Here is a 121,896-nt window from a genome sequence, read left to right on the forward strand (position 1 = left end):
CTCTAGGGTGCCAATGGGTGATCACTTTAAGCAGGTACTCGATGTAAAAGAATATTTGCTATTCTTGGTATTGTTTCGTTTATTATACGTTTTTGATTAGTACAAATAGTGCATTGGTAAAGTAAACTCCTATACCTTAATGTAAAAGTGTAGATGAAGTACATCGACGAAGTACCTTGGACAAGAAACCGTAAAATTATTCATTTGTATAAGCTAGCTGACCCTAATATTAGCATTAATAAATCTCTATCCCGTTTTCAAAGTAATTTTAATCATCCATGGTCACCAATTTGTTCACAATAGTTTTTTTTTTATTAATGTAATGCATGTAATGAATTTTTCTCTCTCTATTTTTTTTTTGTCATTTTAGTGATTATTTCGTATATGTACCTTTTTTTGACGGGTATTAAATGAATAATAATAATAATAATAATAATATTAGTATTAATAAATCTCTCTCCCGTTTTAAAAGAAACTTTTATCATCCTTTCGTTAGCATCATTGTTCGTATTAATGTAATGAAGAGTTTTTTTTTTTGTCATGTATTTGAATTTTCAATGTGTGTTTGTGTCCTTCTTTTTTTTCTTTTTTTTTATTTTTGTTTTCTTTAGTGATTACTACGTCTGTTGTACCTTTTTTTGACGGTCAATAAATGAATAATAATAATAATAATAAAAAAAGACAAATATCTGAACTATAAAACAAGCCTTAATGGATAAACCATAGGAAATGTATGCATGCACTGTCATAAAAGAGAGGAATTAAGCTTCTTTGGAGTACCGAAAATATTCAACTGTTGTAATGGTGAATATGCAAGATTAACACTTCCAGGGAAGCTAATTTCCATACTAAACTAATACATTTCCAAAACTAATAGTTGACAACGAGGGAAAACTTCTTGAGTATGCTTCTGGTAACACGTTACCCGTTGATAAATCGTATCATTATCTTTCTGGTATTCGCACTCAAAAGAAAACAAGAAGAAGACAGGCATACTGTTGTAGCAATATCATAAGCCATATTTATATGCATTTTGTAACTGTTGCCTATGTAAAATAACGTAGTAATACACAATTAAATCGTAGGCAAAATAAAAAGGGTGTTGGCAGTTAATATCATGAACGAATATAACAACAAAGTGGTTAAAATCAATCTTTAAAAGTGTGTACCAACATTAAAATTTAAAAGTTTGTCAAACGTTAAAAGTGTGTATTGATAGTGTACCAACGGTTGCAGTCATTGAACTTAACCGCATAATTAGTTTGTATGTGAAACTACGATAAAAATTATATATGGGCAAAAATTGGATAGTAAACATTGTACTGGTTACGAAGTATGAGAAGCCCTGTGAAGACAGGAAATGAGGAATTATTTTATGGAACGGATTCAAAACATCCAAAGATATTCAACGATATAAATGATATGAAATATTGTATGTGATATTCTTTCATTAAAAATATTCTTTTCCATCATGGTGTTATGATTCTTTTATTTTAGGGCATTTTATTTTATCAAATCTTAACGAGTATTATCAAAACATGATCAGATATTATAAGAGTCCTCTTTGGTACTATTAAAATCTTACAGGGTATATTCAAATCTTGCAAATTATTAACAAAATCTTCTGTGGTATTATCAAAGTCTTACCTGGTATCAATAAAAAATTTTCTGGTACTATCAAAACTTGCCTGGTATTATAAAAATCTAGCATTGTGACATAAAAACCTCTATAGAATTTTCAAAGTCCTTCCAAGTATTACCAAAATCTTGCGTGGTTTTGTCAAATCTTGTCTGACATTATCAAGCATTTTGGTTGCATTATAAAAATTTTTCCTGGCATTACCAAATATTGTCTAGTATTATCAAAATCTTGTCAGATATTATGCAATCCTCTCTGGTATCATAAGAATCCTAGCTGAAATTAACAAAATATTTTCTAGTACTATTATAGCTTTTCTGATATTACCAAAATCTAGCTTGGTACTATCAAAATCGTGTCTAGTATTATTAAAATCTTGCCAAGTATTACCAAAATCTTACGTGGTTTTGTCAAATCTTGTCTGATATTATCAAACATTTTGGTTGTATTATAAAAATTTTGCCTGGTATTACCAAATATTGTCTAGTATTATCAAACCCTTGTCAGATATTATGCGAATCCTCTCTGGTATCATAAGAATCTTAACTGAAATTAACAAAATATTTTCTAGTACTATTATAGCTTTTCTGATATTATCAAAATCTAGCTTGGTACTATAAAAAACGTGTCTGGTATTATTAAAATCTTGCCAAGTATTACCAAATTCTTGCGTTGTATTATCAAAATCAGGTCTAATATCATTAAACATCCTACCTTGCACTATCTAAATGTTGTGTGGTATTAACAAAATCTTACCTAGTATTAGAAAAACATTTTCTGTTACTATCAAAACTTGGCTGAAATTATCAAAATCTAGCATGGTGATATCAAAATTTCTTTTGATTTATCAAAATCTTTCCAAATATTACCAAAATCTTGCGTGGTATTATCAAATCTTGTCTGATATTATCAAACATTTTGGTTGCATTATCAAAATTTTTCTTGGTATTACCAAATATTGTCTAGTATTATCAAAATTCTGTCAGATATTATGTGAATCCTCTGTGGTATTATAAAAATCTTAGCTGAAATTAACAAAATATTTTCTAGTACTATCATAGCTTTTCTGATATTATCAAAATTTAGCTTGGTACTATCAAAATAGTGTTTGGTATTACTAAAATCTTGCCAAGTATTACTAAAATCTTGCGTTGTATTATCAAAATCTGGTCTGATATTATTAAACATATTGCCTTGCACCATCAAAATCTTGCGTGGTATTATCGAAATCTTACCTGTTATTAATAGAATATGTTCTGGTACTATCAAAACTTGTCTGATATTATCAAAATCTACCATGGTGATATCAAAATCTCTATGGATTTAGTATTAGTATAAAAAAAATGCGGTCTGGTATTATTAAACATCTTGCCTTGCACTATCAAAATTTTGCTTGGTATTACCAAATTTTGTATAGCATTATAAAATCTTCTCTCTGGCAATATCAAATCTTACATGGTATTATCAAAATCTTGCAGTTTATTAACAAATTATGTTCTGACACTATCAAAACTTGCTTGGTATTATCAAAATCTAGCATGGTGCCATCAATTATGTGTCTGATGTTAACAAATTATTGCCAGGTATTACCAAATCTTGCGTGGTATTATCAAAATTTTGTTTGATATTATCAAACATCCAGTGTTGCATTACCGAAGTCTTGCCTGGTGTTACCAAATCTTTTCTAGTATTATCAAAATCTCGTCATGTATTATGACATTTCCCTATGCTATTATCGAAATCTTAGAAGGTATTATTAGAAACTTGCAAGTTATTAGTAAAATCTTGCGTGGTATTATCAAAATCTTAAATGATATTAACAAAACTTTCTTGGTACTCTCAAAACTTATTTGATATTATCGAAATATAACATGGTGCTATCAAAATACTGTCTTGTATTATCAAAATTTTGCCAATTATTACCAAAACCTTACGTGGTATTATCAACATCTTGGCTGATATTATCGTACATCTTGCCTTGCATTATCAAAATCATGCTTGATATTGCGAAATATATAGTAGCATTATCAAAATCCTACATGTAATTAACAAAATATTTTCTGGTATTATCAAAATTAGTATGATACCGAAATCTAGGCTGGTGCCATAAAAATCTTGTGTGGTATTATCAAAATCTTGCCAATTATTGCCAAAATTTGGCGTAGTGTTATCAAAATCTTGTCTGATATTATCAAACATATTGCGTTGCATTATCAAAAGCTTGCTCGGGGCTACCAAATCTTGTCTATTACTATCAAAATCTTGTTAGATTATATGAGAATCCTCTCTAATATTATTAAAATCCTACTAGGCATTGTCGAAATCTTCCAAGATATTAAACAATCTTGCTTGGTATTGTCAAAATCTTAACTGATATTAGCAAAATATTTTCTGGTAATATCGAAACTTGTCCGATGCAATAAAAATTTAGCCTGATGCTATAAAAATCATGTTTTGTACTGTCTAAATCTTTTACAAGATTTTAATAATACTAGACAAGTTTTAGTGATACTAGGCAAGATTGTGATAATGTCACACAAGCTGTTTGATAATATCAGACAAGATTTTGATAATACAATGTAAGATTTTAGTCATACTTGGCAAGATCTTGAAAATACCAGGTACGATTTTGATAGCACCGTGTTAGGTTTGGATAAATTACACACGGTTTAATAGTACCAGAAAATATTTTATTAATATTATTTAAGATTTTGATAATACCATGCAAAATCTTGTTAATAACTTGCAAGATTTTGATAATACCATGTAAGATTTGATAATATAAGACAGGATAATATAAGAGGTAGGCTTTCATATATTGATTCTCATAGTCACTTGTCTTCTATCCGAGGCTGTTGCCCCAGTGAAGCAACAGGTTGAATTAAATCATTCTCCAATTTTTGCATTTTCATGTAGGCTTTAGCATAGCTGTTTGTGTTTCGCAATATTTCTTCCAAGAGATCCATTGAGTTACGAGAGATTCCATAATCTAAACGATATGTAGGGTGTTCTTTAACAGCATCATCGGGGTCTAAAAAATACATTTGGCCATATGAATGTGGTCCAAAATCATCTTCAGGGGTCTGTGATGGATGTGTCCCTAAACTGATTTTATGATAAATTTTTACAGCTACTTTGAAGTTCAAGATATTACGACTATTGATGATTAGATCATTGCTTACGTTGAATGAAGCTAAAGTAAAAGGCGAGATCAAGTTTTGTATTTGTTTGTGGAACTCTTTAGAGAGCAGTTGCTGCACTTTAACAGGCCAAACCAATTCATTTTAAAATTGTGGAGATGGCAACGCAATTCGACCAAGCAGGCAGCAACATCCAAATAAATCTCCTTTTTTGGCTACTTTTCCTACGGGAAAATAGAGGACTCTACAGTGAACCCTTGCGACGTTATAGGGGTCCCAAAGACTTGAAATTAACAATGGAGTAGCTTACGGCATCTTTATTGGTTTTTACTGTGTTTTGCACCACAGTTAGTTAGCAGCGAAGATTGCGATGGCGTTGTTCTTCTAACGTAATATTTCTTTCTTCTTCACTTTCATTTTGACTCATTCTGATTATCTTTGTCACTTGTCTTCTAACAGCACAATTCTTTGTTCTTCACTTTCATTTCTGACACGTTCTGATGCTGGCTTTGGCGTGTCTGCTAATCCTACAATTCTTTGTTCTTCACTTTCATTTTTGACAAGGTCTGAATCCTGCTGTTACTTGTAATTCTCGCTGCTGCTTATCTGCTAAGTGCAGTAGTTCTTTGTTTTCGCTGTCATATATTTTATAATTACATATCTTTTTTGTTTATTCTTATTTTAGATTTGTTCTGATCCTCATTGTCACATGTCTTGTAATCACATTTTTTGTTCTTCATTTTTGTTTTTGAGTCGTTATAATTCTCGCTTCCACTTATCTTTTAACTGCATAAATATTTGTTCTTCAATTTTGTTTGACTCGTTGTAATTTTTGCTTTCGCGAGTAATCTAACTACATATTTCTTTGTTCTTCGTTTGCATTCATCATTACTTCAGACATTTTCTCTATGCCCTTCGCCTTAGCTTCTCAGATTGGTCTTGTTACTTTGATGGTTTAGTTTGCTCACTTTCACCCATACATTTACATTTCTCATGTCGTTCTCTTGATCTTGTCTCATTTGATGGTCCAATTTGTTCATTTTGAGGTTACATTAATATACGTTTTGACCCTCTAGATGTTGTGAAACTGCTGAAAATGCATTTTCAAATTCACACCACCGGATATAAATACCAGAATTTACATATTTCTAAGCTTTGGTTCTGTAAATCATTTTCAATCGACATTGCTAAACTATTTAATTTATCTTTATTCATTGTTGAAGCACTGGAAATAGTGATGGTCTCCCATATATTTCTTTCCGGTAACTCTCACTGAAAAGGATGGTAGTAGAAACTTGAGAGAGCTCTTATTCAATCGGAAATCGGCAGTCCTAGTGCTGTTTTCAAGGGTCCAAAGAGGTTGGAGGGCATCAGTGATTGTTGTCCCCGGGCACTCAAGTAGCCAATGGTATCGAATCAAAATTTTGATTTTATAATTTTTCTTGTAGAAGTCGAAAGATTTAACAAATATATCAATGGAAATAACGTGATCTGTGCAGTACAAGGGGCAAGATTTCTCAATTGTGGAAAATCGTTCATTATTCACAATAAGAATTTAATAGAAAGAAGACAGGCTTGTTTGGTCTTGGCTGCCCGATCGGCTTAAAAATTAATAGAATTTTTCTCTTGAAGTAAAGTTTTGTGTCGGGGGGCATTAGGGGGCCTGAAAATCGAGATATTTATACTTTTGTCTGTAGTCGGTTTGAGTAGATATGATGTAATTAATTATACGTCTGCCATAGGAAGCACTGAACCCTATCAAGTTCATTTCCTTTTGAAGGCCAAAGAGCTCTATGAAGGCTAAGGATTTTTGAGAGCCTATGAACTTTATCAAGGTCAGGCGCTCCTGAATGTCACTGTCTATCCTTAAGTAGTACAATGGCTTAGTTGTGCAAACACGATTGATTTCCTTACCCTTGATAGATTTAAGATTTGAACTCTGAACAAACCCGGGCAATGCGATTTAACTTTTGTTGATGCTATTGTGAAACAGATTGCGTAATGATCTAAGATGTTCGCTAAGCGTCTTCCAATGATTTCAGAAAATTTGACTGGCATACTCTTTATACTATTGCGAAAGAAATTGCATAATGATCTGATGTACCTTGATATTTTCGATTTTGCTACTAATGTGAAGCCAAAACTAGTAAATAATAATTCCCTTAATGTTCTTTGTTTCAACATCAGAAGCATCCGGGATAAGTGGCTCAAGTTTAAAGATTTAATTTCAATTAATGGTGTCTGCCCTTTCGATGTAATAGGATTAACAGAGACATGGCTTTCCGATAATGATGACACTAGTGATTTTTTACTCCCTGGTTACCAAATAATCCATATGCCCAGGAGATTGACTAAGTGTTCTGGTGGTATCTCACTTTACATCCGTTCGAATGTAAATTTTACCAGGCTATCAGAGTGCAAATCTATTTTCTCTACACAACTAAATCTCAGATGTATTTATTCAATAATTGTAAACATAGTTATCGGCCAAAATTCCTATATACTCTCCTTATTTTATAAACCTCCTCCATTTCCGACCTCATGTTTTTGTAATCTGTTTGATGATTTTTCTAATTTTATTAACCTACCCCATAAAAAGGCAATAGTTCTTGGGGACTTTAATTGTAACCTACTCAATGTTGGTAATAATATTGAATCTGACACTTTTTTTGAATCGGTAACCGCGAGTGGTCTTCTACCCACAATTTTTTTCCCCAGTAGAGTCGATCCTGTGAGATCAACTTAAACATTAATTGACAACATTTTTTTATCCACGTCCCAGGGAAATGACCAGTCCTCAAATATAGTATTTTCGGATCTGTCAGACCATTTTACTATTTACTTGTCTCTACCTTCGCAACCACTACCTCTACGGTCTAGAATTAATATCCCAACACCTACTTGAAACTACAGTTCTGCAAATATAAACCATTTCATCGATTGCCTAAGAACCACTGACTGGTCCGATGTCTTAAATTGTCAAGAGGTAAATTCTGCCACAAATAGTTTTGCGCAAAGGCTAAGTAAGATTATCCATTCAACTTTTCATATTCGTAAACCTAACCGGAAAACTATCCCTATTTGCCCCTGGATGTCACATAGCCTCATTGTCTCCTCATATCGTAAAAACAAATTATATAAGTTAGCCTGTAAGACCCGTAGTGATATTGACCTATCTAATTATAAACATTATAAAAACTTATACACTAAACTCATCCGTGAAGCGAAGAAAAATTATTATTATACAAAAATTCTCAATTGCAAAGGAAATCTGAAAAAGATATGGTCCACCATTAATGATATACTTTCAAAAAATAGAAAATCAAAGTCTATACCTATTCGCCTTAAAGACACAAATGGTAGATTAATTGACCCTTTACATGCACCTGATGCATTTAATAATTATTTTTTGAATGTTCCTCATACTGACTCCCGCTCCTCCTCACAGGCTGTATTCCCTTGCTTCAATTTTATATCCATGTTTTTCTGCCCAACTGATAGCAATTAGGTACTTCAAATCATCGGTTCTCTCCCTAATAGTTTTACTCCTGACTGTCTTGGATTAAGTAATAAGCTCCTGAAGACCATATCTCCTTTTGTCTACGAGCCCATCAAGCATATTGCCAACCTATCTTTAACTCACGGAGTTTTCCCTGATTTACTAAAGTCAGCAATTGTTATTCCAGTTCTTAAAAAGGGCGATCCAACTGAGATAGGTAATTATCGTCCAATCTCAATCCTTCCTGTTATATCCAAAGTCCTCGAGAGAATCATCTTCAGACGTCTGTCTCCCTTTCTGTTTGACAGTCAGCATTCCGTATCCTTGATTTCTCCTCACCAATATGGCTTTAGGCTGAACTTCTCAACTTCTCATGCTCTAATTGACGCCACACAGTTCATACGCTCACAACTCGACCTTAAAAAAACTGTATTGGGCTTATTTTTGGATTTTTCTAAGGCCTTTGACATGGTCGATCATTGTATTTTAATAAGTAAATTAAATAGTTACGGTATTCGTGGTGTTCCCCTCTCTTGGTTTGATTCTTATCTATCTGGAAGGGTACAGAGTGTGAGCCTAGGTGGAGTATCCTCTCAGCCCTTACCTGTTCAGAGGGGTGTCCCGCAAGGCTCAGTTCTAGGCCCTATTTTATTTCTCCTGTATATCAATGATCTTGTTATAGACCTGGGCCCTTCAGTGTATCCTGTATTATTTGCTGATGACAGCAACTTCTTCATCACTGGCACCAATCTACCATTGGCAATAACCTCTGCCCAAGTCCTTCTGAACAGAGTCCAGGCGTGGTGCCTTACGAATAACATGACCATTAATAGCAAAAAAAGTCAAATAGTGTTATTCAGAACCCCCTACAACAAAGACGTTATTCAACCTGCTCTTGGTCTCAGGTACTCCTCCGACATCCTCCCACAAGTGGAGGTTGCCAAGTTTCTTGGTGTATTTATTGACTCATGCTTGTCATTCTCTAATCATATTTCTTACATAACAGCAATAATTTTGAGACAAGTAGCTATGATTAACCGTGTGAATTATTTTCTTCCTCCTGACATCCTAGTTACCCTCTATTATTCCTTTATTTTTCCTTACCTTTATTATTGCGGATCAGTTTGGGGAAATACAAAACGGTCCTTCATTAAAAAACTCAAATTTGCCCAAAACCGCGCCATTAAAGCAGTTTTTCGGCTTCCCCGTCTATATCCAACTCGTGATTTGTATTCAGATTTTGGCATAGCTCCACTTGATCAAATCATACAAAAACTAAATTTATCGCTTGCTTACTCTGCTTTCCACAATAATCTTCCACCTCAACTCCTAACCTATTATAATATTAATAATTCGGAAGCCCACTGTCTCCGTTCATCCAATAGAGCCTTTAAAATTCCTAAATGCGTTTCTAGTGCTGCCCAGCAATCTCCCATTTACAAATCTATTATTCAATGGAACAAAATTCCCTCCAGTGTTGAACTAGCCACAAGTTTCTGCAAGTTGTATAAAAATGTAACAAAACTTGATGGTATAATTTAATATTTCCATTTTTAACCAATTTGCTCTAATTAGCCATGTTTTATTCTTCTATTTTTTTTTTTCTCTTTCAGTGTTACTTTAACTTTTTTTCTCTTGGTCCTTAACAAGTTATCTTCTAGGATCTTTATTGTTATTAATGTTTGTGTTATGTTTTTATTCGAATAAATTGGAATTGAATTGAATTGAATTGATGTTCGCTAAGCATTTCCCAGTGATTTCAGAAATATTTCACTGGTGTAAGATATGAACTGGGGACTCCTAAGGATGAAAGAATGACGAGCTAGTCAACTGAACTAGCAGTCGATTCTAATAAATTGTTCCTAGAAATATATTGACTAAAAACCTCTCATATCACCTTATGAATTAACATTTAGATGAAATGAGTAGTATCCTATTAATACATCTTACCACACACATTGAATTTCCGAATGTTTAGTACTGGAGTATGCATAAAGTAGAAACTAATAAACTCGTATACATTTTAGGTAATGATACGACAGCCCTTGGTCGTCAATGACCCAACCTTCAAGGGCCCCAATATCCCTGCCCCCAGCTTTTTGCCCCCTCTTTATTTAAATTTCAGACTTCTAGCCAATACCTTTTGAAATGGATTTAGTATTGGAGTATGCATAAAATTGAAACTACTAAAGTCGTGTACATTTTAGACAATCTTTTTCTTAGCAGGAATGTCTGGACAATAAATTTTTAATTTCCGAAGAAAGTGAAATCGGGGGGGGGGGATGCAGACTCCTAAATTTTAGGAAATCTTTTTGGAGGAATATCTTGACAATAATTATTTAAATTCCGAAGAGAGGAAAATCTGAGAGGATCGAGAATCCTACATTTTAGGCAATCTGTTTTTGGAGGGATGTCTTGACAATAATTATTTAAATTTCAGACTCCTAGCCAATACCTTTTCAAAGGGATTACATAGAATTGGGGTATGCAATAAGTTGAAACTAATAGAGTCGTATACATTTTAGACAATCTTTTTTTGGAGGAATGTCGTGACAATAATTATCTAAATTTCCGAAGAGAGTGAAATCTGAGGGGATACAGACTCCTATATTTTAGGCCATCTTTTTTGGAGGGATTTCATGACAATAATTATTTAAATTTCAGACTCTTAGCCTATATCTTTTGATAAGGATTACATAGTATTGGAGTATACATAAAGTTGAAACTAATAAAGTCGTATATATTTTAGACAATCAGTTTTTTGGAGGAATATCTTGAAAATAATTATTTAAATTTCCGAAGAGAGTGAGATCTAAGGTGATGCAGACTCCTACATTTTAGGAAATCTTTTTTAATGGGGTGTCATGAAAAAAATTATTGAAATTTCAGACTCTTAGCAAATACCTTTTGAAAAGGATTACATAGTATTAGAGCATATATAACGTTGAAACTAATAAAGTCGTATACATTTTAGACAATCTTTTTTTGTGAGGGATGACTTGCCAATAATTATATGAATTTCAGACTCTTAGGCAATACTTTTTGAAAAGGATTACATTGTATTTGAGTATGCATAAAGTTCAAACTAATAAAGTCGTATATATTTTAGACAATCTTTTGTTTTGAACAATGTCTTAACAATAATTATTTAAATTTCCGAAAAGAGTGAAATCAAAGGGGTTGAAAATGATTACATAGTATTGGAGTATGCATAAAGTTGAAACTATTAAAGTCGTATACATTTTGGACAATCTTTTTTGAAGGAATGTCTTGACAATAATAATTTAAATTTCCAAGGAGAGTGAAATTTTAGGGGATGCCGACTCCTACATTTCAGACAATCTTTTTTTTGGGCGGGGGTTGTTTACAGTAGTTATTTAAATTTCAGACTCCTAGTCAATACCTTTCGAAAAGGATTACATAGTATTGAAGTATGCATAAAGTTGAAACTAATGAACTGCTATACATTTTCGACAATCTTTTTTTGAGGATTGTCTTGACATTAATTATTTAAATTTCTGAAGAGAGTGAAATATGAGGGGATGCAGACTCCTACATTTTAGGCAATCTTTTTTTGGAGGGAGGTCATGAAAATAATTATTTATATTTCAGATAAGTAGCCAATCCCTTTTGAAAAGCATTACATAGTATTGGCGTATGAATAAAGTTGAAACTATTAAAGTTGTATACATTTTAACCGATCTCATTTTTGGAGGAATTTCTGGACAATAATTATTTAAATATCCGAAGAGAGTGAAATCTGCGATGATGCAGACTCGTACATTTTGGGTTTTTTTTGAAGGGATGTCATGACAATAATTATTTAAATTTCAGACTCCTAGCCAATACCTCTTGAAAAGGATTACATAGTATTGGAGTATGCATAAAGTTGAAACTAATGAACTGCTATACATTTTCGACAATCTTTTTTTTGAGGATTGTCTTGACAATATTTATTCAAACTTTTGAAGAGAATGAAATCTGAGGGTATGCAGACTCCTACCTTTTAGAAGTCTTTTTTGAAGGGATGTCATGACAATAACTATTTAAATTTCAGACTCCTAGCGAATACCTTTGGAAAAGGATTACATAGTATTGAAATATGCGTAAAGTTGAAACTAATAAGCTCGTATACATTCTAGACAATCTTTTTTTGGAGAGATGTCTTGAGAATAATTATTTAAATTTCGGACTCCTAGCCAATACCTTTGAAAAGGATTACATAGTATTGGAGTATGCATAAAGTTGAAACTAATAAGGTCGTATACATTTTAGACAATCTTTTTTGGAGGGATATCTTGACAATAATTATTTAAATTTCAGACTCCTGGCCATTACCTTTTGAAAAAATTACATAGTATTTGGAGTATGGATAAAGCTGAAACTAAGATAGTCGTATATATTTTAGACAATCTTTTTTTGGAGGATTGCCTTGACCATAATTATTTAAATTTCCTAAGAGAGTGAAATATGAGGGGATGCAGACTCCTACATTTTAGGCAATATTTTTTTGGAGGGATGGTTTGACAGTAATTATTTAAATTTTAGACTCCTAGCCCATGCATTTTGAAAAGGATTACATAGTATTGGAATATGCATAAAGTTGAAACTAATAAATCCATATACATTTTAGACAACCTTTTTTTTGGAAGAATGTCTTAACAATAATGATTTAAATTTCTGAAGAGAGTGAAATCTGAGGGGATGCAGACTCCTACGTCTTAGGCAATCTTTTGAATTGACAAAGAAAAAAACACCTCGAAGTTAAACAAACGTCTCGAAGAAAAAAAATCGTCTCGAAGTAAATAAAAACTTCTCAAAGTTATAAAATGTCTCAAAGTGAAAACAAAAACGTCACGAAGAAAAATTACGTCTCGAAGTTAAAAAAAAGTCTAAAAGTTAAGACGAAAATGTCACGAAAAACCAAAAACATTTCGAAGTAAAATAAAACATCTCGAAGAAAAAACCTCTGGAAGTTAAAACAGAAATGTCTCGGATAAAAAAACTTCTATAAGTAGAAAAAAAACGTCTCAAAGTTAAAAAAACGCCTTGAAGTAAAAAATGTCTCAAAGCTAAATAAAAACGTCACGAGGAAACAAAAATGTCTCAAAGTTAAAACAAAAACATCATGAGGAAAAAAAGTCTCGAAGTTAAAAAAAAGTTTTCAAAGAAAAAAACCTCTCGAAGTAGAAAAACTTCTCAAAGTTAAAACAAAAACGCCAAGAAGAAACAAAAACGTCTCGAAGTAAAAAAAACATCACGAAGAAAACACCGTCTCAAAATTAAAACAAAAACGTCACGAAGAAAAGTAATGTCTCAAAGTTAAAAAAACAGCTGTGTAACTAAAACAAAGTTTAAAAACGTCACAAAGAATTGAGTAAATGAACTCTTGCAAGATCGATTTCTCTAGCGTTGAATATTAAGTTTGCGTAATAATTTAGCCCTAAGGCACTTGGATTTTGTTGAAATCAATGAACCACAAGCTTAACCCGTCTTTATTCTTTAGAATATTTCTACTTCGAAGAAATAGATCTACTAGTTTCAAACTAAGCTATGATGGATGAAAGTATTGAAATAAAAATAGATATTTATTATAAAGGCTGTTATCATGATTGCACTAATTCTTATGAGTCTATTGCTGCCAATCTAGAACACGTGGATAATGGAAATCGTAAGGAGAATCTGGAAGAGATGAGGACGAAAATATTGAATGAAATAAAACAACTAGAATGGAGAGAAACTCACTTTTAGAATGGTCAAGTAAGAAACTAGGGGAAGAAAGGATACCTTCACCACCCCAAGAAAATTCGAAAGCACAACAAAGATCTTGGGAAAGGAGGTACAGTTTACTAAAAAGGGATTACGAAGAGCAAAATAAAAGATAAAGAAAAGCAAAGCCCCCCAACTGGAATTCTTCATTTTTTTTAGAAATGGCCGAGAAGATTCATATAAAAGAAATAGGGCTAGGGCATACAAAAATTCATCATCGTTGTAATCATTGGTGAACATGATTTTTTTATGCGGCTGGCCCCGTGGAACTCTGTGGTTGGTTATTGACATTACTTAGTCTATCATATTTTTCGAACAGTATTATTTGCACATTGGAAGGATGAACAGGTTCAAGTTAGGTTTATTTATGTACACTTAGCATGGCGCGCCACGCTAAGTGAACCTAACTTGAATGCATTTATTTGAAAAAAGGTGCTATTGTAGGTTGGCTGTAGGTAACTGGTTGGAGGTAAAAAAAATTGCTTGTGCCGCCATCTATGTCTAAATCGGAATAGATGGCAGCACTTGGGGTAGTGAAGCCACCTTCCATTAAACGTCCTTAGTTTAAAATCCTCTCGTTTAAGATCAGTACGTTTTTCTTGTGACACTAAAGGTCGGGAGAAATATCGTGGTGGTTGCAGACGAAAATTAATATAGTTTTCACTATAGATTCTTAATCTCATGTATCGCTCACAAGTGTTATAGCTTCCAGTTAAAGCAGGAGGTTTCGTCGGAATGTTTCTCTCATAGACTCCTTGAAAGGACATGTTTCAAAGTGTCTCCTATGTTCCATTTATTTCAGCCTCTAGTACACCACTTGTGAACCTGGTAGTAGTGTCTGTGTCTGACTGAATTTTTATAAATTCCCACATAATATATCTCAACTTTTAAAAAGAATCCCGTTCATCTCGTTTTAACTTCGAGACATTTTTTCTTTGTGACGATTTTTATCTTCGATTGGTTTTTTCTTCGAGATGTTTTTTTACTTCGAGACGTTTTTTTCTTCGAAACAATTTTTAACTTCGAAACGCTATTTTTCATGAAGTTTTTTTTTTAAATTCAAGACTTTTGTTTCTTCATTACGTTTTTGTTTCAACTTTGAGACTTTTTTGCTTCTTCGTAACATTTTTGTTTTAGCGTTGAGACGTTTTATTTACTTCGAGAATTTTTTTTTATTTTAAGACGTTTTATAACTTCGAGACTTTTTTTCTTTGTAACATTTTTTTTTTAACTTTAAGACGTTTTTGTTTCTTCGTGACGTTTTTGTTTTAACTTAGAGACGTTTTTGTTTTATTCGCGGCGTTTTGTTTTAACTTTGAGACGTCTTTTAATTCGAGAAGTTTTTTCTCTTCGAGATATTTTTGTTTTAACGTTGAGAAGTTTTTTTTTAGATACTTTTTTTAATTAGAGAAGTTTTTGTTTCTTCTTGACATTTTTGTATTAACTTTGAGACGTTTTTTTTTATTTCGAGACTTTTTTCTTTGAAACGTTTTTTCTTAACTTCGAGACGTTTTTTTAAATTCGAGATTTTTTTTTATTCATGACGTTAAAAAATTGCTTAAAATGTTGGAGTCTGAATCCCCTCAGATTTCACTCTCTTCGGAAATTTTTATAATTATTGTCAAAGATTCCTCGAAAAAAAGATTGTTTAGAATGTATACGACTTTATTAGTTTCAACGTTATGCATACTCCAATACTATATAATCCTTTTAAAAAGATATTGGCTAGATTCTGAAACTTAAATAATTGTTGGCAAAACATCCCTCCAAAAAAATGTTGTCTAAAATGTATACGACTTAGTTAATTTTACCTTTAAGCATACTCCAATACTGTGTAATCCTTTTCAAAAGATATTCACTAGGAGTATAACATTTTAATAATAATTGTCATGACATCCCTCCAAAAAAGATTGCCTAAAATGTAGGAGTCTGCATGCCCTCAGATTTCACTCTCTTAATAAATTTAAATAATTATTGTCAAGACATTCCTCCAAAAAAAGATTGTCGAAAATGTATATGTATTTGTTAGTTTCAACTTTATGCATACTCCAATACTGTGTAATCCTTTTCAAAACTTATTGGCTAGGAGTCTGAAATTTAAATTATTATTGTCAAGACAGCCCTCCAAAAAAAGACTGTCTAAAATTTATACGACTTTATTAGTTTCAACTTTATGCATACTTTAGTACTATGCAATCCTTTCAGAAAGATATTGGCTAGGAGTCTGAAATTTAAATAATTATGGTCAAGAAATCCCTCCCAAAAAAGATTGTCTAGAATCTAAGCGACTTAATTAGTTTCAACTTTAAGTAATACTATGCTTTAAGCAGTACTACTCCAATACTATGTAATCCTTTTCAACCCCCTCAGATTTCACTCTCTTCGGAAATTTGAATAATTATTGTCAAGGCATTTCTCCAAAAAAAATATTGTCTAAAATGTAAACGACTTTATTACTTTCAACTTTATGCATATTCCGATACTATGTAATCCTTGTCCAAAGGGAATGGCTAGGAGTCTTAAATTCAAATAATTATTGTCATGGCATCTCTCCAAAAAAAGATTGCCTAAAATGTAGGAGTCTACATTCCCTCAGATTTCACACTCTTTGGGAATTTGAATAACTATTGTCAAAACATTCTCCCCCCAAAAAGATTGTCTGAAATGTATACGAATTTATTATTTTTAACTTTATGCACACTCCAAAACTATGTAATCCTTTTCAAAAGGTATTGGCTAGGAGTTTGAAATTTAAATAATTATTCTCATGACATCCCTCCAAAAAAATATTGCCTAAAATGTAGGAGTCTGCATCCCCTCAGATTTCACTCTTCGAAAATTTAAAATTATTCTCAAGACACTCCTCAAAAAAAGATTGTTTAAAATGTATACAACTTTGTTAGTTTCAACTTTGTGCATACTCCAATACTATGTAATCCTTTTCAAAAAGTGTTAGCTAGGAGTCTGAAATTTAAATAATTATTGTTATGACATCCCTCAAAAAGGATTGCCAAACATATAGGAGTCTGCATCCCCTCAGACTTTACTCTCTTCGGAAATTTAAATAATTATCGTCAAGACATTCCTCCTAACAAAAAGTTTGTCTAAAATGTGCATGACTATTAGTTTCAACTTTATGCATACTTCAATACTATGTAATCCATTTCAAAAGGTATTGGATCAGAGTCTGAAATTTGAATAAAGAGGGGGGCAAAAAGTTAGGGGGGCATTGGAGTGCTTGGAGGTTGGGTCATTGACGACTAAGGGCTGTCGTATCATTGCCTAAAATGTATATGACTGCATTCGTTTCTATTTTATGAATACTCCAATATTAAAAATTCATAAATTCAATGGATGTGGTCCGATGCTATAATAGGATACTGCTCATTTCATTTAAATGTTCATTCATAAGGTGACACGCGAGGGTTTTTGTCAGTATATTTCTAAGAACAATTTATTAGCGTCGAGTTGTTAGTTCAGTTGACTAGCACATCATTCTTTCATCCTTAGGATTCCCAGTTCAAATCTTAAACCAGTCCAATATTTCTGGAATCATTGGAAAATGCTTAGCTAACAGCTTAGATCATAACGCAATTTGTTTCGCAATAATATCAAGAGTATACCAGTCAAATATTTCTGAAATCATTGGAAAACGCTTAGCGAATATCTTAGATCATTACGCAACCTGTTTCACAATAGCATCAAGAAAAGTGAAATTGCATTGCCCGGGTCTCTTCAGAGTTCAGGAAACCTCAAATCTATCAAGGCCAAAGAAATGGATTGTGTTTGCACGACTAAGCCATTGCACAACTCAAGGACAGACAGTGACATTCAGGAGTGCCTGACCTTGATACAGTTTATTGGCTCTCAGAAGTCCTTGGCCTTCATAGAGCTCGTTGGCCTTCAAAAGGAAATGAACTTGATAAGGTTCAGTGCTTCCTATGGCAGTGGTATAATTAACTATATCATATCTACTGTTTTGAAAGTTAGATCTGCAAATTTCCTGTCTAAGTGCATCCTAACGTTAAACAAAAAATGTTCGACTGGGTAATAAGGACTTCCAAAAACTGGCATCAAAAGTTATATATTACATTAGGCTTGTAATCATTTTATATTTGCAAGTTCCTGGAACCCAAGTAAATAAAAAAAAATCAAGAAAATATTGTTTTCCCCGGAAATGAGGTCTAAAAATGGGTCAAAAACTTGCTTTTTTCCTATCAAACAGAAACCTACATCCACAAATTCTTAGGTTAAGGAGACCAAAATGCAAACAAAAGACCATTTTTTTTGGTCTTTTGAATTGCTTGGAAATTTTATCCACAACTCCTTTGGCCAAGGAGAATCTAATGTAAGCATAAAATATTCAAAAAACTTGGTTTACCCGGAAACACGACCCGAAAATGGGCTGAGGAACTTTTTCTCTGATCAGCTGTGGATCAGACTCGATCTTTTCAGACAAAGAGTATTTACAGAACTTGGAATGTTTTAATCAGTACAGACAAGAAGAACAAAAGAACCGTGATGTATAAAAATTAACCACAAATTTACTTTTTTCCGATCGTTCTGAAATTGTATCGATAAGCCCCCGGCTGAGGTTCACACCAATGTAGAAAACTGATTTGAAGTTAAATTTGGATGTTTTGATTTGTGATGCCCAAAATATCCACCGAAAGACCTTTTGCTCCTTGGTCTTCTTATGCTTATTTATGGGGATTGTAGACCTAGCTAAGTAGATTTGGATGAAAACAAAAAGTTTTGAAGGTAAATTTACTTGTAATGCTTGTCGCGCCCGAAAGGAGCCCAAAAATAATGGTCTCTGATTGTCTCGAAACTTGAAAGGTGTGTAGACTGGGCAAATGGAACCTCAGCAACGAGTAAGTATTCTAAACAAAATCTGATTGTTTCGATGCATGATGCAGCAGAATGCACCCAATTTTTTTCTTTGATCTACTTAAAGTTAACAGGGCATGTAGACGGGGCCAGGGGAATCTCACTGAAGACAAAAATTTTAAAGAAATCTCCAAACTTGTTTTTGGCGGTCGTTTTGAAACTTACAGGTTCTTAGACAGATCTATGATCCTTGATTGGCTTGAAACTTGAAAGATATATTGAAAGAGCAAAGAGGATCTCAACAACGACAAGATATTTTGAAGAAAATATGATTGCATTGATTCACGATGCAGCAAAATGTGCCAAAAAGTTTTTTTATCGATTTGACCCATACAGGGCATTTAGACTAGGCCAAGGAGACCTCGTTGAAGACAAACTTGTAAATAAAATCCAAACTTGTCTTTGTCGCTTGACTTGAGACTTGCAATGTCGTAAATGGATCCATGGAAACCTTAATAAAGATAAAAAAAAATTGGAAAAAAATTAGTTGTGTTGATTCATGACACACATAATTTTCGTTAAGTCTATCACCTTTGACGGCCGAATTTGCTGTTTATACTGAACTCTAAGCATACCAGAATGTATACTACTCCAAAAACACCTTCACGAACACAAGATGTCTTGAAAAAAATATACTTTTGTGATTCATAACGCCCGAAAAACGTTTTTCCTCCAATCGTTTTAAAGATTATTGCGCAATTATAATGGGCCAAGAGGACGTTGGTGAAGACAAAAAGTTTAGAAGAAATTTTGTTCCTATCGATTTTCAATGCAAGAAAACAAGAAAAAAATTCTTCGTGTTCGGTGAAAACATACTATTTCTACAAAGAATACATAACAAAACTAAGTTATTTTAAAAAATGAACAGAAAATAATCTGAGGAAACATTTTACAAAAAGAAATTTTAAAGGGAATTGATAATTGTTATCATAGGCAGCGCAATAGAGCTGCCTAAGTAAAGAACGATGTTGGCACAATGTAATACTTTTCTTTTCTTTAGACAAGGGCACTTTGTATCGAAGGAGTTGTCGTAGAAACTTCGAAAAGGGCTCATTCGATTGGAAATGGGAGTGGCCTGTGCCCTTTTTAATAGTCGAAAGTGATTGGAAGGCAACTGAATTGGAAATGATTGGAAGGCAACACCCCTTCCACGCCCACCATTTCCCCAAACACATCCAATCAAAATTTTGAGATATTGTTCAGCCATTTTGTTCAGCGTAGTTGATTCCCAGATCGAAAGTATGTTTTTGAAGAGGACACTCCCCCACAGCCCTCACAGCCAGGGTTTTACGTTATGCCCTGGGGGCATATAAGAATGATTTTGGCACAATGTATTATTTATTATTATTTTCCTTTAGACCAGGGCACTTGGTATCGAATAAATTGTCGTAGAAACTTCGAAAAGGGCTCATTCAATGGGAAATTGGAGTGGCTTGTGCCCTTATTAATAGTCGAAAGTGATTGGAAGGCCACTAATACCCCTTCAACACCCACCATTTCCTGATACACATCCAATCAAGATTTTGAGATAGCCATTTTGTTCAGCGTAGTTGATTTCCAGATAGAAATTATGTTTTTGAGGAGGACACTCCCCCACAGCCCTCATGGCAAGGGTTTTGAGTTATGCCCTGGGGGCATATAAGGTTTTTATAGAAAGCGTTGTCGTATATACTTCAAAAAAGGCTCATTCGATTGGAAATTCAAAGGGCTAGTGCCCTTTTTAATAGTCGAAAGTGATCTGAGGGAAACTAACCCCACTCTCTCGCCTACCTTTTCCCAAAACACATCCAATCAAAATTTTTAGATAGCCATTTTATTCAACGTAGTTGAAAGTTCTGGAAATTAGGTCTTTGAGGATGACAATCCCCCACAGTACTCAGTGCAGGGGTGTTACGTTTTGCCCTTGGGATATACAAGGTTTTTATAGAAATAGTTGTCGTAAAAACTTCAAAAAGGGTTCATTCGATTGGAAATTGAAATGGCTAGTGCCCTTTTTAATAGTCAAAAGTGATTGGAAGGCGACTAATACCTCTTCCCCGCCCACCATTTCCCCAAACACATCCAATCAAAATTTTGAGACAGCTATTTTGTTCAGCGTAGCTGATTTTCAGATATAAATTATATTTTTGAGGAGGACACTCCCCCACAGCCCTCAGGGCAAGGGCTGTAAGTTATGCCCTGGGGGCATATAAGGTTTTTATAGAAAGCGTTGTCGTAGAAACTTCAAAAAAAGCTCATTCGATTGGAAATTTGAAGGGCTAGTGCCCTTTTTAATAGTCGAAAGTGATTGGAGTGCAACTAACCCACCTCTAACGCCCACCATTTCCCAAAACACATTCAATAAAAAATTTGGGATGGCCATTTCGTTCAATGTTGTTGAAACTTTTGGAAATTAGGTCTTTGAGTTTGAAAACCCCCACAGCCCTTAGGGCAAGGGTTGTAAGCTATGCCCTGGGGGCATATAATTTTTATAGACAGCGTTGTCTTAGAAACTTCAAAATGGGCTCATTCGATTGGAAATTGAAATGGCTAGTGCCCTTTTTGATAGTCGAAAGTGATTGGAAGGCAACTAACACCCCTTCCACGCCCACCATATCCCCAAACACATCCAATCGAAATTTTGAGATTGCCATTTTGGTCTACGCAGTTCAAATTTTTGGGAATTATACCTTCGAGCAGCATGTTCTCACCACAGTCTTCAGGGCAAGCGTTATAAGTTTTGCCCCCGGGGCATAAAAGGTTTTTATTGAAATCTTTGTCGTAGAAACATGAAAAACGGCTCATTCGACTGGAAATTCAAAGGGCTAGTACCCTTTTTTAATAGTCAAAAATGATTGGAAGGCAACTAACACCCCTTCCACATCCACCATTTCCCGAAACACATCCAATCAAAATTTTGAGATAGCCATTTAATTCAACGTAGTTGAAAGTTCTGGAAATTAGGTCTTTGAGGATGACAACCCCCCCAGCTCTTAGGGCAAGGGTTGTAAGTTATGCCCAGGGGGCATATAAAGTTTTTTATAGAAAGCTTTGTCGTAGAAACTTCAAAATGGGCTCCTTTGTTTGGAAATGGGAATGGCTAGTGCCCTTTTTGATAGTCGAAAGTGACTGGGATGCAACTAACACCCCTTCAACGCCCACCTTTTCATCAAGCACATCCAATCAAAATTTGTAGATAGCCCGTTTGTTCTACGCTGTTTAAAGCTTTGGAAATTATACATTTAAGCAGGACAGTCCCCCCACAGTCTTCAGGGTAAGGGTTATAAATTATGCCCTGGGGACATATAAGGTTTTTATTGAAATCTTTGTCGTAGAAACTTGAAAAGGGCTCATTCAATTGGAAATTCAAAGGGCTAGTACCCTTTTTTAATAGTCAAAAGTGATTGGAAGGCAACTAACACCGCTTCTACACCCACCATTTCCCGAAACACGTCCAATCAAAATTTTGAGACAGCCATTTTGTTCAGTGTATTTTATTTCCAGATATAAATTATGTTTTTGAGGAGTATACTCCCCCACAGCCCTCAGGGCAAGCCCCTCAAAACCCCAAAGCCTTCCCATTTGCCCTTTATTTTTTATTTTAAAATAATTTGCCCTTTATTGAAAAAATACAAACGAATGTGAATTGTCAGTTTAATATACATATACTGATATTTAGCAATCAAAATGTTAATACTATTTTATTTATTAAAGTTATAAAAGTAAAAACATTTGTATTTTTTCAGTAAAGTGCAAATTATGTTCTGGCCTTGGGAAGGCTTAAGGGTTTTGAGTCCTACTCATGTTAATTTCTGCTCGTTTTGAGTTTGACTCTGTTATTTATTGTAATATCTGTTCGTTTTGGGTTTCATTTATTTATCGACACGCTTGGTAGATTATTTGATTTTATTTTTGCTCATTTTTGGTTTAATGGAGTTCTTTACTTTTCTTTGAAAAACTAATTTTATGGGAAAAGTTTTTTCTATTAATAATAAATTAAAGAATATTAACATTCTTTCAAGTGAACATGATTAGTATTATGATTTTTTTTTTTTTACATTAAGACAAACATTAACATAGCGAGAAATACATTGTCCTTTTTTTATTTGCAGTAAATTCTTTTTCTTTTTACCTTTGAATTTGTAATTCACTTTAATTTCTGATCGTTTTAGGCTTAATTTGTTCATTCATAGTAACGCCTTAAATTTAAATTTGACTTGATTATTCATTTACTTTTCATTCGTTTTAACTTTAGCTTATTATATTCCTCCTTGTTTTAGGTTTTACTGTCGTTTTTTTTGGAAAAATTTTATAATTTTCCTTTGTATTAATTAACATAGAAATCAGGTTCATTTGAAATATGTTTACCGTTTATTGAAACTTCATGTTCTAGAGTTTTGTTTTCAATTTAACTGATTGAAATCAAACCAATATGTTCGCAGAAATTTCAAATTTTCACATTTAGCACCTCAAGGTGAAGCTTAAATTGACTTTCAAGAATAAAATTATTCACGATGCAGTTTTTTCTTGTTTTGAGCTTTAATTAGTTCCAACCATAAGTAACTAAATACTATAAGCTAAACCATTCAATTTTGATTTTTGAAGTCAGCAGTTTGAGCTGTGTATGATCTGGTTTGTTTCTCACTGGCAATGGTCATTTTTTGGTCTTTTTGTTTCTTTCTTTCTGGAACTTTATCTTTATTTTTCATTACCAAAGATTTAGTAAGTTTGCCCGATAAGTTTTGTATGACCAAAAAAGTTTTAATTTAATACTGTAGCATTCAGATTGTTAACATTTAAATTATTTGTTTTCTATTTCTAGAAGTCAAAGAGATTGAAAAATGTGATGTAAGACTTGGTGACGGTTGCATCATTGATTTTTATGTTATTGAAGATCATAGATCAAGCTCTTATGTACTAGCTGAAATGAACTGTGTTGACCTGGAAGAGGACGACGATAATGGAATTTTGTTGTAATCTGATGTTTCTTTTGTGTTTTTTTTTTTAATTCGTCTTATCGTCTCTCGGGTAACTTTGTCATTTAACTTGAGGGTTCGTGGCTACTCTAGATGTGACTGGAAAGATTTTTGTGCGGTAGTACTTCTAGTTTCCTATAAACTAACTGTGGCTACTAATACCTTTATTCCAAGATCGAAGTTTTTAATAAGTGAAATAAAGTTAAAATCCTTGCAGTTAGTTTGTTATGTGAATTTGTGAATAAAATGTTTGTATTATTTGGTTTTATATTTTAAGATAAGATGAATCATAGAATGTTAAAATACCATAGTAAGCTCAGGGGGAGGCAAATTGTGGTTTTGATTTGAATTGCAAATAGACAAAAGTAATTAAGAACGTAAAAACAAAGTGCGGTAATATAGTAGAAAAGATAAACCAGGGAAAAAGTTATAATAGGGGTGTAAGAAAATTATTTAGTAAGTGGATAATGAAGGACACTTCTTTTTCTTTTTCTTCTTTTATATGATTAATTCACGCTATAGATTGAAGAAGATAAGAGATATTGCTAAAAAGCAAATAAAGAACTACAAGAAAAGATTCAACTTAGGCAAGAAACTCATTGAAAAGTATATAACTAGCAATTATGTGTATGTTGTGTACAACTAAACGTTAAAAAAAAACTTTGGCAGATGTTTTCTGATTTTATCAACAAATATAAACATTTTACTTATAAGAAATGTATAGTCATATGTAATTGTCTGGTAAAAGAGACATGTTACTGAGCAAAAACCAACAAAAAGAAAAATCTCAATGAAAAAAAAAAAAACAAACGAGACTGCGGCCAGTTGAGAGAAAAGAAAAGACAAATGCAAAACAATGCGGATATTTCGCCTGTATCCAAACAAGGCGTCTTCAGCACGAAAGAAACACAAGAAGAACAAGATAAAAAACCAAGCTAAAACTAAAAACCAATAAAACCACCACCAAAAAAAATTATACAATTGGCGCAAACTGATCCACGTAGGGAAAAGATGCTATTATAGAGTTATTTCAGTGAGGACACCAGAGTAACTGAGGAAAAATAAAAAAAACTGTAAATCACTTTAATTATTCTGTTGCAAAATCATCCTTTTGTTGGCTATTACTGAAGCAAATCATTTTGGTCTAGCAAGTAAAATAGTCCCCTGGTCATTATTCAAAATCTTAACTCCTTATTGACTGTTGATTCACTCTTTAGAAGGTTATCATAAATTGGGTCACTATTTAAATTACCTGTGTCCCTATTTATCGAAAAGTTAGCAAACATATGTTTTTAATTTCTATGGCTTCCCTCGCCCATTGAGTTTACCCCTTATAATTTGAAATAGCTAAGGCTTCATCAAATTTTACAAAGTGATCTAGTTGTAAATTTAATATTATTATCAAAACCATTTAAATGCTTACAAAATAGGTCTAAGGAGTCCAATCCATGTTTCCAAACGCACACCACATCATCCATGAACCTACCCCAGAAACAAGGGGAGATTCTAAAACTGTGTATAGCGGAGGTTTCAATAGCATCTATGAAAAGATTTGCCAATAAAGGAGAGAGAGAAGCCCCCATAGGTAACCCAAAAATTCGTCTATAAAACTCCCCTCTAAAACCAAAATAAAAAGAAAATTCATTTACTAGGATAATTAGTTTCATAATAACTTCAATATCCAAACTGGCTAAAGTCACATCTTGTATTAAATCAAAGTGTTTTTCTAATTTACTCTTTAAAATGTCCTCGCATCTTTTTAGATCACAATTTGAATACATGGAAAACAACATAGAAACTACAAAGAATTGAACTGTCCTCCAACGTGAAATTTCTCAATTTATTAGTAAGATCAGTCGAATTTTTTAAATATGATCTTTGTGTTCCCAAAAGTGGACGCAATGCTAATGACAACCATTTTCCTAATTTCGAAACGAGTGACGGAAAAGTTGACACAATGGGGCGGAGGGGGGCTCCAGTCTGATGAATCTTAGGTAGACCATAGATCTTGGGTGCCGAACAACCCCTAGGATAATATTCGTTATAAAACTGTGGGGTAATGTGAAAATTATTTTTCAATGACTCCAATTCCTTTCTTGTTGATTTTACATATTTATCTGTAGGATCAAAGTCAAGTTTTTGTATGTAATAGTGTCAGAAATAATGGATTTCATTTGATTATTATAGTCTTCAGTGTTCATAATTACAATTGTGTTTCCCTTATCGACTCTGGTGATAGTAAGGAATTTATCCTTTTTCAAATCTAAAAGTATTTTAATATCACTTTTTGTGAACTGTCTTTTCCAATTAAGCTCTTATTCAAGGTGTTTAGTTTTTTTACAATATCAGCTCGAAGCTCTTGAGGAGTATCAATTTTATCTATATAAACCATAGTTCCTGACTCCACCTTTGAAATTATTTTTGAATAGGAGATTGGTGTTGGAAAACAGAACTTAGAACCCTTCGACAAAACTGCCTCCTGTTGAATATTAAGAGGTTTAGAAGACAAATTCTTAATCGTTGGACCCAAACAATGACGAGGATAAAAAACATCTGAATATTGGAACTTCTCAAACAAAAGTTTATTCAACTTGTCATCCAGATGAACCTTTAACAAATGAAAATCATGGCGAAAAGATCTAATGGCCATTTCCTTAATTCGCATAAAAATGTCAGATGGAAAGTTATTCCTTAAAAGGTTTCAACAGAATTTAAGTCCTTAGACAGTTGAAAACGTCTCTGTTTTTGTTCAGAAATTACGTGATTTAAAGTCGTTAGGCTTAATTTGTTTTTTAATTTTGATTGATTTTCAATTCCAAAATGGGTATATATTTTAAATATTTCGGAATCACCGATTCCTTCTTGCAATTTTTTAAGAAAATTTGTTGATTTAACAAATTTGCATGTTTTTTAACCAAAGACAAAAAATAATTGACAGAAGTGACATTTTGTTGCCCGTACAATTGACGAATGAAAGATCTTAAGCCGAACTGGCCAGCCATGACAAAAACCAACAAAGAGAAAAATCTCAATGAAAAAAAAAACAACAAACGAGACTGCGGCCAGTGGAGAGAAAAGAAAAGACAAATGCAAAACAACGCGGATATTTCGCCTGTATCCAAACAAGGCGTCTTCAGCACGAAAGAAACACAAGAAGAACAAGATAAACTGAGTAACTGAGGAAAAATAAAAAAAAATTGTAAATTACTTTAATTATTCTGTTGTGAAATAATCCTTTTGTTAGCTATTACTGAAGCAAATCGTTTTGGTCTAGCAGGTAAAATAGTCCCCTGGTGATTATTTAAAATCTTAACTCCCTTATTGACTGTTGATTCACTCTTTAGAAGGTTATCATAAATTGGGTCAATATTCAAATTACCTGTGTCCCTATTTATCGAAAGGTTAGCAAACATATGTTTTTTAATTTCTATGGCTTCCCTTGCCCATTGAGTGTACCCTTTATCATTTGAAATAGCTAAGGCTTCATCAAATTTTACAAAGTGATCTGGTTGAAACCAAATATGTTCTGCTAAAGCTGAAACAAAAGTTTCATAAAGAAAGAAAAACGAGCAAAAATGGGGTTTTTATAGGCCAAATGAAGATACTGAAAAAACGAAGCGAATATTTCGAGAGGACAAACGCCTCTCTTCTTCAGTGCGAAACGAAACGATGTATCAATAAAAGCCAAAAATTAAAAGAATTAAAACCAACTACCTAAAAACCATAAAAGCGAGTTATTCGCCAATATCCGCGATTTGCACAAAATCCAAAAAATATGAACGGCCATCGACGGATACTAGCAAACAACTGAACAAGGAAAGGAATCAATTCATTCACTCGAAAAACAAAACGAACCAGCAATTAAATAAGTTGGAAAACTATGTCATTTGATTTCGGATTTTAATTAAGGCATTTCTTGCAGACACCCTTTGAGACCTAAGGGGTTGTTCACGTGTTTGATTAGATGATTGGGATAGTGGTTCAAGGTTTATTTCAGGGATCACTAAAGTATCGGCTTCTCTTTTGAGAAAACCGAAATATGACTCGTTTATTCTTAAATCACCGGAATCTCTGTTTAAAGCTAGACCTAAATGTTGGTATTTATAAATTTCAACAGCTTCTCTGTAGTGCTGGACAATACCTTTATCATTCGAAATAAGACTAGCTTGATTAAACAAAATAGTATGGTCTAGTTTTTCAAAAATGTGCTCTGCAAGGGCAGAGTCAAAATTTTCTGTTTTTTTCCGCTTTTTAAGTGTATTATTAATTGAACTAGAGTGCTTAGTTAATCTATCTGTTAGTCGCTGATTAGTTCTTCCAATATACCAAAGACCACACGAACAAGGAATTCTGTAGACACCGGAGTTTTCACCTATCGGGATAGGGTCTTTTCCTTGATAAATTTGGGACCTGATAGTTTTACTGGGTCTATAATAAGTGTAAATGTTATTTTTCCTTAGATTTTTTGAAATGTGTTCTGAAATCCCTTTAATGTATGGGAGGCGAAGATAAACTGAATTTTCCCTTTGATTTGTGTTTTCTGTGGAACTATCTGATAATCTTTTAATGCGTTTTTCAATTACAGAATTTATTAAACTAATTGGATAACCATACCCACATAAAATATCTCTAAGGTGGTTGAGTTCTAAATCCAAGAAACGTGTTGAACAAACTTTCAATGCTCTATCAACTAGAGAAGTGACAACTCCTCTTTTCACAGCAGGAGAATGATTGAATGAATAACTTAAGTAACGGTCATTATGTGTGGGTTTTCTATATACACTAAACTCGAAACATGAATCATTTCGGTGCACCAGAACATCTAAGAAAGGAAGACGCCTCTCTATCTCTGATTCCTGAGTAAATTTCAGTTTTGGATCCAAGGAGTTGAGCAAGTGAAGAAAAGAGCCCAGAGACTCGTCACCATGCTCCCATAAATAAAAAATGTCATCTTTAAAACGAACCCAAAACTCAGGCTTACAAGAACTTTGCAAAATAGCCCTTTCTTCAAGGTCTTCCATGAAAATATCAGCCTGTATTGGAGAAAGGGGGCACCCATGGAGAGCCCATATTTCTGTCTATAAAAAATGCCTCTATAATGGAAGTAAAAGAAGTTCTGTTACAAAGGGCTGTAAGCGAAAGAAGTGTTTGATTCGAAAGAGTAGAATTTTCTGATATAGATGGGTTAGAATTAAGTTTTTGCTCCAAAAACAGTTCGGCCTTATGAGGATCACAATTGGCATACATTGAATCTGCATCAAAACTGCCAATTCTTGTATTTGGTTTCACCGAAACTTGCTTTACCTTGGAAACAAAATCAGCGGAATTTTTAATATAGGATTTTTGAGCCTGAATTAGTGGGCGAAATATCACAGATAAGAATTTTCCTATTTTTGCTATAGGAGAATTAAAAGCAGAAACAATGGGTCGAAGTGGATTACTGGGCTTATGAACTTTAGGAAGACCATAAAAGCGAGGGGACGTGCAACCGCGTGGGTAAAACCTTTTGTACAACTGATCTGTAATTTCACCTTTTCCTTTTAGATAAGAAAGCTCTTTTCGCACTTCCTGTACAAATTTTTCTGTTGGATCGGTATCTAATTGTTCATATGTGTTAGAATCATTTAAAATTTCTCTGATTTTTTTGTCGTAATCATCTGAATCTAATACAACAACAGTATTGCCTTTATCGGCTTTCGTAGTAATCCTGGAAAGATCTTTTTGTAGTGCGTGTAAGACCAAGTGTTCATTTTTACTAAACTTTTTTAAATTTCGATTATTAATAGAAGGCGAATCCAACAAAGTTTCAACAAATTGTGCTCTAACCTCAGCAACCTCAGACAACGCAACTGTGCTCTAACCTCAGAGATTGCTGAGGTTAGAGCACAATTTGTTGAAACTTTGTTGGATTCGCCTTCTATTAATAATCGAAATTTAAAAAATTTTAGTAAAAATGAACACTTGGTCTTACACGCACTACAAAAAGATCTTTCCAGGATTCTTACGAAAGCCGATAAAGGCAATACTGTTGTTGTATTAGATTCAGATGATTACGACAAAAAAATCAGAGAAATTTTAAATGATTCTAATACATATGAACAATTAGCTACCGATCCCACAGAAAAATTTGTTCAGGAAGTCCGAAAAGAGCTTTCTTATCTAGAAGGAAAAGGTGAAATTACAGATCAGTTTTACAAAAGGTTTTACCCACGCGGTTGCACGTCCCCTCGCTTTTATGGTCTTCCTAAAGTTCATAAGCCCGGTAATCCACTTCGACCCATTGTTTCTTCTTTTAATTCTCCTACAGCAAAAATAGGAAAATTCTTATCAGTGATATTTCGCCCACTAATTCAGGCTCAAAAATCCTATATTAAAAATTCCCCTGATTTTGTTTCCAAGGTAAAGCAAGTTTCGGTTAAACCAAACACAAGAATTGGCAGTTTTGATGCAAATTCAAAATATGCCAATTGTGATTCTCAACACGTTGAACAGTTTTTGCAGCAAAAATTTAATTCTCAACCGTCTATATAATAAAAATCTGCTCTTTTAAATCAGACTTTTCTTTCGCTTACTTCGCATGGTAATAGAACTAATTTTTATTTCCTTTATAGAGGCATTTTTTATAGACAGAAACATGGGCTCTCCATGGGTGCCCCCTTTCTCCAATACAGGCTGATATTTTCATGGAAGACCTTGAAGAAAGGGCTATTTTGCAAAGTTCTTGTAAGCCTGAGTTTTGGGTTCGTTTTAAAGATGACATTTTTTATTTATGGGAGCATGGTGACGAGTCTCTGGGTTCTTTTCTTCACTTGCTCAACTCCTCTGTTCCAAAACTGAAATTTACTCAAGAATCAGAGATAGAGAGGCGTCTTCCTTTCTTAGATGTTCTGGTGCACCGAAATGATTCATGTTTCGAGTTTAGTGTATATATAAAGCCCACACATAATGACCGTTACTTAAGTTATTCATCCAATCATTCTCCTGCTGTGAAAAGAGGAGTTGTCACTTCTCTAGTTGATAGAGCATTGAAAGTTTGTTCAACACGTTTCTTGGATTTAGAACTCAACCACCTTAGAGATATTTTATTTGGGAATGGTTATCCAATTAGTTTAATAAATTCTGTAATTGAAAAACGCATTAAAAGATTATCAGATAGTTCCACAGAAAACACAAATCATAGGGAAAATTCAGTTTATCTTGGTCTCCCATACATTAAAGGGATTTCAGACCACATTTCAAAAAATCTAAGGAAAAATAACATTTACACTTATTATAGACCCAGTAAAACTATCAGGTCCCAAATTTATCAAGGAAAAGACCCTATCCCGATAGGTGAAAACTCCGGTGTCTACAGAATTCCTTGTTCGTGTGGTCTTTGCTATATTGGAAGAACTAATCAGCGACTAACAGATAGATTAACTCAGCACTCTAGTTCAATTAATAATACACTTAAAAAGCGGAAAAAAACAGAAAATTTTGACTCTGCCCTTGCAGAGCACATTTTTGAAAAACCAGACCATACTATTTTGTTTAATCAAGCTAGTTTTATTTCGAATGATAAAGGTATTGTCCAGCACTACAGAGAAGCTGTTGAAATTTATAAATTCCAACATTTAGGTCTAGCTTTAAACAGAGATTCCGGTTATTTAAGAATAAACGAGTCATATTTCGGTTTTCTCAAAAGAGAAGCCGATACTTTAGTGATCCCTGAAATAAACTTTGAACCACTTTCCCAATCATCTAATCAAACAAGTTAACAACCCCTTAGGTCTCAAAGGTTGTCTTCAATAAATGCCTTAATTAAAATCCGAAATCAAATGACATAGTTTTCCAACTTATTTAATTGCTGGTTCGTTTTTTTTTTCGAGTGAATGAATTGATTCCTTTCCTTGTTCAGTTGTTTGCTAGTATCCGTCGATGGCAGTTCATATTTTTGGATTTTGTGCAAATCGCGGATATTGGCGAATAACTCGCTTTTATGGTTGTTAGGTAGTTGGTTTTAATTCTTTTAATTTTTGGCTTTTATTGATACATCGTTTCGTTTCGCGCTGAAGAAGAGAGGCGTTTGTCCTCTCGAAATATTCGCTTCGTTTTTTCAGTATCTTCATTTGGCCTATAAAAACCCCATTTTTGCTCGTTTTTCTTTCTTTATGTGATGTCAGGCCAATGTGGCTTAAGAAATTATCTTAAACAAAAGTTTCTGGAGGCTTGCTTAATTGTAGGGTTTTTTCTATCGAATTTCGTTGCTCAATAAATCTTTCAACAAATTGTTGGTGAGTCCTACCAATATAGAACTTCCCACAAGAACACGGAATTTTATACACCCCACTTACTAAATTTCTCCGGGTTAAATCCTTTCCAGAACTAAAGAAACTACCCATTGGCCTCAACGATTGGAAACATGTATCAATACCAAATTTACGCAAAATCCGTGAAAAATTCTCACCCAAACCAGGTACGTATGGCAATGAAATGAAACTTTTTGATACATCAAAATCTAAAGACTGAGAAACCCCAGTAACCCTACTATCATGTTTAACACGTCTATTTTCAATTATTTTGTCAAAGTGTTAAATTGGGTAATCATTATAAAACAAAATATCCCTCAAGCATAATAATTCTGAATCCAGAAATTCCTGGGAACAAATTCTAAAGGCTCTATCCACCAGTGAAATCATAACCCCCCGTTTCACGAACATAGGCTGGCAAGAATGAAAACTCAAATACCTATCATTGTGCGCTGGTTTTCTGTAAATTGAGAAGAGTAAATGGAAATCCCTTTTAATTAATAAAATATCTAGAAAAGGTAATTTATTATTTTCCTCAACTCAACTGTAAATTTAATATTACTATCAATAATATTTAAATGCTTACAAAAGAGGTCTAAGAAGTCCAATCCATATTTCTAAACGCAAACGACGCCATCCATGAACCTACCCCAGAAACAAGGGGAAATTCTAAAACTGTGTATAGCGGAGGTTTCAATAGCACCTATGAAAAGATTTGCCAATAAAGGAGAGAGAGAAGCTCCCCATAGGTAACCCAAAACTTTGTCTATAAAACTCCCCTCTAAAACCAAAATAAAAAGAAAATTCATTTACTAGGATAATTACTTTCATAATGACTTCAATATCCAAACTGGCTAAAGTCACATCTTGTATTAAATCAAAGTGTTTTCTAATTTACTTTTTAAAATGTCCTCGCACCTTTTTAGATCACAATTTGAATACATGGAAACAACATCGAAAGTACAAAGAATTGAACTATCCTCCAACGTGAAATTTCTCAATTTTTTAGTAAGATCAGTCGAATTTTTTTAATATGATCTTTGTGTTCCCAAAAGTGGACGCAATGCTACTGACAACCATTTTCCTAATTTCGAAACAGGTGACGGAAAAGTTGACACAATGGGGCGGAGGGGGGCTCCAGTCTTATGAATCTTAGGTAGACCATAGATCTTGGGTGCCGAACAACCCCTAGGATAATATTTGTTATAAAACCGTGGGGTAATGTGAAAATTATTTTTCATTGACCCAAATTCCTTTCTTGTTGATTTTACATATTTATCTGTAGGATCAAAATCAAGTTTTTTGTATGTAATAGTGTCAGAACTAATGGATTTCATTTGATTATTATAGTCCTTAGTGTTTATAATCACAATCGTTTTACCCTTGTTGGCTCCGGCGATAGTAAGGAATTTATCCTTTTTCAAATCTGAAAGTATTTTAATGTCATTTTTTTGTGAAATGTCCTTACCAATTAAGCTCATATTAAAGGTGTTCAGTTTTCTTACGATCTCGGCTCTAAGTTCTTGAGGAGTATCAACTTTATCTATAGGAGCCATAATTCCTGACTCCACCTTTGAAATTATTTTTGAGTAGGAGATTGGTGTTGGAAAACAGAACTTATAACCCTTCGACAAAACTGCCTCCTGTTGAATATTAAGAGGTTTAGAAGACAAAATCTTAATTGCTGGATCCAGACAATGACGAGGATAAAAAACATCTGAATCTTGGAACTTCTCAAACAAAAGTTCCTTAATTCGCTCAAAAAGTTCCTCATTTCCTTAATTCGCATAAAAATGTCAGATGGAAGGTTATTCCTTAAAAGGATTTCAACAGAATTTCAGTCCTTAGACAGTTGAAAACGTCTCTGTTTTTGTTCAGAAATTACTGTTTTTGTTACTGAGCAGTGATGGAAGTTCTTTCTTGTAATTGTACTTGTGGCGGGAATCAGGCGTTTCCACCTTATCCGGTATCAAGGATCTTCGAGACCTGTTTGAACCACGTAGTTCAGTCTACTGCCAGCCGCTTTGCATATGGAAGTCATTGAGTTGTCCATCTTTGACCAAACTTTCCAAACCCCCCAATAGGTTCAAGGTCTAATTTAACCAAGTTCCACCAGCGTTATCCGCTGTCCTCTTTGGTGTCTCTTCCATGAGCTAAGTGGCTCAGCTAGAAGGATTCGGCGAGGCAAGTACTCTGTTAGCCTCTGTAAGACATGGCCAAACCATTTCAGTTGACGCTCCTTGATCGTCCTTGATATCTCGTATATCCATGTTTGATATACGATTATTCAGATTTAGCCTGAGGATGCTACGCAGAGAATAATGCTCAAACACCTTCAGTGCATTTTCATGTAGTCGCTTTACTGACCATGTTTCGCATCAATAAAGAAGGATTGTTCGAACCAACGCCGGGTAGACTCAAACTTTAGTTCTTACACTTATTTAACGTTGGTTCCACAACAGTTTTTAAGGGAAGCAAAGACCGTCTATGCTTTCTGCAATCGCTGTTGAATATCGGCGTCAGAAGATCTATCAGTACAAATCTGAAAGCCAATGTATGTGAAGCTGTTGAACTGATCCAACTGTACTTGATTTACAGTTAACAAAATAGGATCAGTGTGATGCATTGCCATAAATTTTGTTTATAGATTGAAGAAGATAAGAGATATTGCTAAAAAGCAAATAAAAAAGGACAGGAAAAGATTCAACTTAGGCAAGAAACTCATTGAAAAGTATATAACTAGCAATTATGTGTATGTTGTGTACAACTACAGGTTAAAAAAAACTTTGGCAGATGTTTTCTGATTTTATCAACAAATATAAACATTTTACCTACAAGAAATGTATAGTCTTATGTAATTGTCTCGTAAAAGAGACATGTTACTGAGCAGTGATGGAAGTTCTTTCTTGTAATTGTACTTGTGGCGGGAATCAGGCGTTTCCACCTTATCCGGTATCAAGGATCTTCGAGACCTGTTTGAACCACGTAGTTCAGTCTACTGCCAGCCGCTTTGCATATGGAAGTCATTGAGTTGTCCATCTTTGACCAAACTTTCCAAACCCCCCAATAGGTTCAAGGTCTAATTTAACCAAGTTCCACCAGCGTTATCCGCTGTCCGCTTTGGTGTCTTTTCCATGATTTAAGTGGCTCAGCTAGAAGGATTCGGTGAGGCAAGTACTCTGTTAGCCTCTGTAAGACATGGCCAAACCATTTCAGTTGACGCTCCTTGATCGTCCTTGATATCTCGTATATCCATGTTTGATATGCGATCATTCAGATGTAGCCTGAGGATGCTACGCAGAGAGTTATGCTCAAACACCTTCAGTGCATTTTCATGTAGTCGCTTTACTGACCAGGTTTCGCATCATTAAAGAAGGATAGTTCGAACCAAAGCCAAGTAGACTCGAACTTTAGTTCTTACACTTATTTAACGTTGGTTCCACAACGGTTTTTAAGGAAAGCAAAGACCGTCTGTGCTTTCTGCAATCGCTGTCGAATATCGGCGTCAGAAGATCTATCAGTACAAATCTGAGAGCCAATGTATGTGAAGCTGTTGAGCTGATCCAACTGTACTTGATTTACAGTTAACGAAATAGGATCAGTGTGATGCATTGCCATAAATTTTGTCTTTCCTGTACTGACTTTCCAGCCAATGTGATCTGCCCAAGTAACTAATCGAGCATAGTTTGAGCTTTATCTGGGTCTGAGATGATTGCGACATCATCAGCTTATTCAAGGTCTCCGAGATAAATTTTCTGTCCAATCTGAACTCCTGGATGAGAAGATAGTGCATTTTCAAGCACCCATTCAATACAGTAGTTAGACAGAGTCGGAGACAGGACGCAGCTTTGTTTTACTCCAAACTCAACCGGAAATTCTTCAGTCTCTTCTCCGTTAACTCGAACTCGGCTCACAGAACCCTTGTAGTATGCTTTAAGTAGCTCGACAAATTTCAGGGGCATTCCGTCATTTTCAAGAATTTTCTGAGGTGTTTGGCGAGTGATCGAATCGAAGGCGGGAACGAATTCCGGAAATATCAGAATCAGGGGCAAATTATACATTTCAAACTGCTGGAATATGAGGCGGAGTCCAAAAATATTGTCAGTACAGCCTCTACCAGGACGAAAACCGGCTTTATTTTCACGAGTTCTTTTCTCCCTTGCCCCTTTGAAGCGTTTAAAGAGAATAATCCCGAAAATTTTTACTGCAATGTCAATTAGACTTATCCTCGGCAATTTTTGCACTCAGTTTTATCAGCTTTCTTTTGAAAAGGGAGGATAGCTGATGTCTTTCAATCCTTTGGGAAAGTGTTGGTCCTCCATGCTTCCCCAAGGATACCATGGAGCTGCTCTGCTGTGATCTTGGGGCACTGTTTGTAATTTCCATGGGAAGACCATCTTGGCCTGGGGCTTTGTTTTTCTTCGGGGCCTTAATCACTTTGAGTATTTCCGCTCTTGTTGGGGCGGCCAGCTCGATACTGTAAGGTTCTTTTTTAACACCAGGGGAGAAAAAGCCAGGAATTTTTGACAAGGATTGGTTAAGTAGTGTTTGGAAGTGATCTTTCCATCTTATCAAACGTTCTTTTTGACAGCTAACGACTTTTCCTTCTCTGTCTCTGACAACTTCAGATACAGCAATTTTCTTACCAGTCGATTCCTTAAGAACCTGGTAGAGTTTGTGGGTGTCTTGAGCGCGTGCAGCATTTTCTAAGGACAAAACAGTCTCTTCCTACGTTTCGTGGTGGTCTAGACGAGCAGAGCGCTTGACTTGTCTTTGCAACTCTTTCGTAATATGCTTAGGGCCGCTCATCTTTTTCCTACGTTCTTCGACTATTGACAGGGCTCTGATGGTATCACTTTCATTCGGCCTAGGTGTCTCTTCAGTGGTGTCTCTCATCACTGTTTTTTAAGGTCTCCCATCTTTTCTCAGGGTCGCAGTTTTCCTTCTCATTCAAGTTTAGGGCATCAGAACAGCATATTAGCTCCATATTTAGAGTTTGTCAAACCTCTTCATCTTGCAGCTTACCAATGTCGAAACGGGCTTTCGGTTTATTCTTTCTCCGATATACAAGACGAAGTAGTATTTTTGCAAGCACTAGCTTGCGTTCAGACCCTGATTTTGAGCCTATATCTGCACCTTTATAAGAGTGGGAGTCTATTACTGAACTTCTCCAACGTTGGTGGACGAGAATGAAGTCAACTTGGGCCTTTGTACCACCGTCGTTGGAATGCCAAGTCAGTAGATGGCTTGGCTTTTGCTGAAATATGGTGTTGGTTACAACAAGATGATTCATCAAAGCATAGTTTACCAGCCTTTGCCGATTTTCACATCTATGCCCCAGTCCGAAATTTCCAAGGACTTGTGTGGGGGTATTAGAAAGATCAACTCTTGCGTTTAAGTCCCCTGAAATAATCAGGTAGTCTCGTGCAGCAACTGAAGAAGACAGTTGTTGCAATTCCAAATAGAATTCATCCTTAGCAGTAACATGGCATCACGTGTAGCAGTAAGTATTCGTGGCATCACGAGTAGGGCGTATACGGAGAAAATGGATACGTTTGCAAGGCTGCCCTTCAGCTTAATCCTAGCCAGTCGGGGAGAAACAGGACCCCACTCAAGAAGTGCGTTTCTGGTTCTTCGGTTCATGAAGAAACCAACGCCATGGAGTCCTGAGATATCGTTTACTCCAGAGTAGAAAAGTTGAACTGTTGTAACGTTTCGGGTGCTGTAATTACTGTAGAGCTAGAACCAGAGATTCTGGTCTCAGAAACGTATAATATGTCAATACTGTACTTCTCCATCGCATGGACAAGAAGAGCTTGCGTAGCTTCTTGTTTAACAGATCTGACGTTCCAACAACCAATAGTTATTTTTGATTTTGATCGTTTTATTACTGTAGTTGGTTTTCCCAGGGATATGGCTTGTAGAATTTTCGACTTCGTCACCATATTCGAAGTCCCGTCGCCTGCTGGGAGCACCGTAGTATAGTTTGCTTGCTTACTTCTCGATACCCGTGCTGAGGGGGCCGTGTCGCTTGCCGCAATCGCCGTAGCCGTAATCATAACTTTTCTAGGCCTAAGGTCCATTGATATTCCTTGGGAATAGAGTTAACCGCAAGGTCCCCAGTCTTGCAGGTACCCCGAAAGGGTCGAGGCAGCCCTTTGCAGTGGCCATTGTCCATAGATCTGGGGCTTACGCCCTGCCGCAGTTGTCCTCCTATAAAGGATCCTCCCATGTTGGTGTTCTACATCACCATGCAATTTAACCCATTGCTAGGAGAAGGTTTGTAGCTCACAGAACGTGTCAGCACGCTGGTGAGTCCTGCTGAGTGCACATTTGAGGGGCCTTCTTCCTCATCCGCCTGTATTTACGGCCCCCAGGCGAGGCTGCCCCAGTCTCTATTATGGACCCCCAGGGATAAGTCGTATATATATATATATATTAGCGCTTTGATTTCAGGGTTTACCCATGGCTTATCACTGTCACTGACTACAATAGTTTTGGACGGGAAGAGTTCGTGATATTTCTGCTGAAGAACAGAGTTCAGAGTGTCAACTTTGAGGTTGATGTCTGGTAATATGCAGTTCTCACTGAAGTCAAAGGTTCCAATCTAGCGTCCAAAGGAACAGATACTTTCTTTAGTCAAAGGCCGGGTCGTTACTTTTATTTTCTTCACTTTTGGGAAGTTAGCTTTGGTCTCCAAGAAAATCACAAAGCGGTCTGAGTTCCGTAATGGGCCTAAAGAGCACGGTGGTAGGTATTGGTTGGAAAGGTCCTTGAAAATTAGGTCGAGTATGCTCCCACTTTGGTGGGTCGGAACTGCCCCTACTGGTTTCAGGTCTAGCATATTCGACATCCACTGCTTATTTGTTTGATTAAAGTCTCCAGCAATAATAAATGCGGGAGCTGCATACTGTCGACGGATGTTGTCTAGATATTGAATTAAATCTTTCCTGTTTTTTACACTCTCGGGATAGTACACTACCGAGATGAAGAGGCACGAGAACTTTCTTGACAGGAATGGGGGTTTGCACTCGGCCCAAATCACTTCGTGACAGGAGTCAGTAGGTTCCCTTAACAGTTCGCACGGAATGTCTTGTCAAAAATACAAACCGACACCTTCAACACGGCGCCCTAGACCACGATCACGCCTTGTATTGAAAAAGCTCATATAACCTTTAATATAACCCATCTCATCAGTAACGTCCCAACATTCGGTCACTGCTGCTATGGGACAGCAATTTTGTTTCATGAGGACCTCAAGCTCGTCCATTTTGTTGTTCAGTGACCAGGCGTTGCAGAGTAAGAACCTTAGACTTTCACCTTCACTGAAAACCACTCTGGTTCAAGCATTGGAGGGGATGCATGAACAGGATGAGGCACCGGGTCATTATACCAGGGTCGTGGAATGGGTGGGATTTCAAACGGGGGTCTACAGTTAACTACTGTCAATGTCTATGGTCTATGAATTCGTTTATGGTTCGACCTTTCCTCCGAAATATGCACTGGAATGCTGAAACGCTTATTCCACTTTCCTCCTCGACAACCTTTTACGTTTAGTTCGGTGAACTAAGTCTTCAGAGTCCAGCAACGTCACAATATTGCCATCTGGTTGGCTTTTTAGGAGTCCAAACTGCCGTAGAGTAATGATTGTAGATGGCGCTACGAATCTAGATGTCGCTACTACATGACGAAGGGAATAAAGTTTGCTCATCGTCAATTTTTTTATTATAACTGGTATGAATACTGCACCAAGCAAAGTCAAAAGGGCCAAATCTTTGATTACTTACATAACCAGGTCAAGAAACTAGGAAAACTAGCACTAATAAGCTGAACTAGGCATGGTTGCGAGGCAGTTATTCAGCGCTAAGTCATCTTTCACCATCTCTCACAGCCCAAATGATGGCTCTCAACAGCCCTCTAAGAGCCCCCATCATAACGCAGATGAAATACAAAAACAAGTTGATGAATCTCATGAAATAACAACACCTAGGCCATTATTTTTAAATAATCGCCAATTAGTGATATAGTACAATGTGACTAATATAAGTGGGACCATGGCTTACTAGAACTTGAATCAGCTCACTGGAATGTTCAATGTTTTGCTCATGACAAAATCCAATGCCTCCTATCAGAGAAAGAATCCCATATTGTGTCTTTAGTTGAAACTTGGTTGGATAGTTTTGTATCAGTTGATGGATATATTATTTTGGGGCACATAGAAATAGGTAAAGAAAAATGGCCGAATTTATGAAGATGTTTGTGTTTTAATTTCTAAGTTATGAAGAAGAAGAAAATCTGTTCAAAGACTTAAAAGTGCGTCTAATAATTTAGTTTGGCTTGGAGTAAAAGTGGCACAATTTCCTGTTATTTTTGTTCGGTGTATTTTCTACTGGAAAATAGCTCATTCTCCGATTAGGACACATGGAGTTTTCTTTTTGAAGAGTCTTGTGAATTTAAGAAACGTTTTCGTGCCAATTTATTTTTATTCTTAGGTATCTTCAAGGCCTACACTGGTTCTTCTCAGGAGGCCTTTGTGAATGGGTGTGCCCTAGAAGACGGACATTCCAAATCAGGTTTTAATTTTTTAATTAAGATACCGCAAAGGACAAGCAAGGACCACTTTCGTAAAACCAGTAAATTGGTTAGGCATTTACTGGAGTTATGGGGTAAGGAGGATTTATTCATTTTTAATGGGAGGTTGGGGAAGGATGACGCTACGGAGGGTTTTAATTTGAAACAGTAAAAACTTGAACAGAGGAAAAGAGGAGCTTTTTCGACGAGGAATGCGCTACGCAGAGCAAGCAGTAGGAACTTGCAGCCGAAAAGTTGGAAATTTTCTTCCAGAAAGAGAATTATAAGCCTTTAGTGATTTTAAAGGAATGAGAAGAGAGTACAAAAGATTGATTAAATAAAAAGGTTAGCATTTGAGGAGCAGAAAGCAGATCAACTTAGGAAAGCTTTCTATTCATGTAAAAATTGGGAAGTGTTACAACTTCTCAAGGATAATTTAGGGATATAGAAGTCAAAACAGTTTAAATACCGCCTGCGGAAAGTTGGCCAGAGCATTTAGAAAAGAAAAAGAAAGGCTATGTAAGAGCAAGGATTCGACAATAGAAATTAAACGCATATTGGAGGTGTATGAGATCCTTGAAGCACCGCCTAGCCAAGATGATCTGGAGCTGTAATCTGGAACCTCTCCTCAGAGGAGGAGAATTGGAAGTAATTGAAGAGAACGAAGGGATTTTATGCACCTGGAAAAGATAGTATTCAAACTTGTCTCTGGACTTGGAGCAGAAATTGGACCCATTCATTAATATCTGTAATATTTTCTGGTATCTCAAAAGCCTCTTTGGTCTTCACAATGTTCAACCTCAATTGTAGTCCCCCTTCTTAGAAAAGGTGATGCATCCTAACTTGCGAGCTATAGAAATATTCACTTGAAGAACAGTTCAATCCCGCTTTCAAGGGCTATTCTGAGAGAAAGGATAGGATGGCTAAGACAAGTTCTGCGGATGAAAAATGACATATTACCAAAGATTGCCATTGTCGGCCAACCGTCTAGGGAAAAAAAAAGGTTATTCCTAGATGGGGCGGGAGAATGTCGTAAGGGAAGAGTTATGGGAAATAGGAACTTCTTTGCCTTTTTGGAGGGTGTAAAGAGGGAGGCTTCGAATTGTTTGGCATGGAGGATGAGCGTGCGCAGCTGCGTTGGCCTCAAGGTGCTTGTTGCTGCAGTAAGCTAGTGGAAATAGTAGTTTGTTCACCTAGTTTGTCTGAAAAGCCGTTATTTAAATAGGGACAGATGCTTTACGTTCGGGGACCCAGACATTGTTTTTCTCTTTCACTATTTGGTAAATTATGCCTATTCTTTGCCACTTCCACGATGCTCCTTTCCCCCTATGTATCTTTTCATAACTTAGTTAATTTATTGCCCTAAAGAGTAAAATCTTAGCCTTTTTTGAAAACTCTGGATTACATGCTTTCGATGAAGATCTTTGGGATAAGTTCAAGAATGCAAACATAATTATAAGCTTCGCATTTTGTGCACGCTTTTCTGATAATGTTCACTAAGGGAATGAGCCTTATATGTTGCATAAAAAAACTTAATGTTGCAAAAGGATGATACTTAGGAATAACTGCAACTTTTGTCCTCAACTTCTCAAAGATACAGACAAAGATTGACACCTCAAAATTATTTTCTATATGACGAGGTCACACCTACTTCGTGGAAAAGTTAAAGAGAGGTAAGAAGTAAAACCTATATTTAATGCCCCAATTTTACAAGACTCATGTTGACTTTGTTTGTTTCATTAGCTGAAATTAGACAAAGCCTTTTATAAGTTTATTGTGTATATTTAAGAAAGCTGAAATTTCCAGTGTTTTCTCACTCAGTTTTATAAGTTCATTGGAATTGTAAGTTCATTAGAACATATATTTAATGCCCCAATTTTACAAAACTCATGTCGGCTTTTTGTTTCATTAGCTGAAGTTAGACAAAGCTCTTTTTATTAGTTTACTGTGTAGGCCTATACTTAAGAAAGCTAAAATTCCCAGTGTGCTTCCTGGCTCAGTTTTATAAGTCCATTGGAATCCCCTATTTAGCTTTTTATTCCTCCGTATATTTAAGTTTACTGATTATAAATGTAAAAATTTTCTTGTTTTAATACTACAAAAAAAGAATCACATTGTTTTGGAATGCTCTTTAATAAAGATATTTTTTTTTAGATTCAAAAGTATGTATTAAAGAAAAGAATACTCGGCTTCGAAACAATTGCCTACGTAGAATCCTTGCGATAAATATGACCGAATGAGTAACGAATGCCTAGACAAGGGCAGTTACCAAACAACCACTGGTGACCGACTAGATCAGAACGAGAAGATGGAGGTACTTGGGGCATGTGACTTGCAAGGGCAGAGGGCACCTCCCACACGATGTATGGTGTTGGACCCCACCGGGCATTTGAAGGAGTTGAAGACAACGCAGCACATTTGGTCGATCCCTGAAAAAAGAGGCGTCGAGTCTCCGAACCACGCTGAATGAACTTTGTACTTAGCATAAGATTGGTCAAGTTGGAGGTCAACCGTCGCTTTCCTGTGCGCCCCCAGGCGTAGAAGGATCTAAGTCTAAATGGAAGATATCGTACGATAAAACAAATTGCACCGCTAGAAAGCTTGTAAGGAATAACGCTGATAGGATTCGTGTCTCAATTTTGACGAGAGGTTTTTTACGACATTCTTGCTTTCACAAGGCGTTTTAAATTCTAGAAATTTATGTATCAAATGTATATATAATTTATGTATCTAGATATTTATGAGGTTCCTTATTACAATAGCAATAGCAATACAATACAAAATTTTATTCATTTTTTCTGCTGGCGGGGAGCAGAGCTTTTATACCAACGAGAAAAAACGAAAACAAAAACAATACACCATATTACTGAAATAAATACAACTATTCTTGCCTGTGCTTCTTAATAAAGAAATAACATTGACATGCCACTCCAACCTATCACCAAAGACACGTTCATTCAAGACAATACTAACTTAATATCAATCATGTCCGAGTAATCACAAAATAATAAAAATAATAAATAGAAGACACCGTCCTACACCAAAATAAGTTTTTAATTTTTAAAGCACTTTAAAGAGCAACGGTCGGAGCCGGTTTAATGGCAGTAAGTGATAACGTTTCATCTATAGATGCAACAAACTTAGACCAAATCAAAGAAACCATATACAGCACTGTAATTCTCTACCTCTCACATTTTAGCAAAGGTATTAGAAGACGAGACAGAGATATGGGAGACCGGTTCAGGTTAGCCACAGCCCAAGTTCGTCATTTGCATTTAACTAGGGAGCCATCAATGGAAAAATTGCCATAATTTAGCGTTTAAGTTGCCATCTAGTAGCGAAAGTTTGGATGTATCCAACTTCGAGTTGAACCCTGTTTTCCAGGTTTTGTATGGTAAGTTGATTTTTAGGGCTTGGAAAGTAAATTTTTGTGTTAAAGAAAAATGAAAAAGTAGGTCTCTAACGTAAAGGTAAGAAAAAACTTTTTATGTCGATAGAAACGTCTGAGACTTAATAAACTATTAATGATAGACATTTACCGCCATCTACGATAACAACTGGAAAGTGCTGATTTTTCTCCGAAAAGGGAAAAAGCTCACGTTCGCCACAAAAAACCAGCCCTGATTCGCCACTCTAGGACTGGCGAATCTAGGCCTAGCGAACATGTAAAGCTAAATTTTTGCAACATACTTCATTGATATTTGCTTCCTATTTCGTCAGATACACTCGCTAAAGAAACGACAATCCCATATACTTTAGCCTGGAAAATTCTGTATGGTTGGATCAAACCTTGCTTGGCCCAGAAAAATAGCTTGCTTAGGAAACTAAAAATAAACTTAAATTAAAAATAAAACAGCTGGTCAGAGCTGCTGTAATCAAAGCTATTGTACAGAACAAGAAAACGGCTGCAAAAAAAACATGGAATACCACGGACAACCCTGAGGGGATACGTCACCAAGGCTGATAAACAGGATGTGGATATTGAGCTTCTAGCTCTCTCATTTTTCTCAACACTTTATTCTACAAGGCAGATCTTTACAGAAGAACAAGAAAATGTTCTTCCTAAATGCTTGCAAGTCGTGTGCCATACGCATTATGGTTAACACCACTTGAAGTTCGTCAGGTTGCCTGCAGTTATTCTCTTGCAAAAGGAATTACCATCCCAAATTCATGGACAAGCAAATCAGTGACAATCAAAATGCTGCGGGTGAAGATAAATACCACGGTTTTATGGCAAGGCGCCCACATATTACTATGAGAGCGCCTGAAGCAACCAGTTTCTGCCATGCAACTGCTTTCAATCGTATGACAGTTGGGAGATTTTTGAAAATCTTTGTAATGTGTACTAACACCACAAATTTAGAGCGCAGAATATTTGAAATGTAGACGAAACTGGACTATCAACAGTCCACAAGCCAGGGAAAATTGTTGCAGCAAAAGAACAGAAACAGGTAGGTAAGTTAACGTCAGCAGAAAGAGGGCAGAATATTACTATGTCTATTTATACAGAATATTACTATGTGTGCAGTTATGAACCATTTTATCAATCATGCAAGGCCGAGTACGGCTAATCTTGTGCTTCTAATACTTGACAATCACATTATTAGAATCAGTTTCGTTTCAGAGTTCAGTGAGGTAACATCAAAATTGAATTGGATATTATTCCTGTCTGGATTTATTTTGGTGAGGTGATAATTTATTCCAAATTAGTTGATGACCTGAGTTAAGAGGATTAACTTTAAGAGGATTATAATATGGAATCTACTGTGTTTTTAGTTTCACCTATATTTCGATATTTATTAACTCAGTATTTGTTCCTGAATCAATATTGAGACTTTTTAATTTGTGGTGAGTGCGATAGCCATGAAAAGCTGCGACGTAATACCTGAACTTGTATATTCTCTTGTTCTGAATTTTATTCAAAGCAATTTGCTAAGCGGAATTGAGGAGGATATTATAAAAAGACATGGTATGGAGTTTTTTGACGTGAATATAGTCAAAGAAGCTAAAAGTTTACTGTGGCAAATAAGTGCACCTGAATTGGATTGCCCAGTACGTAAGGGGAACAATGCACTTTCTAATCATTTTAGTGACATTATTTCTCTGTTAAGATCTCTTGACAGTAGTGGCACTTTTGCACCTACGTTTGTGATAAAGCGACCTAAAGAGGTGCCATATCTCCCTGCAAATGCTTATACTTCTTTACTCTCTAAGTTTAATGAGCTACAACGAGTGGTTGTTGAAATGTCAGGGAAACTTGACAATTATCAGTTGAATTTTCCTCAACTTCCGAAACCTACCCCAGCAATTGACACTCATACGACAGTTATTGTCTCTAAAGTGCCTTCAGATCTGTCTGATCCGATTAAACGCAAATCTGTTCTCGATCAAATAGCTGGGCATGAATTAGTTTGTAGTGTGAAACCTGTTAAAGACAGATGGTATGTCAATATTGATAAATCCGCAACTGAAGATTTTTGTACATCGGTTCAGAACTTTATTACCGGAGCAACAGTTAAAGCACAATGCAAGCGCTTTTCTGGGATTCTCAGAGGTTTCCCAGTTGATTTTGATCTTTCTGTTGTCAATAGACTGCAAGGTATAAAAAGTGCAAAATGACTGGGCCAGACTATGTCAGTCAAGCTTGAATTTGAAGTCTGTTTCACTCAGTCTGCTTATTTAAAAGAAGGAATTAAAGTTGGATATGAATTTTTTCGAATTCATTTATTTAAAGAAATAACTAAATGCTGCTTCAAATGCCGATCATACGATCACTTTCAAAGTGCTTGCACCAGCAATGTCCCGAAATGTGCCAGATGTGCTGGGCCACATATTTCTACTAAGGATAGTCCTTGTAGTGTTGCTCCGAAGTGTGCTAGCTGTGGTAAAAATCATACTTCTTATAGCTTGTCCTGCCCTATATCTAAGGAAATAATGTCGCGCTCCCACTTTTTGCAATGACTTTGGAGTTTTCAATAATATCCTTTAATATTAATGGTACAAAGGATAAGGATTTCTTTATTGATGAGTTCTACTATGATTTTGATTTGGTTTGTTCACAGGAGCATCTTTTTACAGACTCTAGTATTAACGTTTTGCGTCGTAGCCTTCATCATGATGTTTTTTTTACTACTGCCAGAGCCACAAGAGGCCGGCCATCCGGCGGACTAGCTTGTGTTTTTAAGCACAATCCTAATTTGGTTTCGCCGGTGATTTTTTACTCGGATTAGTTTTTTTGGCTGTTCGTATGGGCACTATAGTTTTCATTAATTCTTATATGCCTTATGATGACCGTTTATCTAGATCGATGGCTAGATTTGCTAAAGCCTGTAACACGTTGAAGTTTCTAGTGGAAAGAATACTTTCTATTTCTCTAGATTATATGATCATTGGTGACCTCAATACGGATATAAATAACTCATCAGTGAGATGTGATTTGTTGTTGGATTGCCTTCCATTTTATCATATTATTCCCAAAACTCATCCGTATTCTTATATTCACCATTCAGGCAGTAAGAGCAATATTGATCACATCATTTGCTCACCTAGTATTATTACATCAATAGTGCTTGTACATGCTGAAGAACAAGACTTAGACCATCTCCCTATCTCACTTACTCTTACGCTGAATTTAAACCCTGTAAGTTTCTGCAAAGTACCCCAGTCTTCAAAATGGTTTGAAAAAAGTAATTGGAAGAAAGCTGATGTTCCTCTTTATGCGTTTACACTAACAAGGCTGCTGTCTGCTATACGAGTTCCCTATCATCTGCTTCAGAGCTCTATACACGGGAATTGCAAAAAGGACCTGGATTGCTATTATAATAAATAATTAAATGTTTAAAAGATGCCGAGGCAGTTGCAGTGCCGATGCAACGTGTTAGACGTGGTACGCAAAAACCTATCTTGTCTTTAGATCCTAATTTAAAAACTTTGAAAAATACAGCTAAGTTTTGGTTAAAAGTTTGGAATGAATGTGATAGACCGTCCTGTGGTATTGTTTCTGACCTTAAGCGTAAGACCCGCAGGGAATATGAAAAATATCTTAAGTCTATGCGTTATCGTGGTATGGATTTTCCAGTGTCAAAGAGAGAATGGCGAAAAGTTATTAATTCTGAGTCGATTAGAATTGATGTACCAAATAGTGATTGTCTTCCTGCATCTGCTTGGCATGACCATTACTCGTCTATTTTTTCTAATGTTAATTACCGTGTGCATTCTTTGTATTCTCATTCTCTTTTTGCTATTTTTAGTACCCCTCTATCTCAGCGTCTCTGTGTTCCTATTTCTCTTTCATCCGTAATTGAAGCAATTAAGAAACTTAAATAAGATAATGTTGATAATGATGGTATATCTAGATTTCACCTTTTATTAGATTGCTCCCCCCCTTATTAACCATATACACCTACTTCTCCAGATGTGTATTTGTACTTCTAGTGTACCGGAGAGTTTTTTGTGTGGTACTGTCTCTTCAATTTTAAAGAAGGGGAACTCTCCTTTTATTTGCTCTTCTTACCGACCTATTACTGTCTCTTGCACTTTTAGTAAAGTTCTTGAGCATGTTTTAATACCTTTTGTGACTAATAATATGCTTGAGAGAGATAATCAGTTTGGATTTAAGCCCGGAGTAGGTTGTCAACACGCACATCGTGTATTATCTTCTTTGCTCCTTGAAAATTCTTCTAAGGGAATTTTGGAAAATTCTTCTAAGGGAATCTCGGTTATTTTGCTTCTTCGGTACTGGTACTCTAATTCTTTTCTTCGGCTGAAATCTCTGCCTGCATCTAATATTAAATTTAAAAGAGGTTTAAGGCAAGGTGGAGTTTTATCTCCGACCCTTTTTAATTTGTGTATTTCAGGAGTTCTGGCAAAGATTTCGGCTACCTATCTCTCCAGTTTTTCTGATGTTTCCTACCTGGCTTACGCTCATGATCTGCTTCTTATAAGCCGTACTAAAACTGGTTTATCTAACATGGTTTCTCGTGTTGCTTCTTCTTTTTCAGACATAGGCCTTTCTCTTAATGTAGATAAATGTAAATTTCTTTCCCTTAATAACATTTCTAGTACTTCCCTTCGCTGTAGTGGCTTTACTATCCCTCTCGTAGATTCTCTTGGATGGCACTGCATTTTTATTACTAATAGTCTTCCGAGCTTGCGCCAGCGCATAGTCTCAGATATTAATATGCAAATTAAATTAGGATATGCTAAAATTGTTGCCAATAGAGGTAAATATAATAAATTCGCGGTGGCCAAGCTATACTCAAGTTTTTGTGACAATTCAATTCTTTTTGCTTTTGGAATTTTTCTCCTTCTGAAGAAAACTGAGTTAAAAAGAATCCAGATTAATTATTTTAGATTTTGCAAATTTTTGTTGTTTCTTCCACCTTGGATCAAAAACCGGGTAATTATTAATAAATTTCTTGTTCCTAATATTACTGAAAAACTGGAAGCACTACACAGAAAACTTTCAAATACTGCTTGTATCCGTTTTTCTCCGCACCATCACCTTATCTGGTTTTTTCAGTCCTAAGTTATTTTTCTTTTATTTGTTTAGTTGTTTTTCTCTGTTTGGTCATTCTACAATTTAGATTTGTAAAGAGTGATTAAAAATCCAATAATGATAATATTAATGCCTGTTTTTTAGATTTTGCAAGTTGTCAGTTTTTTTTTTTTTTTTTTGTTTCCTGTTTTCCCCCTCCTTTCACGTTACTTTTTTTTTTTTTTTTTTGCTCTCGTTTGTTTTAAATTATTATTTGTTACAATGTAATTTGGTAATTTTTGATTTATATATTGTCTTGTGTCGCATTTTTTGTGTTTTTCCCCGTGATACTCCACGTATTGTACCTCTGTATAGTGTGGGTTAAAAATAAATAATAATAATAATTAGTCGTTACCGTAATGAATTGCTTGACTTAGCCAATGAAAATTGAGTTGTCATGCTCACTGTTCCGCCTCATACAACGCTTAAGCTGCAACCACCTGATAGGTCAGTTATGTTTTCTTTGAAGGTTTTCTACAACCTGACTTTCATGACAGAGCATAAATACGAGAATATCTCAATTTATAATACCTCTGAGCTTTCTGGAAAAGCGTATCCCAAAGCAGTGACCCCAGAAAACATAATAAGCGGTTTTTGCTTCACCGGTATTTTCCCTTTCAATCCCAAAATTTTCAAAAATCACGGTTAAGACGGTGGCGAACGTAAACCGGGGTGGCCCTGGTTCTCCACTTTCGGACTACATCAGAGTAACCATTGTTCTGCTACATCAAAAAATATTGTTGGGCAGGAATTTTTTTTGGAGAAACCGAAAACATGAATATATACATGGCAGTTTTTAGAATTATTTACATTCAGAAACTGTGTTTACAAGCAATAAATAACCAGAAAAGTTGCTAGCGGGGGCTGGTCTCCCCTAGAGTAGAAATGGGCATTTTGGGACATAAAGAACACGGGTTCATTTGATAAAAATATTTAGGAAGAGATCCATGGTCGAATTTAGCTTTTAACAAAAATATGGAAGACTGGACACTAAGACTCACCGGGAGAATATCCACGATACTAAATAACGATTTCTTTAATTGCTTTGTTTGGCAAAAGGGAAGGAGACGGTAGAAATGACTTTTGGACACGAGCAGCCTCATTCTGTATCTTTTGAAGCTGAATAAGATTAGACTGAAACTTATTTAGGTAAACCAATCCCGCATAATCAAAATGAAATTGTCCTAAAGTAAAATAAAGTGACTTAAGTGCTGAGTAAGGAATTAAATGTTTTAACCGGTTCATAATATCAACGTCCTGTGACGCTTTCGAACATTGATGTGATCCTTCCATGAAAGATTCTCGTCGATAACCACACCTAGATAACGAATATTCCTCACTCTTTCAACAGACGATAAACTTTCTTCAAGCATAACGCAAATATTCGTTTTGGAAACCTGCACCCAACTCTACAATAAATAATAAGTTTAGTTTTTTTCTTATTAAGCACAAGTTTATTGTCATCATTCCATTTCAGAATACGACAGTATGCATGGGAAATGTTTATTTGTAGCTCATTTAAAGATATACCACACACAGAAGCAGCTGTATCATCAGCAAACTGTGTGTCAAGAGAAGCTGATGCTGCAGCAAAACACAGATCATTAATATATAAAAGAAAGAAAATAAGATCCATAATTGAACCCTGAGTGACACCAACCGATGACGGTAGTGGAAGGAAATAAGAAGCAGAATTATTATTTACAGTAGCTTGTCTTCTCTCAGAAAGATATGATTTTACTAAACCCAATGCTTTCCCACGAACCCCCGAATTATTTAGTATAGAAAATAAAATCAAATGAAAAATTCAGTCAAACCCTTTTTGAATGTCCAGAAACAGGCTTACAGGAATTTCTCCTTTGTCAAGACAATCACTTACAAACTGGTTAATAATAATCATAGGATATTCAGTCCCATGTCTCTTTCGAAAACCAAATTGAAGCTTTGAAAACAATTCTTATTTTTCAAAAATTATACATCCGATTATATAACACTCTTTTTACAGTTTTAGAAAACGCATACAGTATTGATATTGGATGGTAATTAGACGGATTATTACGACTATCCCTTTTATGTAGATTAATAACTTTTGAAACCTTAGAAGAAGTGGGAAAAACTCCAGTCTGAAATATAAAAAATTTATTATATGTGTAAATACAATTGTCATACTAGGCATAACTACTTTCACATGGTTAGAAAAAGAACCGTTTAACGCTTCAGAATTGCCACGTTTCATAAGCGTAACAATTTTCAGCACCTTGGATTCATTGACTGGAGACAGGTTGTCTAAAGGCTGTGGTAGGTACTTACGGTGGGAATCATAATCTGACAATGGTGATGATAAATTTACGGTTTTTTTTCACCTATACTAACAAAATGATGATTTAAGACATCGGCAATTTTATTTTCCTCATATACCATAATCCCATTTTGGCCAATCATTTCACTCGGTTGTGAAGACTTCTTATTTTTCCTAACTAGCAAATTAATTAACCTCCATGTCTGTTTTTGGCTACCTTATGATTGCAAAAACTGAAACTCAAAATATAGTTTTTTTGCATTTTGAATCAATTTTGATAGTGTATTTTTGTAATTAACAAAATTCGATTTATTCTCCTGATTCGGTTCTGAGACATATTTTTTAGATAGCAAATTTTTTACCTGTATGATCTCAAAATACCTAGCGAAATACACGACTTAGTGGGCGTATCTTATCATATGTTTTACATTTATGAGACAGAAATGGACATTCTCCGTTTAAAGCATTTTGAAATTTTTCGAGGAACATCACTGTAGCCCCTTCGGGGCACTTTGATTCCAGAATAAAATTCCAATCCATTCCCGACAAGTTATTTTTAAGATTAAAAACATTAACTTTACTAAAATTCCTCTTTCTAATATTCATCAAATTTTTCTGGCGATAATTTAAGCCTAGATCAGACAAATACAACACAATGATCCTTTTAGCACCTAGATGAACTCATTTTTGGAAAAGATTAATTGAATTTAAAATATTATCTAATAACGTTGCAGTTTGCTCTGCTATTCCTGTAGGAATTCTACATGACGGAACTAACGATATCACAAAATTTAAACACAAAAAATCACGCGACTTTTCTTGAGTGTATTGATTACGCAGCTCGTAATTTATATTATCACAAGACAAGATATCGAAATTAAACTCCCCCATAATCACAACCTGATCTCTATTTTCATCAGTCTTGTCTAAAACCTTCATATATATCCGAAAATTCCGGGACTGACGCAGAGGGTAGCTGGTATATTAAAGAATAAATTTTTTTTTGAATTTTCTGTTATCTCAATCGACAGACTTTCAAAAATAATTTCCTTGTTAAAACTAAACAGCTCATTCTTAATTGCCCACGGGATCAAATTTTGAACAAAAAGCTAGCCCTCCACCTGACCATACTTTTCTATTACTGTAAGTAAAATCATAACGAACACATTTTCCAAGGTTTTCACTACGATTAATAAGAAAAGTTTCACATAGACCTACAATGTTACTTTTATCATCATGTAAAAGTGAAGTAATAGAATCCAAACTCCCAAGTAAACCTCGGTAATTAGTGAAAGCTGTCCTCTCAACCCCGTCATAAATTCTAACACGCTTGCCTACCCATGAATATAGACTATACGGGAAGCTAGATTAGTATTCATCATGTGCTTCATCTGTTAATAGAGCGTTATACTGGTAAAAATCCTTCCGATTAAGCTGACTTTTTTCAAAATCTCTCAGCCTCCCCATCGATGGTTCACTAATATTCATTAAAATTCAAAAAATCTTTTTTACCTGATGTCTCGAACTCTACGTGCTGATAATTAGGTCGGGTTGACACGTTCTCAATATGAAATGGCAGATATGACAGAATTTAACATGTCAAAGATACATACAATGTGATTTTCTTGGTCCAATTCAGTGTAGAACATAGCAAAATATACACAGCAAGAACAAAAAAGAAACCTTGAGAATAGTAAGCTTAAGCCTACAAAAATAAATGAAATGCTGAATGAAAATATGCTCGTGACATTCCTCATAAATAGACGGATCATTTCACACTTCACTTTATTCTGATATCAGACCAATATGAACAGTTACATAAACAATGCACTACTTGATTCAAAAATAATATTTAAACACTATTCACGTTCCTCCAAGTTGAGATTAGCGTCCTTTTTTACCTCTTGCGAGATATTTGCACCCTTTTGTTTAACACAAGTCATTAACGCATCACCTCTTTCACGAAACTCTTTCCCTTTAATTAGGATACTGCGGCGAAGATTGCTTAGCACTGGTGGTAGGTATGTTATAATACGTATTCCGGATCCTTTAAGCTTAGAAACAGATTTAAAAATATTTTGGATCTCAAGTTCATTTTGTAATGAGATGAGGACATGTCTTGCTTTTGTCCTTTTACGCAAAGTAATCCGGCTTGCTGGATTACTTGCTGGCTCCCTCCCCCCCCCCTGGCTGAATGATGCTGCCTTATTTTTATATTTTTGTTCTGAGATTTCTCTTATATAGCATTAAAAGTGCCAATTATACAAGGTTTGCCTCCCCCCTGGAATTCAGCTTATGGGCGCCCATGTGCACAGTCTATTGAAAATGTTCAAAAATCTAGGTACCTTTTTTCTGCCACCCATAACCTATTTCTGGTACATTTCAAATCACTAAGGATTTTTGATTTATTTAAGTGTTCGCAGTTAGATAGATGGCGGATAGTAGATACATTTAAAAATTGCATCTCTGAAATCTAAAAGTCAAAATGATGGATTTAAATCTCCTTTGGCCCTGGGTTTACTTCAATCTTTTAGGGGGACACTTAAAAATACATAAATCACGACCTTGCTTAAAATAGAGATTCTGCGGAGATTCATAATTATCCATAAACAATAATTTACTACAAAGAGAATCAAGTAATATTCCTTCTTGCTCTAAACCAAGATCTTTTGATCTTATTAGGAAAAATCAGGCTAGAAGACAGGCAAAAATAATGCCTTGGGGTGTAATTTTTGTCCAATCTAAATTATGAATAGTAATTCATTTGTTCTGACTTATTTTTTGTGCTACAGTGCGTCTTATGTTTTGTTAGGTGTCACTTCAAAGGGATAGTCTTTTTTTACATAGTCATTTTCCTAAGCAGGAAAATAAGACAACTTTTCAGGAAAAATAAGACAAAGAAGCAACTACCCTGAAGAATAAAATCAGAGGAATGACCCGCCAGACAGCGGCAGTGTGCTACCAAAGGAAGTATCTCATTTATTCGATTCTAAGTCTAGACAGTGGTACAAAGGATAAAACAAATGACAGGTAAAATACAGGCTGGACTGGATTTTTGCTATGGTGAGCCGGACAAAGAAACTGGATATTGCCTAAACACTCACCTGGCAGCGATTGTTCAGTCAATTTCATCACTAAATTTGGAGGATTTTCTCCATCCATCTCCAGATTTTATGGATTTCTCAATCATCACAGGATCCCAAGTTTGCCTCAAATTGATGAAACTGAAGAGGACCACTATTAGACCACTTGATATTCCTGTTGACCTCATTAAGGCTTTTCCTGAATTTTTGAGTGATCCGTTAAATTCAATGTTCAACAAGATTGCAATGCCAGGGCAGTATCAACCAAATTGTATAATGGGATGCAGAACCCCTATACCCAAAAAAGAGCCCTCTGTGATTTTACTGGTTTGTGGCCTATTATGATGACACCTATTTTTAGCATGGTTTATGAAAGTCTCATCACTGGGTGGCTGAAAACTTTTATTCTGCATAAAATTGACTCTCAAAAATATGGGTGCGACAAGCCATTACTTAGTTAGTTTGCTTGATAATATTTTAAATCATCTAGATGAGCCGGAAGGCTGGGTCAACCTCATTACGATTGACTTAAAGAAAGTATTCGATTTGATCTGCCATAGAACCCTTATCCGCAATCTATTGAAAATTTTAATGCTGATGCACATTTGTTAAGAATAGTTGCAAATTTTCTTTCAGGTAGATATAAAAAAAAAATAAGTATCAATCAACCTATGTTAATCCTCAGCCAATCTACTTCCGAGTTCCCCAGGGTACAATGATAGGCCCTCTACTTTTTTAATTGTGGTAAATGAGTTGGCAAATAATGAGTCGAATCGCTTTATGTTCGTTGATGATTTATCCCTACTGGAGCTGGGTGAAAAGTGTTTCAAGCGAGGCAGACAGAATAATGGCGAGTTTATCCCGCCAATCTGAGGAGGGTAAAGTGATTGTCAATCGTGAAAAAACACTCGTATTAACTTTTTTCTGAGGGTCAACTCATCCCTTGCTTTACAGAATATTTCAGGTTGTAGCATTATAGATATTAAACTCTTAGGAATACATCTCACACATGACCTGAAGTGGGAAAGACATACACAGGAGATGATCAAACGGATGCTCTTTCCTTGAAACTCCTTTCTCGTCATGGTGTTCCAACCTCCCACCTATTGTGTATTTATGGGGACTTAGAATTATTTTGAAACCTATAAATTTTTGGACTTGGAATTTTTTCGGACAAAATTATTTTGGGACATAGAATTTTCTGGGACTTAGAATTATGTTGGGACTTATTTTGGAACCTAGAATTTTTCGGACTTAGAATTTTTTTCTAAATAAAAACAAACGTTCATAATAAGTTAATGGAATCTGTATTTCAGGGAAAACCCAGTCAGGAAGAGGCTCCTCCAACATTTTTAACAGAATATGATATAATTCCTGGGACTTAGAATTATTTTGGAGCATAGAATTTTTCGGGACTTATTTTGGAACCTAGATTTTTTGGACTTAGAATTATTTCTAAGTCCAATAAAAATGTTAATAATGAGTTAATGGAAATCGTGATTTAATCTCTATTTCAGGGAAAACCCAGCCAGGAAGAGGCTCCTCCAATATTTTGAATAGAATATGGTATAATTCTTGGTACTTAGAATTATTTTGGAGCATAAAATTTTTCGGGACTTAGAATTATTTTGTGACTTAGAATTAGTTTTGGAACCTATAATTTTTTGGACTTAGAGTTTTTTCGGACTTAGAAATCTTTTGGGACTTGGAATTTATTTTGGAACCTAGAATTTCTTGGACTTCTTGGAATTTCTTGGAATTATTTTGGGACTCCTGAATTTTTCTAGGACTTAGAACGGGACTTGGAATTTTTTTTCAATATCTTAAGTGACCTCACCTCGGACATTTACTAAAGAAAAACGTTAACATTGAGTTAACAGAAATCATGATTTAATCTATAATTCAGGAAAATTCCTGCCAGGAAGAGGCTCCTCCGACAATTTAGTTAGAATATGATATAATTCTTGGGACTTAGAATTATTTTTCGACTTAGAATTATTTTGGAACTTACAATATTTTGGACTTAGAATTTTGTTCGGACTTTTTATTATTTTTAGACTTGAAATTTTCTGAGACATAGAATTATTTTGGTACTTAGAATTATTTTGGAGCCAAGAATATTTTGGACTTATAATTATTTTCGGACTTCAAATTTTTTCATGACTTAGAATTTTTGGGGCTTAGAATTATTTTGTGACAGAATTATTTTGGAACCTATAATTTTTTGGACTTTGAATTTTTTCGGACATAGAATTATTTTGGAAAATAGAATTTGGGACTTTTTGGGACTAGGATTTTTTTTAAATCTCTTAGTGACATCACCTCGGGCAATTAATAATGAAAACGTTAAATGGAAATCGTGATTTAATCTATATTTCAGGGAAATCCCAGCCAGGAAGAGGCTCCATCGACATTTTGGTTAGAATATGGTAGTTCTTGGGACTTAGAATTATTTTGGAAGTTAGAAGTTTTTGGTAATTAGAATTGTTTTGGAACATAAAATTTTTTGGACTTCGAATTATTTTTGGACTTAGAATTGTTCGAGGACTTATAATTATTTTGTAACTTAGAATTGTTTTGGAACATATAATTTTTTTTTTACTTGGAACTGATTTTTAGTTAGGTTGGTTTGGGCACAGTAAGCGTGCGCATACGCTTACTGAGCCCAAATGAACCTAAATTAGTCCCAACGTAAATCTAAGTCTCAAAAAATTATAAGTCCCAAATAAGTCCTAAGAATTATACAATATTCTAACCAAAATGTCGGAGGGGCCTCTTCCTGGCTGGGATTTCCCTGAAATATAGATTAAATCATGATTTCCATTAACTCATTAATAATGTTTTCTTTAGTAATTGACCAAGGTGATGTCACTAAGAGATTAAAAAATTCCAAGTCTAAAAAAAATCTCCAAAAAATTATAGGTTCCAAAATAATTCTTATGTCCCAAAATAGTTCTAAGTCCCAGAAAATTATATGTCCCAAAGTAATTCAAAGTCCAAGACAAATTTAATTCCTAACAATTATAGGTTCCAAAATAATTCTATGTCACAAAATAATTCTAAGCCCCAAAAAATTCTAAGTCCTGGAAAATTCTTAGCCCGGAATAATTCTACGTCCAAAAAGATCTAGGATAGTTCTAAATACCAAAATAATTCTAAATCCCAGACTAAGTCCCAAAATAATTCTAAATCCGAAAAAAAATTATAAGTACAAAAAATTATGGGTTCAAAAATAAAACTAGGTCACAAAATAATTTTGTCCCAATAAAATTTTAAGTCCTAAAAAATTCAAAGCTAAAAAAATGAGGGGTCATAGGTCCCTGGAGGAGGATTCAGAGCTCTGGAGGGGGACTTGGGGGTTCTGGAGGGTTATATGGGGCCTCGGAGGGATACTCGGTCCCTGGAGGGAGACATGGAACCCGAAAGGGGGACTCGTGGCCCTGGAGGGTGTTTTGGGGCCCTGGAGGGGATATGGGGCCCTGGGAGGGGACATGGGGTCCTTGATGGGAATAAGGGGACCCAAACTCATGCGCAAGCCCCGGTAATTGAAAACCTGGTACTATACCAGTTTCATATAAAATGTCCATCATTTTCACAAAATTTTCTGATAATTTCTATAATGAATCCAGACTTGTAGCTGATTTACAAGTGTCCAGTTTTTCTGACGTATCTGGGGGGCTTGAGGCCATATCCTCGCCTGATAGCAATGACCTTAATACATCTTTGGTACAATTGAAATCTTATTCTTGCGCCGTAATGGATTACAGCGAATTTTATACCGCAATGTAATAATTATATCCATTACTCACATCCCACCATAAATATTTATACCCTCAATAGACCTCTATTAGTTTATATAAAATTTTATTGGATCACACTATACACGCAGCGCTTGGCAAAAGTAAAACTTCATTCATTACATGACGTCACTCCAGGAGTAGGTAATAGGAAGCGCTGAGATGTTTATTTGTTGATAGCTGAACTATTACTTGAATTGATAAATTTTGCGTATCTTGAATCATCCTGAACAGTGTATTTTTTTAGTGGATAAATGTGCAAACCGTTGACACTGTCAGTCGAACAAAGCTTCCGAGAACTTGCAACTTGATTAAATAGGGAGTAAGATTACATGGTTGGATTTTCAGTCTTTGATTTTATTATAGTTGACTTATTCATTGTGAAGGATAGTAGCTGAGATGCAGATTCGGTTCCTGTAGCGTGCATTACTACCTAGCTCATCATATTTCGTAGTAGCAACTCTAACTAGAGAAATATAATACTGAACCCGCTTGTTTTCAAACATTCCCAACAATATCTTTCCTAAGGATACCATTTCCTTCCTATGTATATATCTGGAAGCATAAAATCGCTATTCATAATTTTAATTTTTGATTATCAATCCCAAAAGCTAAAACTTTCATTTCAGATTGCAGCTCTTTTTTAAAAAAATGCTTTAGTATTGCTTTGAAAGTTAATTAAGAATATGGTGCTTTTCCGCATTGAATAAGAATTAATTATGGTCTCCACAGTTACATTAATTACTACCATGTCCAAAGTGATAATGAGCGATTGATAGTTCAGTTCTTTCATAACCTCTAAATCAATATGCGGGAAAAATAGCAGATCCAGCTCCTTTTTGCCACTTTGATCGACTTATATGAATAGCGCCATGATTTCCATGGCTGGAATTCTTCAGAAACATGAATTTTACTTTAGCTGTAAGAGAGTTGAAACTTTTATTTTTTCATATCCAAAAATTGTTTAGAAATTGATTAGAAACTTAAGTGTTTTTAGGATTTAATATAATTTAATATTTTATTTAGAAGAATATTTTTTAATGGCGTTAGCATATTACATTCAAATAGACAATGTTCAATTTTTAATATTGCAGAATCTAGTTTATGGGAAGGAAGGAATGAGACTTGTTGAATTAGTGATTTGACATGGGAATACTTAACAATTTAGGCCATTTGTGCCTGCATGGATAAGAGCATTCAAAAATACTTCTTCCAAGATCTCGATCAGTATAATTTTTTTAAGGCTTTAATTAACTGGCAACCAGTTTCTGTATCCTTTTTTAAAGTTGATTTAATGCAGATATATTACAATGCACCGAGGCCTTGTTCAACAGAATAATGAGTATTATTACAGATTCTTTCTGCCGATAGAAAGAAACAAATAAAACAACTCTCGACACTGACGCCCTTTTCGTAACCCGGTGTAGATGGCAACGGTAAAATTCAACAAAGCTCTTTCAAAATCTTTCGTTTAGGGAATCAATTCTACTTTTAGTAAACAAATAAATCCATTAGATCTCGGTTCCAACAAGGAATTTGTATTATGAGAAATGCATCTATTCAAAATGGTCATGGTCTAGAGCAGCAGGTTGGTTTATTTTATTGCGTTACTAACTAAGAGAGTAGGCTATATGCTATCTTTCTCAAAGTTGAGGTAGCCTTCCCTATAGACTGCTGGATTTTATCCATGAAATTTGCAAGTTTATTATGTCAATATACTATGGATATTGAAAGGTAAATTTTTTCTGTTTTGCATAATTCAGCTTGGAAGGAAGTGAATACAATCACTTAAAGTTTTTTTCATGTTGATCAATTGTTTAAAGTGATGTATTCTAAAGGCACTAGGCTAATTAGGCCTAATTCCGGTAAAATTCTACTTTAGTTACTTTTACCTATCTTGGAAAGGGGTCAATATCTACCAAATCATATTATTGAGTTAGGACTAGGGCCTAAAGTGAATAGGCCTACACCATTTGATGCCTTTGGTAAAATTCTACTTTAGTTACTTTTGGCTATCTTGGAAAGGGGTTGAGTTAGGAAAATTACTTTTAGTTTCCCTAATTAATACAGTTTAAATGGTCTTATCAACAGTGTTGTTTGGTATGTGCCTGCTACCCTTAAGGGTAAGGGTTTCTGATAAGGCAAGTGTGACATCACAACAAACCTGGTTTCATATACCATAAAGAAAGTCGGCATGGGTTGAAAATTAAATGGCTTATGATTTAAATAGGATTTTGGAATATATTTTAATGAATAAGGTTAAAAGCAGAAGTTGTGTAAGGTAAGCAGTGATTTATATTTATGATAGTAATATAGGATGAAATATGAGTTAAAAACAACTAGTAATGTGTAGTAATTTACCATTATATAGAGGGGGAATGAGTGGAGGTAGGTACTTCAAAGTACCTTCTCAGGACATACCTTAGCATGTAGTTCCATCCCTGAAAGTTTCATTTTCCTAACCCACCTCCTTTCCAAGATAGCCAAAAGTAACTAAAGTAGAATTTTACCGCCTTTTTTTATGCTGATTACGAATATAATAATCATTTCTATCAGAAATGATTTTCAACCCCCCCCCCCCTATATATGCCAATTCCGGGTTAGGTTTGGTTTTGCCGCTATGGGGGGGGAGCTGAAATTCATTTCCGATAGAAATGCTTATTATATTCGTAATCAGCATAAAAAAAGGCATTGAATGGTGTAGGCCTCTATTCACTTTATTCCTAACTCAATAATATGATTTGGTAGATATTGACCAAAAGGGGTTAGGTTAGGAAAATGAAATGTTCAGGGATGGGTCTACAGGCTAAAATATGTCCTGGGAAGGTATTTTGAAGGACTTATCTCCTCTCCTTCTCACTCTAGAGGATCCTGAAATTTGCCTACATGACAAAACAAAATTTTACCTTAATTTTCTGTTATAAGATTCTTTTTCTCTGGCTTTAGTTCTGAAAATGCAATTCCTATTATTTGAGTAGTATTTTAAGCCATATCAATGTTAATTTTCAAAATTTAGGAAATGTATTTGCATATCTTTAAAACTATAAATCAGGATTGAGGAAAATTGTGAAGCTGAAAACAATTTTGTTGGACTTCATTTTAAGCAGAAGATCTATTTTACAAGGTTTCACTTTTATAACACACAGATTTTTAAAGGTCATCAAAGGTCAGGCCCTGTAGAGGGAGAAGGAGGGGAGGTAGGTACTTCAAAATACCTTCCCGGGACATACAGTAAAATTCTACTTTAGCTACTTTTGGCTATCTTGGAAAGGAGTTTGGTTAGGAAAATGAAACTTTCAGGGATATATCTACAGGCTACAGTATGTCCTATAGCCTGTAGACCAATCCCTGAAAGTTTCATTTTCCTAACATACACCCCTTTCCAAGATAGGTAAAAGTAACTAAAGTAGAATTTTACAGGACATACTTTAGCCTGTAGATCTATCCCTGAAAATTTCATTTTCCTAACCAAACTCCTTTCCAAGATAGCCAGAAGTAGCTTAAGTAGAATTTTACCCTAATTCCATTTGTGTACATGGGTGTAGGGAGGGGGGCAGCTGTCCCCCCTTAGACCTTCAAATTTACATTAGATATGGCTGAAAAAGCATGATGGTTGGCAAAGCAGTTGATAAAAGGCCCTCCATCACACTATTGACAGCCCCCCCTAGACAACATGCTGCCTATGCCCATGATTGTGTACAATCTTATTCATGAAGCTGCTGAATTTACAAGAACTACTGTAAGCCCAAATGTTTTTGGTAAATATATACCAAATCATATTATTGAGTTAGGTATCAAGTGAATACACCATTTGATGCCTTTTTTTATGCTGATTACAAATATAATAATCATTTCTATCAGAAATTTCAACCCCCCCCCCTAACCTAACCCCCAACCCAAACGTGCAAATATATATCCTGAATTGGCATATATAGGGGGGGCTGAAATTCATTTCTGATAAAAATGAATTTAATTTGTAATCAGCATAAAAAAGGCATCAAATGGTGTATTCACTTCAGGCTATTCCTAACTCAATAATATGATTTGGTATAGCTATATTTACCATGTTTTCCTGATGTTTGTCTCTAAGGGTAGGCTATGTTTTCTATGCAACAAACTGCTGCAACAAAAGAGTAATGAACAGACAAATTCAGTGAAGAATAACCAGTTGCCTTCCTTTTACAAAAATGATAAAAAAAGAAGTAAATGACACAATACTTCACTTAAGAAACTTATACAACTTAGAAACCTAACTGAGAAATATGGGGAGGGGATCTTAAATTTAGGAGTTTAATTTACCAATCTAGTTAAGAAATAGGTAGGCTGTGCCTTTAGAGGCAAAATTGCATCTTAAATCTAAACAGGGGTAGATCCAGGACTCTTTTGAGGGGGGTGGGGGTGCAAAATAGTTTGATCTGATAAATGTGTGTTAGGAGCATGTTAATTAGCCTAGTACAAACTTGCATTAATTAAGTAAATTACCCTACTTTAGGTGATGTTAGGGGGTGTGCTAACCCCCCCCTCTCCACTGAAATCTAGCCCCGTCGCCCTCCCCCCTCCACTGAATCTAAATATAGCATTCATTTGCATCAGATAGTTAAATTCACAGTCACCCCATCCCCCTTACATTGCCTAACCTGAATTGTAAATAGACATTGAATTCTCCTTGAGCCACTCTATTCTTCAAATTGAATTAATACTTCATCCAAACAATAGAAAATTCATTGCATATATACAATTCAGGGTATATATTTGCATATTAGGAGGGTAAGGATAAGTTAATAACTTACCCCAACCAACTCAAAAGGTATGTCTATTTCTTAGCTAGGTTAGTAATTTAAGCTTCAAATCATCATTTCTTTTCGGGAAAAATTTCATTTAGAGCCCTTAATTGGGTTCAAAACAGCCCATGGTAACTAGATTTGTTTCAAAAAAAAAACTGTAGTATGAAAAATTTATCATTTTTAGCTGATTTACAAAAAGTAGGCCTAATTATTATTTCTTTTAATCTTGTTGCCTATTCAGATGCACTGGGAAATTCTCAAAAACCAAACAGTATTGTTGGAAAACCAATCAATTTAAGTGAAGCATTTTTAAAGTACACCATTAGAATCACTGTTGCTGAAAACCTTGAACAGAAAGCTACAGCCTCCACCTTGAAAATCACATTTTATATGGGTTATGCACGGCTGCCACCAAGTCCCTAAAATCAAGTGAAGGTCCCTTAAATTGATAAAGCTCCCTAAAGTCCTTTTTCTTGCTTTGTTTTAAAGCTATGTATCCTGAAGGCTACCAACACCTGTGAGTATACAATTTTCAGTATTTTTGTTGCAATTGAGATTCTTGGAACCTGTTTTTGCTTGTCTAAGAAAGACAAAACTTGTTGATACATAGGCTACAGCATTACTGTCTGAACAGAGTAGAGAGACTAGTAACAAAAAAGGGGTGACCACCTTTGCCTTTGGAGTCAATAGGCTAGGAGGTTGTACAGTTCAGTTGGTTTTGTTAATTATTTAGAAAACTTTTCTGTGTCACTTTGTTAGACACAGAGGGGAAAAAATAATAAGAGAATGGCTCCAAGTCAAAAATATAAAGGAGGCAGTGTTAAAACCAGGTTTATTGCAGAATTTTGAGCTTACATATATTTCTTGAACTATTAGACTACTTCCTAGCACCCCTCTTATTTGAAAGAATTTGGGGTAAGAGCCTTTATATTTTTCTGCTAACTTCTTTTCTTTTTTTAAGGTTTAGGGTTTGAAGTTTCAGTTTGAATAAGAACAGGAAAGTGCAAATTCAAGGAGACTTGGTTGGAAAAGGAAGCTGTAATGGGACACCAACAGAAAGAGTGGTGTAGAGCCATTCCAGGAGATCTGTTTTCTTTCTTTTGTTTTATCTGCAATACATCACTTTTCAGCCATAAGGGCTCCTACACTTTACTGCAAAAAACTTCTTTTCTTTTTTTAAGGTTTAGGGTTTGAAGTTTCAGTTTGAATAAGAATAGGAAAGTGCAAATTCAAGGAGACTTGGTTGGAAAAGGAAGCTGTAATGGGACACCAACAGAAAGAGTGGTGTAGAGCCATTCCAGGAGATCTTTTTTCTTTCTTTTGTTTTATCTGCAATACATCACTTTTCAGCCATAAGGGCTCCTACACTTTACTGCAGCATGCCAGAACTGCTGAATATAAGAAGAATGTTAGCATAAAGTTAATGCCAAAACAGCTTTGTTTCTTGGCAGCATCTTCCATAGAGAGTGGCAAAACTGCCCATGTACCTAGGTGCCTATGTAGTGTGGGATGAAACAGAAGTTGCAGAAATTACATGGGCTCTGGAGATGATTCAATGTGACTATTCTGGGAAATCTACAGATGGAATAGTAGATGTATTTGGAAAAATGTTCAAAGATACAGTGGTCAAAAACTTCTCCTTTGGGCAAACTAAGTTCACTTATTTTTTAACCAAAGCTCTTAGGCCCCATTTCTAGATGATGACTTTTAGTGAAGTCTGTATCAGTTACTATGTTGTCAAGTTTGACAAAACCATAAACTTCTGAATGCAAGAAAGAGCTTCAAATGATGATCCAAAAAGATCACAAGCAGAAACAAGAGTATATATCAAATATATATATCAAAGTATACTACATTTTTAATGGGTGGGTGGCTAGACAAGAGGAAGATTCAACAGAAAACTGGCATTCCTAAGTCTTGCATTTTGAAACACATACCAACCAGTTGGTTAACAATAGAACCTGCTGCTCCAAGGCTAAGGAAACAGGTGCTAGCTCTGTTTCAGTACTTTGTTGTCTATATTTTAAAGAGAAGCCCTAGTCTTATGAAATCAAATGCATACAAAGAGATCATCTGGCTGATCAAAAAATTATGATGAAAGCAGTGTCAGTTTGTTGTTGATACTTCAAACCTCTTCACATGTTTCACCAAAAAATGTGTAGTGCATGAATTGTATACATAGCTGAATCTCCTGGTCTTGACATTGGCTAGACAAGTTCAAAGCTGAAGCAACCAAAGAACTTAGTGATGAAATAACACTTCACCCATTCACAGATGAAAAGAACTTTGTGTCACTGCTGAATACAGTTGTGAGTGACAAGATTGTCTACTTTCTTGAGTCAGTAGACAAGCTTCCAAAATGCTTGTTCATCCAGCATGTTTGGAAGCATCATTCTGTGGCTACAAGATGTCCTTAGCAAATATTTGGTGGAAAATTTCTGCATTTGTTGAAAGCATTAATTTTTCTGCATCCTGATGAAGTTTCAAAACCAGTTTCTGCTCAGCATTTATTATATGTTGCAAGCAAGTTACCCATCACACCACAAAAGCACATGCTAGTTGACAAGTTTAAGCAAGTCCAGTTATCCAGATTTCTACCAGAGCCAGGAAGGATCAACAACAATGTGATCCAGGGAGGAGAATATCAAAATTTGTCTGAAGTCATAAAAAATGCTTTGATCATTTCACATGGTTCTGCCAGCATTGAGCAGGGTTTCTCCCTTTCTGGGCAAGCTCTCAGTGAAGAAAGAGCTTCAGTGAATGAGCAAATTTGAAAAGTTCAATCATTCAGGCATTGAAACGAAGAGCATGGTTGAAATACAGCTAGTACAGGCCATGATAGATGGGACTCTGTTGATGTGTACTGAACAAAAAAAAGGTAGCTGCTACTCTTATTATCACTTGGTCTCTGGTGATGGAGAGATGTCTTAGTCAATTTTTTTTCCTTAGTCAAATGTCATTTGCTGTTTTGTCACTGCTTTTCTTTGAAAAAGCTTACTAAAAACTGAGTTTTGTGGTCCATTTTGCATCCAGGATGGTCCCTAGAGAGGTCCCTTCTGGATAAAAAGAGGTCCTTAAGTCCCTATTTTTCACCACTTGAACCTGTGGCATTATGCTGATTTGTCCTCTGTTTGGTTCTGCTCTTTTACAAATCATTGGAGACTGAAGTGAGATTGAGGTCCTCTTCTGAATTGTCACTTGGATCATGTTCATCATCTGCTCTTGCTACATGGCTTTGCAAAGTGAGGGTTATGACCAGGAGGGCGGATATAATTATCAGCCTAGATAAAAATGGTGAAGGTGCTTGTATTTGAATACAAAAATGTAGGTTTCAAGGATGAGAAACCTAGCAATGTACTGCTTCAGGTACATCCTCTTCATCCCTGACCTCTTGTAGCTTTTTCTCAAAGATCACCATATCCTCTCAACACACTAAGTATAGATATCTGAATCTTTAGCATCAACAAGGCTTTCTAAATAATTGATTTGGTGTTGAGTTAAGCCAAGTTCTGACAGACTAGAGTAGATTCCCCAATATACACTCTGTGTAGTTGAGCCTAGCTTTACACATCTCTGTATAAGAGGTAGTAATTCATCAAGTACCCAAATAGGTTTAGAGGCCTCCCCTAGTTAGGTTTCTGGTAAACAAATACACTGTTGTCTATTTCAATAACAATGCCTTCACCTCCCATGGGCTCTCAGTGTCCAGCACAATGCTTTACCACCCCATTAAAGAAATACCTCTAGTCTACACTTGCTTTAGGTCCAATCTGTAGCTCTTGTGTGATAAAATGATGATCCCACAAGTCATTTTAAAAATGATTCATGAACAGCAGTATATTTATTTACTGTTAATATTATTATTTTTTATTGAAAATGCATCTTCATACAAAAAGAAAATGATAGAGCACTAAAAAAAAAGAAGCAAAAGAGCACTATACAACTATGGTAATGTAACTATTGTAGAAGAAGATGGTTCCTAGTATCTTGAATTTTTTTGGTTGTGTTTCTTTATAAGTTTAGCAACAGTTATAGTAGGATCTGACAAGCTTTGAATTGTGTCCAAATTTGATGTCTCAGTAGGTATTTGTAAGAATCTTCCAGAAGGGTGAAATGCAGAGGATGTGGAGGAGAGCAACAGTGTTTTACAGTTCTGCCAGGTCACAGCAAGTAACGCAAAGCTTAGCAGAGACTATGGAAGCATATGAGGCTGATATGCATCATTTGATGTTTTCTGTTACGAGATAATGAGTGTGAGAAATTGAATTTCCATTGGGAATATCAAGATAAACTATTGGGTCAGATAGATGCATCCTTGATTTACCAAGTAAAATTTCATCATGAAGTGGGCCTTTCCAGGTAAACAGCACTGCATTGGACTTTTAGCCATTGAATTCAAGATAAGATTTGAAGTATTCTGTTTGCAGTTTTTGGAAAGTTTCAGGAAGTTTGGCTGAAGTAATAAAAATGTCATCAGTAGTGACTAGTGACTATGGAGATAGCCCAGTGAGAGCACAAGACATCTGACACTGGTCCTGAACTTTGAGGACATAATTATTGAAATAATAAGGTGAGGCAATGGCACCTGGCCTGGCTCCTCTCTTAACTAGTACAGTTCTATCCAGTGGCCTTGTCATTACATCTTTCTTAAAGGGGGTTTTAAGTCAGACTTGTAGTAATTTATTTAAGAAAATCACTTTCCTCTGCAAATTCCCATCTGAGCCTTTTAAGGGACCTTATATATATATATATATATATATATATATATATATATATATATATATATATATATATATATATATTGTCTAGTTGATGTTTAAAAGTTAAAAATACTTTAAAAATCTACCATTTGACGCAAAGATGATATTTTCTAGCTCAAGTTTAAATTATACACATTCAAGGCAGAAATTGAAAGAATAACAGTAAATACAAAATGAAAAAGTAATAAATATTAGCTAATCATAAACTAAAAGAAAAAAACATGCCTGTAAAAGCAAGAATAAATATAAACCAATAAAAGTACTAAATACTAACTAACATAAACTAAATCATAGGCAGCACAATAGCGCTGCCTAAGTAAAAAACTATTTTGGCACAATGTTTTTTGTTTTTGTTTTTTTCATGCCTGGGCACTACGTATCAAAGGACTTGTCATAAAAACTTTGAAAAGGGCTCATTCGATTGGAAATTGGAGTGGCTAGTGCCCTTTTTAATAGTTGAAAGTGATTGGAGGGCCACTAGCCCCCCCCCCCCCACACACACACACACACCAATCATTCCCCCAAACACATCCAATCAAAATTTTGAGATAGCCATTTTGTTCAGAATAATTGATTTCCAGATAGAAAATATGTTTTTGAGGACACTCCCCCACAACCCTCAGGGCAAGGGTTTTAAGTTATGCCCTGAGGGCATATAAGAACAATGTTGGCACAATGTATTATTTTTTCTTTTATTTTTATTTTTCTTTAGAGCAGGGCACTTTGTATTGAAGAAGTTGTCATAGAAACTTCGAAAATGGCTCATTCAGTTGGAAATTGAAGTGGCTTGTGCCCTTTTTAATAGTTGAAAGTGATTGGAAGGGCAATTAACGCCCCTTCCACACCCACCTTTTCCCAAAACACATCCAAACAAAATTTTGAGATAGCCATTTTGTTCAGCATAGTTGATTTCCAGATAGAAATTATGTTTTTGAGGAGAACACTCCCCCACAGCCCTCAGGACAAGGGTTGTAAGTTATGCCCTGGGGGCATATAAGATTTTTATAGAAGGCATTGTTGTAGAAACTTCAGAAAAGGCTCATTTGATTGGAAATTCAAAGGGCTACTAGTGAAAAGTGATTGGAGGGCAACTAGCCCCCCCCCATATACCCATCATTCCCCCAAACAGATCCAAACAAAATTTTGAGATAGCCATTTTGTTCAGCATAGTTGAGTTTCCAGATAGAAAGTAAAGTAATTGGAAGGCAACTAACACCCCTTCCACACCCACTATTTCCCCAAACATATCCAATCAAAATTTTGAGATAGCCATTTTGTTCAATGTAGTTGATTTCCAGATAGAAATTATGTTTTCGGGGAGGACACTCCCCCACAGCCCTCAGGGCAAGGGTTGCAAGTTATGCCCTGGGGGTATACAAGGTTATTATAGAAAGCATTGTTGTAGAAACTTCAAAAAAGGCTCATTTGATTGGAAATTCAAAGGGCTAGTGCCCTTTTTAATAGTCGAAAGTGTTTGGAGGGCACCTAGTCCCCCCCCCCACGCCCATCAGTCCCCCCAGCACATCCAATAAAATTTGTGAGATAACCAATTTGTTCAGCATAGTTGATTTCCAGATAGAAAATATGTTTTTGAGGAGGACACTCCCCCACAACCCTTGGGGCAAAGGTTTTAAGTTATGCCCTGAGGGCATATAAGAATATGCCTGGGGGCAAAGGGCTAGTGCCCTTTTTAATAGTCAAAAGTGATTGGAGGGCACCTACCCCCCCCCCCCATACACCCATCATTCCCCCAAACAGATCCAAACAAAATTTTAGAGATAGCCATTTTGTTCAGCATAGTTGATTTCCAGATAGAAATTATGTTTTTGAGGAGGACACTCCCCACAGCCTTCAGGGCAAGGGTTTTAAGTTGTGCCCTGGGGGCATATAAGGTTTTTATAAAGGCAATGTCATAGAAACTTCAGAAAAGGCTCATTTGATTGGAAATTCAAAGGACTAATGCTCTTTTTAATAGTTGAATGTGATTGGAGGGCAATTAACCCCCCTCTCACACCCACCTTTTCCCCAAACATATCTAATCAAAATTTTGAGATAGCCATTTTGTTCAGCGTAGTTGATTTCCAGATAGAAATTATGTTTTTGAGGAGAACACTCCCTCCACAGCCTTCAGGGCAAGGGTTGTAAGTTATGCCCTGGGGGCATATAAGGTTCTTATAGAAGGCATTGTTGTAGAAACTTCAGAAAAGGCTCATTTGATTGGAAATTCAAAGGGCTACTGCCCTTTTTAATAGTCAAAAGTGATTGGAGGGCAACTAGCCCCCCCCCCCCATACACCCATCATTCCCCCAAACAAAATTTTGAGATAGCCATTTTGTTCAGCATATTTGAGTTTCCAGATAGAAAGTAAAGTGATTGGAAGGCAAGTAACACCCCTTCCACACCCACCATTTCCCAGAATACATCCAATCAAAATTTTGAGATAGCCATTTTGTTCAGCGTAGTTGATTTCCAGATAGAAATTATGTTTTTGAGGAGGACACTCCCCCAAAGCCCTCAGGGCAAGGGTTTTAAGTTATGCCCTGGGGGCACATAAGGTTATTATAGAAAGCATTGTTGTAGAAACTTCAAAAAAGGCTCATTTGATTGGAAATTCAAAGGGCTAGTGCCGTTTTTAATAGTCGATAGTGATTGGAGGGCAACTAGCCCCCCCCCCCACGCCCATCAGTCCCCCAAACACATCCAATAAAATTTTTGAGATAGCCACTTTGTTCAGCATAGTTGATTTCCAGATAGAAAATATGTTTTTGAGGAGGACAATCCCCCACAACCCTTGGGGCAAAGGTTTTAAGTTATGCCCTGAGGGCATATAAGAATATGCCCTGGGGCAAAGGGCTAGTGCCCTTTTTAACAGTCAAAAGTGATTGGAGGGCAACTAACCCCCCCCATACACCCATCATTCCCCCAAATAGATCCAAACAAAATTTTGAGATAGCTGTTTTGTTCAGCATAGTTGATTTCCAGATAGAAATTATGTTTTTGAGGAGGACACTCCCCACAGCCTTCAGGGCAAGGGTTTTAAGTTGTGCCCTGGGGGCATATAAGGTTTTTATAAAGGCAGTGTCATAGAAACTTCAAAAAATGCTCATTTGATTGAAAATTCAAAGGGCTAATGACCTCTTTAATAGTTGAAAGTGATTGGAGGGCAATTAACCCCCCTCTCACACCCACCTTTTCCCCAAACACATCCAATCAAAATTTTGAGATAGCCATTTTATTCAACTTAGTATTAAGTTCTGTAAATTATGTCTTTGAGGATGACAACCCCCTCACAGCCCTCAGGTCAAGGCCTGTAAGATATGTCCTGGGGGCATATAAAGTTTTTACAAAACACGTTGTCGTAGAAATTTCAAAAAGAACTCATTCGATTGAAAATTGAAAGGGCTAGTGCCCTTTTTAATAATTAAAAGTGATTGGAAGGCAACTAACACCCCTTCCATGCCCACCATTTCCCCAAACACATCCAATCAACATTTTGAGATAGCCATTTTGTTCAGCATAGTTGATTTCCATATAGAAATTATGTTTTTGAGGAGGACACTCTCCCACAGCCCTCAGGGCAAGGGTTGTAACTTATGCCCTGGGGGGTTTATAAGGTTTTTATTGAAAGTGTTGTTGTAGAAACTTCAAAAAAGGCTCATTTGATTGGAAATTCAAAGGGCTAGTGCCCTTTTTAATAGTTGTAAAGTGATTGGAGGGCAACTAACCTACCTCTCATGCCCACATTTTCCCCAAACACATACAATCAAAATTTTAAGATTGCCATTTTCTTCAATGGAGTTGAAAGTTTGGGAAATTAAGTTTTTGAGGATGACACCCCAGACCTCAGGGCAAGGGTTGTAAGTTATGCCCTGGGGGCATATAAGGTTTTTATTGAAAGTGTTGTCGTAGAAACTTCAAAAAGGGCTCATTCGATTGGAAATTGAAATGGTTAGTGCCTTTTTTAATAGTCAAAAGTGATTGGAAGGCAACTAACACCCCTTCCACGCCCACTATTTCCCCAAACACATCTAATCAAAATTTTGAGATAGCCATTTTGTTCTGCACAGTTTAAAGTTCAGGAAATCATACCTTTGAGCAGGACACTCCCCCCACAGTCTTCAGGGCAAGGGTTATAAGTTATGCCCTGGGAGCATATAAGTTTTTATTGAAATCTTTGTCGTAGAAACTTCAAAAAGGGCTCATTCCATTGGAAATTCAAAGGTCTAGTGCCCTTTTTAATAGTCGAGAGTGATTTGAGGGCAACTAATCCCCCTCTCACGCCCACCTTTACCCCAAACACATCCAATCAAAGTTTAAAGATAGCCATTTTGTTCAACGTCGTTGAAAGTTCTGGAAATTATGTATGTAAGGATGACAAACCCCCCAGGGCAAAGGATGTAAGTTATGCCCTGGGGGTATAAAAGGTTTTGATAGATAGAGTTGTTGTAAAAACTTCAAAAGGGGCTCATTCAATTGGAAATTGAGAGTGCTAGTGCCCTTTTTAATAATTGAAAGTGATTGGAGGGTAACTAACCCCCTCTCACGCCCACCATTCCCCTAAACACATCCAATCAAAATTTTTAGATAGCCATTTTGTTCAACATTGCAGAAAGTTCTGGAAATTAGGTCTTTGAGGATGACACCCCAGACCTCAGAGCAAGGGTTGTAAGTTATGCCCTGGGGGCATATAAGGTTTTTATTGAAAGTGTTGTCATAGAAACTTCAAAAGGACTCACTTGATTGGAAATTGAAAGGGCTAGTGCCTTTTTTAATAGTTGAAAGTGATTGGAGAGCAACTAACACCCCTCTCACGCCAACAATTTTCCCAGACACATCCAATCAATATTTTGAGATAGCCATTTTGTTTAATGTAGTTGAAAGTTTTGGAAATTAGGTCTTAGAGGATGACAGCCACCCTCACAGCCCTTAGGGTAAGGGCTGCTATTTATGCCCTGTGGCATATAAGGTGTTTATAGAAAGGGTTGTTGTAGAAACTCAAAAAGGGCTCATTTGAATGGAAATCGAAAGGCCTAGTGCCCTTTTTAATAGTCGAAATTGATTGAAAGGCTTGACATTTTAATAGTAAAGATTGATGTGGGTATAATATATTATTTTTTTGTTGTTGTTGTTGTTTAGACCAGGGAACTTTGTATTGAAAGAGTTGTCATAGGATCTTTGATAAGGGCTCATTCGATTGAAAATAGAAAGGGCTGATGTCCTTTTTAATAGTCGAAAGTGAGTGGAGGGAAACTAATCCCCCTCCCACGCCACTCTCCCATTTGCCTTATGTTTAAAAACTAAATGTCGCCTTAAGATTAAATCAAAATACAATGTGTTAATGCTAATTCCGAATAAGGTATCTCAGCAGTATCCCAAGAATGACTGAGGGTATTATGTTCAAACTTTCGGGGCTACTTCTGCTCTTAAAATTTAACCAAATCAAAATAGTGTAAGTGTATCTAAGCTATCAAAGAAAGTAAACAGATTTTTTTGCAGATGGTATCAAGTTTTCTATTTAAGGTCAACTAGAGAAGTATGAAACTAAATTAAACACTACTATTTGTAACCAGATTTTTAAAAGGGTGTATGTTGTTAAAAATTGCTGAAAACTTTTCTCCAGCATACAAATAGCAGGCCAAACTATAAATTCTTAAAAAAACGAAAAAATTTAAAGTATTATTTTCTTTTTCCCTGAAAAGACTATATCAATATAAAACAAACAGAAATTAATTAAAAAAAACTTTCCACCAAATAAGTTTTTCAAAGGAAAGTAAAGAACTCCATTAAGCAAAAAATGAGCAAAAATAAAATTAAATAATCTACCAAACGTGAAACTACCACAAATCAGCATCAATAAATAAATGAAACCCAAAACGAACAGAAATTACAATAAATAACCGAGTCAAACTCAAAACGAACAGAAATTAACATAAATTGGGCTCAAAACCCAATGCCTTCCCAAGGCCAGAACATAATTTGCACTTTACTGAAAAAAATACAAATGAATGTGCATTGTCAGTTTAACATACATATACTGATATTTAGTAATCAAAAGGTTAATATTATTTGATTTATTAAAGTTATAAAAGTAAAAACATTTATATTTTTTCAGTAAAGTGCATGGCCTTGGCCTTGCACTATTGGCCATGGCCTTGGCCTTGCATTATGTTCTGGCCTTGGGAAGGCATAGGACTTTTGAGCCCAACTTGTGTTGATTTCTGCTCGTTTTGAGTTTGACTGGGTTATTTATTGTAATTTCTGTTCATTTTGGGTTTCATTTATTTATCAATCCTGATTTGTGGTAGTTTCACGCTTGGTAGATTATTTGATTTTATTTTTGCTAATTTTTTGTGTAATTTAGTTCTTTACTTACCTTTGAAAAACTTATTTTGTGGAAAAGTTTTTTAATTAATTAGAAAAAAAAACATACCTGAAAACAATAGTAATACATATAATCTGAAACTAAAAGAAGAGATACCTGAAAAAAATGATGGCGTTATTTTTTTTTCAAAAAAATTAGAAACTTCCTCAAAGCACATGCAGGAACAACCTGCACCAAGTAACATGATTGAATATAATGAATTTAAAAAGATAAGCTGATATAATGAATTTGATAAGCCAAGCTGATATTTTTTGTCTTCTGCTTGTTTCTTGTCCTTTTTTGTTTGGTTACTGGAAATTTTGTTGCCCAGAAAACATGCACTTTCCTGTCACATCCAAAAAACATTTGCTATTTTAGGACAATGTTCATAAATTCAAATGTTGTGGAATTAGGTTATAATAAATCGGTTTTTTTCAAATATATTGCATTTGAATAATCGATTTGCAAAGCGCCACGATTTTACCTAATGATTTTTTTTACCAAGTGACCAAAAACACGGGGTTTATTTCACCTGACTTGTTGGCCCTTGCAAATGCCTTCTTCCTGATTTTGTTTAGTAATCTTGCTGTATCTTTCTGTATTTTTCAGGTATTTTAGCCTTATGTTGGTGTAGTTTATATATTAATTTGAAATTAATGTGCAGAACAAGTTGGATCTACAAACTAAGCATCTTTTTAATTTCAGTTTGCTACTCTTGACTTGAACAGAGGTGGTTATTCTCAACCACCTCCAGGAAGATATATACCTCCTCATTTAAGAGTAGGTGGAAGGGCTTCAGCTGAAGCTAGTGAAGTTTCACAACAGGATTCTCGAGGTATAATTTCAACTATTCAATGTGTCAAAAATTTAAAACCTTATTTACATTACTACTGTCCTTTAATTAAGGTTGCTAGTATGTAGTGGGATTGCCTCTTTCCCCTCTTTTTTTTTAATCCATTAGCCCTCAGTACATAAAGTTCAAAAACATAGATCACCCAAACATATAGCCTACAAGAAGAACATCCCTTCCCCCACCCATCAGAAAATAAATAAGGCAAGAACTTATTGAAGTAGTGTAATCATTCTTGAAAACCATAAAAGTTATAAGTATGGTTTTAAAACGTTTTTGATACCATGTTAAAACACTATTTAAGAGTAGTATTTTCAAATGCCTCCATTTTCACTAGCTTATAGCAGACATGTCAAAGTGCCCTGTTTGAGACTCAGGGTTAAATAGTCTTTACATTAACAATTTAACATAAGGTACTTAAACATTTAATTCAAGATTATATTAACACAGATTCCACTCAACCTAACCTGTCAAAACTGTTCTGAGTGAGTCCCATGCTTATATATCCTGATGCGAGTTGATGCGAGTGATGCTTAGGTACCTGATGCGAGTTGTCCTGTTGATGATTTATTTTCTCTTGTCCTTGCTAAGGGCTTTTAAAATGTATACCACATAATACTTAGTTTGAATATTTTTCTTGTATATACCAAATGGATAATGTAGTTTATGTGGTCAAAAGATGCAGCTGGTCAGGTTTGTTGAATGTTGGCCAAAAATTATTTTCTGAGGCTATTAGTGTACTTAGCAGTGTGCCAAGAGGAAGTGTCCTAGGACAGATATTATTTATTATCTATATAAATGATACAGCATATCTGGTTAAAATAAACTCAAGAGTTTGTGCTTGCAATTCCAAATAGTTGGACCTGTGAAATACTACAGGGTAATCCAGCTAGTCAAGGAAGATTTTAATAATGCTGGTATTTAAACTGGTGGAAAAAGGTAGCATGTGCACCTTCACTTTCCACAACTTTTTGCTGGCTCAGCAACTCCATATGCTATGGTAATTACTGCAAAAATTTGCTCAATTTTGGCAAAAATAAATGAAAACAAGTCAGAATTGTGAGAAACAGTCTCTAACCAATATTCATGGATATGTGCAAGGCTTTTGATAAATGACAAATGGTGGAAGTTTAACTCCTAGTTTTAACTTATGGGGATATTGGCTTCACATCAAGTAATCAAAATTACTGAAATAGACTGCTATTTATTCATAAAAATGAAATGTTGTCTTGGTTTGTTGTTGTCAAAGTGTTGCTATTTATAGACTTGCTTAAGATCCAGTTATCGCAATAAAAAAAAATCAAAACGACAAGGATTCAAAATTTAATGGTCGTTCACTGTTTGCCTTGGTAGAACCTGACAAATGTTGCCCAAATGGCAGCCTTGTTGAATTAGATGCTGTTTCTTTCTCTCTGTCAAATATCTGTTGAACATAAAAGTTACGTTTCTGTGTTTTGTGTTACCTCTTCATCTTACAAACGCTAAAACTGCACAGAAGGAAAAGTACAATGTTCTAAAGCAAATACTTGATGAAAAAGAAACAGCTGATGAAACAGGTTGGAAAGTTAGGAACAGCAAAGTAGGACTGGAACATGCGGAGGTAACCCCTTTTTGTAGGGAAAGGTTAGAGTGAGTTCTGTTCTTTTTACCAACATGGACTGTTTATGCTTGAAAACTGATGAATGTCAAGTGATAATATTGGCCTGCAAACTCCATGTTTGGCTGCTACAGGATGGTTGCATTTGAACTGGTTGTAACCAGATGTGTGTTTCCAGCAAGTGCTTGATTGTTATGTAACTGTAAGCACAGAACTTTCATTGATGTGGAAGTTAATAATCCAATTGCATTAATGATAAATGAACGTCTAGTTCTTAATGAAAAATTTTTTATGTCCATAAGTGCCTTTAGGGTTGTTGTAGCTTGTCATAGTCCTAGTGTCAATGGAATGTCTAAATTTACCAATGGAAGTACATTGCATCGTGACGGGATAGTGCCAACATTCTCCTGATTTTCATTCCAATTCTGATTCTACCTCGACATATCGATTTTGATACAATTCCTCATCCAGGAAAGTCTATCCTTTTTATTTGTATCAGTAAAACCAATACTATGGGGAGTCATATCCCCGGATATAGTTGTATTAGAAATCGTTTCTCATGAGCAGTTAATTATAATAATTTAATGTTTTCAAATTTGAAGCTTACGAACTAATAATAAAAAACGCTCAAAACTTGATTGTGTGTTGGTAGGTTAATGTTTTCAATAGTGGAATGGTTAGCAAGACTTCAAACAAATAACATTGATCCCTCTAAAGGCCTGTATATTTTTCAGTAAATTTGCCTGTTTCATCTGCTGAAATGAACTAGGCCTCCTTCCCAAGCTCTTTTTTGTATTCAAGAACTGAAATTGATCTCTAGTTTCTTGTGTAGCCCAAGTGTATTTTAACGCTTTTACCCAACGATTTTGGCAGCTTTTTTCTTAGAAAGCTATGGGATCTGCTCAAAGATACCTATCATCTTATTTACTTGATTAAATAAAAAAAACAAGTTTTTTTAACTGAAAGTAAGGAACGACGTTAAAACTTAAAACGAACAGAAATTATTCCGTATATGAAGGGGGCTGTCCCCTCCTCAACGCCTCGCTCTTTACGCTAAAGTTTTTTTATTGTTTAAAAAAATAGAGTTGTGAGAAAGTCAAACTTTAGCGTAAAGAGCGAGGCGTTGAGGAGGGGACAGCCCCTTCATATACGGAATAATTTCTGTTCGTTTTAAGTTTTAACGTCGTTCCTTACTTTCAGTTAAAAAACTTGTTTTTTTTATTTAATTTTTGAACGTTTTTGAATTCATGCAGGTTTTGATTTTGGCTCACCGTACATGAATAATTAAAACAAGATTTGCATATTATATTTGGTTAAATGGCTTTCTCGAAACTTGTTTAATTTTATTTACGAACGTTTTTATTAGTAATAAATATACGTAACTTGGAATTAACTTACGTAACGAACTTCTATATTCATAAATTTTTAACACGTATATTAAGGGGTTCGCCCCCTAGTCAATACCCTACTCTTTAAACTATAGTTCGAATTTTTTTTCCAGTTCTTTAAAAATGACCTCTTAATCACAATCAGTTGATCAGTTGAAAAACTTGTTTTTTTTTTTAAATTTAATTCCTGATCTTTTTCTTTAATAATGCTGGGAAATCCGGCGCCCCCTTCATAGCAATGTCCCTTCCCCCATGAAAACTTCCTTCATAGAAAGATCCTTCCATATAGCCCCCGACCCTCTCCTTCCCCCACCTACCAGAAAAAATCTCCTCTGAAAAAGTCTATACTTCCCAATAACCAATACTATATGTTAACATTGAGTAAAGTTCATAACTTTCAGCCCTCCCCCTGGGGCCTTTGGGGGATCAAGTCATCCTAAAAGACATTTTTATCATATTTTCGACCATGCTGAACAAAATGGCTATCTCAAAATTTTGATCGGGTGACTTTGGGAAAAAAATGTGCGTGGGAGGGGGCCTAGTTGCCCTCCATTTTTTTGGACACTTAAAAAGGGTACTAGAACTTTTAATTTCCGTTCCAATGAGCCCTCCCACGATATTCTGGGACTACTGGTTCTATACGATTACCCCTGGAAAAAAAAAAAAAATAAAATAAAATAAACAGCATCCGTGATCTTTCTTCTGGCAAAAAATGGAAAATTCCACATTTTTGTAGATAGGAGCTTGAAACCTCTACAGTAGGGTTCTCTGGTACGCTGAATATGATGGTGTGATTTTCATTAAGGTTCTATAACTTTTAGGGGTCTTTCCCCCGTTTTTCGAAAATCAGCCAAATTTTCTCAGGCACGTAACTTTTGATGGGTAAGATTAAACTTATTGAAACTTATATATTTGAAATCAGAATTAAACTCTGATTCTTTTGATGTATCTATTGGTATCAAAATCCCGTTTTTTAGAGTTTCGGTTACCATTGAGCCGGGTCGCTCCTTACTTACAGTTCGTTACCACGAACTGTTTGATTCAATTTATGAAAAACTTGTATTTGAAAAAGGGCCCTCTCAAGAAACAGTTTTTCGGCTGCCCAAGGGCTTTAAATAGCTTCTATGATTGCCCAATCTCTGGCAATGTTGGCAGGCCAAAAAAACAATTTCATGAATTTTAGTTTTTGTCACCCTGACAAGGGCAGTGTTGTTTACTTGAAATGGATGGTCAGAAAGGGTTTTCAGGTAATGTTGATTAAAGAAGGTTTGGTGAGAGGTAGAAACTGGCCCATCATTCTAATTGTTCAGATACATCTTCTTTTTGAATTGCTAGGAAGAAAGTAACAAAAGCCGTCATTAGCTAATGTTAGAATGGCCCCCCAATTTCTATAATATTTACATTTACTATGTAAGATGCGACAGAATTAAAAAATTCTTTTTACTCTGAATTTGTTTTGATCAACCAGAAAATTTCATAAGGGGATTGGGCACGCCCAGTGAGTATTGAGTGAATGCAAGGGTTATACTCTGGTTGCAGGTACTTTGGTAATTGGCAGAAAGAGTCTACATTCAGGAGGATTTATTAGTTCCTATTTTAAAGGCTTGATAGTACTTATCATACCTTTAAGAATGATTATCTCAGACATTAAGGATTCACAGAAATATCTGTTTCCACTATCTTGTTAATTTTCTTTAAGGAATTGTTCCCACTCTTGAGTTTCTCATTTTTCATCTTTTTATTTTGTATCAAAACCACGTTTAAAATACTTATAAATGATGAGTGCATCTTAAGGGGTATGCCAACATACCCTGAAGATGCCCAAAAGAATCCTCTCTTAGGAAAATTTAGCCTAAAAAGGCTTTTTTGGGATTTTCAAGTCAGACTAGGTAAAGCTTCTGATAGCCTAAGAGGTGAGTTCTTTTAGACTACTCTGCCCATCCCAAAAACCTACAATTTTTTCTATGTTTTTTCAATTTTATTACATTATTTACTTTCGTTTTCTGTTTATCCAATTTATCTCTCCCTCGCCAAAATAAATTCCTGTCTACTTGCTTGAACAAGTCCCAACAATTGTTGATTTTTGCACATGATTCTGACAAAAGCAAGACTGAAGACAATCTCAAGTTTGTTATTTTTTATAGTCCAATATTCAGCCATAGATGTTTGGCTACAGGTGATTTTGGCCAATAACACCTAACAAGTTTGACCATAGGTTTTAATATCTCTACTGGCCTTTGACCTGTTGTATGTAAACTGAATTTCTGAACACAGTTGATTTTTGGAAACTTTTCACTTAGTGAAATTACACAAAAAACTATCTACCAGCTAAATTAGTGTACAATACACCATGGACAAGAGGATAGGAGGATTCCTCCTCCAAAATATTTGTCTAAGGATCCCTCTAAGAAAATTGAAAAATGTTGTTTTCTTTCTTTTTTGGAACCTCGGTGAAAAAAGCCCTGTGATGCTTCCCCTCCCCCATAAAATTTTACAAACTGCGCCTACAAAAAAAATTTTGATGTCTATGAACATCAAATTTTTTTTTTTAAGTTTGTTAAGTTTGTTTTTTAGGTTTGTTAAGTAAGGCTATTATATAGAAATTAAGATGTTTTGTTGTGGTCATGTGACTTAATAATATAAAATTTCAATAACTTGTATAAATACTATTTTTTCACACATGAAATTGAATATGAACATCAATGAATGGATTCTAACTGATGTTTATTTTGGTGTAGGTAGCCGTGATGATGGACGATACCAAAGAGATTACCAATCACGAGGTGGCAGTCGTGGCAACTTTCAGCGTGGTCAGGGATATAAAGGCTACGGTGGTGGCCAAAGAGGCGGAAGCTATGCTGGTGACAATGAAGATCATCAAAGCTCTTTTGACAGTGGTTATGCAGGGTGAGTAGATTTTCTTTATTTTATAGGGTAAATTATTTAAAAATAAGTTTCTATAAAAGGCTTTTTTTTTTTTTTTTTTTTTTTTTTTTTTTTTTTTTTTTTTTTTTTTTTTTTTTTTTTAGTTCAACATTTATTGATTTTTACTCTTTTATCTTGTCCCATGAAGTTTGATTTAGATCTATTGACCAGTGCTGATGAATTTCCTGATTACTAGAATTTAGGGATCCCCTTCTCCTGCAGAGATTTGATCATGCCTAGACTCCCTAAACACAAATAGGACAATGCACATTTGGAAGAGGGGGTCCACTACTCCCCTTTGCGACCATCTGGTTATCTGTGGGCAAGGACGAATACAGAATTTTTTCTGGAGGGGGCACCAATGAAACTTGCGCCCCCCCTTGAAATGACGTAATTATGATTTGCTAATATGTGTCTTAGCTATATTTACTCATACGAAAAATAAACGAATAGATGTATGAATATAATCTAAAATGTTCTTTCGCAACCCGCGACTTTTTCAGTGTAGCAATTAAGTCCTCTGCTATCTTTCTCATTGCTTGAAAATAGCTTGAAATTTATCGCTGCTATTACTAGATGCTGTTGATTGGTTGTCAACGTTATCTTGACGAGTTCCTTGGCATTAATAAAATTCGTATCCTCAGCTTGCAGCTTTTGAGCTTGTGATAACGTTTTGCTTAAGCTATCGTTGAGCACAACAGTGCTAACATCAAACTGATCAAAGAATGCCATGAAGACGAACTAAAAATATGCTTTCTTAGGTTTTCGGTATACTATCAGCCAGGTACAAATGTGTTGGTAAAAAGTACAAGGGGTAAAAGTACATGTGTTGGCCATTTTTTCATTTTTAATTTTTTTTAATGTCGCTTTATTCAAAGGAAGAAGGTGGGTTGGATTATGTATATCGATTTTGTATAGACAGAATAAAAATACGACCAAGGCGTATAATTCAGTAATTTGACCAGTCCTCCAAAGGACAAGTATATATCGTATTAGTAAAAATGATGGAAATCCTTTTTATATAATAAACTATATCGATAATTCTTTAAACTAGTTTCTAGAATTACCGAGTACCTTGTTCCTCTATAAACACTGTTCTCAAGCAGAGATCAGTTCTTCTTCTTCTATTTCACAGCAGGCGGGCTTTCCAGTTGATACTATTTAGCCCTTTTCCTTTTGCTTCACTCTGTGGGCTACAGAGCTACTGGCTTGGTTGTCTCTTATTTATTAGATATTCTCAAATATCGTTCAGTAGACCTTTCGACTCAAGAAGCTCAAATATAAGATGATCTATATAAATTTCTGTGCTTTGTGTGCAGGAATAGTCAGCTAGGCTCTTGGCTGATAGTTAGATTTTGTGCTGTTTGAAGCACTTTTAACAGTTTACAATGCAAGGTATGCTGTGCAGACGTCAGCATATTACAATCAAATAGGCAGTGGTCAATTGTTTCAATATTCATGATAGAATACCTGCCAACCGGGGGCAGGTGAACTCAACCACTTGAATTAGGAAATTGGTGTAAGTATGCCGGAAAATTTATTCTGTTTGTTTCAGAACAAATTTGCTGATAAATTTTAGACAAGCATATATTGGGAAAGAAGGAAAGAGTAGGATTTTTCTTATTAAACATAATATCTGATAGTCTCCATTGGTAAATATCTCTAATTGGGATTGGTCTCCCACTTGGCTAGTCAATATTTATAGTATTTTTTGCTATTTCATCAACCTGATGATTACCACTTATACCAGAGTGGCTAGGAATATACTGAAGATAAGTTCTTATGCCACTTGAAGCTAGATTATCTATGATACTAAGACAATGATAAGTGTCAATATCCAGCTTATACTGAGCAGCTGAAGACACCAACTCAAGGCTTGATGAAGAGTCAGAATAAACTACAATATGGTTTGAATTGGCAATCAAGGGTTTATTTTCTATAAGGTGTTCTAATACCATGATTAGGGCATTTAACTCTGCAGACATTATAAATGCTTTATTATACAATCTCTCACCCATTGCAATTTTCAGGTGAGGAAGGAAGGCACCACTTGCTACCTTCTCATTCATTTTAGACCCATCAACAAATATTAGGAAATGGTTTTTATAAGTAATTGTATTTTAAGTTCAGCAAATTTTTTCTGCACAAAAGCAATGGGGATTAAATCTTTAGTCCATTTTGATAAATCAGTATTTATTATGGGGATTGACCAATTCCATGGGGGGGATTGGGGGAAAGTTGGTGCAATAAACTTTGCGGGTACAGGGAACTTCTTCTGAATATTGGCATACTCATCTGCATACATGGCTGGATTTCTTAACCAATTATGTAGGGTGTGTGAGCTATTTGATTCAATTTTTGTAAGATGTTTTATCAAGAGAAAGATATGTCTCTCCCCTATTATTGTTAATCTACTCTCCATATGCAGAAACCTGGTGCTTTTGGGTATCCTGAGACATAATATGAGAAGCATTATATCGTTTTGTATTGTTTCAATTTTTTGCATCTGGGTCTTTTCACATGCACGATAGACGATGAGCCCATAGTCAATATGGGTTCTTATATGTGATTTATAAAACTGGAGTAAGGTTTTCTCCTTACAGCCTCAGGGTGTAGAAAGAAGTCTTTTTAGTATACTTGTTTTTCTATAGCATTTTTTTATTGAGTTTGAAATGTGGAGGTGGAAGTTGAGTTTTTGGTCATGCATGAGACCTAGGTAATCAATATGATCATCATCTGGAATAGTTGTTCCATTTATAGTAAACCTTGCATTAGCAGGATCTTACTTTTGTTTAAACATGATGATTTTTGACTTTATGCGAATACTTAGTAGACCTCAATACCAACAGACATCGTCAAATTGGAAAAGTGACTTATGCAGAGCTGATTGTTCCATTTCAAAGGTGTTTCCAGATGACCATAGTGCCAGATCATTAGTATCTTGTAGATTCGTATGGGGGAGATTCATGTCCCAGAGATACAGGGCAAAAAGGAGGCAGTTGAGGATTGCTCCCTGAGGAAGGCCTTTGGTTATTGTCTTTTGGGGTGAAGAGGCTGAACCTACACAAACAATGAAACTTGGCAATTCTACGAAAGACTTTGTAAGAGATGCTAGTTTAAATAGTAGTCCAAAGATTGCGACCGTAATTAGAGGGACCTTGTGCCTTGAAGTGCTGATTACCTCTTAATAACCACTGACTTTTGCAAAATGGGCGTTATTTTTTGAGATTTGTTCCATTGTAGTATGGTCTAACTGTTTAGTATTTTAATACGTGGAGAGGTGTTTACATGCTCCATTTGGAGCGCAAAGAATCCTATAATTTTTTTTCAAGACATCAGAGAAGTTGACAATATAACTTTTTATCCAATATTTTCCCAATCACAGGAGTAATCATTACGGGCCTATAGGACTCCGGGTTATTTTTGGGTTTGTTTTTCTTTAGGATTGGTAAGAGGGACGAACATTTCCAGATATTGGGGAACATAGATGAAGCCCAAGCATGATTATAACAATTTAGAAGTTCATGTTTGTATGAAGGGGTGAGATTCTTTATCCATGTAGGGTGTATATTGTCATAGCTGCCGCTAGTCTTGGTCCTAATATGATGTTTTGCATTGTTCATGTCCTGGATTGAAAATGGGCTGGTTATATACTCGGATCCTGGGCGAGGTTGGTAACTTGGGTTCATAGGAATTGGGGGTATTTTGCTACAATTGTTTGATGTTAGCTTATTAACAAAAAGAGTGGCAAATAGCTTAGCTTTTTCATTATCATTGTCATAATGGGTATTATTATGTATAAGCTCATACAGGAGTGGGTTGGGGGAAGTCTTTTTCCCACAGATGTGGCTTATGACATTATGTATAATTGCCTCATGTGTTTCTCTGGAGAGATTATTTGCAAAATTATTCCAGTAGTTATATTTAGCATTTATTATGGTCCTTTTTAGATTAGATTCTGCTTGTAATTTTTTTAAATATGTAGTTGGTGATGTTTTTTTTTAAGAATGTTCTCCTAGCTGCCTTTTGTGTTCTCCATTTATTTTGGCACTCATTTGTCCACCATGCTTTTGGAATATGTTTAGGGAAGGTTTTCCTGGGTGTTGTCCTGGGGATAGCATGATTAGCTGTATTTATTAGTAAGGATGCCAAAACTTCAGCATGTGTGTCAGCTGTTGCATTTGAAATGCATTAATTTTGGGTGAAACTTGTAATTTCATCATTTAGCTTATTTTGGAACATAGGCCAATTTGCTTTAGTGTTGATATATTTGGAGTTATGTGATAGGGTTTCAGCAGGTTCGTTTAGGGAGCAAACTATGGCAAAGTGGTCAGTACATAGACTATCAATTTTATTTATATAAATTTTATTCAAAATATTCAGACACAATTTGTAGGTCAATTGTAGAGAAACTGCCACTTTTGGGGTTGAAATATGTATTCAGGTTTGGAGGGGTAGCAACAGCTAATTCATTATTATTTGAAGTCATATGCTCAATGAACTTACCAGCTTTATTTGCTGGTTTATTCCCCCACAAAAGGCTGTGGGCATTAAAGTCTCCACAAATAATAATATTTTTCAAACTTATTAGAATTATTTATATAGCTGAAGAAATCCATGGCATCTGTAGTTTGGCCATTAGGGTTATAAAAGCTTATTATGTAAGTTTTTGTATTATTCAGCCAAACACTGATACCAATTGCATCAACATCATTTACAAAATCTGTAAAGTTGATGCCACAGAACTTGATATTATTATTAACTATTAAAGCTAATCAACCTCCTTTTCTCTCTGATGATGAAACCTTTGTCAGGATAGTGTATCCCAGAGACTTAATTTGTTGATTTTGGGTTAAATGAGTTTCCTGGAGGCAAGCAATATTGATGGAATTATTATTCATAAAAGATCTTAGTTCATTTAACTTATTTTCTGTAAGTGATCTTACGTTCCACTGAAGTATTGATATGTGTTGTGTTGTTGTTTTATTTTTCATATGACTGTGTATCAATGTTCAGCTTTGTTAATAGTAGAGCAAGATCTTTTTTTGCTTGAATGAGCATATGATCAGGGATGTAGGTTTTTGCCAATTCAGCAATGATTTTTGTTTTCTGTTGTTGTTGTATATTCATGGCCTGAACTGCATTGCAGTTTAGAATGAATAAGCATAAATTTGGGGGTTTGCATGTTTGGTTGTGCATCCAGTTTGTCAGTTAAGGGATTAATTCCTGGTAGTGTTTCTGGTTTGTTTCTTGTTGGGAGGGGGTTCCAGGCCAACCTCATCTCACTAGGCAAGGAGGCTTGTTGGCTTGGTGATTCTTTCTGATAGAGATAAAAAATAAAACAAAGAGAAAAATCTAAAAAAAAAAAAAAAAACGAGACTGTGGCCAGTGGAGAGAAAAGAAAAGACAAATGCAAAACAAAGCGGATATTTCGCCTGTATCCAAACAAGGCGTCTTCAGCACGAAAGAAACACAATAAGAACAGGATAAAAAAAAACAACATAAAACTAAAAACCAATAAAACCGCCACCAAAGAAAAAAAAATGTACAATCGGCGCAAACTGATCCACGTAGAGAAAAGATGCTATTATAGAGTTACTTCAGTGAGGACACTAGAGTAACTGAGGAAAAATAAAAAAAAAACTGTAAATTAGGGAGTTAAGAGAGTTAGGGAGTCAATAAGGGAGTTGAGATTTTAAATAATCACCAGGGGACTCTTTTACCTGCTCGACCAAAACGATTTGCTTCAGTAATAGCTAACAAAAGTATTATTTCGCAACAGAATAATTAAAGTAATTTACATTTTTTTTTTCCTCAGTTACTCTGGTGTTCTCACTGAAGTAACTCTATAATAGCATCTTTTCCCTACGTGGATCAGTATGGGCCAATTGTACATTTTTTTTTTTTTTGTTTTTTTTTTTGGTGGTGGTTTTATTGTTTTTTTGTTTTAGCTTGTTTTTTTATCCTGTTCTTTTTGTGTTTCTTTCGTGCTGAAGACGCCGTGTTTGGATAAAGGCGAAATATCCGCGTGTTATGCATTTTTCTTTTCTTTTCTATCCACTGGCCACAGTCTCGTTTGTGTTGTTTTTTTTTTAGATTTTTATCTTTGTTGGTTTTTGTCATGGCTGTTCAGTTCGGCTTAAGATCTTTCATCTGATTGAGATGTGAGCTGGGGGGCTTAAAGGATGGTGTTTTGTAAGGAGTACTTGATGCATTGGGAGTGTTTGACTTGGGAGTTTTATTTGATTTCAATATAGGTTTCATTTGGTGTGATTGAGTAGCATTTTTTTCAATAGCAGCTAAAGGGTATGGAATGTCCTTTTCTGTTGGTATTTAGAGTGTTAGTGCTCTTTTCCTATATGCAGGGCATTGTGATTTATTGGTGGATTCATGTGGGCCTTTACAATTGATACAAGTAGGCTGAGTGTTGTTGCAAGTTGTCAACTCTTTAGGATGGGAGCCTTTACAATTACTACAGGCTAGGAGAATTTCATTGCATCATTTATTTGTTGTGTGTCCCAGTTTGAGACACTTCTCACACTGGACAGGCTTTGGCTTGTTTTCCTTGTGCGGTTTGATTCGCCCAAATAGGAATAACTTTTCTGGGATATTAATTTTTTCCTTCAGTGTAAATAGTAAAGATCTATTTTTTTTGAATCCATTAGAGTTGGGTTTACCCAGTTGGGTGACATCTTCTACAGGGATTGTGTTCCCAGCACTATCTGAAAGCCCTTCTTTTAACTCCTGAATTGGTATTTCTAGGGGAACATTATATACTACTATTTTTGTTGGGGATTGTTTTGGGTTCCATTTAGATGAGATAATTGGGGTATTCAGAAGAGATTTTAGATTAAGTATTATATCAGCTGATTTCTGATCTTTGACAGCTATTAGCAAAGATCCATCACAGTGAACGTTAAGAGAAAACATTGATTTTAACATTTTGAAAATTGCAACCCTTATTGCAGTAATCTTTGTTATTTCAAAGGGGGTATTTGGAGAAATTTTGAGGTAAATTCCTAAGTTTTGGGAAGGGTAATCTTGGAAGGGAGGAGGGGAAATACTTTTGATTGGGAATGTTTTTTTCCTTTTTTTGGAGCTCCTAGAAAGGACCTCTTGAAAGCCATTGTCATCTATAGTGACATTAGCTCCAACACTGATCATTGTCCTATTCTCAGAATGTGAGCTTTGTGATAGGGAGCTTGACCAGCCAGGATGGGGCAAAAATGGATCAATTTCATTAGTATTTGGGGTGGGATCTGGAGGGACCTTTTTTTTAGGGGGAGTTCTTTGCATTGCTTCTATGAATAAGCTTTAAGCTAAAAAGGAAAGGATAATAGTATGATACCAGACCGTCTGCACTCTACAGTGGGGAAAACTTCCACAAAAGAAACACCACAGTATGGCCCTGAGGAGGATTTTGAGCACGAGGGGCTCAGTACAGCTACTGATTAATCAAGACAATAATTCACAAGAAACTTATTTTTAAAATTTCTTAAAGTGTTGCTGTTGTGATCAGTTTTTTCTATTTTTTCTTTTAGTCTATTTCTTCCTCTTTTGCTGTTCATCAGCAATAGCTGCTATGTAAAAATAAAAGATGTTTTTATTGTTTCTTAACCCGAAACCATGTCCCGTTGTCCCCTTCTTTGCTTTAGCTCCAGGTATGGAAAAAAAATCTTTGTTGCTTTCATTTCAGCAAAAATAAACAAAATATCCCACTTGTTTCTCTCTTTGATTATTGGATACTGGTGCTGCCCAAGTTTTATATTTGTTTTTGTTTAGTTTAACCAGTTTTTATCTTTTGATATTTTTTTTTTTACTGATATCTCAGTTTAACTAGTGACTAACGAATGATTTTTTGATGTGTTTTTTGTTTTTGTTTTTTGTTGTTTTTTGTTTTTTGATTTTTATTTTTCTTTTTTTTTCAATATTTTGACTCACCAATACGAATTTGGACCTTCGGGGCTTGTGATAGTAATTTTTTTAAATTAAGTATCAACTTATCTTTATCTTGAGATGTTCAAAGTTTGAGTGCAAGATATATAAATAAGGGGCCCCGTAGTTCCAGGTTGTAATGGACCAAGGACTCCTGTTGGGGAATTTGGTTGTGCACGTCACCTGAAATGTACAATTTGTTGTTAAGAATTTTTTATTGTTTACCTGTAGTATTTTACATGCTTTCGAGTATAGCGTTTAACATATATCTATTTTAGACATAATAATCAAGTCCATGCACGTTTTGACGCTCCACCTCCTGGCTATGACAGATATAATGCTAATCCTTATAGCCAACCTCCGCCAATGTCGACAAATAACCGTTGGAGGGACAATAGAAGTTACCCGGACAATGGAGGATATCAAGATTCCAACGGTGAGTTCTTACTAGTGCTACAATTTCTTTGTTGCTTTAAACTGGCTGGGGTTCAATACCAAGTCTCTTCTACTGCCTCATGGAATCACAATTATTTAGCCAACTCTCAGAATCTCACCCCGTTCTAACTTGGTATGTCATGCACTCCCTGTTGGAACCCGTGGTCCCAGTTTTGTCAGATAAATGTCCCTCCCAGATTCATTTCTTTGGGCCCCTTCATTATTTTCCTTCTTTAAGTAATAAATGTTAATTTTCCCATTATTTTTTGACGCCATTTTGGGTCTTCTTAACTGCGTACGTGCTTAATTGACAACGAGGGAAAAATTACGCAGTTAGGGAGATTGGCCGGTAAATTAGTAGCCCTGGGATTGGCTGAAAAGAGTCATTTACCACGGCTAGTAAGCCCACTGTGTGTTGCAGTTAGCGGGCTGGGTGAATTTGTCCTTTTTTAGTTAGTTCATTTTTATACAGCGTGAGTGTTAATACAGTAAGAATTTTTCTTTGTACCTAATTTACTTTTCAGCTTAGACCGAGACTAAAGAGTTAATTAAAAAATCTTATCGGTAAACTTCGGTTTTATATGTGGCCATAGAACACCCGATCACGTTAGTATAAATGAACCATTGGTGTAAGAGCGGAAATCTCACTAACATTTGGGCCGACAAGGGGTTCTTCCCTTCGAGTAAGTGGCATAGCAACCTTTGATGCCATTTTTGCCTTTAATTAGTGGTGACCCCGCACATACACCCCAATAAGTGGTGCCAGCGGTAATTAGCACTACGAACACTCCCTCTCTCCATCTTAGGCTGCTCAGTAGAATTCTTCTTTGGATTTGACTTTAGCGGATGCCAAAGATATGTGCACTTCACCTAAGCTGGTCTTAGAAAACCTCATTTATAAGTTGTGTTTGTCACCTCATTACTAAGTCATTTTCCTAAAATTACTTTTTCATGGTCTCCTTGTAAAAGGTTAAACCTCCTCTTGTTTCTTTAGCTTCCATTCAGTGGAGTTAGATATGTTAGGTACTTTACTCTGTAATACCCCAAGTTTTTCTATCTTTCATGTACTCCTAAATTACGCAGCACAATCCTTTACTAATTTTCTATCCATGGCATTTTTGTAACATCTTATTTGTAACATTAGCCAGATATGCGTGTTTCTTTATTTTAACCGTTTTATTACCTACCTTTATAAAACTTCCGTAATGCTACTTCGCTTAATATTATCTTCGGTATTGAACTTCGGAACTCATGTCGGGTTAGTCATTGGATGAATTTTGTGTAATTAAAAGAATGAAAGATTCTATGAAATTCAAAGAAAGCAATAGAGGGTGAGTTCTTCGAACCATTTTTCTGTCCTCCTTGTCGTATTACTGTCTTAATACATTAAATCTTTTTTTTTGTATTGTTTATTGTTACCATAAAAAATTTAGGGCGACTTTTTTTTGCATTCTTATATTTTTTAAGGTATAAGATTGAAAATGATAATGCGATTCTGTTCAAGCACTTGATTGAATCAAATTTATACGAAAAGAATCAGTTAATTCGAAGTTGATGAAATTGTGTTTGTGTAGCTGTCTAGGTGCTTTTACGTTGATGTGTATTTTTTTAGGGACTTCTGTATAAAGTTACGAATCAATCAAGTACTTGAACGCAAAAACCTTAAAACATTTAAAAAGTCAACTTCGTCAGATTGGCCTACAAAAGCCTCATATTCTCAAAAAATGTGCATATTTGCACAAAAAACACTTTAGGGGGAAAGGGTGTAGAGGTCTAGACTGTGTAGATTTAACAGAGGTCAAAGTATAAACTGACAAAAACGTAAACAAAATGTAACGTTGGGTCAGTTTGTATAGGTGATGTGTCTTGTGATCAGAAAATCTGGGGACCAATATATGCATATAATTACGAGTTCGATTACGAGATCAGAAAGTTCGAGGACAGATTTTACAAATTTGTACAGACGAAAACTAGAATACTGATTCAGTTTTAGTGATTCTGAATTGTAATATTTTGAATATGGGTTCAGAATTTTGACTCCGATTCTATATGATCAAAATTTTGGATTACCACTCATAAAACTCGCCTAGGGTTTTATAGATGCTGCGCCATTAACGTTAGTTATATACGTGTGTTAATACAAGTATAAATCTATCCTTCGCAAGATTATTCAAAATTAATAAGTAGGGAGGGGTGGTCGTTAGGACCTCGGAACACCCTATCATGGCCTTGTTTGGGTAATAGGTCCATTTCTTGAAGTTGGTTCCATTGCAACTGGACCACCGTGTAACTGAACTCCAAGAAACTGAACCACCGTGTAACTAAACCCTCGTGCAACTAAACTCCAGTTAACGCAGCCCTCTTGCAACTCAACCTCATTTAACTAAATCCTTGTATAACTGAATCTCGCGCAACTCAAACATCGTACTTACATTGGGTAAAACACAAATTAGAATCTTTATATGTTCAACCTTGTTGGAGTTGTTTGCTTTTTAAAATCATGATATAAATGACGGTCAAGATGATTAATAAAAAAGCTCGTGTTTTGTTGTCACAAAAACAAAGAAAATTGGACGCCACAAACCCTTAAAGCCAGATTTATTTCTCATTTTTTATATCTGTTAATGGGGGCTCCCTTCGCCCTGTCACTGTCTACGGGTATAGGCGTTTACCCATTGCGTTTACCCAGTTACCCATTGTTAAAATTTAAGGTTTCTATAGAAGGGATGGTCGTACAAACTTTGGAGAAGACTCATTCGAGTGGAAATTGAAATTTAAGTTCAATTTTGAGGAATCAAAGGTAATCAGAGGCCAATCAGCCTCTCCCTCTGTTTGTTCAAAATAGTCTTAATATCAAATAACCCTGCCTCTGGGGTTAATAATCCCACCATCAGCTCCTAGAGCAAGGGCTATAAGTTAAGCTAGTTATTCAATATTATCACATAAGGTTTTTATGGAAAAGATTTTTATAGTACCTTGGGGGGGGGAGGGTGCTCATTCGATGGGAAATCAAAAGTTCCAGTGCACTTTTTAAGAGCTAAAAGTGATCGAAAGGCTTCCGCCCCATCCTCTTTTTTCCCCAAATACATCTGATTGACAGTTTTGAGATAATCATTTTATTTAAAACAGTTCAATGGTTAAATAACTATGCTTCCAGGGCTCACAGTCCCTAGCCCTTGGTGCAAGGGATGTATGTTATGCAAGTTGCCTATTGTTAACATACAAGGTTTTTTTTTTTTTTTTTTTTTTTTTTTTTTTTTTTTTTTTTTTTTTAAGAAAAGGAAGCAAGTTTGATCGGATAAATAAAAAAAAAGCACGGAGCCTTAAGGTCAAACCTTGGGGAAATGTCAAGAAGAATGCCAAACAATCAAAAACGCGTTTTTCCTTTATTGATTGTGAAGGGGAAATACCAGCAATATTTACAATGGCCGATGGTATCAGCCATCACATCGTTCGGAAAATGTTCAGGAGCATCTTCAACTAAATCAAGAGGTACTATGAGCATCCAGTTTTACAAGACGACTTATCTGCAATGTGTCAAGAGCAGCTGAGGGTATGCAGTTTAAACTTTCAGGGTATGTTCAAGGAATGTTGAAAAAAGGGCTGGAGTGCAACCAGTCACCTCCCATGTCCTTTTTAGCTGCAATCTCCTCAAATACATTTGATCAAAATTCGTTATCTAGGTTCACAAAGATCAAATATTTTCAACACATATGTTTATTACTAATGTCCAGAAAGGTTTGATTCGTCTGAAAAAAAAACGAGAAATAAATCAGCTTTAATGGTTTGACTTTTTTTTTTTTTTTTTTTTTTTTTTTTGACAAAAATAAAACAAAGCTTTTTAATGAATGATCTTGACAGGCGTTTATATCATGACTTTAAGAAACTAACAATTCCAACAAGGTTGAACATGTAAAGATTCTAACCTGTGTTTTATCCAATGATATTGCCTCATATTTTTAGCATACTGAAAAACTGAGTTCACTGGTTCAGTTGTACGATGGTTCAGTTACACGGGGGTCCAGTTAAATGGGGTTAATTTGTACGAGGGTTTAGGTAAATGGGGTTCAGTTTCCCAGTGTTTCAGTTACACGAGCGTTCAGTTACACGCACACCCTTGAAGTTACAATAGCCTAATTAATCTAAAATGCAACTTGTCAAGAAGATCCTCAACCTGGCTGTTTCCTTCTTTTTTTATCTTGAGCTTTGATGAACTTTAAAATCTGCAAAGTATAATCTTCACAAACCAAATCGATCCACTTTTTGAACTATTTTCATTCTTTACTGGAAAGACTCAACTGTCCCTACTATTCTCGGTTTATTAAGTAGTTTACGACTGATAAGGATTATTTTTGAAGTGACAGGAATTGGTCTTCAAGTCAAAAATAGTTGAGTAAGAAGCAAATCTGACTAATACCTTGACATACTCAAACGCGCTAGCAAACAATGATGATTCGAAACTTTTTTTTTCTTTAGTTTTTAGAGCTGCTTTGTCTAGCAGACGACGGGTCATGTTAAACCAATATTCATCTTGCAACAGTTCGAAAAGCCAATTTCTATTTTACACCAAGTTCGGTTTTATTTAAAGCCAGAAGTCCTTCGTCTCTGAAAACTCACGTCTCATTTAAAAGTTCTTTATTGATATATTAGCACAGGATTTTTTTTTTTTTTTTTTTTTTTTTTTTTTTTTTTTTTAATGGAAGATTAGCTTTTTTCCTAACCTGCTTTTTAGTTAACAAAAACTCCATAATGCAGGCCAGTTAGCCTCTACAGCTTTCGCCTCTTACGCTGCAGAAATATACCTTTTTGAATATAAAAAATCAGTATGGCTAATTTTAGGTGCGGATCGTCAGCAAGGAGCTGGAGGACGATGGAAGGAATCATCGACCGAGGATTGGACCAAACCTTTACCTCGAGACGAAGAGACGGAGCTTGAACTCTTTGGAAATGCAAATACCGGTATCAATTTTGACAAATATGAAGATATTCCCGTGGAGGCGACGGGTGAAGACATTCCTCCTAATATAAACAGTGTAAGCTGTTTTCATGTATTAATACATTGTTTTCTCAGCATCGGAGATGTCTGTATTCATGGATAGTTTTCAATAGGGTGAGAGAGAGAGAGGAGGGGTCTAGCACATATAGGGGGCTGGACAACGTTGTAGCCATGCCAGTGCATAGAGGGGAGAAGGACCGCGTATTGATTGGGACCAAGGGACCCCTATCTTGAAAAGTAAAAATTGGAAAAGGGTATATTTTCTCCTGTCCTCCAAATTTTTCGGGAAAACATTATGATAGTCCCCTCCCCAGAAGTCCGACTTATGTTCCTATGGATGTAGCATATTGCGTGTTTTCAGGCGGAAAATGGCTGTTCTGCTTCTTTCTTTCTGTTTGATGAACTTCCTGTTATATTTTTCTTATACTAGCAATCGATAAGCCTCTCGTATTCATTTATTTCTTTGGATTGTGGTGAAAGGGGGCGACACTTTTTGAGTCGTAGAATATAAAAATTAAATTAGATTATCATTTAATTAACATCAGACTAACGCAAAGGGAGTTTGGGAATAGGCTCCCAAGTCTCGGAAATGTCTACAATTCTCAAATTTATTTTATATATTCTTTTCTTTTTTTTTACCCTTGCCCTTAAAAAGGGTTTTGCACACGTGTTCGGAGACTGTCTTAAGTCTTCCGAGGCTAGAGGGTCTATTTGCCAATGAATAGATTCTTTTGAAATACTGAGCTACTAAGTAAATCACTGGATTTAAATAGAAGACATTACACAAGGAAGCTTGCAATAGCAAGTTTTTTATAGCTCGCGAGGGCCTTTACTTATAGTACAAAACTAGTATTTACTAGTATAGTATTTACTTATAATGCGGTCCAATCTTTGATTGGACCGCATAGCGTTCTGAGACAGAAAAAAGTGCAATATAGTCGAAAGTTAAAAGCATTAACACACGCTCCAGGTGCGTAAGAGGGGGGAGGGTATATCAGCCTGTTTAGTAAAAAGCCATATAAACGATCTGTTAAATTTATATGGAAAATTTGGAAATTTCGTGAGGAAATATCTTGAGTTCCTCCCCCTATCTGCTGCAGACTTGCCAGCTACGAAAAAGGGGTTTGTATTCTAATAGAGAAAGTTATGAGAAATTTGTTTTTGTTATTGATCTTACCCTATTGATTTTTTCTTCTTTTTTTAAGGATGAAAGATCTTAAGCCGAACTGGCCAGCCATGACAAAAACAAACAAAGAGAAAAATCTAAAAAAAAAAAAAACGAGATCTCTTTGTTGTTGTTTTTTTTTAAGGAAGATATATTACCGCATCCCCAGCCCAGATTTATTAAGTTCCCTTTGGATTCAACCCCAGAAACAAAAGTCTAAAAAATATATAAATAACGGGTAACATTTTTTATTAAGAGAGTGAGAAAGCTTTGTTTCTTAACTAAAACTTGTACCCTTTTTTCAATATTTTCATTTCATTGAAAAATACTTTTCACTAAAGGCTCTAAAGAGTTTCGATTAGTCTCATTCAAACTTGTGAACAACTTCGGACCAATTTCTGGAAAGGGTTCAAAAAAGTCTGTCCTGTTTTCTTACTCTAAAAGGTGTCTCTTTTAAACCTATCCATTCTAGGATTGCCAGAAAATTAGTTTACCCCATTAGCAAAGCTATGGAAAACAAAGGAATGACCTATAATGACCTATATTGTTTTCAACATGAAGTATCTAAAAAGGACCAAGTATCAAGAATTATAGCCGTAATTCTTGAAAACGAAATTCTTAGATGTGTATCTTTTGCTTACTAGTTTCAGATAACAGGGCAAGCTTTTCACTTAGAAAAATGATGTACCTCAGACGTGTTTATCACGCAATGATTATAATAGCTGTTTTAAGAAAATAGGCGTATCTCTTAAGTCACAACCATAATTTTTGCTTAAAGTTGGCTGAATTTGGTCGTCAATTTAAATGTGTGTCGCAGTATTAACGTTGTTTATCTAGGATTAAAACTCGGTTGTGTGAACCATCGCTTGTTTCCTTAATGTTCCAAAAACTATAAATCTAATAAGAATTTCTTTTGTCACAATTCGTTCAGAAGGTCATGTCCTCACTAAACGTAAACATGGTTTAAGCTATTCGGCTTACTGTAGCGGTCACTAACTTTTTGAAAGGGACAACGCTGTTCTTGTACCTAGCAAGTCAAACTTGTAAAAGCAAATGATTTATGAGAGAGAAAAACATAGTTTTTCAGTTCTTACCAAGTTCACTCTATTTTAAGTATCTTGTGCTTTTACTGTTCCATTTAACCTTACTTCGCACTATTTTTATTATAACTTTTATTCTGTTTTTTACTGTTACAATTTATTGGAATTATCTTTCAGTATGACGAAGTTAAAATGACAGAGATTATGCAAGAAAATATTGTCCTGGCTCGCTATCAACGCCCAACTCCAGTGCAAAAATTTGCCCTACCCATTATTCTTGGCAAGAGAGATTTAATGGCATGCGCTCAAACTGGCTCTGGAAAGACTGCTGCTTTCTTGATACCCATATTGAATAGAATTTATGAAAATGGACCAGTTCACAATGGATACCAGGTATCTTTGAATATTATGCTCAGTTTTTTTTTTTTGTTTTTTTTTTTTTTTGCCTCGAAATGAGTGTGAGAAATTAAGTCTTGTTTTTTTTTTTCTGCAAAAATCATTTTCACGTTATTAATCTGCGGATAATTTAGGGTAACTGGCTCCTCCCAGTGTCTTGAGAACATTTTCTTCAAAGTATTGTGTCTTCAAGTATAAGAATCGATTGCTTACACATGGATTTAAATAATAACAACAAAGGATCTAAAAAAAAAAAAAAATGGGATTTTTTTCCGGTAATTCATTATGAAGATTAGTAGGTTTAAAGCACAATTAACTGGAAGATCTAACTTAAATATAATTTAATGAAATTATTCAAAAATAAAATAGGAAATAAAAATAATTGAAAGCTGAGAAATTACAGAAAATTAAAAACTTTTAAGGCCAGTTTATAGTGCTGAGAACTTACCGTTGTTTGAATATCTTTCCAGCAATACGCAAGTTTTTGTTTTTCGGCAGTATGAATGTCATCATTTAAGTGTCAATAAAGTCAATCCCTTACGTTGGGAATTAGCTTAGTATATTCTTCCACCTTGATGAGGACTTCAATGAAACTCATCAAACTTCACCCCTTTGATCAGAGCAGAAAAAAAGCTTGATAGTTGACAGAATTCCGTTTTTAGTTCCTCAATGGATTTGGGACCTGTTTTTCTCGTCAGTAAAGTTACGTTTGAGAAGTTTGATTAGCAGAAGGACAAATTGTTGGCAATGCATTGATACTAATTTAATTACATTTCATCTTGGGGTGAAGCAGTTTGTACGGAAGTATGTATCTCAAAACTAACGCGTAAATTCTGACTTTTGAGCTAGTCAATTCTTCTAAGATAAAATATACGTTAAAAAAAAAAAAAGTAAAAAAAATAAATAACAAGAGCTATCAGACTGAAGACTAAACATCCAGGACTTTCTAAGCTATTTATGTAGAAAACAGCTATGCCATTACTAATAAACAATAAAAGGAAAAAAATATACGTAAAAAAAATCAATGATAATTCAGATTAGTATGAGTTGCCATGCAACCTTGATCGTTACGTAGCACTTATTCAATAAAAAAAGTTTAAAAATAAACGTGTTGCTCAATTACCCCCCCCCCCCCCCCCAGGTCTTGAAAATGCCTTCTATTTCGTATTTTCTGTGAACAATGTTTTTTTGGTATATCCACAGAGAATTCGAAAAAGCAGCAAAATTGCTCTCCCCCCCCCCCCATCCTAGAATTTGAAAAGTACATACACACATACACGCCCTTGTTTTCAGAAAAATAAATCAAAACTAAAACGCTTTTTGCATAACGTTTATTGTGTCATTTTATAGATATTTGGTTTGCGCCTTGTCTTTTCCGTTGATAAAGGCGTTCTGGATGTGAAGCCAAAATTTTGGAATTTCACATTCTTATTTATGTATTAAAAAGTTTCTGATTTAGGGTATTTTATCTGTTTTGAATATGTTTTTATTTCAGTTGCTGGTGCTTGTGTAGAAAATGGCGGTAAGTGCGCGATAAGTGAAGTTTCGTTAATGCTAATGAAATAAAACAAAATTGCATAAAAATATAATTGTTCAGAAACAAATTTGGGCTATGTATTTGCACATTAGGGGGAGTGGGGGTAAAGCATAGCATATATTAAATACGTAACCTAAACCAACCTAGGTACCTTTTAGTCCCCCTAAACCCCAAAAAACTAAAGTTTAAATATAGTTCCCGGTGTGAGAAACCGTTTGTTTATACCTCACAAGGCAGCGACAACCTGTTTTCATAAAGATCTTTGCAATACACTTGTCGCGCACTTACCGGATTCTACATAAGAACTCAGTTGCTAATTAATTTAATGGGATGGAGGGCTAGTTAATAGCAAACTAAATACAATATTCTTTCAGTCGCGTGGGGGAGGATATAGAAGGAAGCAATATCCTATTGCCCTGGTTTTGGCCCCAACTAGAGAATTGGCTACTCAGATATTTGATGAAGCCAAGAAATTTAGCTATCGCTCCAAGGTTCGCCCAGCTGTTGTGTAAGTTCATGTTTTTTTTTTTTTTTTTTTTTTTTTTTTTTTTTTTAATTGGTATCCTGAAACAACTTCTTAAATAATTAAATACTAGACAATTCATTTCATTTCTCTTGCTCGTTAAGACTATTTTTTATTCGTATTAAAGACTAACTTTTTTATGAGGCAGGTTTAAAAGCTAAATTTGGGAAACTATCTAAAAAGTAGATTTTCTTTTCAAATAAGCTAATTAGTTTACTGTAAAAACTTTCTGATATTTCTATTGATTTTTCAGCTAATTAATTTGAAAAGCATCTGCTAAGATGTGGCTATTTAAGATCTAATCAGTTGATCAGAGTGATGTAATCAATTGATGTCTTAGTTTTTTAAAGAAAATTATGTATTCTGAGATTTGAGACACCTTATCGACTAGAATGCTGGAGAATAAAAAGTGCCCAGAGGTTCCGAAAAATCATGCTGTTACTCTAGGGTTTTATTATCTTTACGGCTTTAAAGAGTTCCCTTTTGTCTTGCTTTTCCGTCTCCCTTTCCTAATAGCTGATAAGGAAGTATCTGGAAAAAAATTAATTACTTTTCTGTTAAAAAAAAAAAAAAAAAACAGAAGTTCTTTAGAGAATTTTTAGGTCACTTAAAAAGCAGATCAAAGCTATTCAAAATAATTCAAATTTCCTAGCGATTTTTATGTTTTCTGTCCAGAATACCTACCAGATTTAAATACTTTATACGACTACATTGGCAATACATAGTAGAAGGAAAAAATATAGATTACTAGTGGTCATTGCCGAAATTTTCCTCATGTATCTCGGTTTGATGTTGCCAGATGTAGAATGAGGAGAAAAAAGCCTTGCCGACGCCATTAAACTGAAACAAGTAAAATTTCCAGGATAAAAAAAGAAAATTATGCTTAGGTAAAAGATGGAAAGTAAAATCTCTGTGGTATTTAAATTTTAGTCATTGAAAGATGTCAAAATGTAACTATGATGATAAAGTTAAGATAAAGATGTGGCTTATTGTCTAGAATAAGAAATTGTAAATCTCAAAAGTAATTCAAGGCCGATTTTTGTTTAAAGGAACCATTCCATAGCAGTCTAGTCTAATTCTTACGTCGCATGTTTCATTAAGAATTTTAACTGTTTATACTAAGCAGTTATTCTTTACCTGGATATCTAGTTAACATTTCTTTTGAATGATAAGATGCTGCGACTGGAGCAACTTCCTCTCTAGTTAACTTCATTTATAAAACGAACATAGGTTTTTAATAGGTCAATACCTATTTAACTAAATAGGAGGAGGACAGTAGAAACTGTTTCCCCCTGCGCTGTTTACTCAGGGTGCCTGCAAATCATTTGTGGAATGGTTTCTCAATTCAATTTATTCGAATAAAAACATAACACAAACATCAATAACAATAAAGAAGAGAACTTGTTAAAAAAAAAAAATTAAAGTGACACTGAAAAAGATAGAAGACTAAAACATGAGTAATTAAAGCAAATTGGTTAAAAGTTGAAAGATTAAATTATATTATCAAGTTTTGTTGCATTGTTGTACAGGGTTCAGAAACTTGTGTCTAGCTCAACACTGGAGGGTGTTTTGTTCCATTGAATAATAGATTTATAAATGGGAGATTGCTGGGCAGCATTAGAAACCACATTTAGGGATTATAGAGGCTCTATTAGATGAACGGAGACAGTGGGCGTCCGAATTATTAATATTATAATAAGTTAGTAGTTACGAAGGAAGATAATTGTAGGATATTCAAAAATTCCAAGAATATGGTAGCAACCAAATTGTGAGATTATTAGTTTACAAATATATCAAACTTAAACTAATTCTAGTGAAAATTTGGAGGGTTATAACTTCATAAATACTGTGTGCGTGTTTTCCGTTTTATGTATTATTTTTGTTTGTGTGTGTGTGTATTCTTTTTTAATGATCAGATATAGAGGGTAAATTGCAGGAGTTACATTACGTCTTAAATGAAGGTTAGACTTTTCTTTTGATATAAAAATTAGGTTGTGTTGCAAAGATCTAATGTTTTATGTGTTGTACTCTGAGATGTTTTGTTCTAGAACAGTATGTTCGGGTATTTTTTGTGTAAATTTATCCTTGTTGGTTTTTTTCAGCTATGGGGGTGCCGATTTGAGAAACCAGATGGCAGAACTTGATCGTGGTTGTCACCTTTTGGTTGCTACACCTGGTCGTCTGCACGATATGCTGGATCGTGGCAAGATTGGACTTGAATATTGCAAGTTAGTAATGAACTTTATTATTTGACTCTTCATCAAAATATGACTCTTTATTTTTGCCACACCAAAAGGTGTGGCAACCGTTTCGTTGCCACACCTGGTCGTCTGCACGATATGCCGGATCGTGGTAAGATGGACTTGAGTATTGCAAGTTAGTAAAGAACTTACTAAGAATGTTACCTCCTTTGAGTAACTATACATTTATACTAAAAAAAGGCACAAACAAGAGGTACCATCAGATAATTCCCAGCTATCTGATTAAATAACATGCATTTCTTCTTCTTTTTTTCAATTAAATGTAAAGCTTTAATTTACTAACGGTACAGCTTGTTGGGTCATATTGGCCTTTCTTGGGTAATTTCAAACTTCTTGTGCTGAATTTTCGAACCTATATTTTCGTCTTTTATATTAGTACTACAAGAGACTGTACCTTCTTTTCTAATCCAACTGTAAATGGCAGTCCTAATATAAATTTTTCTAGGAAAAAGGAAAAGTCTATGTTTGTGCACTCCACCATTTGAGGGTTTTAGTAATCGTTTCATATAAGAAAGATTGATGCAGTATAGAATTATCTTCATATTTATTTCGCAATGTTATCTAGAAACTAGCGTTTATAATTAATTTCATTACTATTTTATCAGTTCTTTGTACAGCATCTCAAATTAAGTGCAATGATTAGCTAACATTTAATAACCAAGCACCATATCATAATGCGTATATTTTTATTCGTTATATTTATGTATATTTTTATTCGGCTATGTTGGAAAGATAAAACGGGGCTTTGACTGGGTCCATTTATCCAGGAAGTTAAAATTTTCAATTGGGTACTCCATGTGAAACGTTGCACCATTTGAATTTTTTGGAAAAGGAAAATCGATTATAAAAAGAAATATGAATGAAAATAAAACAGATCACTTAGGAAGAATCTGGAAATGGAGAGGTATTCTTTTGCTTTTGCCCAAAACCAAGGAAAATAACAGAAAAGCAACATAATTTCCATAGATAAACCAAAGGGTAGGCCAATAGGTCATTATTAAGGGTAAATTTCGAACAAAATAGTTGAGATAATACAGTACTCCGTACAAGAGAATTTTCATTTAATGAGACAGAAGTGGGCTGTAAAAAAATAATAAAACTGATTCTTTTTTCTTTTCTTTGTGCAGTGCCAATTAGACCTTATGCTATCAAATTGATCACACCTTACCGATACGACTAGCGTATAATGGTTCTAACACATTCAAATCTCTGTTTGCGTTCATAGTTCTCATGTTTTCCTTTTTTTTAAGGTTTCTCATCTTGGATGAAGCAGATCGTATGCTAGATATGGGATTTGAGCCACAGATTCGGGCAATTGTTGAGAAAAATTCTATGCCCGGATCACCTGAGCGACAGACATTGATGTTCTCCGCTACTTTTCCTAAAGAGATTCAGGTGAGATAATCTCTTTTTCGTATTCCGTTGTCTATTTGTAACTGCAGAAAAAGGGCCTTCCTTTATACAAAATGCATTCCCTATACCAAGATATAGGATGTATCTTTCTTTCTGTCGGTATATTCTCTTAATATTACCCCCTTGGGTAATGGGTGTAGGGAAGGCCTTGGGTACAATAGAAACCCGTATCCAATAGGTAAGGCCTTCGTATAACACATATCCTAATGCCCTAGGTATTGGGAAGGGTTTATGCATTCCTAAGGCCTTCCCTGTATGCTGAGACTGGATATGTTTCCAGGTAGCCGGCGTTTACAACACCCCCCCCCCTCCCCACGGAAAATAAGGCTATGCCATCCCAAGGCCACAGCATAATTTGCACTTTACTGAAGTGCAAATTATGTTCTTGCCTTGGGAAGGCATATGGGTTTTAGCCCTACTCATTTTAATTTTTGCTCGTTTTGAGTTTGACTCGGTTATTTATTTTAATTTCTGTTCGGTCTGGGTTTCATTTATTTATCGATGCTGATTTGCGGCAGTTTCATGCTTCGTAGATTATTTGATTTAATTTTTGCTCATTTTGGTTTAATGGAGTTCTTCACTTTTCTTTGAAAAACTTTTTGGCGGAAAAAGTTTTTTTAATTAATTTCTGTTTGTTTTATATTGACATAGTCCTTTCAGGGAAAAGAAAAATAATAGTTTAAATCTTTTCGTTTTTTAAGACTTCATAATTTTGCCTGCTATTTGAATGCTGGAGAAAATTTTTCAGCAATTTTTAACAACATAGCCCCTTTTAAAAATCTGGACACAACTAGTAGTGTTTAATTTAGTTTCATACCTCCTCTACTTGATCTGAAATACTTTATACCATTCGCTAAAAAATCTGTTTACTTTCTTTGATAGTTTGGATACACTTACGCTATTTTGAGTTGGTTAAATTTTAAGAGCAGAAGTAGCCCCGAAAGTTTGAACATAATACCCTCAGTCGTTCTTGGGATACTGCTGAGATGACTTATTCGGAATCGGCATTAACACAGTGCATTTTGATTTGATCTATAGGCAGCATTAGGTTTTTAAGCATATTGGGCAAATGGGAGGGGGATTAGTTGCTCTCAAATCACTTTCAAATATTAAAAAGGGCACTAGACCTTTCTATTTTCAATCGAATGAGCCCTTTTCGAAGTTTCTATAACTCCTTCGATACGAAGTGCCCTGATCTAAACGAGAAAAAATAATAATACATTTCACCCACATCGCTCTTTGCTATAAAAATATCAAGCCTTCCAATCACTTTCGACTATTAAAAAGTGCACTAGCCCTTTCGATTTCCAATCGAATGAACCCTTATTGAGTTTCTACGTCAACGCTTTCTAGAAACACCTTATATGCCCCCATGGCATAAATTACAACTTTTGCCCTGTGGGCCGTGAGGGGGCTGTCATCCTCAAAGACCTAATTTCTAGAACCTTCAACTACGTTGAACAAAATGGCTTTCTCAAAATTTTGATTGGATGTGTTTGGGGAAATGGGGGCATGAGAGGGGGGGATTATTTGCCCTCCAATCACTTTCGACTATTAAAAAGGGCACTAGCCCTTTGAATTTCCAATCGAATGGGCCTTTTTTGAAGTTTCTACGACAATGCTTTCTATAGAAAAAAAATCATATATACCCCCAAGGCATAACTTAGAACCCTTGCCCTTTGGGTTGTGGGTGAGTGTCCTCCTCAAAAACGTAATTTCTTTCTGGAAATCAACTACACTGAACAAAATGGCTATTTCAAAATTTTGATTGGATGTGTTTGGTAAAATATTAGGCGTTGAAGGGGTGTTAGTTGCCTTTCAATCCCTTTCGACTATTAAAAAGGGAGCTAGCCTTTCCAATCGAATGAGCCCTTTTCGAAGTTTCCACGACAACTCTTTCGATACGAAGTGCCCTGGTATGGAAAAAGAAATAATAAATAATACATTGTGCCAACATCGTTCTTTACTTAGGCAGCGCAATCTTGCGCTGCTTACGATCACTGATCAAAGTTTGTTATTTGTACCTTTCATTTATGTTATTTTACTGTGTTCATGGCCGTATATTTGGCTTTAAAATACACCTATCTATCTATCTATCTAATGCAGAATAATTGCACCAAACACATTTTGCATGTAGACCCACTATACTCTACCCTCCCCCCCCCCTCCTCCCTAATGTGAAATCTATAGCCCAAATGTCTTTCTAAACTAACGAAGAAAATAACCAAAAATACGGTTTATTCTCGAATTTTACACAGCGTAAACTTAAGTGAGTGGCGCATAATACACAAGTACCAAAATTCCTTCCCCCTACGGAAATAATAATAAAAAAAAAACTCAAATTCAATTCTCAAATTTTGAAAGCTTTATTTTCCGGGGGGGGGGTAAATGCCTAGAAACATGTTTCCAATCCTTTTATTTTTTTATTTTTTAGATAACAAGTGATCGATCTCTCTTCCGGAAGCATTGTGTGGGGTACAATGTCCTTGTGGTTTCTTCTGTCGCAATCATAAAGCGTTTAAAAAAAGTAGAGAGTAAAACCATATTATTTTGAACATTGTGATAACAACTTCTGGTCACTCAACAGGTTAATAGTGTTGGTAAAACAAAATCCCATTTTAGTCTGTTTTTTGGCACTCAAAGAACGGATGTTTAAGCTAACGGAAAAAAAGAAATATTATCCGTCAAATAGACCCCTCATCACGTTCTTCGACTGTTCAACAGGCAACTTGCGCTGGTGATAAGCAGGGTTGGCAAATATCCGTGTTACTATTCTAACTTACAACTTTCTTTGAATTTTTAGATGGAGAAATGTGATTTTCCATTAAACGATTTCTGGCTATGGACTTTTCTCTGATGGTTTTAAGCTTTTCGATTATGAGCCATAACATTGGGTCTCAAGTTCTTTTTTTTAATAGTAAACCATTTCTTTTTCTGGCTTTAAAATGTTACGAAGTTGAATCCAGACGATATTTATCATTTCTAAACAAGTATAAACTGAGAGATTTTCTTATTTGACGGTCTCCAAAACAGGGATTTTTTTTTTCCTTATGGAGGGCTGGTTTACTTTTTACTTGGTCGTTGCTCCCATTACAAACTTGATTTTACGCTGTGACCGTAAAGCTGCCAATATGATGTTGATATATAATAGGCTGAATGCAAGTCAATCTCAGTAATTTTTATCTGTTAGCTGCAAGAGACCCTTAATTCAGCTTGTTTTATTAAATAAAAAAAAACAAGTTTTTTCAACTGAAAGTAAGGATCAACATTAAAACTCAAAACGATCAGAAATTAATACGTATATGAGGGGGTTTGCCCCCTCGTCAATAACTCGCTCTTTACGCAAAGGTTTGAATTTTGTTCCAAGTCTTTAAGAATGACCCCTAAATCACAAAGGCCGTTTAATTAGAATAATTAGCTCTTTTGAAAGTACTAGAAAAAACTTTAGCGTAAAGAGCGGGGTATTGACTAGGGGGCGAACCCCCTCATATACCTAATAATTTCTGTTCGTTCTAAACTTTAGTGTTGCTCCTTACTTTCAGTTAATTAAACTTGTTTTTTGTTTAATTCCCGATCGTTTTTAAATGATGCTTGGAAATCCGGCGCCCCTTCACAGAAATATCTCTCCCCTCATGAAAACTTCGTCCATCTAAAGATCCTCTCACGTAACTCCCTCTCCCCGCCCCTCCCCTCTTCCAGAAAAAATCTCCCTGGAAATGTCTGTATACTTGTCAATGACCAATACCATATGTAAACAATGGGCAAAATTAATAATTTGTAGTCCTTTCCCCGGGGACTGTGGGGGATTAAGTCATCCTCAAAGACATAGTTATTAGATTGTTCGACTATGCTGGATAAAATGCTATCTCAAAATTTTGATCGAGTAACTTTAGGGGAAAATGGAGCGCGGGAGGCGGCCTAGTTGCCCTCTAGTTTTTGGTCACTTAAAAAGGGTACTAGAACTTTTAATTTTTATTAATATTCTGTGAATTTTAGTGTGTTTCCCCCTTTTTTTGAAAATAAGGTAAATATTTTCAGGCTCGTAACTTTCGATGGACAAAACCAAACGTGATGAAACTTATATATTTGAAATCACCATGAGAATCCGATTCTTTTGATATATCTATTGGTATCCGTTTTTTATAGTTTCGGTCGCTATTTAGCCGGGTCGCTCCGGTCGGTTGCTATTTAGCCGGGTCGCTCCTTGCTTACGTTGCTTAGTTCGTTACCACGAACTGTTTGAGTGAGAATTTGTGAAATAGGACGTCTTGAATCTTCTTTATGTTTGTGATTGCAGCTTTGCACATGTTTTTTGTCTTTCTAGATGCTTGCTAGAGATTTCCTAGAAAACTACATTTTCTTGGCCGTTGGCCGCGTTGGATCAGCTTCTGAAAACATAACACAGAAAATTGTTTGGGTAGAAGAGCATGATAAGCGATCCTTTCTTCTTGATTTATTGAATGCTGCCGGCCTCTTCAGGTCTGAAAAGAGTAAGTGAACCTGACATTTTTAACCTATCGATAGTATATTATTTTTTATCAAGTGGTAAAAGTCATTTTTTACTGTGTTTTTAAGAGATGTCCAAATTTTGTTGGTATCTCCATAAGAATAAAGCGTCATAACGGTCGAATGGGAATTTTTTACCTTGGTTTTTTCGAAAATTCATGTTTTTTATGGGTTTTTTTTTCATATGCTGTTTGTTTACGCATAAGACTTAACACATAATAAGGTCTTATTTATTTGGACTGGTCAAAAGTTGGGTTTGCATTCCGTTTTGTTCCAAATCTTTCGTAGAAGATAGAAAAAGTTATACTTTGAGTGAGAATATTCGCAATGAAGATAAGGAGCTCCACTTTAATTCTGAGTTTTCTCAAAGAAGTGCAAAAATGTTCAAGTTCTCTTCTGAATTTTCTTAAAGAAGAGGAAAAGTTAGCTAAATTCTGAATTTTACCAAAGAAGATATGCAGTTCAATTCTAATTTTTCCAATTAATGTAGACTAGGTTACGTGCGCGCACGTAACCTAGTCTAAATTAATTGGAAAAATTATAATTGAACTGTAACTCAGATTTTATATCTGAGAAAACTCAGATATAAAGTGGAACTTTTTATCTTGATGGAGAATATTCACAATCAATGTATGACTTTTTTCTATCTTCAACATAAAAATTAGAACAGAACTTTAAATTTTTTATGTCTTAGAATCAGAACTGTCTTAAAATCAGAACTGAAGTGGAACCTCTTTTTCTCTAGAAAAAAACTTCTTTTTTTCTCTAGATCTAAAGACCAATTTCATTGAGAAAAATCAGAACTGAAGTGGAACCTTTTTTATTTTCTTTGGAGAAAATGAGAATTGAACTTCAACTTTTTTCTTTTCATTGAGAAATTTTCAGAAGATAACTTGAACTTTTCCTTTCTTTGAGAAAACTCTGAATTAAAGTGGAACTCTTTATCTTCATGGTGAATATTCGCAATCAAAGTATAACTATCTTTTACGAGAAATTTAGAACAGAATTTTAAATTTTTTAACCTCTTTGGGAAAAATCAGAACTGAAGTGGAACCTCTTTTTCTCTAGAAAAAAACTTCTTTTTTTTCTCTAGATCTAAAGACCAATTTCATTGTTTATTTAGGGGCAAGAGCGCCCACAATAAAGAGTAATACAGTAGCTACTTTTCCTCTCGTGAAGATCAAAATACAGAATATAAAAAGTGTACATATTTTGGTTTCGGAATCAATGGTCTTTTCCGACTTTTTAAATGTTTCCTGGTGGCGCTCTGTTTTGACAATTTCTCACTCCTTAATCTGGTTTTCATCTTTCGTCCTGTTTTTTTTTTTTTTTTTTTTTTTTTTTTTTTTTTTTTTTTTTTTTTTTTAGATAAGAGAAGGAATGATGTTTAGACATTTGAAACCTGAATATGTTGTTGAAAAAAATTATCTGACCAGTTTAAATTAGTTGCTTGTATCTTTTATTTTTGTGTGCTGTTCTTAAAACAAAAATTTTTTGTAGGCACTGATTCGCTAACTTTGGTTTTCGTTGAGACCAAAAGAGGTGCTGACGGGCTAGAAGACTTCTTGTGGGGTGAGGGCTATCCTGTGACCTCTATTCATGGTGATCGCAGCCAAAAAGAGAGAGAAGAGGCATTGCGTCGCTTTCGCTCTGGAGAAAGGCCTGTACTTGTTGCTACTGCGGTAAGTTTTACCTGCTGTTAAATCTAAATTTGTTGCCCAGTTCTGGTATAGATTAGTCGTTTTATTAGTGATTCGACGATTAATCTGAACTGGGGAAATCAGGTTTTTTTTTCAATTTTTAAGTTTAGTTGTTATTTAAAAGAAAATTATATTGTAGGTTTCAATTGTTTACACAACTATCCCCATCACTCATGCCCAATAAAAATTACAGTAAGAAATGGATCTGGGAAGTCTGTTTTTGCTATGAGGCCTCACTGTATCCTGTATGGAGAAAATTATTTTCAAACGTCATTCTGTTTGCAAGAGGTGAAATGCATCTGTGATTGCGCTTCAAAATCTAGTGGGATCAGATTCCAAATGATTCTCATGTTGCTGAGACCCGCGAGTTTTGCATGTCTAGAACCATTTTTCAAATGAGAATCAAGGTCTGCTTTAGCTTTTTTTTTCTTTTTTTTTTGCAACACCATCTATCTAATTGTAGATATTAAACACAAAAGTTTTGCGGCAAAAAAATGTATGCATAATTTATCTAGTTTAATTTCAATTAAAGTAACACCTATGGAGTGTTGTACATCCCATTTTCCCAGTATATATGGTTACTGGCATTTTTGCTGCCTTTTAATTTAATTCTGACCTTTTTGCCTTCATAGAAGGTGGAATAACAATCTTCTTAGAAGGATGGAGTAATTCTAGGAAAATAATTTGAGAAGAAGCAGAATGTTTCTTTAGGAGGAAAGTTGGAAGCACTAATGGAAATCTTAAAATGCTTAATGCTAGCTGAGGTCAAATAATTGTTATTACACTAATTTTGCCAATTTCAAGATTTAATAATATATAGCAGTGTTGATAGAATATATATATTATGTCAACACTGCTGACAGTTTCCACTCTTGAAAATTACCCATACTCTTTCAAAGTCTGGAAAGTAAGAGAAGTCATTAAAGTGTGAATTAAGGAGACGTGAAATGAAGGCCATCAATAAAGTTGCTGAGAATCTGGAAAATGAAGCCAGGCGGCATAATAGTTAGGTAAAGTTTAGCATGTCAATAAATTGAGGAAAGAGTAGTCAATCTGGCTTCGTCCCATTTAAATATAGGAATAGGGCCCCATTTAATCATAGGAAAGAGTTAAGGAGAGATAGGCTGAATATTTAGAGCATGTTTTAAACTGATGTAAGTTGAAGGAAATAATATAGAAAAGACTTAGAGGCTTTCGATAATTTGGAACTAAATGAAAATTCGTTTGCGAAGAGGATCTAGAGACAGTACTAAAAGCATTCAAAACATCAACGCCTTAGGTGTTGATTGCGCAGGTTTTCTGTAATATGGAGGTTGCAAGATTGGCGACAAATTTTGAAGACTGGATATGATTTATTTTGATTATCGATGGACTTCGTCGTAAGGAGCACGGCAAAAGTGACGGATATCTAATGGGAAGGTGAAACTCTACTAGGCTTAAATTATCGTTCAGTGTCTTGGGTAAGAGTGAAATGAAGGAATTTTTAGAGGTTTTGAAAGTTGGGGTGCAAGATAGGTTTGATATTTGAAGAAATTTAACGTTAAGAAGACCAATTCGCGTGAATAGGAATAAATGAGGGTGAAGAGGTGGTGATATGTAACGAGAAAATCAGTCAAATGGATAGCTTCACGCACCGGGTCAGTATTATTTGAAAATATGGTGGACGCAGAGAAGATATAAAAAAGTAGAGTAGCCCAATCGATGGGTGTTTTTTTTTTATTATTGTTATCATTGCTCGCAATACAAAAGTTTAGAAGAATGGGAATATAAATCCGGTAACTAAGATCAGTATTTTGGAAACTATGGGAATGGCTTTTAAACGCGGGCGCTTCAAACAGCCAAGGAAGACTTGCTAACAATTTTCCAGGTGTATTTTCTAAGGATAATTTTAGGCACTATTTTAACTGGCCGTATATTAAAAAGTAAGCTATACGAAGAATCAGGTTCGATTCCATTGTCTAAGCCTATAATGAAAGAACGATTAAGATAGGTAAGTCACTGTCTTACTGACGAAGGATTAGAGATTGACAAGGATCTTGTTAATGGTTTCAAGGAAATTGGAACTTCGTGGGAAGGGGTAGAGTGAAACACGAATAAACTGAGATGGAGGATCGTAGCTTTGTTGCCTTGGATGGCTTGGTTGTGCTGTGGGTTGTTAATAGTAGTAATGGTAGGTTATATTGAATAATCGTTTAAAGTTTGTATGTGTTTGAAGGTCGCTGCACGTGGTTTGGACATCCCCCATGTCAAGCATGTTATCAATTTTGACCTCCCATCTGATGTCGAAGAATATGTTCATCGTATTGGGCGTACTGGTCGAATGGGAAATCTTGGTAAGTTTTGAATCTTGTCGAAGCAATCATTTGACAATTAAAATATATTTTAGTTGTATATAAACATGTTAATATGGAATTTGTCAAATTAAAAAATTAGTATATATGCCATATATAGTAAAAGAAGTTGTTATTTTATTTTTGAATTCCTATTAGTCGCACGAAAAAAAAAGAAAAATTGGAACCTCCCGTGAAAAGCTTCCATTCGGTCATCTAGCTTTCGTGAAAGATCACAGTTTCAAACTGGATAGAGGCTCAAGTAAAAAGCCCATAAAAGAGGAAAATCTTAAGACAATAGAAGCGCTGCAGTATGTAATGTATTTTGAGTATAAACTCCATTGACAGTCCCCTTCTATTGACCATATTCTCTTTCAAGGCTCCCAGTATGGTCACTAGTACAGCTTACCCTCACCATTGGCACTGGTTACACAATTCTATTATAGATCATTCCCGAGATCAAGTAAAAACTATTCGCGTTAAATTAATAAAAATTTGTCCGTCTTCGAACAAAGATTTTTCTCTCAAGATTTTATGCTAAGTGTCAAATTTTTTTTTATAATTTTAGGGTACTGGCAATAGCAATGAAAAAAAGGGAGCAAGTCTAAAAGTAAATCGGTAGTTGAGCGGACCTCGTTTAGGGTCAATTAATGTGTGCTTTTCAATTTGCTCGGTTTTTTGTTCTAATTTGGTTTCATGGAGCCTTTTCACTTGTACATGTTCATTGATGGGTCGAGCCGATAATACTAGTATTACCATCTTTTTTAGGTTTTGGATACGAATCTGGTATTTCTGGTTAGAATATTACTTCGTATGTGGCGTAACTTGTATTTTCTTAGAGCTTGAACCTTTGCTCTTTTTACTGTTTTATAAAGATCTCGTTTTCTACCAACTAGAAACTAAAGTTAGATCTACGGCTGATGAAAAGCCATTACTGAGTTTTTTTCCCACAAATTGATTTTAAGGCTTAAAGCTCTTGAAAATTTAGAATAATCCTCGGCTACTCTTTTGGTTCAAGACGCTAAACCACCTCAGTATTATCAGTTTCGAGGAGGATCTCCTTTCCCCTTTTTTCTTCTTTTATCAATCGTAGTTATGCACACCAAATTCTTTGTTCTCGGTTTTGGCTCGCTTGTTCACTTATCTCAAGTATCTTAAGCTCCATGAATTTATTCTTTCTCTTTATTTTTTCACATAAGAACTTTTTTTATAGGTCTCGCGACTTCTTTTTTCAACGAGAAGAATAGAAATCTTGTGCGTGATTTGGTTGAACTGATCCAAGAATCCAAACAGGACCTTCCATCATGGCTAGAAGCTATGGGAAGTGAAATGCGATCGTCTGTTGGAAACACTCGTCGCGGTGCTGGAGGAGGAAAGAAGTAAGCTCTTGATCATTCTTGTTTTGATTTCAAATATCTGGGCTGTTGGGTAAAATATAAACACTAGTAGTAATTTTAGGTTAGCTTTTGTGTTTGGAAACACTTTCATGTCCCTGTTCTCTCTATCCGTTTCACTTTCTCTCAATAAAAAAAAGAAAAAATACAGAATTAGAAATTAACGCCGACATAAATAAAAACCCAGGAAATGTACAATCACTCATTTGTACAATCAAAACCTTAGACAAAGTAGTTACCTCTTCTGAGATAAAAGGCAACTGATACACATGGATTAAAACATTATTGAAGAGATATTTATCCCTTCTTGGATGCTTAAGGCAACTGATACACGTAAATTGAAACATTTTTGAAGTGATATTTATCCCTTCTTGGATGCTTAAAACTTTTTTCCTTTTTTTTTCTTTTTTTTTTCGTTTTCGTCTTCCATGCCAGCCTTTTGGTCAGTATTAAGAAATAGTTTTAACAAAAAACCTGAGTATTTTAACTGTAATAATTTATTTCCTATGTGTCTACACCTGTTAGTATAAACGTGGGTGTTTATTCTTAAGAGAAGAATTTATAAAATGCAAAATACCAACTTTGATTAACAAGCAGTATGAAATATGGATATTTTGAGCCTCCAGTATGAGCATAAATCAGAAGAATATGTATGAGTATAAACGTATCCTTCCATGACATTATGAGCATTACCAATAATTTTTCATGGGGTAAGTACGACAAGAAAACACACTATTACTTGCAAATAGTGTCGGCTTTTTTTTTACATAAAAGATAGATGGTATTGTTGCTGTAAGGTTTGCAAAGTAAATAGCAGAAAATTATCCTCCTAACTTGAAATCTGTTGCCTTATGTAATGTTTTTACAACTTGTTCTATGAGAAGATAAAATATTTGATATTTGACTTTGCTTGTGTGATCTTATGAGGAAATTCCGTAAGTTATCAGAAAATCCCTTGGTATTCTCTTGTATCTATTTATAAAAAATAATAATAATGCCTGAAATAATCCTGTCTATTCAAGTACATAGCATGAACTGGGAATAGAGGGAAAATACACACAGAAAGAGGGGAGAGGAGAGAATTGTATTATAGGCTATGACAAATAGTTTTAATTAAAACTATTGACCTTTCCCAGTAGGCAAACCTGAATTGAATTACCACTACTCCATGCCTATCTGCCTTAGTTTTGCCCTAGGATGAAGGATAGACTATCTATTAACAAATGAAATGACATCATTGTTTGAATTGAAAATCAAATATTTTGCAGAAGGCATCAAGACATGCCTAATTGTAGAAAAAAGACAAGGCAGATAGTCCGAGTAATTGAGAGGCAAAAATGTTTAAATGGTACGGGTAAATGGTGGGAGTAAGTATGACTCTTATTGGACAAATACTTGTGTTAGTTTTTGGAAAGGCAAACCTGCCTAGAGTCTCAAGCGGGTTGTCCAAGAATTTAAAATTGATATAGGGCTCTCCCAGTAGGCAAACCTTCATTTGAATTACCATTACTCATGCCTATCTGCCTTAGTTTTGTCCTAGGATGGATGATAGACTATCTATCTATTAACAAATGAAATGACATCATTTTTATGTAAATCAGAAAAGGGGTTATGCCAGCTTTGCTTCTCACTGAGACTATCTTTCTTGGCTTTACTCCAATTAGTCATGGCAAGTCCATCTTTTCCATCTATTGTAAAATACAATTACATCTCTTGTGAACATATTTTGATCGAAATTTTTACAAAGGAACAATAGAAGGATATAGAAATATGGTGCAAGCACAGCAGATACCTAGAAATTTAGATTTTATATATATATATATATGTAATGGCATGTTGTTTCTAGAACTGGTTTCCCTTTGTTTTCCCCCCAAAAAATAACTGTTTTATTTGCATGAGTAAGACTGATTTCAGCCTGAGAGTTCACTGACAGGGGAAAAAATTATATTATTTACTTGTGTTGAAACCTACCAAACACGCCCCAAAATTCCGCGACGAAGTAAATAAAAACTGATCAACCTCTCAACGGAGGATACAGTAATTTATCACCGTTATGCGGCTATTATTTATGCCATATTAAAAGATACCAGTGCCTAATTTTAATACACGTAAAGCGTTTGACGGTAATTTGTATCATTTTTATGTTTTCTTTTTAGGTTTGGTGGAGGTTTTGGATCTCGAGACTACCGTACTCAGCCAGGCTCGCGTGGGGGTCCAGGTGGATCTGCTTCGAACGCTGGTCGTTCTGCTTATAGTGGCTATGGTGGCCAAAATGTTAACGGTAAGGATTTTACTTTTCTTTTTTGAGTAACCACACACCTAGAGAACCTTAAACATTTTAGCTGAAATACATACCCCTACAAAGCCTGCGAATACTAGCTAGGGATTTGGCCAAGGGACAGTTGGACCACAAAAGTTTTCGCCTGAGATTTTACTACTACGACTACTATCAACTGCTCGTTGTGGCATGAACACACCTGGGGCAAAAACAAGATGCGCATGTTTCTCGTCTATCCAAGTTTGTTTAAAGCTTAACTCATGAATTTAAGCATTTAAAGCTTAAATTCATTTTCTTTAAAAAATTGTCTTGTGCCCTCTCCCCCCCCCCCCCCGCTCGATCTTTAGAAATCTGCTTCTCAAGATTTTAACAGTGGAATATTCCTTCTCTTTTGGGCAGGACATTTTGAATGTTTCAACTATGCTAATTGTTTTGTTTTTTTTACGTCAAATTTAAATTTGATCGAAGTTAAAGGTCCCCTTCTATTAAAAGGTCAGGTACGCACCTTTTTGTGTATTATAACTAGCCTATGTTCTCAAAAACTCTGCAAAATTATCCAGGAATTAGATTGTGTAATCTCTCCCCCCCCTCTCCCCCCCCCCCCCCGATCGATCTGCTTCTCAAGATTTTAACAGTGGAATATTCTTTCCCTTTTGGGCAGGACATTTTGAATGTTTCAACTATGCTAATTGTACTTTTTTTTTCTATGTCAAATTTAAATTTGGTCGAAGTTAAAGGTTCTCTTTTATTAAAAGGCCAGGTACGTACCTTTGTGTGTATTATAACTAGCCTATGTTTTGAAAAACTCTGCAAAATTCTCCAGGAATTAGATTGTGTAGTTAATTTAATTGTCCTAGATAGAAATGCTTGTTAAATGCGTGTTTTTTTGTTTTTTTTTGGAGATCTCGATAATTCAATGTGTAAGATTAGTGCACAGTTCAGTGTCCACCGTGCAAATAAATGTTTCAAACATCTGATTGCCGAAGATTGGCAATCTGTGGCTGAGAAGATATCATAAGTAAGAATTCAAAGGGAATTGAAACTTGGTGGGAGGAAAGGGGGGCTAGAGAGTGAAGCTTTGATTAGATTGGGATGGATAAGAAGCTTCCGTAGCTGTGTTGGTGTCAGGTGGCTTGGTGCCATGATGTGTTGTTAGTACTAGTTATATGTTCTGCAAGCAGAATTACCCCGAACTATTTATAATCCATAAATTCTTATTTTAATGAAATTGCAGATTCGATTCGAATACACTAGATTTAATTGAAATTTCAGTTTTAATAAATTAATATTAAGCTTATTTTGAATCATTTCATTTTCTGCTGGATAGAATCCGTGATAGAATGGACATAATAATTATAATAATTTATCTATAGCCCACTACATAAACAAAGGAAAGGACGTGGAAGCTTCTTGGAGCGAGTAATCGTTTCACGCTTATAATAGTGCTTAATTACGAATAAAATTATTGATGATTGTAGTAACGGAAAGAAAATAAGAACATAAATAAAGAGATGAACATTCTCATGACAAGACCACAAAAGTAAATGCATAAAGACAGTCGAGCAACAGGGCAGCAGGAACCTAACCCCAAGTAAGCTTCTGCTTTTAAATTTGAATCGTATTTTCTCCAACACATTAGAATTAACACCATAGTTTGGAACACATTAACACCAAATCAACACATCATCACCAAAATTGCGAACAGTCCTTCGGTTTATGTGCCGCTTATCCAAAAATAATAATTACTTGCAAATAACGAAAATAAATGAAATTCATGTTTTAAATTTTAAACAACGGGCGCGAAACTTGTAGAAAAACAAGCGAATTGTCGCAATGAGTTTAATAAAGAGTAAAAGCTTCAGGGGATATTTTTTTGTGCTCCCATAAAAGTCGGCCAGACTTACTCAAGAATCGCTCGGTGCTTAAGCGGTGCTTAATCAATTATTACAGTAATCATGAAGATTTTCTTAACATTTTTTTTTTTTTTGCTAACTACATTTTAAATCGTGATATATAAAGTAATATGCAAATGATAACTAATAGGATGTTTCACCTACTACAGTTTAAATCCTTTTTATAAAAAATACTGTACGAATTAAAAATAAAGCTTTTCTTACATTTTTGCATTTTGGATGCTAAATTCGTGTACTTGTATTGCGATACGCAATATCGCAATACCCGAATATCGGAGTAGGTCTTTTAGATTTCGCTTTGTAAAACAAAATAAAAAAAATGCTTTGAGTACGATTTTGTGGGTTTGCTGCTTCCTGCAATGTATATTGTCTGTATCCTCAGAGACTGCCGAATTTCAACGAGACTGGCAGTCAAGTTCCAACAAAATATTGAAGTTATGGCTACTGAAAAATGTTAGTATAAAGGGTTTTTTTATATCATGATAACTTAAATGAATTGTTTTTGTTTTTAGTTTTTTTTTTTTTTTCAGAAAAAAGGAAAGAAAGAACAGGTTTTTTGTTTTATCTGCATTTTTGACAGTGGGTATATATGTAACTACTGAATTATTGACAAAGATATGCTTTCTATCGATTTTTTTCTGCCATCTGGTACTATTTATTTAATTTAATAAATGAGTCGGCCCAAAGTATAGTAATCAGGAATATTTATTCCTGTATATTTTTGAATCAAAATGAATATAATGAATTTATTCTTTGTCCTACTGGAAATTGACAATGCACTCAGGGGCTGCAAGTTTTCTAGAGAAGGAGAATCTCGGAGTAAAGAAAATTTTACTATTGTGCCTTTCATGGATCCCAATCTTGCTTGACGATCTTCTTCGGTTAATATTGTTATCGAAAAATATTGACTACCTGAAAGTATCAATTGAAATATTTTTGATTTGTCTCCTACGGGTTTCTTGACTTCATTATTTTCTCATTTTCTTTTCTCATTTGTTCCAGCTGGATATGGAGGAGGTTTTGGCGGTGGCTATGCGGCCCACAGTGGACACCAAGCATCAGCAGGGCCCGACTGGTGGGGTAATTAAGCTGCAGTACATTGTTCTAAAAAGAAGCGCGCCAACACTGTCACAGTTTTGCTTGGGTATGCTCCTTCTCTTCTTTGTAATGCTTACTAGTCCTTTTCTTAATCTTTTTCCTAGCGCTAGTTCTATTGGGCGATTTCGCCCCTACCAGAGGAATAGTTTTTATAATTTGAAATGTGGTAGTTTTTACGTTTCATATATGTATGTATTGTATAATTGACCATTCAGCTGTCAATTTGACCGAATCCACTTGTTTCTCTACTTGTTGTTAACGACCAAGCACCTGACTTTTAACTTTGCATTCAGTTGAACATTCCCTAATTCATTAGGGGCTTTACCCAATAATGACTAACATTTCCATGTCATTGATCACTAGTTGGTTTATTTCTCGAAGTAAATTTGACAAAGAATGTTATAAATTGCTTAAGGGTATTTTAGATTCACCGACACAAGCGTCAATATAACAAAATTTTAAAATTCGTCCGACTAAGGATTGATTCATTGAAACCTAAGTTAGCAATAAGTTTTGTTTTTAAACTTATTCAGTTTTTTTTATGAACTTGATCAAATTGGCATCTAAACGGCTCATTTCTACTTCACGAAAAGGGTATTGTTTTGTTTATTTGTGACACCATCTTTTCGAAGTTTGTAAAATCTCTCGAAGTGTGTAAAGTTCGTTGCATAATAACCTTTCTTTAGTCTTGTAGTCTCTTTTATTAAAATTCTGTAACTTTTTTTTAGTTTTGTAGATCTTTTTTTATTATTCCTTCATGTGGAATTGGGTTGCTTAGACGAACAATTTACGTTGTTTTGATTATGATAAGCCGACTCAAAGAATATAGCTTAAGAAAACATTAGTAAACAATAGACAAATGGATCCATTTGTGTATTTGTTACTTAGACCCAAGCACAAATAGCCAAAGCAGTTTGCATTACAAACGTCTAACTAAACTTACTTTGGCTAGCCCCAAGCAGGTACTTATACAGGGATTGTTTTTGGGTTCGTATGAAAGCATGTAGTGGCTGTCCTCTGCCCAAACTTAGTATCTACACAAATATTTGTTTTTGAATTTGGGACGGGCCTCTTGTAATCTCGACATGGCGAGTCGAATGGAACTGTTAGAATTTGTCTGCTATATTTTTGTAGCTACGACCTAGTGTTTCCGGGCGTCAAACAGATTTTGCCGGTTTCCAACAGTCAAAACCCTAGTATAAACCTACTATTATAAAAAAAAGCGAGTATCTACGTCCAACAAAAACGGACGGTCAAAGATGGGAAGAAAACCAACCTTGGGAATCTATAAACGAAGTTTTTTGCTAAAGATGAATTTTTAATGGTTAAATCTTAGTGATATGTTGGTTAATAATATTTATTAAACTATGGTCAAACAAAGAACTGCAACTTGGCGTTAATATATGCTAAATGCTTTTTAGACTTGCCATTTTTGCGTAACAGACGCCCAATCTTTTATCTGTATACATTTCTTGTCTTTATGAGGGAATCAGAGAACATTGGCATTTAAGGGGTCTAGACACCGAAACTTCGGATTCATTCCTGAATGTTTATCTGGATAATATGCCTATTCCTTCAAAGTTAAGATATGTCTAATATAATAATTGTGATTACAACTAGTTGAGAGTCAACCAGCTGGATAATAATGATGTCCGTATAAATTAATTTTTTTTACAAAAATCTTCACCATGAATAGCAGTTGTGCCCGTGTCTTGATTAGAGACTGAGATCGGATAGATTGCTACCTCTTGTTGACCTACCTTAGAGAAACTCGGTGTAAAGCTCCCTGAAATTAACACTAGTCTAGGGAACTAAACTTTGATCCTGTTTTCAACTTTCTGCTGCGCTAGATCTCTGTGTGGAGTTTCCTTAATTAAGCATTCCTTAATTTTAGATATGAAGACCTCTATCCTGTTTTGCAATTACTGGAATGTGAAACGACTTGTACAGCTGTCTCTTCGAATCTCTTTCTAAAAGAAAAATGGACCCAATTTCTGTGCATTAAATCTGAAGGCATTTTCGCAATTAATTATTCCTCTGACGTCAAACAAGAAGAGCTGGCCAATTGATAGGCAATTATTATGTCGAATCAAGTATCCCAGCTGCTGCCAAATTCGCTGGGTAGTGAAAAGACATACATAATATGCCCATAAAATGCATTGAACCAGTCATGTATTGACCTAATAAGCATTAAAGCTGCGAAAAAAATTTCGTATTTTAAGTCTTGCTAGTCTCCTGACATGATTATATTTGTCGGAGAGACACCGTTTAGGTGTTAAATAAGTAAAATAATTTCGCCCAAAGTCATTATTCGCCTATTGAGATGTGATTGTATATTTATGATATTGTACCAGTGCGATATATATGAGGAACCTGTTTGACTGGACATATGATGTACAACACTAATGAAACCCCATATGGTCTAGATTCGACAAGTTAAGAGTGGATGTCGTCGGTAGCCTATTCCTGGGGATTTTAGAGACCCCCAAGTGCATTTTTTGTCTCGAATTTCCTTGGACTAGATCCTAGAGGAATCGTTCCCATGTGTGCGTGTATAAATAAGATTTTGGATTCCGCAAAACATTTTGCCCAAAGATCCAGTTCAACTTCCAAGTTGTACAGCACATGGAAGAAAAAATTAGCGATGTGGATTTTTTAAGATATTTTTTTCTCGCGTAAACATCGAGTTTGACTCTTTAGACAAGAAAGCACGGCGGCGAAAAGCCATTCTAGTGTAAATTTCGCAAGAAGTCCAACCCTCAAATGGTGGATATAGACTAAACTCAGGAAACCCTGCTTTAGTAAAAGTCCAATGCAATTTAGACGTGTGCAGACGGGCCTGACTATTTGGCTTCTTTGAATGTGAACTCTAAATTTTCTTGTAGGATCTTATTTATTAGGAGGACTAAAAGAAATAATTCTTTCTTACTGTTGAGCAAAAAATATATATAATATTAGTAATTTGTTAAAGATAGTAGCACGTCTAGACCAAAGAATTGAGTGAAATCTTAATTTTTCTATATGCATTTAAGTTGAAATAATGGCTAAACATAGTGATGATTCGTCTGGCAGCAAATTTGAAAGTGTTTTGTTTAGCCAGCAAATTGAAGAACAAAATTAAAAACCAGCTTGAAACTATTGGGACTGCAAAGTGAAAATAATAAAATATCTACTTCAATCTCAAGCTTATTGTGTATTGTTGTTATAAAGCGCTTTTTCAATAAATATTTACAGGTTTGTTGTGTATTTGTGTTCCATCTCGGATTTTGTCATAAGTCTTTTTTTTACAATGGACAAAGTGCACGATATTAACCATAAGATGGCCCTGTAGAACCAACCGAGGAGGACAGTAATGACCCGTGGACCTTGAATACAGTTCCAGGAATAAATAGGCACGATTTCATTTAAAAAGAGTTGATAAATGAACTGAAATGTCTAGGATATATGCTTAAGAATAGGCACTACCCTAGCTTAGGACAGACTGATATAGAGAAAGGAAAAAAGTGATCATAAATTGGTATAATTTTGTAAGTAGAATAACTTAATTATAACCAATAAGGTATTTGTTCTTAGAATGGCCGGTAAGTTCATAGTACTCGCGTAATAGTAAGACCGATAATCCTATGTAAATCAAATACTGGCAGGATTGATATAGGACAAGGACATTTAGGAGTGCGGTTATCTATATTAAAGGTAAAAATCATCAGCTAGCAGTATCCTGAATTAAGTTTAGAATTTAGAAAGGACAACTAATTTCTAGGTGGTTATGATGTTGGTAAACTTCGGAAGGGGAATTTGAAAGGAAAGTTACAAGAACATTTGGTATGAAATTCGAGGGTTTAGAA

General features: G+C 35.2%; 3 protein-coding genes across 3 annotated transcripts in view; 2 read left to right on the forward strand and 1 right to left on the reverse strand.

Moving 5' to 3' along the window:
* Positions 1-24,150, forward strand: part of LOC148939419 (uncharacterized) — a 353,303-nt gene extending 329,153 nt beyond the window's left edge. Inside the window, exon 10 of the mRNA XM_089106560.1 lies at positions 23,739-24,150. Within this exon, the coding sequence (XP_088962686.1) occupies positions 23,739-23,893 (155 nt within the window). The 3' untranslated portion in view covers positions 23,894-24,150. The remainder of the gene's footprint in view (positions 1-23,738) is intronic.
* An 11,758-nt stretch (positions 24,151-35,908) lies between these two features.
* Positions 35,909-36,241, reverse strand: LOC148939421 (uncharacterized). The gene has a single exon (XM_089106872.1). It carries the CDS (start codon positions 36,239-36,241, stop codon positions 35,909-35,911), a length of 333 nt encoding a protein of 110 aa, XP_088962998.1.
* A 23,694-nt stretch (positions 36,242-59,935) lies between these two features.
* On the forward strand, positions 59,936-121,295 carry bel (ATP-dependent RNA helicase bel). Its single transcript, XM_089107023.1, has 16 exons — positions 59,936-60,054; positions 75,077-75,206; positions 80,945-81,113; positions 89,345-89,502; positions 94,341-94,534; positions 96,880-97,095; positions 99,010-99,143; positions 101,261-101,386; positions 102,670-102,814; positions 107,157-107,322; positions 108,839-109,020; positions 111,254-111,371; positions 112,582-112,747; positions 114,919-115,043; positions 117,956-118,097; positions 119,946-121,295. Exons 1-15 carry the CDS (start codon positions 60,010-60,012, stop codon positions 118,039-118,041), a joined length of 2,160 nt encoding a protein of 719 aa, XP_088963149.1. The 5' UTR covers positions 59,936-60,009; the 3' UTR covers positions 118,042-118,097; positions 119,946-121,295.
* Positions 121,296-121,896: the final 601 nt, after the last annotated feature.

This window comes from Artemia sp. Qi Xiang Cuo, chromosome 21 (assembly GCF_049724085.1).
Source record: "Artemia sp. Qi Xiang Cuo chromosome 21, ASM4972408v1, whole genome shotgun sequence".
NCBI classification, from domain to species: domain Eukaryota; kingdom Metazoa; phylum Arthropoda; class Branchiopoda; order Anostraca; family Artemiidae; genus Artemia; species Artemia sp. Qi Xiang Cuo.

Bases quoted from the DNA above. Each gene is read 5' to 3' on its own strand.
- LOC148939421 (XM_089106872.1), bottom strand. From the start codon at position 36,241: ATGTATAATTTGCCCCTGATTCTGATATTTCCGGAATTCGTTCCCGCC.
- bel (XM_089107023.1), top strand. From the start codon at position 60,010: ATGAGAAATGCATCTATTCAAAATGGTCATGGTCTAGAGCAGCAG. The intron at 109,021-111,253 runs GTAAGTTTTACC...ATGTGTTTGAAG, and splicing joins CTGTACTTGTTGCTACTGCG to GTCGCTGCACGTGGTTTGGA. The intron at 112,748-114,918 runs GTAAGCTCTTGA...TTTTCTTTTTAG, and splicing joins GGTGCTGGAGGAGGAAAGAA to GTTTGGTGGAGGTTTTGGAT.